Source organism: Papilio machaon, chromosome 8, assembly GCF_912999745.1.
Source record: "Papilio machaon chromosome 8, ilPapMach1.1, whole genome shotgun sequence".
In the NCBI taxonomy this organism is placed as follows: Eukaryota; Metazoa; Arthropoda; class Insecta; order Lepidoptera; family Papilionidae; genus Papilio; species Papilio machaon.
In genome coordinates this window covers 5,837,372-5,981,550 of record NC_059993.1, presented here as the reverse complement: position 1 = coordinate 5,981,550, position 144,179 = coordinate 5,837,372, and the positions used below count along the sequence as shown (strand labels likewise).

The window sequence follows — 144,179 nt, the reverse complement described above, 5'->3', positions numbered from 1 at the left end:
GCCGGACGCGTTGCTATCGCTTTGTGGACTCACGTTGCGTTTCATTTCACTTCACTCTACAAATTAACTCCATGGATTTTGCCGTAGAAATTGGAGCACTGTTACTATAAAATAAATTGGATAGGATTACATATAAACTCAATCGTGTAAATAATTAAATTGTCTATATGTATATTTGCACTGGAACTAAATTAAATTAAAATAAGCAATTAAAACAACGCTAAAAGGCTTACGATGCCTGAAAAATACAAAGTTAAAAAGTTGAATACTTTTATGTATTCCTATATAATATTTGATTAAATCATATTTAACTGAAAAAGGACGTTTATCTAAAATAAAGGAAACGCTTTTGCAAAACAAGATCTAAACATTGGAAAAAAAACTTGAGAGGTGTCAAGGGACACCCGGATGGAACGAAGTTCCTTTCGATTAATTAGTGAAGGAACCAATGTTTATTCTATGAATAAAAAACTTAAGTCTTCACAAGAAGTACATTTTATTTCTATGAATTTTCGTTATATATTGTCAAGTCGTTGCCATGGTGAAGTAGCGCTCATTCGTCGTTAACATACCTACTATAGCAAAAAGTGTCGTGACAACTTTTCGTAAGAATTTTTTCCGTCTAGCCCCCTTTCACAACGCGCGATAAGGAACTTCGTTCCAAAAATACACCTCGCCTTTTATGCTTAGAGCTCATTAATATATATGTCACAATTACTAAATTCCACGAATTTATTTGCATTAGAGATTCATTAGTGGCGACGGTTTTTATTCGAAAATAAACTTAGTAACAACAAGCTTAAACAAAGATATAACGTATCCAAAACGTGTACATAAATGAATATCATCCGTTATAAAATGAAGTGTATCGGCATGAAACAAAACCGTGACATAAAATGTTCACGAGATAGCAGCGGCAGTTGTTCGAAGGCGTACACAACTACGGAGCACTTTATCGCGCGGTGCAATCACGCTTCGGCAATATCAGTCGACGATAAATTGCTGCCAGACCGTTCCCGCTCTCGCCTTCGCTATTTGACACACGTCCTCGATGTCACCTAACACACTCGAACATGAGATGCTTCCCTTTGATTTTTATTAAAAATTTATAACTAGTTCCAAATTTAAAAAGAGTAATATACCCGATTCTTCAGAGAAAAATACAAATCAAATGACACAACATTCATCAAAATAGGTTCATTTGTTTAGGCCACAGAAATATAGGTCACATTGGAAGTTAAAGATATAACAACAATATTTTATGATGAAATGGCTTAGTTAATTAAACCTCATTTTCATTGTTCCGATAAGCTTTTTCGTCAACTGTTTTAAGTCACTGGTCTTGGTTTAAAAAGTCACTAGGTTTTTAGCTAAATCCTAATTTGTGTAATTCTTTACGGTATCTTATTTTAATAATTTTATGAACCAACTATGCGTGTGAATGCGCGTAACATTCGATACGTAATCATATCGACGCTGGAAAGCGTAAACGCTGTAACCCCGAAAGTATGAACTTTACAGGAGAGCCAAAAAATTATATCTCGTGAGCTGATACGCCTACAAGCATGCGGTATTTAGCAATGTTGTGTAGTTTGTGCTAACCTATAATAAAATCATTATCGTTTGATAATGGTTGAAATTATTAACGTGTGAAAAACATATTCGCGATTTCAAGGGTTACAGCGTTTATGCTTTCCAGAGTCGATATACAACAATTTTATCATTAAATCCATTATTTATGTGTAATATTGTTCTATCGTGCTCGAATTTTTATTAACGTACAAATATCTTGGTAGCGGTATACAACGTCATTTTGATCCCTTTACAGGCAATAACCCCGGCGATAAACTGAAAATAAAACACCACTCAACTCTTTTCATCTAAAAACGAATGAACATAACCAAAATTTTTGTACGATTCGAAACTCAAATACGTATTTTCGTGTCGTGAATTAAAGTTTTTTTTGCCAACATTGTACTTTTTAATTTCAATATAATAAAACAACCATCGACTAATGTTTGTTGTCTAAAACAGATTTATCAGAAAAAGGTTGTTTGAGAAAATATAATCTAATAGAATACGATAATGCAATTGGAGTTCTAAAATTTATATCTACACATTTTTCATGAGCGCACATAAGAATATTTGAAAAACTATAAAAAGTTCGCACCAATCTGTATGACATGTTGTACTTAATAATTAAGTTGTTTTTATATGGTACTAGCTTTTACCCGCGACTCCGTCCGCGCTGAATAAAAAATAGAAAACGGGGTAAAAATTATCCTATGTCCGTTTCCTGGTTCTAAGCTACCTGCCCACCAATTTTCAGTCAAATCGATTCAGCCGTACTTGAGTTATAAATAGTGTAACTAACACGACTTTGTTTTATATATATAGATATGAATGTTTGTTGTTATATATCTCCAACGAATCTCGCTGAAATTTTGCATAGATGTAGAACACAGTCTGGGAGATCGTATAGGCTACTAATTAAAAAGATCAAAAAGCACTGAAAGATAAAGGTTTTTTCTTTTTAAAACTACAAAAGAATCCGCAGGTCACTTTATGAAACAATCAACATGTCTACATTCTACTGGGATATTATCGCCTTTTACGTCTAAAGGCTCATTCCACCAAATGGATATAAAAGGAACGGCTTATATTGCTCGTGGATATCTTTTGTTCGTACATTTCGCCTTAAGCTTTATTTACCAAAATTTGAGGAAAAGAATCTCTTTAAATTTTTATCTAAATAATTTTTTTTTTCGTACCGAACGTAACTGATCCGAATGCTTATAGTTAAATATTGTAGCAATTTGAATAAATTTTGTACGTGTGTAGCTCATTACAATGTTTATTATCATGTTTTTCAGTAACTAAATAACGCATATTTTCAATTTTTTACATTATGTCCCAAATTGACTATAAAATATTCACAATAAATGTTGTAAATTCTATTAAAATATAAAATTTTAACGTGTAATTCGCGTAAATGTCTAATATGTTTAACAAAAAACTAAGATTTTTAAAGAGATTTACACAGAGCCTTTTTTATAGAAAAAAAGTGGAAAATAATAAATTTTCTCATACTCATATAATCGCTAATGGCAACTTCTATGCAAATAGATTACTTTAGGCAGGTGCAATGGACAGAACCGCTTTAGCCGCGCTTTGTGCTCAAATTACACGCCTCGTTCTAAACCCGTTGTCGGAAATAAATTGTTTCAGAACAGCTTTTAGTTATTATTCTCTGTTCGTAGTTGTTTTATATTATTCTAGTTATTTTGCATGAATCAAAACATTTATCTCACACATTAGAAGTCGGCTTTTAAAAGTTTAAAATAATAGATATTATTAAATCGTTGCCTTTTGTAGGACCCTTTCCTAAAGAATAAAGATTTTTTAAGGATTCAATCTCCTTGCGTAGTTTGGCGGTTTTAGTTTTTGTCGAAGAAGCAAATGAACAAGTTAGTCGCATGATTGAAAAACCATTCTTCATAATTAGACAACATTCATTCCTATCGGTTCAGACTATTTACAAAAAGACTATTACCGTTTCACCAATGTCGTATTGTCAGGAACAAACATTCGTATCTCGTAACAAAACATCTTATTTTCTACGCTATTTACAAACATATTCTAATATAACATTATTGGAATATATTTCGTCCAAGATCTCACCTACTTTATTGCTAATACTGGATGAAAACAATGAACATGTTTCTAGGACGTTACGTGCTTCGACTGCAAATAGACTGCTCAAATATCTCTTTATTAAGAATCGAACAATACGATTATTTAACTTTATGTTCTATTTAGAAACATCTTTGTTTTAATCTTAATAATCTTTGCGAAACTTAATCTTACATTATTTTAAATTTTATAGTAAACTTGTTTTCGCCAGCGTTTTATCCCCTTTGAATAATAAAAAAAACTTAGTAAGTAGGCTATATATTCATCCAGACTATGCTCTACATGTGTGCCAAATTTCAACGAAATCCGTTAAGCCGCTTTGTAAATACGTAGTAACAAACATCCATCCATCCAAACTTTCGCATTTATATTATAATAATATTAGGTCCTTACATATGAAATTGGCGTTTTGTATGGGAGGAACAAAAAGTCGATTTTTTTTTTAATATAATAAATTTAATTAATCAAAGTATGAACCATTATTTTCTATGCACTTTTGCCATCTCATAGGTAGTTCATTGATCCCTTTACTAAAAAAACCAGTCGGACGGGAATCAATAAAATCTTTGAAGGCGATTTGGACTGCCCCATCGGAGTTGAATTTTTTCCCTTGCAAGAAGTTATCCAAATTTCGAAAAAAATGGTAATCTGTTGGAGCAAGGTCCGGGGAGTACGGAGGATGTCTTAGACTTTCCAATTGAAGCTCTTCTAATTTAGTAGCTGTCTGTTGCGCAGTGTGTGGTCTAGCGTTGTCGTGAAGCAGCAGTGGCGTGGAGCGATTGACCAGCCTAGGTTGTTTAGCCGCTAGCTTTTCCATCATGGCTTGCAATTGCTGACAATAGACATCAGCCGTAATAGACTGGCCAGATTTGAGAAAACTGTAATGAACAATACCGGCACTAGTCCACCAAACGCTTACAAGTAACTTTTTTGGGGTTAATTTTCGCTTGGGGCAGGATTTGACTGGCTGGCCAGGATACAACCATTGCGCCGAGCGCTTCCGATTATCGTAAAGAACCCATTTTCCATCACAGGTAATGATTCGGTTTAAAATACTTTCATTATTGTGCCGGTTTAGTAATGTAACGCAACAGTCGACGCGCGTTTGCCGGTTTGCTTCAGTCAATTCGTGAGGTACCCACCTTTCAAGCTTTTTAATCTTCCCAATTTGCTTCAAGTGAATTAAAACAGTTTTATCACTAACATCGCAGCCTGCAGCTAACTCGGACGTGGTTTGCGATGGATCCGCTTCCACAATAGCCTTCAACTCTTCATTATCAACTTGAGTCTCAGGCCGTCCACGGGGCTTGTTCTGCAGATCGAAATTTCCAGAACGAAAACATTGGAACCAAAAACGAACTGTGTTTTCTTTTGCAACACGACTGCCATACACATCATTCACCCTTCGAGTCGTTTCCGCAGCACTAGTGCCACGGCGGAACTCGTACTCGTAAATAATGCGATATTTTAAGTTTTCCATTTTGTAAAATGAGTGACGCAAACAGAAAAAAACAGAAGAAAAAAAACAGATGAATGACGGTCATCGAACCACAAATACATGAGTCTATAGCTGTACAAATTTGAATTTGAAATTCCTTACCAAAGAGGAGAAATTCGTGATTAAAGTATCCAGTACGAAAAACGCCAATTTCATATGTAAGGACCTAATAGTTGGATAATAAAGTAAGATGAGTGAGATAAAATAACCTGACTGTGTTATAAATAAACAATTGAATACGATTAATAAATTGATTCTGGTCTTAACTACAGAGAATCTATATAGCGATGTCCAATAACCGTTATATTTAGAAGCCGTTGATGATACTATAATGACCCTTAATGAAGGTGACGTCGCAACTTATACGAGTACGTTTCTATTCAGAAATCGCAGAAAAATATAATTATGATAATATGAATTAATAAATTAATACACAGTTATCTGAGTTAAATGGTTTTACTGCACTTAAATGTGCTTTTTACATAATATTATATTTCACAAAAAAAGATAAATAACAATGATAATAAATAATGAAATACTGTCCTATAATAACAAAAATCTAGTTAGTAGTTGATATTTGTTGCTTGTTAAACCTGCCACATATGACACACAGCCACCAATCAATCACTTTGGCACCCTGAGGGAAAGAAAATTAAGATACGGTAGGCAATATTTCATGAAAACATACCGTCTTGATTGCCTGCACGATCCAATATTACATTTATATAACGTCATTTCGAGTTCAAAGTGTGGGTTTTTATTACGTCTTCGTTTCTTCTTCCAATATGGGGAAATAATTATAAACACCCTTAGATGTGTACAATTTAAAAATAATAACTATATAACAATATAACTATCAACAGCCGAAGGACCTAACGAAAAAGACTTTTCCCAGAATTTTTTTTAAAGTGAAAAACTATTCGCATTCAGATTTTACTATCTGAAAAAAAAAACATTCCTTATTAAAATGGTAATGACGCCAAAATATTGTAAAATAGCTTATCTAATCTTCTACTGTCTTCATTAGATCTTTCTATGTTATTTCTCTATTATTAAAATATTTTTAAGTACCAAAATATTTTATACAAATGTAGAATTCATCATTTCACGTAATTCGAACTTACAACCAAGACGGATTGCAATTCGGAAGTATATTCGTACTTGTGCTTCAAATAAATTTAATCTCGTCCAACTGTCAAACACTTGCTTTTAAAAAGGAATGTCAGATTGAGTCCGACGAAGTGATGTCGATAAATTCTGTAGTTCCTTTGAGAACTCTTGCTTTAATTTCACGGAAACTTTCGGATTTCTAGCAATTATTTACATTTAGAATTGAATAGATGGATGGATTTATTGATTTAAAAAATATAGGGTTCGATAAGATCATATTTCTATGCTATCGAACTCAGAAAACTACATTTCATCTCTCCACCTAAACAATAGTCATGGTAAAGAAGTTTTATTTAGGACGTTTAATATTTTCACGTGGGCAATAAACTTTACAAATATCTTCATTCCAGAAGAAAATGAAATGAAAAAGTGTCCTCTGTGATTAAATAAAAAGTTACAATACGCAAATAAATTATGTGATAAGTTTATCCATATGAACATAAGGTAGTGGTTACGGTCAAATGTTATTTTGTTCACATGCTCGCAAAAGGTTTATGGGGGTTCGGGACCGGCTTTTAAATTCTTGCTTTTATAGCTAAGGTTTGCTGTTATCCAAAGACATCGTAGGATTTTTCTTTTCGATTAAACATCAAACATATGAGGCTTCTCAATAAATATTCCTGCATAAAAATGTACATTTCTAAAGGAAACTTTAATGCACAACATTTACCAAGAATATATTCAAGTACTGGTGGTGCATGTCATTATAATTTACCACTTTATTTAAGACGATAATCTTCTTCCTGACAATACTATGGTGACTACCTATAGCCGTAATCAACAACGCATATTGGAAACAAAACAAATAGACAGTTTTTGTTCACTAATTTAAATTTATGACTAACTTAATAATTTCGTTGTTTACTTAACATACAGAACTATTGTTGTTAACACTGTTATAGGGTTAATATCAAATAACAAAACATTTTGGTGTATTAATTACATTACTCAAGTGTTTTATATGTACACTAGCGGTCGCCCCCTCAGCGCAGAATTAAAAAAGGTTGCTTATAATATGCTCGAGCGCATCAGCTACCTTCCCGTCAAATATCGGTCCAGCCGTTCCGGAGATTACTCAGAAGAAACGCTGCCTTGCGGATAGAGATACATACCGACAGACAAAAATTAAAAAATATGGTTTTTGTTATTTTGTTAACGCAAATACCACACATGTACGACATATGATTTTTTCTCGATAGTACATATAGACACTCCAATTTTATTAATATGTATAGATATTTCGGGTTCCTAAAGAAGTTACAAGATAACCTAACCGAACCTTAATTTAAAAAACTAAAAAAATCGACCGACGAAGGCTCTAATAGATGAAATAGTCTGTGTAATAAAACAAAGATTTCTTATTTTTTTAATTAATCTAATTAAACTGTTATGTTATGTAACACTTTCTTTCTTATTTTAGGATATACTCGAAAACATTCAGAAAATTATTTAGCAATGAAATAAAAAAGTTATGGCAACAAGTTTAACTCGTTCTTTTCACAATTTTTTTAGAATTTCATTTCTCACGTCTACTGTATGTGTTTTGTACCGATGTATTTAACCCTATGACACTCCGGGGAAGAAGACAACCAATGACGCCTTTCTTGTTAAAATCTGTTCAGTTATTTAGGCACTAAGCAGTCACAAATTTACACACGCGCGTAAAACATTACTTTTTTGTTAGTCGAGTAAAAATGTTGTGAACGGAAAACATCTTAAAAACTACATTTTCATCTTTTTTAATAAAACTTTTAGCCTGTCGAAATGTAATCGTTATTATAACGATTACATTTACCCATACATCAGATCCTTAACATACGTTTGTTGAAAAAAAAATAAACAGAGAATTCAAGAACACTTATTGTACAAATTGTAAATTACTTGTTTTAGTTCGATCCTTCGATTACTATAGTAAAACTATTAACATAAATGAAAGCATTGCACAAATAAATGGTTCATCTATCACATGAAAATCCCAATTAACGGTTCACGATTTGGGAGCTTCGTAACAAAGGGAATAATTATAACTTTTCTAATTTAAAATGGGGTACATATGGATGGGTGAACTCAAGTTATAGGTACTGGATATGCGGGTGAATTTTTATTAAAAAAACACCTTTTGTTGCGATACAAAATATAAATAAAACAACTTTTATTTTTATCTTATATTTTTGTAAAATCAGGGCGATACCAGTTTTCTTTATCTTTTGTCTTTTTTTAATCTTGAGCAACATGACAATGTAGGACGTTCGTTAACCTACTTGTTTGCTGCTTTCCTGGTACATAAAAGATGCGGGTAAAGTTGTATGCATGTAAGACATGAGAAATCATTACCATCGGAATCATGTTTGTCTTATCGTGGCTTTATTTCAATTAAAATAAACATTTTGTTTTAATAAATATATTTATAATGAACAACAGTAAGCAACCACTAATAGTACTTAGGAATAGTCAACCATTTAGAGTAAATTCTGTTAAAACATATTAAACTGGATATTACATTTCACAGAATACTTTTGATCGTCTTATTATAATATTTACAGTATGTCATGTTCTCGTTAAACTGAGGAGATCTCTGTTTTCATTCAATTTACTTTAACGAGCTGTGACGTTTAACAACTTTCCTTCATACCTACAACTTCGAAACGTTAATGAACACGAAAGAGCAATAATAACTTCAGTTATACAATCATGAGCGGCTATCAATTACACTTCTTAATAGGCCATTAGTCATCCTCATCAGTCAAAATACACAGCCTTCAGTATAAGCTTCAGATTTTCCTCCATTTTCGGTTATGGACACTTCGACGTATTATAATAGTTATTTAAAAAAAATCATTTATTTCAGCGGTTATCATTGAAAATGACATCCTTAAGGAGGATGATTAATTATGTTCAAAATATTGCTAAGTATCTTGTATAAGAACTGAAGCATTATCGCTAATGAGTTTTCATCTCAGGAAATTAAATCTTATCAAATTGTTGTAAAGTTATGTCTGTAATCTTACAAAGAAGTATATATTTTAAAACTTGAATTATAGTAACAAAAGATTTTTCTCGTAATATCATCATCTCCTTGACCTTGTCCCACTTACGTAGGGTTGGTGTACCAGGTTTCCATCGTCCAAATTAATCTGTCTGCCGTCATCTCCATTATGACCCCCTTCTTGATCATGTCACCTTACACGCAATCCATCCATCTCTTCCTAGGCCTACCTCTACCGGTGTACCTCCACACTCTTACTTAATGTTTTCTTTGCTCATGTGATTCTTCCCTCCTCATAACATGCCCATACCACGCTAACCTTTTTCTTCTAATATAATCATTTCGTATTCTATCCACTCTTGGTACTCCACACATCTTAACATTCGCATTTCCGCCACATGTACTCTCTTTTCATCCATCCCTTTCACAGCCCAACATTCTGATCCATACATCATGACAGGTCTTACGATGGTTTTGTAGATATTTCTCTTAATAGTTAGGCAATAATCGTTGGGAATTTAGATTAGTTTGGGGGGAGGAGATTGAGAAAAAAAGAAAAATGGCATAATTTTACATTTGCCATATCTATCAGGGGTGATAGCTCGAACCATGCCATAGCTATCGGTGATAACATTAATTTTAAAATACTCCATCTGAAACATCTTCTTTCAGAACCAATTCAATGAAATCGTAACTGCACAAAACGAAATTTGTGAGAATAGAGTCACCAATTAGCTAATGGATGAAGTGGTCAACTCAATCACAAAGTAAAAGCTTCAGTATAGCTATTTTATCCCGTAACAAAAACCTGAAAACCCTTTTTTAATGTATTTCAATTTATCTTCGAATTTCATTTTTTTTTTCGTTCCTATCGTGATCTCGTTCCATTGTAACTTATCCAGTTTTCACTGCCGAAACTTGGATGTAAAATATTGTGAATCTATCATTCCCGGTAAAAACAAATACAACAATATGTTTACGTATTACGGCAGTGAAAACGCTCGCGTAGATACACAGTCATTTGATATTAATAATTTTTAAGATAATTTTTTTAGACATTTACTTTGGTATAACATTTTATCAAATAAAAGAGGTATGTCGTGATAAAATTAAATGGACTTATTGTTTTGATTTTACAAAAGCTTTACGGAGTTACAATGGTTGCGTAGAGGGAATATCAAGATATATTTGCGCGGAATAATGCCTGCCGTATCTCAATTTTCTTTTCCCCCGAGCGCCAGGACGCTTGATTTGTAGCGTTAGATAATATACAAATGGAAGCTTTTGTAACATTTCACGACATTGTAACAGCAAAATACCGTTTTGCTTCTTCCAATTTTTTAAACTTTACATTTATTTAATACACTTTTTTAGTTTTTAGTGTACGAGATTCTTATCTGATTTATAGTGAATGTGCAGTCCCGCCTTTTTGAATTTGTTACTTCTGATGTTCACGTTGATATATTGTAATTATACATTAAGTAAGGAACAGAGCTAGTTTAGTTGAAATCTCTCTTGTTTCAGGTTTACGGAGATGCTTACCAACTTGTTACCAGCCAGCTAAATTAACTCCGAAATCTTATCAAAGCTAAAGACAACGAAGAACTTTAAATTTATTATCTGTTAAATTAATTATTATTTAATTATATTACTTTGTATTTTTAACACGTTTTTTAAATTCAGAAAAATAATTTTCTGATACACGTCAGTAAAATATTTTTAATAACTATGTATTTTCTACTATTAACTTTTTATTTGTAGAATAAGTTTAATTTTAGGCAAATTAAGCTAAAAACCCGCGTTCACTTATCTTTTAATTTAAAATTTCAATCACTTAATGAAACTTTTAAATTAACATTTAGAATAATTTCAAAAGTTCAAAATAATTCGGAGAAAATTGAGACGAACCTACTAACTATTTATTCTTTTAATTTTACTAACTCGATCCAGATGTTTGTACAACTTTAGATAAAGTATTACTAATTGACACAAAAACTAAACGAAATTGGCGATAGTTTTAAAGAAAACATTGTTTTATTTTCTTGGAAATTTATAAATTCGTTTAGTAAATTAAAAATTTGACTATGCATAATCGACCTACACATGTTTACCACAGAAGATTTTTTTCCAATGAGAAATAAAGTATTGAGTAATAGAGAGACATTAAATATGGTAAAAATCTACTTAAAGAAGTGTTAGATACAACATTCAAAAAAAACTTTATGCTATGCTTAAAACTTCACTGTGCAGTTTGTTAGAAGCAAGACATAAACAAATCCTAGCTCAAATGCAGAGCACTTAGCTCGAGAAACTTAAAATGTATACCATTAGATTATACAGATATATGTGTTATGTTTTACATTTCTTCAAATTTTATTTTCACAATCCAAACATTTCATTTTATATTTTCTCTAGTTTTCCCTATTAAAAACATTTTGTTCCTTTGAATTCAAAATAATTGTGTGTAAAAAATACGAACTTAAATAAGTTATAACTAAGAATTTAAATAGGCTGAAGATTTTTTTTATTCTTTCCAATACCCAATTTTGCTTTCGACCGTTGCCCATAGGCATTTGCAAGAAGTAAAAAGTTTGCAGATGCGTTTTCCACATTTATTAACACCGGTTGAGCGGGCCATTCCTAGAGCAGGTAATACTAAAGTGGACTTTATTATACATATATTAACAAATTAATTACATTATAGGCTTGCATTTTTGAGCCATTTATCTGGGAGAAGGAATTTTATCAAATTTTCTTAAAAATCAATAATCTAATTTGTAATCAAAGACGCGCATAATCGTAAAATTACTTTGGGGAGCCAAATAACGGCAAATACAAATGCCAGTCACGCGTACAAAGAGGATATCAGTGTTGTCTCTGAGCACATGCAAATTGGATTACGGTTGTAAATGCTAAGTTTAGCAATATATGTGTTTTCTTTTCTCTAATGTATTAAACTCTAAATTCTATTCAATGAGAAAGTAATATTCCGAGTGAATTTTTTTTAATAGTAAGCTTTAGTTGTTTAGAGAAGATACGAAACAGACAGGTAGAAAAGAGCCTAATAATTTTACTATATAAGTTCAGAAAAAAAATTTTAACCAAAAAAATTGAAAGTGATACATACGCCAACACTAAAAGTCAAAACATCTGTGTTTATTACAGTTATTGTTTCGAATATATGATCTCCATAAATGTATTATTTCATAAAACAATTATACCTATATTTAAAAAATGGCAAACTTTCACTTAAAGTGCTTGCTGTTACATCGACAGGATATTTTTCACGCAGGAGTTTTGCAATATCTTAGTAAGAAATAGTCACGTACGATCCGTACGCACGTACAATGTCACTCTTTGTGATATAAAAATATATGTATATAAATTCTAGATTTATTGCAAAATACGTATCCATTGTCATGCAAATCAACCTCCGTGGTCTGTCACGTGGTGTTGGCACATAAGGTTTTATAAATCTAAAAGTTTTGGCCTAATTTTTACGGCCGGCCGCCTGCCTGTCGCTAACTCTACTTGCGACGAATATCTTAAAATTAATAGGAAAGAGGAGGAGGTATATATATATATATATATATATATATATATATATATACTAGCTGTCGCCCGCGACTCCGTCCGCGCGCAGTTAATAAGCTTATATGACACGTTCGTAGATTTACCATAGCAGCGCCATCTATTGATTACTTACTCAACCCAGTCGAAAGGTATCGACATCTGTTAGAATCATTTGGAGTTAACAGATAATTGTGAATGTCAAATAATAACAGACAAATAATTAGCAATAAATTAAAATTGCGACTATAATTTGAGATTTATCCTATCCTATCTCTCAAGTTGGATCGAACTGCACATGGTGTGCGAATTTTATTATAATCGGTTAAGTGGTTTAGGAGTCCATTGAGGACAAACATTGTGACACGAGATTTATATATATTAAGATAAATTTTTACAGCTAAATTACTTCTAAAGAAATACCAACTGTAGTGTATATGAGTAATAAAACATAACAAAACTTAAAGCTCTTTTTTCTAGATGATGATGGAGTAGATGATGGAGTATATGACTCCAGTGGTACTGTCATTCTTTATCACCTCTATATTTTTGATAATCCTCTTGTATTGGTATTGTCCTCCAACTATCTATTCATATTGATTTTTATAATGATTATAATATTGACTCTGATATAATAATTTATTAATAGTCATTAATTCAGAAAAAAATACTCGACACTCTTAAGGGAATCAAAAAGGGTACTTCCTGTAAACCCAGAATCTTGAAAATTTGTACAAAGTAACGTCCTATCGCACAGATAGAGTATAAATTGCGAAACCCATAAATTTTACTTCTATACCTACAAGTTTTGTACAGAACTCTCGGTGCGCGAGTCCGACTCGCACTTGGCCGGTTTTTTGATTAATTAAGAAGGTTTTTGTTTGAAGTATGCTTCACTATTGATCAATTTCTGCGCATAGTTCAGAAAACATTAAATAAGGAGAAAAATCTCTGTAAAATTAGCTTCAAGTTACGCTTTGTAATGACGAAGTTGATTCAAATTTCTTTTTTCTTCAGAATCAAGTTTGTTAATTAAAAATCTTAAGACCGTTCTTAAATTTAATAAAAAACGAACACCTTGTAATAGAAATTCGATACAATAGCAGCAACTCGATACTTTGAAGCATTCCCTATCTTGTATCTCAATAGCCGTGATGTTCATTAAATAACAAGTAAAATTTATAACATTTAATTAAAGTCTACATTAAATTTAAGGTCTAATTAAAATTAATGTAGATTTTATGTTGATTATAAAAATTATGTTGATTGTAATAAGTACACAAAAATTATGTACCTATGTATACATATGAGATAATATTCATTCAACATTTTGATGAAAACTCCACTTAAAAGACTCGACTTCCAATGTTACTTAATATAATACTTGTATGTACAGAGCTGAACAAACTAAAATACTCTCCCAAACTATTCGATGAAGTGTGCACTATTTGAAACCATTTCCACTTGTGTGTTTTGATTCTATTTTTGTCAATAGCAATCTAAAAAATGGTCGCATGTATCAATTAGCAAAGGGATAAAAATTGTAGAGATATTGATTGGCAATTCACCATACAGTAACTAACACCGCACTGCAGAAAGCAAATATCAGACCGTTTCAAAAAGAGAGAAATTGAAATTTTTTGCTGTAATAAATGCAATTTATTTCAAATTTATTATTTTTTTTCCAAATGAGCCTTTTAGGTTTCTCTAAAATATATTTCACGAAAATTTGAATAGCCGAATTTGAACCCACAACCACATGATCGAATGTCCGAAACTATAAACAATAGGATATCGGTGCTTCAAGGTGCCCTAAAGGATGAGCAGCTTGATCGATTTTTAAGAGCGAGATGATATTTGATTTGTACTCGCGGTTTGTTTAAGGATACAGTAATGATATTTTAGCTACTAGTGGAAAATAATTAATATACCTACTCTCTTCTTTTAAACTTCGATTACACTACGACATAAATTCCGACATAAGTGTATGTACTGTTTACAATTGTACGGATGAACAGACACTCGTATTCATTCAGAGACACTTTAATTCATACACTGAGTGCATCGTGTTTAGTATCGTACTCTGATTATACCATTATTATTACGCATAATTTTCACTGCGTCATTTTTCTTAATGTCTCCATCGACTAACTAGCCATCTCCCGCGACTCCGCCAGCGCGGAATTAAAAAACTTATGTGTTCTTCCAGATTATATTCCATGTCTATGCTAAATTTCATCGAGACCGATGCAGCCGTTGGGGAATTAAAAACATCTATTCATCTATCCATCCAACTAAATATTCGCATTTATAACATACGTTACATTAGACGACAGCATTGTTTACCTACGTGATTTCTTTCTTCTATAGATTTTGATAAGAATGTTTCAACTAAGGAACAAAGTTCAACTTTAGTTAGAAAATTAACTACACTGTTTAAAACTGCGATTGAGTTAAATAAAAAACGTCGACAAATACGGTTAATGTGAACTTTACGCCATTTGATATTTTCTCTAAAAGATTCGGACACCTAAACAATGGTACACCATTTATTACGCAAGTTACTATTAACGTAATGTTTGCTTTCAACAACAGCCAGTTTCAGGTTGGGAACAGTGACAAATTTAAACCATCACTCAAGTCTCGGGATAAACATTCATAGAATTTGTCAAATACGCAAAAGCCTAAACTTTTGAAACGTAAAAATTAAAATGTATTAGAAACTTTAATGATAATGAATAAATTTAAAATACTTTTTTGGTTTGCAACTTGTTTGTGACTAACGAAAAATAAAATCAAAACATGTTTTACTGAAATTTGAAAAATTATTTATGTTTATGCTACTTTTTGTAGTACCATAATTAATAAATATATCATAATAATTATTATTTTCTTTGTTGAAATAACTTCATTTTTCATATAATTGATTTATTTGTTTGACATCTTATAAGCAAGTGATGTTAACATAAGTGGGTATTAAATAAATGAATATCATATGTTTTTTGATGAATTTTATAAACTTGTCAGTAGTCAAAATAATTATTAGTAATTGATCTTTGGGATAGGCCTATGCCTAGCAAAGGGCGTCACGTGGCTAAAAAGATTGTTGTATATGTAAGTGTATAATCTGTGCGCGGCTGCTGCGTCTGCCGTCAGTTTGACAATGACGTCAATAAACTAGTCTGCACTAAGCTAGCGGTCGTATCATTACTCCCTATATCTAACAAAGATGAAGTAAAAATAAAATAGTAAGGCGTAGTCACATATTGAATAAAGCTAACCCTCAAGTTAAATTCATTAATTTGCACCTTAATGAAAACCTAAATATAGTTTAAAGAATAGAATTCAATGTGTTCTTTAAACAAAGCAAAATAAAAATCTGAACGCGAATGAAAATATTAACGAACTACATTCGAAATTAAGCAATTTAAATTTGTCCAAAATGTGATAGGGAATTTAGGATATTTACATCAGGTTCATTTTATTTTCGTACTACAAAATTTAAAAAAAAGTCAATCTGGAATGGTATATTTCTGATTTTAAAATTATCATATACTCGTAGTATTGTTCAGTTATGCTAAATACGCTTTCGTATAAATTGTTTTCAAATAATCGTACACAATATAATACCGAAACTTGAGCGTAATAAACAAAGCTTATGTTTAGGTTGCGGGGATCGAAGAACACATTGTGTTTAACAACTTCGACAACTTAAATACAACACGAAGCCGAAGCGATTGGGAATAGAAGTGATTGCTTCTCTGCGGCGAGTCTATAGTTTTATCTTGTTGATACGGATTCATGAAAGTTCAACCACACTTCAATAATGAAAACAGACCACATTTATATTTAAAATAACGTCATTTCCATACAGGTACTAAAGCCTGTTAGATTCACATTAAAAAAAAGCTTCCTGTTTTTCAGCGTAAAATGATAAGGTTAATTTCATTAAAGGTTATGAAATGTAAAAATTATGAAACCTTTTTTGTGCAATAAAAATGCATTTTATTAGAAATATTGTCAAGTATTTATCACAAATAAACTTTAAAAATAACATATGTGATAAAATCTCTAGTTCTGTAGGCAGAGAATTTAAAAGAAATATTTAACAAACCCACCCAATACTATGTGGTCACCACCGTGTAACTTTAAATAGTTTTTTTTTTAATTAATCTAGTTACAAAATAACTACAGGAATCTGCCGCAGTAACTTTGACATCAGGATATTAAAATATCCGTCATGAATGCTTGAAACGTTCGGAAATTAAATTTGATAAAAACCCTGATTAAAGCTACATTATATTGCTAGATTAAAAAGCAATTAAAGAAAACAAAAAAAATCTAACTATATTATTTTAATAGTTGGAATAAATATTTGTTAAAATACTGTATGTGGCTTTGGTCGCTCATTATTTGAAATTCAACCACAATTAATTTAAGTTTGAATTTTTGATAAAAAAAATGACAGTGACCACTGCAAGTGAACCTTATTGTACTTCGTCGACCATATACACGGATTATATTTTATGACCTTGAAATATTTTTGTTATGCCCGATTTTTGTTACTGTTTTAAATAGATTTTCCACTATTTTGCTTTCATATTGTCTACAACCAAGCTTTTAGATATAATAAGTCTGATTAAACAAAGTTTACTTACGTGCACTTTTGTAGGCGTAATATGATTTTTTTTTATTGAAATAACTATAAACTCATTTTCTACATTAACTGTGTCAAATAGCAAGTTCGTCTGTACGCGTAATTTCCTTAAAAGAAGGTACAAAGTTTTCGCTTTACGTTTATGTATCAGTGTAACGATAATTCTTTTTTTCAAAAAACATTCAACTGTTAAAATTGTGTAGTGTCTTTACTGTCAACACAATTGAGATCAATTTATGTAAATAGTCTGGTCCTTTTTTCCTTCGCAAATGTATTTGGAACGACGACAGTATTCTTCGGTAATAGAAACCGTTGTAGGATTCTCGACAAAGGTCACGATTGCATTTCGAAAATAAATAGAATGAAAGCTTTCACACATGTGTAGGCTTTTTAGATGAGATCTTTTTTCTATCACAATAACATTGAAATAGGAATATGTAATATCGAAAAACACATCCTTGCTTATAACGAAAATTTATTTTTTTGTCTGTGTCGGTAGCTGAGGAGGCTTATAGTTTTTAAAAAATCTGCGCTAACGAAGTCGCGTACGAAAACTAGTTTTGATTAAAAATGGCACACTATTGGTATCCTCAATATTCATATGTTAGTCTATGCATTTCGAAACCAGTGGACAGATTTTAATTAAACTTTTGCAGGATGTTTCGATAATGCCAGTGTTTTTCCCCAGAAAAAATTAAAAAAAGTTTTAAAAACGTTTTTGAGTACACAGTGACCTTAATTTGATTATAATTTTGACGTTATTATAACTTTGAGATTGCTACGCGTTATTAAATTAACAACGACTTAATAAACAATTTCTAAACAAAATCGAAATGCTAAAGACATAATTTTATACTCAACCTTTATACCATAATTCAATTGAGATTTAATTTTAGCTTACGTTATAAGAAAGCAGAAAATAATTTTCATGAATTTCTATAGAGGCGCTGGTATTAGCATATTTATAAAGCTTACTCCACCCTGTTTTGCAATATAAGCAAAGAAAAGCTATCGCAGTGAATATTTTAATACATTTAAATTAGAATACGTTGAAATCATCATCTGTTTTCTATAATTAATATCAAGAAACTTAGCTCTAATAATCCAGTTGTATAAACCTTTCGTGAGACATGTTGAATAAACTGAGTACATAACGGCTTAACTCAAGTGTAGTATAAAACAAATTTGTGGTCAGTTTTATAACACCTTTGTTTGTATTTTAAATATCTGATTGTGTTCGTCTATAATACGTACGTTTTGTAAGATGATTTTGTTCTAATCTTGTAACTTGATAAAATATATACTAACTAAAAAAAGGTATCTACTTGTGTTCGTATACAGAGCGACATAATATTAAGTTTAAAAAGTGAAACTATTTTATCCTTAGTGTACAGCAAAGAAGTGTTGCTGACGAGTTGTTAAATGTTTTTTATATTCCAGTCACGTTTCGTGTACAAAACAAGTTGTACTTTATCTATGTAAGCAGCATGAAGATGTATATATTAACTTTATAAAGTCGGAAATTAAAAATTCAGTCTGAAATTGAGTAATAAATAAATTAAGTTGTAGTTACATGTTATGAAAATATTTATATCGTGTAATTAAACATATATATAATATTATGTATAATTAAGTGCTCTTAGCCTAACAGCTCTTTGTGTGAAAATGTGTTTGTCGTAAAAATACATACGCATATCCTATTATGAAGATCTATGGTCTGAATTATTAATAGATTTTCAAGAGTTTTCGTGTGTTGTTCGGCTCGTATTCAACTTCGGTGTATCATAGTTGTTTTTTTTTATAACCCGTAAAACAGGTGGGTAGGCAGAGACCACGGACCACTAATTGGATTGGTCCTGACACACCTCTCATTTCTTCTACATTCATACGTCTACGCACACATGCACGTTTGTTTCGGGTGCTCTTAAAACCTTTTTTATGTACTTGTTACTATTATCTTTATTTTCTATCGAAGAAATGTAGTTGTGATAAATATTTTTATATTAAGTAGTGTCACTTTAATAATAAAAAAATTGCAAGTTGTTTCCGCACTTAGAACACTGGCCATAATTTTATTCAATTAGCTTCGTTGAGCTTCTTTATTAGTTTCATAAATCGGTATTTGTCGTAATCGATTATTATGAGTAAAGTTCATTATAGTTTGAGCTGCCGGAACAACTTTAATAGTAACCGGGGGAAACTTTGAACGTTTCGAAAGTTGGCAACAGTGTGTTCATATTTCATTATTTGCGACAAATTAATAAAAACTTACTTTAGCAAAAATGTTACTGTTACCGAACTATCGCATCGATGTTAATAATATTACATATAAAGGTTTTGTTTGTGGGAAAATTATATTATGTTTAATATTAAATCATTGTTATATGTTCATTGGGTTTTCCCATCCAACGTAATGAGACTTTCTGACAGTTAAAGTGTAGTTTTCAGTAAAATTAAACAGAAAATAAGCAACTTCCCAGTTTTCTGAGATACCAAATTTTAGAAAGGAGTCTGTTGCGGGCTTTCAATTTAAAAAATAAATCAAGGAAAAGTAAAGTTATATCCAAATAAATATAATAATCTCAATATATAACTATCCTACATTTTTTTCGAGTTTAATATATTTATACTTTGTTTACAGCAGACTAATTATTTAACAAAAAATTAAATATCTAAAAAGGGAGACCCATTTAATAAATGCATAAAAAGTATGAAATCTATTTCAATGCGACTAAAACCTAAATACTACTAACATATTTCATATCTGGGCGTGCATTAGCAAATTAAATTCAAAAGCTAAATCCTTAGGTGACACGAATACACTCCGTTGCACGGTAGATGTCGAAGGAATCCGCTTAGTCGGCAGTTTCTGTATATAACCTATTTTTAACTAGCATAAATTGTGCGTCGTTAACAGATTTCCTGGAATGTTGCCTTTTGGCAAAGGAAATGTTCTAAAACTATGTTGTTTGTCTTTAGAAAATAAAATGAGAGATTTATAAACTGTGATACTCAATAAATCAATTGTATATTTCTGATAATGTGTCATCTGATAATATAGGAAAGACTTCAAATGTTCTTAGGAGGTCCTGTTCAAGTCCAGAGTTTCCATTTATAAAATAAACTAGCTGTGCCCACGACTTCGTAAGCGTGAAATACTGTCTTCGGATAGCATTTTTAATGATAGACTAAATTTAATTAAAACTAGCTTTTACCCACGACTCCGTCCGCGCGGAATAAAGAAATGCAAACAAGATAAAAAAGTTCCTATGTCCGTTTCCTAGTTCTAAGCTACCTTCCCATCAATTTTCAGTCAAATCGATTCAGCCGTTCTTGAGTTATAAATAGTGTAACTAACACGACTTTCTTTTATATATATAGATTATAATGTTTTTACAACAAAACATATTAAACTTACACCGTAAGAAGGTTTGATAAATGTACATATGTAAATCGAAAATCAAAAAACACGTCGGTACATGGCTGGATTCGAACCGAGGTAGGTCACAAGTCAAGTGCTCAACCCATAAGCCATAATAAACCTTAAGCCTTAAATACTTTTTCAACGGAGATTGTAAATATATTAGATAATATTTTAGATATTAAAATTACAAGATGAGTAAATACATTTTATTCCAAACCGATTTATCTTAAACAAGTTAAAGCTAGCGGAACAAATTAGCTACCAGTAGTAACTAGGAATTCTCCACCGCAATAAACAAGCAAAACTTTGGATCAAGATATCTGGAGAAATTCTCTCGAATATTTACTTAACTTTACCTACTTATTGTGTACATAAATAATTACTTCAATAAATCCATCGGATTAACAATTTGGCTTTATATCTAATTGAATGATTTTATGTATTCTTGTATGAACAGTTACACACATTTGATTTTATTCAATTTCATTTATTAGGTTATTATTATATTCACTTTTAAAAACTCAAATTGACAACGGCTTGTTAGTTTGGTTTTCCACCTGCTGTAACAAATGTGTAAAAATATTTTGTATAGATTTTTACCGTGGAAACTCTCGGTTGGCTTGAGAACCGCTTCACGTAAATTCACGCATGTATGCTTACGTGTTTCGTTTTCTTTTTTATTGTTATTACAAACGGGTCAATACATATGTATCTCTTTTGATTGTTACGTATTTTGATGTGGGAGAGTCGAATCTCTCGATTGGCAGAAGTTTGAATCACATCGCGGAAGATTTTCCTTTTTTTTTATTTAGATTTTGCGTGATTATGCATGTATGCTTAAAATAAAGGTAAGGTTTCTTTTTCCAGTATTTTACACGTTGGAATACACTTTAAACTGTTTTTTTGTAATCTCTAAATATTTTAGAATTTCGGATTTATTTGAAATCATTCCGTATCAAAAAGGTAACGGATCAAAATTTCGAAAATAATATTCGATATTGTAACGTAACTTAAATAACAAAATTCTATCTATTCTATCTACAAAACATTATTTTAGAAGCTGAATATACATTCAAGGAATCATTAAAATCTTCTCAAACACGAGATAAAGTTGTTCGTAGGCAAGCACATTTTGATGAATGTATTTGCTGAAAAATTATTTTTTTGTCATTTTTTTCTTAGTCAATACAAAGTCGATACACAAGATTATAAATATTGTATTTAAAATATCACATATTGAGAAATTATTTCTATTCAAGCAAATAAAATACTATATAAAATAAAATTATTTACTCACAAATATGTAATTTCTGTTGCCAAAGTAACATAAGTAATTTAACTCACTAGTCAACTATTGTACGTCCACTATTCAAAGTTACAAACTTCATTCTGTACAGAGGCACGGAGCTGCAGGGCTGAAATTAATATCGCTCAGAATTCTGTTAACAACATCACCCCGAAGACCTCAGCAGTTTCTACTCAAGGATTATTCTGTCTTGATTTATAATAATTAATTATAAAAAGAAAAAGAGGTTTTTTAAACAAAATCGTCTTTGTCAACTTATGTATATTCATATATCCTCACCCAGGGGCTCAGAGCCTTCCCAAATAGGCCATAGTCAACCACGTTGACCCAATGCGGGTTGGTTGACTAACTTTCACCGATTTGTGCAGTCAGACCTAACTTGGGGTAGGCTCCGAGTCCCTCGGTGGGGAAATATAGTGAGCTGATGATGAGGTGCAGGTTGCATCACGTCTCATTACATGTTTTGCTTCACTATAAGAACGTCAGATAAATGTACACATGTAAGTCAAAAATCGAAAAACACATTTTTAGATGGAGGTGATCTGTACGTATAGATTACCGCCCAGTCCGGTCAAGCGCTTAGCAACTGCACCGCCGACGCTCGATTAAACAAATCATATACTGGAAAATTGTAGTTTCCTAGATCAAATTACCAACATATTACTAATTTTATAAATGCGATAGTTTAGATGGATGTATGGATGGATGGATGGATGGATGGATGGATGGATGGATGGATATTTGTTTGAAGGTATCTCCGAATGGCTCAACGAATCTTAATGAAATTTGACACAGATGAAAAACATAGTCTAAAAGAACACATAGGCTACTTATAAAGTTTTTCTTTTTAATTTTGCGCGGACACAGTCGCGGGCGTTAACCTATAAAATTTAAAAAGGTCGTAATAAAAATAAATAAAACGAATTTAAATTAATAAATATTATAAATTAATTCTTAATATTGCTATTAAAACTTTAAATCAAATTGTAATTCAGAATTCAGGATGTCTTTATTATGTTAAGAAGATTAATAGTCAATATTTAACTATCGTACATTTAATCATTGAATACAACATTGTTTTCATACAATATTGTGCAGCCATCACCGGGAATTACATACGTTATTATTTATTAACGCTTGCCGCAAGCGATTAACAAACATGTCCAGATTAGAATAATCTTCGTTATTTATGTGCTAATTGTTGTTCTAATTTTCTAACATTAATTCCTCTAAAATTGTTGTTTATTACGGCATTTAGAAAAATTACAAAGGATTTGGAATTCTTACTCTTAGTTATTTAAATTTAATTAACAATTGTACTACTAAGCTCGCCACTGTAACCAATTAAAAATAATATGTAAATATTATATTAAATATTTTTCATTCTCTTTATTTTATTAATATTACATAAACAATGAACTTAATGTCTGAAAAAAACTCAATTGCAATACCATTTTAAATTCACAATTGAATTGCATTTAAAATGTGTAACGTTACATTTCTGGTACCTTACAACTTAGAATCTATTAGTTGATATATGGTTAAATATATAACCGACATCTTTGAGATATTTATACGTTTACACGTAGATGCGGGTCTCTTTATAGCCTTCGATGAATACAAATTCGACCGCTCGTAACAAGGAGCAAGACGGAATTCGTTTAATGAACTGAAATCTCGCGTGAGGGTTAGATACCCTCGCTTTCGATATTCCTTCGTGAATTTCTAATATATCACTTAGAAATTCTTTTATCGTAATAAATAAATATCTTAGTTATCTACAAGTTTTGATCTCTGAGTACACCACTTTTTAATATTATAGTTTATTTCTTTTAACCTGCAATTTCCTTTCAGTGATAAGATATACATATAATTATAACTTCACAATTTTAGCGTGTCTTCTACGCGGCTTGCATATGTGAACAATTCGTATATAATAATAGTAATTTCGTATCTATAGAACACAGTTCATTAGTCAAATTGCATCTCCCGTCGATCGAGGGACGCTCAGTCTTGTTTAAATACATGCAATGTACGAATAGAACTTACGTTGCAATTCCGTCGACTTGATGTGAGGAAAATACGAAATCAATTTCATTTACGTAATAGAAATTCGATGTTCAATATCTAGATAAATGTTTTGATAGAAATTTAAACTATTCATAAAATAAATTAATATTAACATGAAGTATTTACTATATACATTTAAGTCATCATCGTCTCGCAACCCTGATCCCAATCGCCCGATAATATACATCACTACCAAATACTAATACGAAATATTTGCTATAAAATAATGATTAGGGTAGAAACTTAGTGGATAAATAATTATCAATATTAATAACCGTGAATTACAGAGCAGAAGGTTAGCGTGGTTTGGACATGTTATGCGGAGGGATGATAATCATATAAACAAAAAAGTAATGAGATTGAATGTGGATGGCTATAAAGGTAGAGGAAGACCAAAGAAAGTATGGATGGATTGTGTGAAAGAGGATATGCGTAAGAAGGGGGTAAATTCAGATATGACGGCTGATCGAAATGTATGGAGGAGTAGTACATACTGTGCCGACCCTCCATAGGGATAAGGGCAGGTTGATGAATAACCGTAAAATACAAGTTAATTGAATGACCATCGCCTTTTTGTTAGATCGCATGTTAAATACATTATAAAATATATATGGAATAAACCATAGCAACCACGCCTTTTGAAACTTAACAAAAATTTAATTTCGTTAACACCATAAAATAAGAGGCTATAAAGTTTTCACTACTAAAGGAATACGCCTAAATACAATGTATCGTCGACGGTTATTGCCTCGACGTGACTGTCGCTTGCTCAACACCCTGTATATCAGGCATTCGACGTCTAGAAATTCTTTTTCAATTTCATGCACATTTTTCGTCGTGACATTAAATAGACATCTGTTCTTTTATTTTCTTTTGTGTCAAACAACAAATGAAAACTCAACTTAAAACCGTAAAAGTTTGTAATCAACAAATTTTTCGCGCACTTGTCGCATCTTAAATTTTCAAATGACAAATAAGTTTTCCTAAAGTGATGATAAAATATGAATTTGTTTCGCAATTCAGTTTTACAAATGAGGGAAAAATGAGAGCAATCTAAATATCATTTATGTCAACACAGTATCGTTCCTTCTGATAAATTTTAAGCAACATCTTTATGTGTTTACTTTGTACCATAAAATGTTATGATAATATAAACGATCCATCCCGAACTTTGTTGTAGCGATAATATTTGAAGAAAAACATTCAATGTTGCAGCAATTGTTTATACTTTGTAATTGTGCAGAAAATATCTCGTATCTTAGTTGTAAACATGTTTTGATGTCATTTTTTTCATATTTAGCTTTGTTGTTGAATAATTGAATAAAGTCTGTATTTAATGAACTACAAACCAATTTTTAAAGTAATATAAGGTGGCAAACAATCAAGCACCTGAATTCGCCAAAATGGCGAAACGACCGCTGCCCATAGACAACCGCAATTGGAGATGCGTAGCCTAACTTAAATCCACGGTAGAGGAGATACACAGAAAGAGAATATTTCTCGTACCTATACCTCCTCCCTTCCATCATGTCCACGTTGAAATATAAAGAATTATCATAACAACATCGCTGATAAAAAATACGGCCAATAATTACACAATTTTTAATTAAAAAATTACTTGATAATAACAAAAAGAATGACAGAGCAACATTTTATAAGAAAGAAATAATTTCGTGCAAATCTACAGGTTAATAGATTTAAAGCACCAAAATTCCATTAAGAAAATCTTATTGACTTCCCTATTTTACCCTCTTCAAGTTGTCGAAACTGCTAAGTACGTTTTCATCGGTATGTAAATAAGAATTCGACCACTAGCAGATCGACTCGAAATGGAACTTGACAAAACTCTGCTCCGAAGTTCGTAGCATTTAATTTACAAATTTAATTCCTAGTCGTTTTCAATTTAAATTCAATTTATAACTGTTTATTTTACTACACAAATGATTAATTTCGGGACCATCGTTGTAGACAAAGTCCCATTCACTAGTAGAATCGTTAAAATGTGTCAAAATGTATAGGAGTAATATGTTATATCTAAAGTTATTGTGAGTTCTATACATATATAAATACGTAAATTTATATATCATATAAAAATGTATGGGACCCTGGAAACTCTTATACATGAATCAAGTGGTCCTCAATGCCTTATCATTACTACAAACATAAATTACAGTCACTAACTGAGGTCATCCTTGAAGAGGGTCAGGTTTTTGAAGTAGATGTTTTATGTGCAAGTATTTGTGACTGTGCTTTTAATAAAATGTATTCATTTGTTATTTTTGTTAGCATAAAACGTATATTTATTTAAAAAATACCCCATCGCAATAATTCAGTTGTATCTTATTTTGTGTTTTTGTTTTTGCTATGCATATGAACACAATTTTAATTGGTTTGTATAGCCACAAAACCTATAGAGGCTATTATAATATTTTTAATTATCCTGAATGTAAAATTGAATTTATAAGAAAATAATTTCACTACTGTTTGAAATATTATGTATAAATGTGTTTTCGAAATAAGTAGCAAATAGTTACTTAGGAAAAACATACATGTTTAAAAAATAAATAAATTGATAGAATTTATTTATTTTTATCGTAAAAATTCTTCTAAAATTGATTCCATAATAAAGAAAAATTTTCCCTATCTTTTAATATCCCTTCAGGGTCTTAGGCCGTCTTATCTTTTTTATTTGAAATTTCATAAAAGTAAAAAAAGGTTTTTCATTGTTCAACTTACAATTAAATGGAACAATTATTTTGTATTAAAATGATATTGTGGTTATTATTACCCTTTATTATTGTAAGTGATTTATAATTCTCAAAAGTTTTATGATACTTGATTCAAACTACTGTATAAAAAATCTACTCCTAAAACACTCCGTGAAACAATATAGAAGGACAAATTTCTCTACAAAATCAGTCAAGCCGTTTAAGCTACAGAACGCGACAATCAAACGAAATACCAATCCACATACATACATATATACCCGTGAAAAACATTACCCTCCTATCAGTCGGGCAATTACATTTGTTACTTAAAAACATTTTTCACGCAAATTTATTTGTTAAAATTAGACTCGTCCCCTCAGAAAGAACAGCCGTTTTTGGTAATAGCATCGAGCTTTATGGAGCATAAAATTTAAGGTAACGATACCAAAGAGATGTATTGAACTTACAATGTCTTTTTTGCACGTTATGCTAATGTTAAAATATTGCAACTCTTACGTGTTTTTTGCCAAAAAATGCTAACATTTACATGCTGTTTTTACAAAGATTAATAGCTAAAACGAAAAAAAATGTTTTTTATGTTGAAAGGTAAAGAGATAACGACATTTAGATGTATGCATTATACCGTGACTAGTTAACAACTTATGACGGTATTAGTTTGAATATCAATATTAGTATGCATCCATAGCATATTCATTAGCATCGTTGAAGCGTTCATAAGTGAAGACTGACAATTGGAACGTATTCGACATCTAGGCACTAAATCGGATCAATGACTTTGTGACATTACGTGCATACCTTCACACCTTCACTTTACGCCACAGCAAGACAGACTCGTAACAGTTTACACTACCGAAACAACTGTACGAAAACATCTTTTTATCTCTGTTTTGTTCAAGGACAAAGAGAAGGATGATAGATGTTTTCTTTCAGTAAGATACATATATCGACTTACTTACATCTAAAATATGCCAAAAAAAGATAAAGAATGCACGTAATGGCAAAATTGATGCGACTGAAACGAGTCTGCATACAAATAAATTTATATAATTAAAAATGAAGAGAGTAAATTTTAAATACGGACAGTCATGTATAGATTTAACAGTACTGATTAAATCTGTACATGACTGTCCGTATTCCGAAATAACAATAACTAATCCTTTAAAAGAAATGCGAATACAAATTTTGTATGTACTAAATAGTATTTGTTGCAAATTCAGTGCCGTACGGCTACAACCGTTTGTGGTAAGAACTCGGAGCTTTATGGAGCATCAAATGTAAGGTAACGATACTAAGTTGTATCGAGCTGAAACAATGTATGTAAAGACTCTTAGAGTACGAAACATTACCAACTATTTTATTGTTACACACTACTTTTACAATATAACATCGTTATACAAGAATTGTATTCATTTAAAAACTAAAACTAAAATACATTTACAAGTATAACATGGTTAGAAAATTTTAGTAAATATATACAGAGCAAGTGATTTATATAGATATATATTATTAAGACAGAAAGATAATAATCGTATTAGCACAGACCATAAAAGAAATATAGTAAAAATTTCAACAAGTTGAACTGTCATGATTTTTAGTCATTTGTTTTGAACCATGATTTTTGCAAACAAAAGATTCTACTTACAATTCTTTAAAAGTACTTAGTGTAAAAACGTTCGTTCGGCTAGAAGGGTGCGGAAATGAAATCCATAAGGTCCTTTACCTTGTCAACAAAGTTTCATCATGCTCTAAGGGGTAAATTTTTCAAAATTACTATTGAAAATAAAACAATCAAAGATTTTTTAAATTACGTTCGTGGCAAACTTAAACTAACTTTAACAGTGTAAGTTAATATCTTGGTTGTTGAGCTTGTTTTTTTTAATATGCGTGCATACGAATGTTACAAATCAATCATCCTGGCACTTCGGGAAACATATAATTAAAATAAGTAAAGCGATCCTTCCTCAACATCTTTTTATTTGCTTTGAGGCTTTTTTTCATGTTATTTATAACCTTCTTATATATCCCTTTTATAACAACTTAGGAAATCACTATATTAATTAATTTGCATAAATAAAATGTCTTAAAAGTACCATAAAACTCGATTCAAAATATCTACATATTTTATTTTGATACGTTTATGAAATATAAATTATAATATGAATACAAATAAACATATGTACCAATCAAGGTACTATAAGTTGTATGAAACTCGAAAGCAGAATGTTTTATTATCTACAAGTAAAACTCATTTACGTATTTCCGCCGCTTAATTGTATTCTTTGATCAAGTAAAAGCAGAAAACAAAGGCAAGTTAACTCTGCAATTAAGAAAAAAATTATTATAAGGATAGAGACACGATTATTAGTGGTATATTTATTCGAAGTTTTATAGGAAATACTAGCGGTCGCCCACGACTTCATCAGCGCCGAATTGAAAAAAAGTAGCCTATTATAGGTCCGAATGCAAAAGCTACCTTTCCGTCCAAGCCTTGCAGACAGACAGATAGACAAATATTTTAAAATTGAGTTTTCGTTATCAGCAACGCAAATACATCATGTGTATAAATTATGTTAATTTTTTTTTTTAATAATATTTATAGACAAGCTATCGCCCGCGACTTCTGTCCGCGCGGCATAAAAAAAAATCTTTATAAGTAGCATATGTGTTCTCCCAGATGTTCTACAACCGTGCCGAATTTTATCAAGATCCGTTGAGCCATTCTGGAGATACCTACAAACCATCCATCCATCTAAACATCCATATTTATATATTACCTATAAGTAAAATTTAAACGACCCATGAAAAAACTGTGCCAACGCCAAATACAAATATGAATGACAAGTATTATCTCTGCCTATTCTATTGACTGACGAACAATAGTGATTATTTATTTGTGATTTATATAAAGTTATATAATATTTTGAATCAATTGTTTACAATGTTTGTGGTTCTACTCGTAGAAACGATATGTCCGTTTCGAAACCAGATTTAAATTAAACTTTGTATTTGCGGTTCGTATTGTTACCTGACAAATCTGTCCGCAATGTAAATTTTTGTCTCAATACAGAATTTTCCGGTTACCGATATTTATTTAACGTCAGTTTACAAATTTTATTTGTTATTTTCCATGAAATGTTTGAAGTATTTTTGAATATCAGAAATCAGGAATATATAAAGGTATGCTGCCTCTTTTACATGAGAATAGTTTTATCGCGATTGCAATACGTTTAGAATATGATAATAAAACTCGCATGTAGCTTCTCCACAACTGAGAATAAAATAACGCTCCAGTAAACCAAACTAAGCAGTAATTACCACAGACAGTATTTTACTTCCTACATTCGCTATGCAGTGTATATTTTTACGTTATTCATCTATCGTGCGATTTGCGCATTAGTTCTCTTTATCCCTTAAAAAAGTTACGACCATCAGGAGAATTTTAAAATAAAGCATTTATTATTATCTTATTATATTATAATCTATTATCTATAAGTTAGATTATAACGTACTTTGAATATATAAAATGAAATTGAAAAGTAGAGATGCAAATTTTTTCACGAATTCACAATTAGGTTTTTAAATCATAATGAAATTTAAAAGCAACTGAAAATTCTTTAAATAGAAAACCGCTTTGTGACACAATAAACTCTAATCTTCAAAATAAAACGAAATTTTGTGAAAGTTGTGTATTCAATAGCAGCTTCTGGTTCTTGCAGTTGTTTGTTTTTAAGCCGGTAAAGTTCGCGCCGCCCAAGTTCACTTGTTAACCTCGACTTCGTTATAGTGGAGTTGACAAGCTTTGAGAAATAATGCTCCTGTATTCTTCATACAAATTTTTTCAACAAAATAATATCGTATTCCTTTCGAAGTCAAAGTTGGTACTTGAACAACAACTCCTTAGTCGTGTCTTGTTATTAAAGAGTTTTCGAAAAACAGTATATCGATTACATATGAAAATATCTTTATATCACAATTTTTAAAAGCACTGATCCTCTGAGCATTGATCCTCTATACCATGGGAACCCTAAAAACTAAACTTCTAAAAAATGACTTTATATGTTCTAATCCTGAAACAGTGACCTAACTTGTTTGCTTTTTAATAGCTCATCGAATCTCTTAATCTTTTAACTGATAATTCTATAAAACAAATTCTACAAGTGAAATCAACTATTTTTTATATTGTATTTGAAGCATTCCTGTTAAAATATATTTAGTATTCGCAATCCGGGCAACACGCAGACACGAGTAACAGCTGAGGAGCAAGTTTAATTACTCTCTCCGTGCCAGAGCGAACGTTGACTTGGTGTATTTTAATGACCAGCCCAGCCTATACTCTGGACGACATTGTTTTCTCACGTGACGTGCTACACATGTTGTGGTTTGGACATAATATTCACTTGTGTCACAAAACAACAAGTAACAATAACATAACATTAAATATAATTATTGAATGTTGTTTTTTTTCTTTTAAAGTGCTAATTAATAGATACTAAAGCACATCACTACCATAAATTAAAAATATGTTATATTCCTATTTATATTAAGAGCATACGAATATCAATTTTGTTTATTTTTTCATTATTAATTGCTTATTAAAATTATGTTTTTATTATTTATCATAAAAACTTTTTCTTAGTCGTACAATTGCAAAGCTTATTAATTTATGGTATTCATAAGAATCCTTCTTGACGTCTTGATCCAAAGTTTGGTGTTCGCATAGTCCGGAGTTGCTAGTTAATTCTGGCAGCCAATTTGTTCCGCTAGCTTAAACAGTAATGAACCCGTTTGCAGTTAATCTATTTTGAACAACATCTAAACTCATGCGAAACAGTTACGAAAGATATGAAATTTTATCAATTATATTTTTATATGGTAACTTGGACAACGTATACTATGTGTATTGCTTAATCTAGCTTACTTGCGAAAATAATATAAAATATAGGCAAATAAAGGATTTCAAAAATTACAGGCGTTTTTTCGGCTACGTCAAAGGATATTTCGCAAGTACCTTATTATTTATATTTGTTTTTTACGCTTAGATGCAAATAATACATTTGAGTTTTAATTAACGTTTAAAAAATAAATGTCTTCGTCTCCCTGCTACTGACAGAGACAGAGTACAAGTTCTTTTGTAGACGAAACGTGACTGGAATATAAAAATGTTTCACAACTCAATTATAATACATTTCACTTCGGTGTATTTGTAAATATATTTATGTGTATAAACGTGATAAACAATTGTTTAAATAAATGTTTATTACCAATATAATTGTATAAACATATAGACACAGGTGTTGTTTACAATTTTCGGTTTTTAAATAATCTCTGTTTTAAATAACTTGATGTTCTTCAACACAAATGTGTTAAAGAAAAAAAAACGAATGCATACATTTAAGCAAATTCTAGCCAATTCGTTAAAAGAAATGTATCCTTTATTTTATAATAAAAACAATGGTCGTTACTAACACATACAATTTCAAATCAATTTATGTAAAGTGGGGTCGAGCCTTTTTCTTTTGAAATGGATTTAGTTAAGACAACAATATTCCTCTGTAATGGAATTGTACTTAAGTGAGATCTTAAAGAAAATAACCAATACAAACCCTTTCCGTATTTCTTTACCATTTTAAGCGACTTCATAGAAAAAAATACATTTTGAACTAGGACGCTGCACATTGGACTTAGTGGCCACTGAGGGCTCCCCTTATTGTGTTATCATGATATTTATAATGAGATATCTTCACTAAAAAGAGGCTCGTACGACTCTAAATCCGACATAATATAGTAATTAAATTCGGCGATGACATACTTTGGGAAGTAGCTGTTTAAAACTCTGGGTTTTATATTTTCCGTATAAGAAATTAACTAATTAAAAAATTGCATGACATATTTACATCATCATATACTGTGTCAGGCAATGGGGAAGGCCTATGTCTGGCAGTGAGTAAACAACTTTTACTATTTGTTGAGTAATATATTTCAGCCATTCCTTTTATTCAATTCAATTTAAATGCTTGTTTACGGCCCTCCATTTGTGGGTTGGACTAGTGTCGAGTATTTATAGTTTTATTCTTGTTTGGAAGAGTAGCACTGAGACGCACTTTATTTTTGTTATGGTTACCTTTAAACATGATAACTAGCATTGTAACACATTAGTCTTGTACATTACTAATAAAATAAAATAAAGAGGCGTTTTGCATTTTAGTTCTGTAACTTAAACCCTCTTCACACTGTCGGGAATGTGTCGCCGCAGGAGCTTTACGCTCTCAGCGGACACCTGTCTCAAAGTTACCTCTCGACTTTACTTTTACTTTTCCTTTTGTTACATAGATAATACTTTATACCCTTTTTCCTTATCCCATTAATGTATTGGCCTAGTCCTAACTAGGGTAGACACAGAGCGCCTCGGCGGAAACATATATAAATACTACCTACACTATTTTAAATTTTTGTACAGTACAAGTTGGAAACGGTGCGGCCTGATATCACTGAGCTTATGAAGTGACTCCTGCCCATAGACATAAATAATATTAGTCAAAAGGTTGCAGACGCATTGACTACATTAAATGGAGAAAGAGGATAAACAGATATTTCCCTTTTCAGTACATTAAAAGAAGAAGTCATAAGAAGGAGAGGGAAAGGGAAGAGGACTATAATAAACCTCATCCCTTTCTTTAAGCCGAAAAGCTGAATTACTTCCACTTCGCGACTATCTTCTATGTAGTTGTAGTCTTAGTTAGTTATAGAGGGCCATTCGTGCAACAGCTAATGCTGCTACGGACTCTACGAATATAAAAGTAATCTTTACCTTTTTTTACTATATTACAGAAAAGTTTTATTTACAGTTTATCTGTTGAACGGAAAAGAAGATAAGAAAGAACTGAAAAAATAAACTCAATAATTCCTACTCAGTGATAAATACAGAACATATTTGATGTGCGTAAAACTACAACTCATTCAAAAGATAAACAACCGCACTGCAATTTAAACATACGATATTAAGCAAATACTGTCTATAGAGAATCAATCACTAGTATTATATTGCTTTCGTATTATTTGCTAATCGGTATGATCCTCGGTCTTACTAACAAAAGCTCTAGCTTTGTCAATAAAACAATTGAAACTAAATCATTGATAAAGGAATCTGTGATAACCAATCGAAATATTATTCGTAGCGATTACACATATAATTTTACATATAGATATAAAACTCAGAATCTCCTGTTTGTCAAATTTATAATGTGTATGTTACACACACAAAGTAATAAATAGGCTCCAACAATCTTAGCATTATCATTTACATCTCATTTAGAAACAAGTTTTACATTTTATGATATTTGAGTTGTAGATCAAATAAATAAATAATTTCACTCATAAGATCGACGTCATTGAAGAAGAAATACACAGTTTCATATTTTAATTAGTACCAAGATACATATTTACACGTAATTAAATAAAGCTCATTAAGGCTGATATTTGTAGAGAAGAAACAGGCGCATATGTTGCTCACAAAGTTAACATTTACGACCGTCATTCAATTTGCATGTCTTTAGAGTCAAAGCAGATGTCACTTATCCTCTCCGCACGCGTGACTAGCATCTTCATTATCGTCATTTGTCTCCCAAAATATCTTACAAAAACATATTTTATATGAATTATATTTATCAATATTTCTTAACTTTGTTTTAACTAACATGAAATGCGAAAGAAACGAGATTCTTACTACAATCACAGTGGAAACGCGATTAACCGGACTAATTTTAGTTTTAAAAAGTTCATTTAATTCAAAAATTGTACATACATTTCAACATTTAAGGGAAGTCATTGGCTCCTTTAATACAGGGAAACCTAGTAAATGAGTCAAGGTTATAATGAAACAGATGTGTAAAATGTACAATAAATATTTATTATTAAAAAAAATAAAAAAAATTGTCGTGGTTAGGCATCCGGATAATCGAATGTATGAAGAACATTGCGTTTTATGCATATGTAGTACACAATGTTACCATGTGGGTATTTAAAACAACAAATATATTATAATCAACGCAAACCGATGTTTATTAATAAATTTGAAATACATTTTCCTACGATTTACTAACTAATTAAAACACTAAACACGTGGGGCAACGATTCCGCGTGACTAGGCCGTGGTATTGCGAGAGGTCCGGATAACTGTGGTTCGGTAAAACTGAGTTTCTACTGTATGCTTTATGAGCTCCTAGATTCCAAAAAATCTAATCGTGGTAATCACTATACCTACGAGGTCAAAGTTTTTGGATACAATATTACGTTTATTCTGTTCTACCTATATTTCTTAAAGTAACTTATTTTGGTTAATAATGAAATCTCACTAATCTGCGAAGTAGTTATTAGCCCTTACTATATGTTCATTGAACCACGAAATATTTTACACCCGATGAACTTTGTGAATAGTTAATGTGGCAATGAATACTTCCGAAAATGGAACGTTCGAAAATTAAGAGAATTGTAAATATAATAAATTAATTACATTATTTTATTAATATTATAAAAGAAGGAAAAATGTATATTAATATATATTAATGAAAAATTCCATGATTCCTGAATAAAATGTTCATTTAAGAGTACATATCCATTGTAATCGTGTTTACGTAGAGTTTTATTTCTTCAGGGAGTTCCAGTGAATTATCGACAACGTTCGCCTGGAGCCAGATTGACACACGGATTTAAAATGTAGCGTTCGCTCCGACGCCGACAGATTTATGGTTGACGGCATTCGAAAAACTCCAACGTTAAAGTGCCTATTACACTATCTACTTACTATTTAAAGTATATGTATTTAAGAACTACGAAAATTTATAAAATTCGCATTCACATAAATTTATTCAAGGTTATAAGGAACGAGGTACCACTGGGGCTTTAATTTAATCTAATTACTTTGTAGAATATAGTCCTTAATTTAAGCTTTTAATGTTGTAAAGGGTATAAAATCAGTCGATTACAAGCTTCTGTTTACTTCAGAGTAAATAAACTTATTCGTCTGGGATAATTGACACGCACTGGTGATCAATTTTGTCATCAATGTTAGAGTTTTTATGAATGTGAGTTACAATTCATTGAATTACAATATTTTCGATCTTGACCCCTTTATGTTAACAGTGAACAAAAGTAAGTCTCGCCTTTCTATTCAAGTAATTAATGGGGCAGTTCGATGCCCCATTAATTAGTAACTGGTTGTAAATCACATTAAAAAAAGTTAATTTACGAAACAAACTTGTCGTAATTGCTTACAATCTGTTGCAATTATTTACTGTCCAATTTTTACTACTGGTAGTTTAAATTAATGTTTAAAAGTATTTTCAGTTTCGTAACAATACCTACGACATTTACTCGTATTTCTGTACATGGATTGGACATCGGCTTATGGGAATTCAAACTATTGTCTTAACCTTGTTCAGTTCTCAGACTTTGACATTAAAGTTTTTGTTTGGTGACTTATGGTCATCGATAGTACGCATATATTTTTTTTTTCTACACTGAGAAAGCTTTACATGTAATCCTTTTAACAATATAAAGCTAAAAACATCTGGCTTAAATCAATAAATGATCCTTGAGATCAACCCGAAAATTATTTTAATTAATTTTAAGAAACAGACTAAATATACAGTTTAACAGTGGTAGACGCCAGTAACGACAGAATCTGTTGCACTAATTAGCCGGCTCGCCCAGTGAAATAACACGACCACATAGAACACAGATGTGCAGTGAAAGCAATTTCAAGGCCAAGTAATGGGAAGAGTACGTGGATTTGACGGATGAGGGGATACATAGGAAGGATGAATAATCTCTTTCTGTGCGTCTTCCTCCTTCGATTACGCATCTACAATTGCGGATGTCCATGGGTAGCGGTTGCTTCGCCATTCCTATATTATAAATATACTTTATTCGAATGCTAACTAACCTAATGAATAGATTATGTTTTTCGATTGCTATTACAATCTTTAGATCGTTCAAATTTGAACCAAAAGGTTTAAATGTTACTAAAAAATCGAGACCGATTATGAAGTTCGGCTGTACAAGAACGTGAAAGAATCACACATAGTTTAAGGTAGAAGTGACAAAACTAACAGTAACAGTATGCTACTTTACCAATCCGTTTCATGCCATGAACAACATATACAACCGATTAATCCTTTGATCCACAATGAAAACCGCCCTAAAGTGGACAACTCACGAGCTTTGTGTTGCATGACTACTGTGATGAATTGCATTTATCTACAAAATTTTTTGCTACTCATGTACTAAATGTACTAATTCATTCTATTTCATCTATACGTCTAACTAAGCAAAGTAGTATGGTTTTAAAATCCAAATATTTTTTAACTATTATTTTTACGTAAAGCAGGTTATTCAAAGTGTGCTCCAAGCCTTTCTGGGTGGTTCGATGGAAATTAGCTTCTGGATATAAGGTTTCAGAGAAAAGTCTGTAAAAATTTTAATAATATTCATAAGATATATTCATAAAGATAGGACGCGAACTGAACGAGCGAAGTAAAAAAAGAATTACAATGAAATTGGTGTTTCATTATTCTAGAGCCTAGAAAAATCAAACCTAGAATCTAGGGCTCCGTCAAATACCTGTTCACTTAGAGTTTTAAACATATTCCGTTTTTAAAACTGTACTCTTTGTTTTGATGCCTAGTTTAATTTCTTAGGTTGACTTTTATAACCAGCTGTCACCCGACTCCGTCCGCGCGGAATAAAAAAAACTCAAAAAGTAGCCTATGTATTCTTCTAGACTATGTTCTATATCTATGCCAAATTTCATGAAGGTCAGTTGAGCCGTTCCGGAGATACCTTCAAACAAACATCCATCCATATAAACTTTCGCATTTATAGGTATAATATTAGCAAGATGATAATTTTTCATTATTTGTACTTATAATTAAAAATCTATATATTCTCTTAGACAACTGATATAAGCTATGGCGGTTAAAAATTTTCTATTCAAAATTATTTTTGTAAAACAATGTATTTTGATGTAACTTAATTCTTTTGGTTTAATATAATATGTTTTCATTGTCCCATGTATAAAACAATTACAGCAAAAAATTACGATCTTAGGTTATTCAATAAACGCACAATACTTAGCAATTTTATAAAGAGCAAAATCAATTTAATCCCCGTCAAAGCCACGGGTTGTTATTGGCGTGTGTCGAATATGCGAACGCCCGCTGTGCGTAAAATACAACATAGTGTTTACTTTTTATTCTCTCAAGCAAAATATTGGCGAATATATGAATATTTTGTCTGACGTTATACAATAGCCTATATGTCAGCGCAGCTATTTAATTTTAAAACACGGACTAAGAGCCCGCGCAGACAAGTAGACTTTTAGTCGCCCAATAGTTTGATTGTGTGCTTAATCAGTATGGTGAATTAAAGTTTTGAGTAGCATTGTAAAACGTGTCTTTTAACGTCTGAACTGTTCGAAGATAATCCCAATAAAAGAGAACGCGTACATATAAACTTGTGCAAAATTTACTACACAGTCATAAAAGTTTCTTATAATATAAATTCTTTAACAACGTAAATAAAACATGCTTCAGACAAGAGGATACTGCAATTCCGTCAGGGTAGAATTTAAGGAAACACAAATTATATTGTATTCTCCGCTCCTCAGCTTATTTTATAACGAAACGAGGATTTTAATTGCGACTGTTGACTCAAGGAGATCGACGGAATTAAAATAAATTACGGTCTTGAGATTTGTGTACTTCTAATGCCTTATATCAAGATACCACTGAAATATTTAAAGACGAATATTTTATTGAAGGTAATAGTTCTGCGCATTAAATTTATAGCTAGCATATACACGATATATAGTTATAGCTGTATATCTGTATTATCAAATATAATGAACTGCAATTGCACGTACTCAGTCACAAAAAAAAAAACTGATCTAATCACTTCTACTATACTTATTGATCGGCTATGTTTATTAAATTGATATAAGCCTAGGGTTTTTAGGTATAAAATATTTATCTATATCATTCCTTTCGCAAATCCAGAACGGGTTTAGGTGCCACAAGTCGCATCGATCGATCGAAGGAACGTCGAATCTGCGGTTTGTAATAAAACAGATCATAATGAAAGTTCAACGTCACCATTGCTTAAACGCTACCCCACATTCTTTTTTTTTATTAAATAGTTCAAGGACATAAAATGTTTAGTCATAAGCAATATTTACTGTAAAAAAATCAATAAATCCGAATATCACTACAAATATTACGAAACGACACCACATTCTTTAAAATCCTCTTGTCATTCATAAATAAAATTAATGTAATTTTATTCATCTTAAGATCTTATTATTTTATTGTATAATATTTGAAGAAATTTTTTAAGTTACAAAACAAAGCGATAACTGTTTTCTTTATATCAAAATTGTTTTCATTTCTATTTGAAAAACAGAATGATGGATCATTTTTGGTTGAGTTAAAGTTTTCTCTGAACAGTTAAGTACTAAAATTAAAGTACGTTATGCTAAGGACCATTCAAAATATAAGAATGTAATTTTTTTTTCAATATAGTAGCCTTTTTTATATCTATTCTGTATTTTACATCACTTAATAGAGTTATTAAAGAAATCGCCTATCGTATGGACATTTATTAAATTAGCTGGTTGTTATATGATAGTTTTCGAAAGAAATGCTATACATTTCTTTCGAAAACTAAAAACAAAACCTTTTTAAAGTGAAAGAAAACGTTTCAAGGTAAATTTTCTATATAGGCAAGTTGTACTTAGATACGTATCCACACATAGTAACGCTGAGTGCAAGAAATTTATTACCAGCTCTTAGAAACTACTTCGGAAAATGTTTGTATAAACCCTCATTCGCAGGGGCGCTTTTTTCTACGCAGCGTTAAAATGCGTCCCAATAAAACAAATGCATTCTATGTACCTGTTTATATGGCAGCGATTTTAAAAAACCCGATGTTTTTTATCCCGCCTTGTTTCATTTTGAACACTGGGTAAAAGAAACAAGAGTACTTTTAAAGCATTCATCGGTTGAGAGCCGCCAACGCCGAGTTTTAAAACGGCGTTAAAAAAGCGCACGTGTGAATGCGGTCTTACGGCAAACAGGAAACGGTAAAGTAAGTACTTAAGTAAACTACAAATTTCTCTATTACACTACTTACAATATTATTGTTTAAACCTGCTTTCTCAAGTAGGAAAATAATATTATTCAATTACTAGTAAAGAAAACCTCTATAAAAACTTTCCCCGAAAAATGTAAATCGTAAGTTTTATAATATTTATTTAATGAGAAATTCTGGCAAAAAAATAAACAGTAAAAATACGAATACGATAATAGGCACGTTTTGCAAACTTTTAAACTGGATACTAAGGAGTGTCTCGGTGCGTTCCTTTGGAGTCCCCGGGACTCTCACCAGTTGCACCAGAGGATATCCACCGAGGGGTTTTAGTGAATCAAGTCTCACATAACCCTGTCTTTCCCCCAGACGGCAGGGTCTTTCGAAGACTTCCCTCCCAATACAAAAAAAGGTACTAAAGAGTAATGACTGTAATTATCTTTATCCGTGTACCTATTAATCAAAAATATTATTTTTAATGGATAAAATATTATTAAGTTTGCGCAAAAAGAAGTATACAAGTAGATTAATTAAGAACCAACTCACGATTAATAACACTATTACAAGGAATATGAAAATGTTCTTTAAAGGTCAGAATATTAAAATATTTTTTATTCCGGTCAGAACATGAAAATTAAGTACTGGAACTTGGAATAGAAAGAATAGAGGGCTTATTGTTTCCCGGGTCTTCTAACCACATTATAACTAAGTAAGCTTAAAGCTTACGCTGCTATAAGCTGCAATATTTTAATATATTAAAAATGTAATATGCCATTTCATATATTTAACAAAGTTTATTAAGACTTAATTAAATAAACAATAAAAAGTAATAATAAACTAGCAGTTGCCAGCGACTTTGTCTGCGCGGAATTAAAAAAAAATATCTCCCCAACAGTGCAAGAACTTTTCAAATTGGTTGAATAGTTTCGGAGCCTATTTAATGCAAACAAACGGACAATCAAATCTTTCCTGTTCATAATATTGGTATAGATAAATAACTATATGACTTATCTCATAGTTTTTACGACGATAATTTTAAAAAGATAATGAAAAGTAAGCTCTTTTTCATGTTCACAATAAAGATAAATTGTTTCACTTGAAACTTTCGGCTTTGTTAACATCATAAAAAGTTAGATTTTATGAAGTCCCTCGACAACTTCGGTCATTATTTCCTATGGTTAAGCCGCTTAAATAATATTTCATACATATTTCAGAAATAATAATTTTAAATTAAATTACAATACATTTTCACTATTATTTAATTTACGTAATTTAGGACACATTTATACTAATTTAGAAAGAATATTCCTATTTTAGATAGTGAAAAGAACATGAAATATTATTACAACAACAAATATTATTAGAACAACTATCTGTTGTGTATACATATATAAATAAATAAACATCTGTCTTCATTTTAGCATACATCTGTCATTATTCACAAATATATATATATTTATTTATTATATATATATTTCTTTCTTTGAAACAAAAACGCTTTTAATATTTTAAAAACAAAATAGAAACAACATTCATCTTGTGACACACTTTTTCCAACATGATGTCTCATTAGTTAGGTTTAAAAAAAATTATGTACTCTTCGTCTTACACGGACAAAACTATAAGTGTGGACGTATTTTAATGCACATTTAGACAATGTTCCCATACAGGGGTTCCCAACCTTTTCTTGTTTTTTTTTTATCAGAGAAGGGAGCTTAACTTTCATATCATTTATCTTAGCTAGGAATGCTATAAAAAGTGAAAGTTATCAACAATAATTTTTTGTTACTTTTCCGGCTGATGTGGCCAATTAGACGCGGCACAAATCTCATACAAATTTTGTCAAAAAGTTTTCTAATGTAAAATACTTTTAACATTTATTTATCAATAGAGATACGGAATATAAAAGTAACTTGTTTTGCTAGTGTCGACAATATCACTGGCATTATCTTTACGGAACAACCAGTGCCTTTCCTCAACCGTATCTTAATTTTCATTTCCTTGGGCGTGAATATCCATTTTGATTTGTAAACCGCGATAACATTCAAAGCTTTAGCTCAGTGGGACACTAAATTCTCATAAATGCTAAATCTAGAAATGCTGCTATTATTTCAAACTTAGCTATATTTCGCTTAAAAATAAAATCTTGCTATTTAAGATAGTCTGAATTGGAGGAATTTTATCATTTCTACGGTCTTTTTAAGTTATCTCTATCGTATACGTTTGTTTTTAATCTCAGTGTCTCTTTTGATTAATATATATTTTAATTTAAATAAATATTATTAGGTTATGCTGACAAAAAGGTTTGATTATTTATTCATAAATGGGACTAAAAAAGTTAATGTATAAATTCAAAAGCTACTTGCTCTTCCCGGGGACAAAACACAAAGACTTAAAAGTGCTTTGAGTTGTTTTCAGAAAGTTGTGTTGCTTTGTGTCTTTGGAACGTATAGGTAATACAAAAGGTGTTTTATAAAGGTCAAACATAGTCAAATGTATGTAGACTTCACATGACTACATTTATAAGGAAACTTTTAACGTATTGTTTTTCTTGATACTGTCACGTCTTGTTAAATCTGTATTCACTCATATCTCATTTCCCTAAATCGTATTGTAATGAGGGTTACTATTATATCAAGTGATCGCCGCAACACAAAAACACAAAAATTTCAATCTACCCGCTTGTGCAGGAGAATAAAAATGAGTCGAGCTACCTACATTAACCTATATAGCCGCCAAATACAAAGTGTCATTTCAATTCAATTTCCAAGCAGTGGCTTTTAGGTGTGCCAACTGGGCACTGATTGTTTCGCCAGTGTCGCGTTGAAGAGGGAGGCTCGAAGGAGATTGATCAGTGATATATGTTGCGAAATTTGATCAGCTATGTAGTAAAGAGAAGTTTATTTTTAACATTAGCCACACTCAAACCTACAAAAAAACAAAAGGAACAAACATTAATTAATCATTATATATAAGAAGTATTTAATCATAATACACTACAGTTTAATTTTATTACATTCTATATATTTACATAAAAATCTACAATATGAACTAAACACAAAAGTTAACAAATACTCAACGTTTACGGGACGAGGGATGTTAGGGGGAAGGACATCATAAAGAGGATGAAGAAGTTTGGGACAGTTGAAAAGGATGTGTGATACAGTGCCTTCATCCAAGCCACATTCACATATAGAGCTATTCCTTATCCGGAGTTTGGCCAAAGAAACAGGTGTACAAGAGTGACCAAGCCGTAACCGGGAAATAGTAGAGGTGACCCAGCGATCAGCATGCCTATATTTGAAAAACCAGGGTCGAGTTGGTATGTCCGGCTGGATTGAGGCATAATATTTGCCTTTGATGGACTTTGATTCATTCCAGAGTGTATTCCAAGATCGGTTAAGATAAGTTTTTGCAAGACCGCATAAATCTTGAGCCGAGTTTTGGAAATGGTCAAGAGAGCCAGAGATAACAGCTAATTTAGCGCAGGAATCAACAGTCTCGTTTCCAGGGATACCGGAGTGGCTAGGGATCCAAACCAAAATTATGGTTAATCCTTTTTGATTACACGAGAGCAAAGCTTCCCTGATCTTCAAAATAATGGGAAATCTTGACTTGCTTCGAAAAGGGTTTTCTTTTATAGACATTAAACAACTAAGGGAGTCAGTCAAAATTACAGTTTGTTTGAGGTTATGGGAATGTGCAAACAAAATTGCTTCCAATAAAGCAGTGGCTTCTCCTGTAAACACAGAAGACTCGGGAGGGCATTTAAACTTTAAAATTATTTTATACCTGGGAACCCAACAGGCAGCACCAACACAGCCATCAGGGGACAGCTTTGATGCATCAGTATAAATAAGAATGTGATTTGACCAATTTTGGTGAATATAATTTTGAAATTTATTGTTAGTGTCTGGGGCACCTTTAACCAGGCCAATATCAGTGATGATAAGAGGGTTATATACTAGAGCATTATAAGGAGTAGAAAACAATGGATTAAGTGGGAAAGTTGAGACCGGATGAGGGAGATTAGTGTATTTCAAAAAACTATCTACTAAATATGATGAAGAGTTACGGGATTGGGGAGCACTAGATAGTTGAGATAATCTGGGCCAAAGGGGGTGGGATGATAATTGTAACATCTTGCTAACAAACCGGTCACAAAGGTACTGGCGACGAATTGTTAGAGGAGGATCCACACATTCCACTTGAAGTGCATTGGTGGGGGAAGATTTCATTGCGCCCAGTATAATTCTGAGGCATCTGAATTGAATATTATTAAGTTTTTGAACTGCAGATTTATTAAAAGGTTCAAGAATAAACATGCAATAATCCATATGGCTTCTAACTAAGGCATTATATAAAAGTTTTAAGGAGTATGGGTGGGCACCCCACCAGACTCCTGCTACTGCTCGTATCACATTAATCCCCTTTTCACATTTTTTGATAATATGTTCAGAATGTGCAATTCCAGAAAGGCGGTTATCAAGGTAAATACCCAAAAATTTTACTTTATCTGAAAGATGGATTAGTTGATCCTCAATTGAAAATTGGAAGGATGGAAGGGACCTTTTCCTTGTAAAAACCACTGCCTGGCATTTCCCTACAGAGAGGGACAAACCATGATCAGAAAGCCACTGACCTAGATAATATAAAGCAGAATTAATACGACAAGATATTTCCTCTACACTGCCAGAGCTGTGATAGAGGGCAATATCATCAGCGTATTGCAGGATGTTACAAAAACTGCTGACAGACAATTCGAGATCATGTGTATAAATGCTATATAGAAGAGGGCTGAGAACTGAGCCTTGAGGGAGACCTTTCCAGACGAGTCTGGGGGGAAGAGAGGATGACTGGTGTTTGACCACTATGGACCTGCAGAACAGCAGGCTACATATAAAATGTGTTAACTTCGGCGGGATACTCAGAGATTGCAATTTTTGCCTGAGTACCGGAAGTTGAACGTTGTCATATGCAGAAGCGATATCTAGAAAAACGCCCGCAAGGTACTCGCCTTTTGTAAAGGCTATCCGGATGTCTGTTGTCAATATGCCGAGGCTGTCAGTAGTACTCAGTCCCTTCCGAAACCCAAATTGGGAGGAGGGAAGAATATTCTTACTTTCAATTATCCATTCCAGGCGGTTTTTAAGAAGATGTTCTGTTATTTTTGCCAATGTAGTTGACAAAGCTATGGGTCTATAGGAATTAGAATCCAAGGGATTTTTACCAGGTTTGATAACAGGAATAACTATTTGGGATTTCCAGGAGTGAGGGACAGTACCAGTTTCAAAAAATTTATTAATTATATTGAGGAAATGGATTTTAGCTTTGTCATTTAGATTAGTCAAAAACGAATAAGGGACGCCATCTTCCCCTGGTGTCGAATCCTTTAAGCCATTCAGAGCAATTTGGAGCTCAGAAAAAGAAAAGGGAGCATCCATATCATCTGAAGAGGGAGTTGGAGTAAAATTTGGAAACGAGTCAATATTAGGGACATAAGGTGGAGCCAATTTGTCAGCAAAGTCATTAAGCCAATCCAAGGGATTGTTGGATGAGGGATCAGTATGGTTGAGGGAACGTCGAAATTTCCTAATATTCGTCCATACAATTGAAGATGGGGATCTAGGACTAAGTGATTCACAAAACCGAGTCCAACTACTTCTTTTCTTCCTTGTAACTAACTTTTTAACTTTGGAATCAAGCCTCTGATATTTAATAAAGTTCTTCTGAGACATACAATTTGAATATGTCTTTTCTGCAGATGTTCTTTGAGCAAATAAATCATTGCATTCATCATCCCACCAGGGAGAAGAAAGCAGATGATTTTTGGGAGGGTGTTTTTTAGGAATATGAGAGTCAGCTGAAGATATGAGAGATTTTAAAAAAAGATCGTAGCATGCTAAAATATTTCCATCACTTACCGGATCTGGCAAGGAGTCTATCAAGAAATCAACAGATCTGGCATACTCTGTCCATTTTGCTTTTTTAAGTTGATATTTTAAAAGCGGATCATGAGAAGAAGGAAGGAAGGACCTATTGTTTAATGAGAGAATGATAGGAAAGTGATCGCTGCCGTATGAGGATGGGAGGGTTTTCCAAGTAATCTGGGAGGCAAGATTAGGAGAGCAGAGGGAAAGATCCACGGCAGTTTTAGGGTTCTGATTTGGGAATACCCTGCGCGTTGGAGAGCCATCATTGAGGATGCAGAGACCTACATCATCAAGTATGTCAATCAGCAGCGGAGCAAACCCATCACAGCCATAGCACCCCCACATGGTGTGGTGAGTGTTAAGGTCACCCAGGGCGATGATAGGACTTGGGACCGAAGATAAGATTGATTGTAGTTCAGGAAGTAGAGATGGGGTAGGGTGAGGAATATACACAGATACAAAAGAAATGTCTAAGGCACGGACAGCAACAGCATTAATCTGTTGACTATGTGGAGGAAGGGGGATTTGGGAAAAGGGAAGGGAGTGCCGAACAAGGATGGCACTGCCTGCATACCCATCATTTCTGTCATCCCTCAAACAGGAGAAACCAGGTACCCGGAACCGGGAACCAGGCATTAACCATGTCTCCGAGATGGCAACAATGACAGGTTTATGCAGGTTAATGAGGGAGCATAACTCGTGTTTTTTGGGCCGTAAGCTTTTACTGTTCCATTGAAGTATGGTTGTTGGGGCCATCTTGGAGGATTTTAAAAAGTTTGGAAATGTTTTTGGCAACGTTGGACGGTAGAGGAATGTCACTACAAGGAGTGATAAGACTGAGAAGGAGAGTGGAAAGTTGTTCTAACATAGGTAGAGTTTCATTGGGGGGAGAATTTTGATTAAGAGCATGTCCATTCGGAAGGGATGAAGCACATTCACCAACAATATTCTGGTGAGCACCTCTGTCATAACCCTTGCCTGGTGGGGCTCGAGGGCGAGGAGACCGGAATGTTGTTTGACGGTAGGAAGTTTTGGGTGTGGGTTGAGTTGTCGGACAGGAGGGGGTCTTAGGTGAATAGGCGGGAGGAGTAAACATTTCCTTTGCCATCTCAGCATAGGATCGCCGGACAGAAGGGAATTGAGCTGCCGCTTCCATGTAGGATATATTATTCTGAGACATAATTACTTTAATTGATTGCTGTCTAGTGAATTCAGGACAAGCCTTGTCATTGGCAAAATGTTTGCCTGAGCAATGTAGACATGAGGCTAGATTTTTATCTATTTCACAAGATTCCCCTGCATGGGACTGGGAGCACCTATAACACCTGGGTTGTGATCTGCAGATTGTTTTGGTATGGCCAAAACGACAGCAGTTTAAGCATTGAATGGTAGGAAGTTTGTAGGTTTCGATAGGTAAGGATGTGTGGTAGGAATAAACTTTACTTGGAAGTATTTGACCCCTAAAGGTCAGGACAACAGACTGAGTCGGTATCCAGGTGGTGACATTTTCCTGAGTTGTTTTTCTGTTCAACCTTCGGGCTTTGAGCACCTTTTTTTTTTTTTTTTTTTTTTTTTTTTTTTTTTTTTTTTTTTTTTTTTTTTATAGTCAGGAAATGCGTTTACGCACGCCTACGCCGGGCTGTGCAATGGCGTAGGGAGTGTGGGACTCGCCGGCCACAGAAGGTGACCGGAATACCCACTAAAACCTGACTGCCCTCTAACGCATTATGGCGGGCGCCACGGGAACGCTTTAGCTTTCTTCCGTGGGGCTTTGAGCACCTCACCACAGCCTGGGGGAAGCTCCAAAGATTGAACGAGCTCACTCATCGACCAGTCTATGGGGACTCCCTTCACCAATCCCATTCTGGTCATATTATATGTGGGGATGAAGGCTTTGAATTTACATAGGGAGAGGATAGGATTGATAAGGAAGTGGTTGGCTGCATGAGCTGTCGAAAACTCGACGATTATTTTGTTACGACCAACGTTTTTAACACCATCATGTAAGATGGAGCTTATTTTATGTTTGTGAAGGAATTGACCAAAAGTAATGGCTCTTAACGAGGCTCCGGAAGTCGGGTCTTCGACGTCCCTAGAGACTTGGACGACGAATGGACCTTTATCATCGTTGGCGTAAGATTTAAGGCCTTCGGCAAATGACGGGTGAATATATAAATTTCCTATAGATGGGTTTGCTTGGGAGGGATCAGACAAAGATTTTTTAGAAGAGGAGGAGACTGTTCCATCGTCTGCTTGCCGTTTGCGGGAAGGAGTGGCTCCCGGATCGGGAGGTTCGCTTGGAGGGTCTGTTTCCATTTTGGTCTCACGAATTAACAAATAGTTTTCTACTTACCAGCAGCAAAAGAGTTAGTATTAACCAATTTAAAATATAAATAAGAACTTTTTACACTTAAAATGCAAAATAAAAACACTAAAACCTCGATACACGTGCGTCCACCGACCTGTCAAAACGTGAATCCAAAGTGTCATTTAAAGTGACGTATGTACTTACGTCATTTAAAATGACGTAAGTAGATAGCAACTATACTGAACGGGAGCCGTAAATCATAATAACGTATAATAATTATATACGTATACTATTTTCGATTCGATATAATATCAGTGTCATTTTTTACGCAAATAACAGATAAAAATAATTTATTTTGAAGTTACAAAAATGTAAAACCTCGTAATTTCGTTTAAACGATGTCTATTATTTCCATCGAACGCTCTTAAATATCTGACAATTTTCCCATCTTCTATTTCGTCTGTAATAACGTTGCCGGTGAAATGTAAAATAAATTATTAAATTACGGCTTAACAACCCTTCTTCGGAAGGGACGTAATCATTTAGTCAATTGAAAAATGTTTTTTTGAGCATTTATTTTACATTTTTAGCGCTTGACTTTAAAATCTCCGCCTTTTTATAATCTGTTTTTAATTTTTTATCACACTTGACCTTTAAAAATTTTATCTAATCTTTCGTTTTATAACCTAAAAAAAACTACAAAAATAAGTGGTCAGTAAAAACTATTTTCGGACCTAACAAGCACTCGAGGAAAGACAATACATGTCATGACGTGTCGTTTAGATAGCGAGATCATAAATACTCGGACAAATGTACATACCCGCTAAAAAAAGTTCTTAGTCAGTAAATGTAGTGTGCAGTTCATGTTTCCGTGCATACGTATGCAGCATGCCATCGGATCCTCGTTAGCAAGCGCTCCGCTTGCCACCTTCAGTTCGTTTGTCCGACACGCTCGCTACGTAAAGTGCAACAAGTTAACGCATTCAACTCTGCACCGGCTGGTACCCGTGTACATTTTATGTTAGTTTTTTGTTCGCCTAAACTTGAGAATTAAATACATGTTTTTAATTTTAATTTTCTATATTTGTGTATCCATGAGATGTTTAGTTTAAAATGTTCAAATATAATATTGCACACATGTATTTGCGTAATAAATAGGAATATTTTTCTTGTACAGAATGCTTATATACTTAAGGTTCTAAGGTTAGGTACCTTTTTGAATAAAAATCTGTTGTGAACACAATGTCTTCACAATAGCAACGCGTAAGCAAATCATGACAAAATATGGCGTTCATAATTACACGGTTGTGAAAGCTATAATTCAAATATCTTGGTGGCATGTAGAAATATTTGAGGTACTTCTTTATATTCCCCGTTCGCTGATATTGTTATGAAACTGGTGTGAAATCAAAACTATAAATCTTTACTTATAACCTTCCTCGATCTTCTTATTTCTAACAATATGGTATGTCAATATGGTATGGTATGTGTACACGACTAGTTGATAATGATTTTTATTTTCTTGTCTAATAAGGACAATGACAAATATATACTTCTGCATCTAACTAAAAATATGTAACCGAAACCCTTTCGTTATTTTGAATTCATTTAAATTATAGTTAAATTTGTTTTGTTGACGTCCATTCAGCAAATATGGTTATCATAATAAACTTTATTAATATTGCTTCGTTAACAAAAATTTATATATTATAGTAAAGGTACGAAAATGTATCACGTTTTGACATTATTTAAACATTTTGTTGGTGTTGTTTCAATATATCAAGAAATTCTGTTGAAGAAAATTAAAAAGTCCATTTATGATCCGGGAATTAAGATGCAAGTTAAAATACTTATTAAATTAATTAAGTTCATCTAATCAATTTCCCTTTAAGCTGAGAGATTTGCATATTAAGACGGGATATTGGCACGTCATGCGTTAATGATATAGAACCACCCCGCAACAACTTGCTCATCGCTTTAATCTGCTAACAGTTTATCGATCACTAATGTCTTATTTAGTCGACCATTCTTACTTTTTCAGTGACTATATCCAACGATAAATGTAATTACATACAGAATAAAAACCATTTATAAAAAAGTGTCTCTGTCTCTCTCGCTCCCTCTGTCACTCTCTATATCGTTTCCTTATTCCTAATTTTTTTTAACCATGTTTCACCAGTTTCACCAGGCTTGAAGTAGCAAGGCGCAGATGGCAATAAGTCTAAACCTCGATCCTTATTCCTAAGGGAAACAAAAATCTAAAGAGTAAAGATTAAAGAAAAAGAGTAAACATTTTTCTAAATTTAAACAGCTTATTCAAACTGAACAATACTACCTGCATCGTAAATGTGACTACGTAAGCGTATTTTTTTCGTTAAAATAACAAGCAGCATTATCTCGCGATTTGGGGTGATGTCCCCATCAATTGACATTTTGCGAGAACGTTAACGTCAATCGTTAACACGCCGCCTCTAACAAAGGGGATCAAATCTTGTCGTTTAATTTTAAGGTAATACCATTTCGGCGTGTCACATTATTTTGTATAATATCTCGGGCGTTGGTCGTTTTATGTCATAGCAACTAATAGGTAAATAGCTTATGGAAAATACCACATTTGACGGTCAAGTTACTTAAATTACGATGTAAAAATGCAAATAAAAAAAAACATTTACTAAGGATTTGAATCCACGAAAGTTAACTATTAAAAAAATAAGAACATAATAATATGAATAATATGAACATTTTGAAATAAAATGTGTATTGTTTTATTTGGCATAGGTTCAGTTATAGAAATGGCAAAAGATTAAATTTTAATTACATGTATAAAATCACAAAAACAACTGTGTTAACTAAAAAAAATTAACAGTAATCTAACCGTGGTTTTCTTTGACCATATTATTATATCTGTTTTGTCAAAAATAATGACAGGAATAACGATATATTTTATACAGAGATTTTGGTCTCAGAAACCAACGGTAAGTTTTTACTTATTATTAGGACACCATTTGGCTATAATTGTATAGTTTACGAGAATATTATTATATCGCGCGGTAATTGGTTGCGCGTGCTCTGTGGCTAAGGCCCTGTCGGCAGAGCTTTGATCGTGTCATCCATTAGTAAATTGGTTGCCGTGTCCTGGCAAATTCCGATCCTCACTCACTACAAAGGTATGTCAAATCGACTGAACAATTGACAATTAAATCACCTCTGTCCTTTATTCAATACATGTTAAGAAACAAGACATATATTTTACATAATAATATTTAATATTTAAAACTATTTTACATGTATATTGAAAAAATTGCATTGTGCAAAATGAAAATGTGTACCATATAAAAGGGATCGTAGTAATGAGTGGAATCGAGTGTTAATCGCCTGAATATATAATTCTCTTTATTTATTCAACAGAAATAAATTTATACTCTGTCTATACTCGTACATACTAGTAAAATATGAGTGTCTGAATGTAATGAAAAAAAAAACTAATTTCGTATCGATTTAAAAAAATCGTCTATCTGTCCGCAAGGCCGCGTTTTTCGGGTAATCTCCGAAACATTACGAAATTTGACGTGAAGTTATCTGATGCATGCGGAGATATTATATGCTAGAGTTAGAGTTAGAGTTAGCTTTGAGTTCCGCAATTGCTTGCCTTCCTTTATTCGACGGAAGAGGAGATACACAAAAAGAGAATATTTTCCTTTTCTGAGCATCCTTCGCTAAATCAACATACCCTTCCCATCCTTTCTTTATTAGAAAAAGGTGGAAAGGGAAAGTGGACTTAAATTAGGCCTCGGGGAAGCACTCTCATCAGACGAAATGTGGAATTGCTTCGTCTTTACACCTGTCTTCTATGTGGTATTGCATCGGTCGAGTCAGCTAATTTGTGCAACGGATCTTATTATTGCTGGCATCTACTACTGGTGACCTACTCATCTGACTATGAAACGTCAGTTTAGCGGTGATTTAATTAGTTAAATCACAATTTGAAAAAAGAGAAACAGCAGTTTAAGTAATAAAAATACTTAATTCCAGTAATTATCAATTGTTACAATAATAATTTTATAGGTGCTTATTTTAATTGTTATTCATAAAATTACCTATATGCAATTTATGTATCTACCTAAAAATTTGAAATTTCGATTTGTAAAGTAACCATTGGAGCTGTTACTATAAACATAGGTTTTATAGACCATAAACCGAACACTAGTGGCAATAAGGGACCGGTATAAATTAGAGCAATGTCTATAAACTTTCGGATAGTGACTTTATAGCCAAGTGGACGCTTCTATGTTTACTCGTTTTGCTAACTTTAAACAAATATATTCTAATGAAATACGATATTGCCAATAGAATTGCTAATAATGTAGAAATGGGCAGGGTATATTGTTAGTAGAATGGATGGACTATGGCGCCAAAAGGTTCTTGAATATTGACCACATGTGATGAAATAATATAGGCTTCTATATCTTATACAGTAAATTTGAACTATGTTAAGGCAATGCGCTAATTGGTGATTCGAAGCGAAAAAACGATCTACCCATACTTGGCAGACTAGTTACAATTTAAAATCATCTGTTTAGGTGTTTTCTTTTTTTAAGCTGACGTAAGAGTGCAAAAAAAATTATACAGAAAACACTTGCAATAATTTTGAAAATTTTATCCCAAAAACATTACCAAAATAACATTCCATAAGTTTTTAAGTAATATAGAAAAACACTTTTAAGAATTAACTTCTTATTTCAGTGGCAACACTTGTTGCGCGATACGTGCAAGTCAGCAAATGTCCGATACATTAACTCAATAGCGCCGTAGCACGCTCTACGTCACCGCCGTAGCTTCGAGATTCGTAGCGTCAGCATTATAAAAACAGAGAAACTGCTGCTATTGTTCTTCATATAGTTAGTGGAAAAATAATATATTTTTCTTTGATATCTCTACCTTTAAGTACATATTTATTTTTGCTGTAAAATAAATAGTTATTAGGCAAAAATAAATATGTACTTGATGAAAAAATCATAACACGAGTATTTCAATTCAAAACAAAAATTGTACTTGGTACGTATATTGAAGTACCTCTTGTTTATCAAAATTATTATAAATTTTTATTCCTTTAATTTTTGATCGGCTTAACTTCTTAACTTAACTTCAACGGTTTCGTGTTTGTGCTGATTATATCACCATGGAGAGAATATAAAACGATAAATATTTCATAATTTTAATCATATTTTTCCGGAGGCAGCCTTCAAAAATTTAAAAATATTCTTAAATTTAATTTAAAATCTATTTATTTTAGGTACGTTAACAAATAATCTTTACAGAAATAAATACGATAAAATTAAAGACACTACAGCAGTGAGAGAAAAGAAGAGATGGAGGGAATGTGTTCTCTCTTTGTCTCCCGACATGGAGAGTGAGTGATTTCATCCGAGAAATCAAAACTAAGGGTCTGTAAATGTAACCAATAAAGGACTGTAAATGTAGCAGAATGATATTGAGGCTTTTTTTCTTTTAGTGAATTGTTACCTCTGGGATTATTCTCTCCCAGAGAGCGCTCGCCGCAGATCCGTTGTCCTATACATCAAACATATCTCCGATTAAAGATTGTATTAACCGATACATGCCGACCCTAATATTTTAACCACTTATCTTTCCTGACAATATCTATGACTTTATTTTATAACCTGTCAAAACATTTCACATAAATATTAGATCGTGTGTGATACTTTAATTAATATTAAATTTATCAAAGCCTTAAAATATGACATTTAACAAGTTTCTTCCATATTCTTTTATGAAGTAATTCTTAATGATTCCAATCTATTCTCTTACGAACGATCAATTCATTACAAAGATCAAAGTAAGTTATATTTCATAGATCGTAGGGATTTGTTGTTTCATTTTCGAATTTATTTATGTTTTGATTATAACAAGATGTTCATATCACATTTATATTAGAATCCAAATTAAGGATGATCTCAAGATACACAACAATCTTATATACGACATACAAGTTGCATAACATTTCCTCATAAGACGTGACAATGAATAAATTTTCATTTCCGTATTTGAACTGTCCTCGATATCGACGGGACGAATTTATTCCGAGTAAACTATGAATTTGTACGTGATGTTGTTTTGATATTGCATCACGTATTATTAAGAATCATTTTTCTATTTTAATCGTCATTGACTTTAGAGAATAAATAATGTTATGATTATTCGACAGGTCCAATTGACAAGTAATGTTTTTGCGCGTATATATTAGTGCATATAACTTTGTTCTCAAAACCCACTCTTGCTTAAGTATTTTTATTAATCAGTTATTAATTATTCAAATAGCTAATTAAGCCATAGTTACCCACTTCGTAACTAAAATTGTACGCATATGAGCTTATAACACACATAGCTGTCTGTCATTGTATAACTTACTCGCTTATTTAAACCTCACCGTACTTAAAATATAAATAGCGGTCGCCCGCGACTTCGTTACCGCGGAATAAAAAATATGTAACCTTTTGTCCCCATGTGCATCAACAATTTTCCCGGCAAATACCCATTAAAATCAGCGCTGCCGTTTCAGAGATTATCGGGAGCAACCGCGCACTTGTTGACAGACACAGAGATATTTTAAAAATCGGTTTTTATATATAAATAATGTAAATGAATCATTTTCATGATTTTTTTAATATTACATACAGAAACTCCTATTTTACTAATTGTATTGAAGATAAAAGAATAATAAAAACTTATCTCAGCAGCAGTATAATGACCGCTTCGGGCATTCTAGCTTAATGATATAATAAAACATCTTATCCATAAGTAAAGAATATGATCAATTTAATTTCTGTACTGTTTTGTACAAAAAAAATAGTCTGTATTAGCTGTTGCCGCGACTCCGTCCACGCAGAATTAAAAAAAACTTAGTTGATAGCGTATGTGTTCTTCCAGACTACGTTCTACATCTAAGCCAAATTTCAGGGGGATCCATGTAACTGTTTAGGAGATACCTTCTAACAAACATCCATCCATCTAAACGTTCGCTATTTTAATATTAGTAATATTAATATTGGAGATTCTGATTTTTAAAAACACCAATAAAACAAAAAGTAACGATTATTAAAAAAAAGATGTGTAGTTTATTCGCTTTATCCGTTTTAATGACACTTAACAAAATCTTCTTGCGTTGGCCGGGAATCGAACCCGGATCAACTGCTTGGAAGGCAACTATGCTGACCATTACACCACCAACGCCACATGCTGTCAATAAAAATTTAAAGACAATTTTTAATTACATTTTCCAATGTCATAATTTCATAAAAATCTGTATTAAACCATAAGTACCTAAACTGTTGTTTGTTTTATTTTTTAACTTAAAATTTTAGTGTGATTAAATTATTTAAAACTAACTTTTACCCGCGACTCCGTCCGCGCGGAATAAAAAAAATGCACACAAGATAAAAGAGTTCCTATGTCCGTTCCTAGTTCTAAGCTACCTCCCCATCAATTTTCAGTTAAATCAGTTCGACCGATCTTGAGTTATAAATAGTGTAACTAACACGACTTTCTTTTATATATATAGATTGTGTAATAGAATACAAAACATAAATATATGTTATAAATACTAACTGTCGCCCACGACTCCGTCCGCGCCGAATTTGAAGAAAAAACTTAATAAGTGTCCTATGTGTTCTTCCAGACTATGTTCTATAAATTACAATTCTGTGCCAAATGTCATCAAGATCCGTAGAGCCGTTCCAGAGATACCTTCAAACATCCATCCATCTAAACATTCGCATTTATAATATTAGTAAGATCTATGTGAGTAAATGTTTTTTCTATTTCAAAGATGAAAAGATTAAGCTAAAAGTAACGTGAAAATAAATTTATAAGACTGCAAAACTGTTCGCGGTACAGCCAACGTCACTCTTCAAGGAAAGATAAGCGGAAATGAAACACTTAAAATCCCTTAAAGCAGAGGTCAGTCCGTCGGAACGAAACCACTATACTCCCAGATACAAGCGGAAAAGCTTTAAGACGCGAAAACGATTTTCTGTAAAACGAAATAAAAATACTTCCTCATCTATGTTTTTTTTTCAGAAATTACGCGATTGAATCATATACTCGTTAATAACAATTTCCGATTACTGATTAGTAAATACAATCTAACAGTGATAGGTTTCGTATGTACAATAGTATGTTAGTTTATCTGCTCTCCTGCCTACCAATGATAGGCGAGGCACCAGTTTCATATTTCCTTCTAAACAAAAAAAAAGAGTTTATTTAAAAGAATTCAGTCAATAATACATATTTAGAGTCTATCTATTCAGCTTCGTATCGCCCACTGCTGCGCATAGGCCTCCCCCAAAGATCGCCACGATGATCGGTCGATTTAGTATAGTCTACCTTTTCTAAATTTTGCTGTGTCAATATACTTGTAAGTGGATCTTATCTCAAACAAATAGTACAAATAAATATCGTATCCCCAATCAAAAGTAATGTCTCTGTCATAAAGAAAGATTCTATCTGGCATCGCGTTCAAGCGAAGCGGCTTGTCGTTATGTTTTATGGCCGAAGCAAATAGTAACTTGAACTCCTCAATAATCTAAGACGAAAATTTCTATTGCGGTGTACTAGAAACGATATACTGAAAACGTTTTATCTGATAACTGTTGTTAGCTTCATGAGAATCTTATTTCTCTCTGATTTAATCTCAATTAAACGAAATGGGATTTGCTTTGGTAACTATTTTCGATTACAAAATTTAAAGGACCCATACATATTACACTGTATCCATTTCAATGCTTAATTCTTTTTGATCCTACAAATTTTATATGGTTTTATTGAAATTGGTTCTAATCCCAAGATTAACAATATGTATTAATAAATAAATAAATAAAATCAATTATAATTAACAACTTATATTACTATTATAGTCTGTTCAATAGTCGGTAAATCTTCGTCGAGCCTCGACGAATATTGGACGGTCACAGGCCTACAAAGGTCACGATTTAAAATACACATATCTTTTGGTCTTTATGAAACCTACGATAATTACCTCAATGTTTGCCGTTCGTTCCGCTCGTTTGCCTTCTTATCTTTTAAATGAAAACTTAGGAAGAGAAATAAACCTAACACTAAGATCTCATTTTAAAGTATGACACTGAAAACTAGAAAATATACCGTATAACATGGTAGTTTTCAAAACATGCTTGTTAGGTATTTGAAGACGATACTAAGTATTGGATGATTCATTTGCGAGTACATCACATGAATACCATCTCGTTGCCGGTTAAGAGCGGTCGAATTTGTATTCTGCAATGAACATAACCGAAGCCCCGCATCTACTTGCAAATGTATCAAACATTTCGGGAGATTCCATCCATTGGGCGAATAGTTGAGGTCTTTGTTGTGCGTGTTCTGTGCAATAGCATTTACATATGTTCCAAAATTCTATATAAACCAATACCTTCATAATTAAATGTACCTAATGTCGACATGTTTTAACTGACTTCAAAAAAAAAAGATTTATTTTCTTCTTAGCTTTCATCTTACTACATCATAGCTATTCGTTTCCGGCGCCGTCACTAAAGTTAGTAAAGGAAATTTTAAAAACGGTATAAAGCTTTCCGTATAATATTTTTATAGGTAAAATTTTATCAATAAAAATAAAAAATTCAAATTATTTATCGATCAAGTAAAGATAAAAAAAGCAATTGTTTACTTTTAAACAGGCTAAAAATGTAAAGAATATGCGGCAAGCGCTTCCTTTAAGTCTCCCGAGGGGCTGATATCTTTGTAAGTGAATTTAATTTAATGTTGCTCGAGAAAATGAAAAACAGAATTAATAGTCCCTATAATCTTTTGTGTACATTGTTATTATAATCACATTCAGGAAAAAGTGTGCTTTAAAATTTCTTAATGGTCTTAATAACTTTTAATTATGTTAATAATGTTTGCTAAGTTTAAGCAATATAATAACTCGTTAAAAAATCCAAGTATAAAATGTTAACTTGAAGTTATTTAGGTGCGAATAGTTTAGCTCTAGATATCTACTTTATACCTTTCTTACGTGAAAGATCTATGATGTATGATAAAAAAATATAATTAATTTTAAATAAAACAAGTATCGGGTAAACGCAGTTACGGGATTAAAATGATTAAAAAAAGAAAAGAATTGCACACAGATATTTACAATTGCAAGTATTTATATTTTATTGATATACTGACATGAATCATTTTATCACATACAAAATAACTTTGAAATGAGAATTGCAAAACACAGTCGTAAACCGCTACAAACCATCTCTTCGAGGAAAGCTTGAGGCCATTTAAAAGAATGAGCGGAAATGAAAGACCCGAGGTCCCTCATATGACAGGTCGAATCCACCCCGAGACGTCTACAGTTACGAGCGATAAAAATTTAAAACCCAACCTACTTGAAAGTCCCTTTGCGAGGAAATGTAATTAAACACTGGCAGTTGAGACGGGAATCACATTTTAAAGAGTTTCGTGGATGGAAGTTTTAGTAACGTGAAGTATATAGATTTAGATTTTTATTAAACTTCCGAGTTTAACTGTAATATTTTATCTTTAAGAACCTTAATAAGCCTTAAGATCTTCAAGGCATTGAAGATTATTAGGGTACTTTTACTTAGAGGCAAGGATATTTATTACAAAATGCTTACTGTAAATTACTAATGGTTCATGTTAATTTTAAATCTGATAAACTAAGAACAGATTAGTCGATAGTTCTTGTTGTTTATTATTAACTTTGTTTTCTATTTCTTTGTCAAAATATAAGCAAGATTTTTTTATCGCAAGATGGACTTGTAGTAAGAAAAATGTAGGAAATGAAATGTTGCTCGAATACCCTCGTACGAGAGCTCACTTCATTACGCGGATTCCATTTCGCCCCGAGATAAGAACTATCGAATTTGTATTCAAATAAAGCCGACGGCATTTACTCAATAACGGACCAAACAACTTTATAGACGACCCAGAATGGATCAAATAAAGAATATTTCTCTCGCCTTCTGACTTGTGGCAATTTAATCCTGCTCTGTACATAAAATAAAAAAAGTATTTCCCACATTTTAATACAATTTATCATCGCATCTCATCCTAATAGTGAAGTACTATGAGTATGTATTTGTGTAAAAATACTTTGTCGTATTAAATTTGATAGTTAACGTTATATTTACACAAAACGATTTTGCCATTACACAGATTCAGTAAATGTGCACAAGCCTAGACTTGTTCATTCGCGGCCGTTGGCTAACGCAGCAATTTTTAACAAATATAAATATTCATCCTCGTTTAGCATAAAACAATTAATAATGAAACAAAGCCGACAAAGCTAAAAATTGTGAAACTGCAAAATCGCAAAACATCCAAGGTTGCCGTGTATTTCCACTGCTGTGACTGTTATTGGCAAATGTTACTGTCTCTATTTTTGTCAGCGAGAACGACAGGGATGACTATATGATTTTAAACAACTGCTTCGACAGTCGAAACCCACAGTTTTTAATACTAGTCCAGTCATTTAAGCTTAAATTAGGTAAGAATCTCGGAATTCGAGATACCCAGCTGTAAGTCTGTAAATACTTGTATATTGACACCCTAAAAGTTGTCTCAAAACCTACATATGGTAGGGTGTAAGCAACTATTAAATTTTAAGGTCAAAGGTCACAAAAATCAGTTTCTCGCGCTTTTTTTGGAAATATCTCATTTCCTATGGGTTTTTTGCTATTTGTATTTCTTATCAATATTGTAGAATACAAAATTCTCTACAAATTTTGTTTAAGAATTTTTTTTATACGGTGAACCGTTTTCGAAATTGAGGGCGGAGAGCGCGCGGTCACAGCATCACTTCAGCCTCCGGTCGAAAACGCGCCATATAGTTGATGAACTATCAATAAATCAATTGTTATAAATATTTGTCAAATTAATTAATTACTGACAAATTTGGATGAACTAGCTGCAGCATTTGAGGAAGAAAATTGTTCGGCCCATAAATTATTAGAGAGTGGAACTTGGAACAAACCTTATTGGCAGTCTATAATGCTCCGAAATCTTTGAAAAGTCTCAATCGTCCAAAAATATTCCACCAACAAGTGCAGCTGCTCACAACATTTCAACCGTGTATATTATAAAGTCCAAACTTGGTTAGGACATGATTTGGACCCCCAGGTATGGGGTTGGGCACTACGAAACGATTTTCTGGAGCCTATCATGACAATTTTACCACCTGCTCCAAAAGATTTGCTAAATACAATTTTCTGCAACTGCAAGAGTGGCTGTGGTTCGCGATGCGGATGCAGGCAAGCTTGTCTCAATGCTCTACCATATCAGAGCGACATATAATTCCTATATTTTCATTAACAATTCTGCAATTACATGGGCAGGTAAGTGTTGTTAAATAAATTAATACTGAATAAAAAGTGGATAAGTTAGGCAAAAAATGACAAAGTAGAATATAATAGTTAATAAAAAATTGACAATATTTATAATAATTGATTTATTGATAGTTCATCAACTATATGGCGCGTTTTCGACCGGAGGCTAAAGTGATGCTGTGACCGCGCGCTCTCCGCCCTCTATCTCAAAAACGGTTCACCGTATAAAAAAAATTTTTTAACAAAATTTGTAGAGAATTTTGTATTCTACAATATTGATATGAGATACAAATAGCAAAAAACCCATAGGAAATGAGATATTTCCAAAAAAAGCGCAAAAAGCCGATTTTTGTGACCTTTGACCTTGAAATTTAATAGTTGCTTACACCCTATCATATGTAGGTTTTGAGACAACTTTTAGGGTGTCAATATACAAGTATTTACAGACTTACAGCTGGGTATCTCGAATTCCGAGGTGAACTTACTAAAATGACTGGACTATACATAAAAACAACACGATCCGCGAATTCCGCTTCATTACGTGTCGTGACTTATTCTCATCAAAAATGTTTGAAAATGGAAATCCGTGTTCGACATTGCTACCTTGTGATTAATTGTGTTGTATTTATCCAGAGTGAGTATCAAGCTTAACATTTCCTTTCACTTAAATATTTTTTTTTAATGTGACGGGTTAATGGAGTGTCGGCTGTCAAACCTAATCCCAGTTCTCTTTAGGCGCTTTCCAACGTTACGAAAGGAATTTCTTAAGGCTCTAAATATACGTCAGTCACAATTTTACAGCTCATCGCTTTCCTTGTTCATTTTTGTGCGGAAAAGAAAATGGCTGTAAGTTGTTACGTAAATGTTATGACAAAAAATATTCTTTTTTACTATTTAATGACTAATTTAATAAAATAATTGAGTAGTGTAAAAAAAATATATGTGTGATATTGAAATCTATTTGAATCCTAATTTAATTAATTGTCAATCAGATCAAAAACAGCAGATACATTTAACATTCTCTGTGAATTCTTTATCAAAATTGTCACAATGTACTTGTTAATAACTTCAACTTTGTGTCTGTAAGATGTAAGATGGAATTTAAAAACTGGTTTATGTCATACATATATTATACATTACAAAAGAAGAAAATAAAATAAGTGGTTTCATTTAGGTATGAACAACTTAATAATAATTAATAACTTATTCTAACAAAAATAAATCAAATTTGAAATTTCCATTGAAGTTATCCAATTCGTCAGTCATCACATGTTTTATGTGATACTCTTTTTCGTGCTTTGCCAGTTTTTTATACCGAGTATTGACTGCGTTGTTTTAACGTATAGCGTAAACTACAGTAGCAAAAACGGCAAGTGTACGCTGTCATATTTTATTCATGAAATGAATATTTTGCGATTAAAATATTGCATAAATTATTTTTTATAGATTGCAAACCTATTTATACATAAAACAATAAAAAATTGTATTATTTTAGGTAAATAAATTTAAAACTTTTTAGTTTTACCTCTATACCAGCTAAAACATTATTGAATACGACTGAAATATAAATTTACTGTAAAATGCGGGTTCTGTACGTAAGTAGGCGATAATCAAAAACTAGAACTCAGGACATTTAGATGTCAAATATTACGCCTTTAATGGACTTATATTTCATCTACGCTTCCGTAGCAGAATTCTAATAAATGTATTAATCGAATAACACACGTTTTTTTCATTGTGTTTTTATTTACGTTAACGAGCACGTATACGAATTCGTGACCCAAATAAAAAGATATGACAAGGCACATGTGAACATCGAGCATGATGTAGCCTGTACCTAAATACGAGTATATAATTATGAATTAAATGCAATGCGCAGCAACATTAGCATCTAAAATGTGGTACATACTTACACAAGTAAATCTTACTTTGCACCATTTTTTGTCGAATGTATTATTGTTAAGTAGCTACTACTGATATTAATCTAACAATTTAATTTTAAAATAATTTATATTCATTTATTTTAATGTTTTACGCAGATTTGGAAGCAAAAACGTTTTCTTTAAACGAGGCCATTGCCGAAGAAGTGCGGGGGAAGCAATCTTTACAAACGACGCCTCGATCCAACTCAGCAGGTAACGTAACCCAAAAAGGTGAAGAATATACCACGAAAATAAATACAATGAAAGAATTTATCTCATATCCAATATACGTACAAACTTGATTTGATATATTACTAATAACATAATGTTTTGTATTTTATTCGATTAAACGATCATTACGATATTAAATATTTATTTTCAGACATATTTAAAGTTGAATTAAAAGAGGACCGCTTGCCAGTATTATCGAGAAACAAATTTTTGTCAAAGCCCTATATAAGAAAAGGTAATGCATATTATTTATAACACAATAGTTAACACATTTTTATTATAAGTACGAAATTATTACATTTAATTATTAAATGCCAATTTTTCAGCTTCTCCGAAGAAAGTATCTTCTGTTCAATACAAAAATACTTTTAAGATAAGGACACCTATAAGGCCAACGAGATTAAAACGACAACAAAGATTATTAAACAAATTTAAGTATAGGACCACGGAAAGATCCATAGATAGTTATGAAGCTATCAATCACAAATACATCCCACTCTTTAAGAGTCTCAGCATGTTATTTGATAATTTTCTTAATGCTGACGGGAGCGACTCCTACGAGACCACCGCCAGAAACAAATACAGAAGGAATTATCAGTACTCAAAGGATGATCACGAACCTAAATGCGCTTGCACATTTACACCAAATGCAAACATCAAAGAATCTGAATCGACCGAAACGACAATTACTACTACCACGTCTATTCCCACTGAGATCCCGAATGAACAGATTATCGCCTCTGCCGAGGCTACCGCCGCCCCGACCGATTATACTACCGCTAATTACGTCCGCAGTTTCAAACGGAATAAGAACATACCCGTATTACTTACAAGAAATACCGCTAGCCCTGGGAGAGACGATAATGGAGTCCGTGAGGGAAGCGACTCCACAATTCACGGAAGCATTGAAAGATATCTCACCGGGGATAATGGAGATAATGAATGTGTTTCCAGAAACGAGGAGAGCGAGTCCATTGCACAATATTATGAAGAACATTCCTACAGTACTCCACGAGACTATGCAAGTAGCATTGGATCCTCTGGAGGAATATCCCGAAATAGAAATGGTACCAGAAATACAAAAACTGGAAGATCTGTCGACAAGAGTATCATCACTGAGACAGAAGAAAATTCCTATGAAAAACTTAGACGAAACGTCGAATTACTTAAAGGAAAAAATAAACTCAAAACTAGAGAATACGAAGCAAAAAGCTCAACAATTATACCAAACGATAATTCAGGACTACGACGAAATGCAAACAAAGAGATACAAGTCACAGAATCAACTGTTACCGACAAAGATTGTAAAGAAAGCGACTTCAGTGTCACAGTCGTTAGCACCGATGATAAACGATTCCCTGACAGAAATGGCGCACATACCGAAGAAAATCAAAAAATTCGTAGAACAAATGAAGCAGTAACCTCAAGGTTTCCCTTTAATACAATGGCGACAATTAATAATAAAGTACCAGTTGTTACCATTTTTGATGGTTATAGTGTAGCGAAAGACTTCAATGGCGAAAATAAATTAACTGAAAAGGCAATTCTAATTCATGCATAGTATGCAAATATCTACCATTTATGCCTATCAAATTACGATTAGGAGTGACTCCAGAGAAAAACATGTAAGCTTAAATATATTAGGTTATAATACAGTTGACTCTGGATAAGCAAGAAACCTCTTATAGAGGAATCATTATTCAGTCCCGACGGACAACCTTTAAAAGCGAGAAACTCAGGTACTAGAGAAACCTCTGAAGTGAGGAAAATATGACGGTCCTTTGGACTCTCCCTTATCATGGCTCGACTAAATGTATTTTAATGATATAAACAAAATTTAATAATGTTTAAATAAAAGAATGTATAAAGTAAAAACATTTTATTTTATTTAAAACATGTTTTATCGACGCCCTTTCTTGCCTTTGCTTTTATTACTAGCCTGTGTAGATTGAGGTTGTTGATCTGCAGGTCTGAAAATATAAAAAATATATATATCTAAATTAAAACAATTGAACTGTGTTAGTAAGAATTGTTAATTAAGTTGCAAATAAATCTTTTACATTAATAAAATGTTAATTTACAATTTAATAAATAACCTTACCAATAGAAGGGTTGTCTTATGATGAAAAATTAATAAAATCTTTCGAAATTTAATCTTACGAAATCTAATCGAAATTTAGTAGACAAAGTGGAATAAACAATTCTTGCAACATATTATTTGTAAAGACAAATAAGTGGAAATGAAAACATAGTAGTTAAATAATAATAATTAATTACAATAAGTAACTGTAACTAATAACATTTGTTAAAGGTCTAATTATAATTTAATTTTACCTGTTTTGACGAGTTTTCAACTTAGGAATAGATTCCCCAATATACTTCATGACGGACTCTCTTGTACCAAATTCTGATTTAACTGGAGTGCCATCGTCATTTTTGATCTGAACTCGAATCCTGCCTCTGTATAATAATTCCTAAAATCATAAAGAAGTGACAACTTAATAAATAAATTAATCTCAGGTCTTATTAAATTTATTAAATACATAATGAGGATTTTCATAACTTACATATTTTCAAGATTTAAGTGCTGACTTATGTAAGAAATGAAATGTGTACCTTACTTCTCTCCCTTGGATACAACTTGTTCTCCACCCCAACACGGAGTCCAACAGCTAACAACACATCTCGTATCTCCTGATGTGTAGGATTTTCCACACAACTTGATTTTGGCAGTTTTCGACCCTCAGCAAGGGTCTTTTTGCTATTTATATACGCAGGGTATATACATATCCACCTTAATTCATAGAGAAATTTACAAATTAAACAATTTTTGTTTTATAACTTCTTTGATTCCATGCATATCAAATTTTAGATATGAATGTAAAGTATTGTAGTTAGACAATTTACCTCTCAACATCACTGTGTTTTTTTTCTGGATTCCAAGATGTTATCATAGTGGCCATAATAAAATCTTTTAAGTTCTTTATAAGAAAAAAATGTTAATCCCCAAAATTCACTTCTTAAACTTTATTATTTTGTAAACTAAAAAGATCTTTCCTTTACATTAGACATAGATATTGACAATATGATGATGACATGACATCATGACATTATCAAATAGTGTCAATGTCAACTACAAAAGTGGCAAGTTCCAATCCATGACTAACGAACCGCACCGATATCCAATAACTTAATAAATTTTAAAGCATAACGAACCAACGTTCCCATTTTCCTGCTATTGACGGTTAGAATTGCTTAAATTAATAACAATGGTAAAGATTCTGCTTTAGACTTAAATAAAAGATATTGCTGATTGTAAATTTAACCCAAAAAGTTACAAAACATTGAGCAATTCTTCAAATGAATTGCCAACGTACAGTACATTAAACATAAAATAACCAGATACCTTTAAATGAAATTTATCAACAAACTTCGTACTGATTTAGGCATATTTAAAAATACAAGGTGATACTTTATATTTTTAATATAATTAAGATTAAGTTGGGCATTAATAACAACTATAACAGAGCCACTTTAATTGGACATCGATGGACAAAATCGAGTAGTCCTACGTAAATCCAGTCAGTATCAGTCAGTATTTTATAATAATTTTGATTAAAAATTGACATTTACCTATTTAGCATTTTGCACAGCTCTTTTAGCATATTTTGTAGTAGCCGAGGTGGCAACACTGACTGGTCCGTCATAGTAGAATCGGGAATCGGCGCATTGGATTGGTGGGCGCCAATTTAAGTTTGAGGTTATAATATAACTTTTAATATTGAGAAAATATATTTGTTTGCAAAAGTATGAGTGACTTAACGAAATGACTTCTATCGCAGTGAACAAAAACATCATAGCTATTGCAAGACATTTACACATTGACTGCTACGATTATTCTAACCACAAAATTATTGATGTGGAATCTCAAGATGCCAACGATAGTATTTCTGATATTGTTATTGCCTCCAATTGTGAATACATAGCAATAATAACTTCGACGTCGAAGCAGCTTATCATATACAATTGGCCAACAGTCACGACAAAACGAAAGTATGTCTTACCCAGAAGTGCAAGCAAAATAAGATTTTCTCCTCGAAGTGACCACATATTTGTCGCCGATAAAACTGGTGATGTTTTAAAATACGACATTTCAAAGGAAAGTGATGGAATTAAGCTATTGGGCCATTTAAGTTTATTACTTAATGTCTTACAAACAAGTGATAGCAAATTTATTATTTCTTCAGATAGAGATGAAAAAATAAGAGTATCATGCTATCCTAATACTTATAATATTCATACATATTGTTTGGGTCATACAGAATTTGTCAACCATTTGGAATTTCTACCTCATGACAATAAATATCTGACAAGTACATCCGGTGATGGCACTATCAGATGTTGGGATTATGTAACTGGTAAAATGCACCATAGCATTGATACATTCCTTGACATAAATGATGAAACTCTAAAAAGTGATTTTGCAAAAGTTATGATTGAAGAAGGCATAGAAGTTAAAAGTTTACCCATAGTCCATTATGCTATCACTAAAATAGATGAATCATGTAGCATTTTAGCAATAGCAGTTTATAACTTTAATAAAATACTTGTTTACAGTTTGAATACTGATAATAAAAGTTTAAAGCATAGATTATTAGAAAAAATAGATGTTGAACAACTTCCTTCATCTCTGGCTTTGTATGGCTCATCCTTATTTGTTTATTTTGATGTTAAAGGCATTGTTCTAATTTATACAATTAAATATGAAAATACAAATATATCGCTAGAACTGGACAAAACTGTTCAAATGTTTGTAAATGATCAAAGTAATGGAATATTAAATTTAGAAAACAAGCACCCTATTAAATTATTATACAAAAGGAAGTTTGACAATGTCCAGGAGTATCAAGAAAGAAAAAAACAAAGATTGGGAAAAGTGTGACTGTTATATTGAACTATACAACATATATATCAATATTAAACAATTTTACTATGAAAACTACTGTTTGTTTTTAATTTGAAAATCAATGATAAACAATAAATGATTTTTAAATAAAAGATTTTTTAACCGAGTAGTTGTTTATTTCTAATTACATTGAAAACGAAAACTATGACATTTGCATGTATTATGAGGTGAATAAAATTAAATGAAATTATAATTATTTTAGTTAACATTTTATGCCACTGCATTTTTTTTAAAGTGACCTCATTCAAGTTATTAGCATAGAATGTAGTTGAATATATTTTTTTATTTTTTGAAGCTAACAAACTAATGTAATGCTATGTCACATAAACAAAAAAAAAGTTGGTTTTAACAATATTTTAGATTCTGTAATTTCATTATCGCTTTTTTATTATTACAAGAGCAATACTTGTTTCCAGCTTAAAAGGGATCAACATAATATATCCACCTTAAATATAATTTGTTTGTTAATAACTAACAATACATGATGGGGTCTAATTTTTACAATCATGATAGATTCTAAATGCAATAAATACAATTTCGGTGTATGAAATGTTTTATCTAGACTTTAGGACATTGGCAAAGTTGCGAAGCTGTGAACCAAGGTTGTCTATTTCATTCAGTACACAATCTACATCATTCTTGAGATCCATTAAGTCCGGTAAGTTATTGCAATCTGGTACATTGAGTAAAGTAGTAAATATCTTATCCCATAGACTGACTTTCATATACCTGAAAAATTTAAAAGTCAAATTTAACACCAACTATTTAATAAAATGAAAAGTTTACAAAATACTTTGTTAGTGAAAGGTTTCTTATATTTATAGATAAAAAATGATATTAATATAATGAAGTTACTAGTTACTAATAATACTGTTAAGTGCATAATTATTACAGCAATGTAAGCAAAGCCAGGGTTCAAAGAGAAATAATGTTTCATAATGTATATAAAACATGCATATAAAACATATTGTATGTAACATTACCTTGGTAATTTTTTGTCTATATTCCATTGTCCAAGACGGCTGACAACTTTCATATAACTTCCCATTAAAATGACATGAATTGTCCCGGCCAAGCAGTACAAGTCAGTCTGGTAAGTCCAGGGCTTGCCTTCTCTCATTTCAGTGCATGTAAATCCTTCTGTTGCTATTAACTAAAATTAAAAAGTTTATTTAATAATTTTAGATCAACTGCAGCAATTACAACAGTAAAACTTTTTAACTGCTAGTAATTATGAGTACAAGTACTGTACGGGTATGCGTTAAAGACCTAAATATTTTTATAACAAAACTATTAAATCCAGCAGAAACCAACCTCTCTGAATGTGGTGCCTTCAGGAAACAATGACATATCTATAGCACACCCAAAGTCTATCAACTGCAAGGATGGAGTTCTCCATTCTTGAGTGGGGCTGCAAATAATGGTAGAAAATTAACAATATCACACAAATGTCTGTATGCGTTCTGCAAAAATATGAACGATTGCTTACTCCATATCATAATAGTACTTACATTTTCATCAGCAAAAAATTGTCAGGCTTGATGTCCGCGTGAATTATTCGTGCTTTGTGTAAATAATGGACTATGGATAAAATCTCAGATGTCAGCAAAATAACAATGAACTCATTTATGCATTTTGAGGTAGCAATTCTCACTTTGTTAGCAACATCCAAAAGTGATCCATATTTAGAATATTCTGACACGAATAAACTTGCATTTTCACCTAAAAAGGCAGTTGTTATGTCCATGTATCCAGGAAGCTGAAAGAAATACCAGAATTAGAAATGGCATATTAAAGCAAAATTGTATTTAGTCACTTTTCAAAATACCTACCATAAATGGATCTTTTATCCTAGCCTTTATCTCTTGACAAATATAGAACTCCCATGGACGACTCGGTTTTTGATACTTAACAGCCACAGATTTATTGTTATGCAAGTCCAAAGATAAAAACACAGCACCATAATTACCTTTACCCAACTGCTTATCAATAGAGAACTTACTATTACCAACTCTCATCACAGTAGCTAATTGTAATTTTGGTATAGATCTAACCTCAATGTACCCTTCTGCATGAGTTTTATTAGGAAATTTGACATATTCTAATAATGAGGCAATAAGCTTCTTGTTGAAGGGATCAATTTGTGATGGTAAATCTATATCAGCAGGCCTCGGTATGTCACTAGTTTCCACCAAAGATATGGAGTGTGTAGATTTGAATGCAGCACATTCCATTGAATTTTCACTATCTACATCCATACCATAGCCGTCAGATTGTCGCGAGTACACTGAAGAGATTCGGCTCTCCTTTCCGGAGATAGAGTCTCTACTGTCTTCAGATTGGATATCTACTCTATTTTCAAAATCAAGTTGCCTTTTCGATATGTCTTTTTGTTTTTCGATGTTATGAGTAACTTTAGCAGATTGTATCGGTGTTGCTGACTGTGCAGTCATGCCATCTTTACTATCCGAATCGGACATACCAGATGATGGTGGTATTTGAGCCTGTTCAGGGCTTGAAACATATAAGTTCTTATGCATCTTTTGTGAAATACTGGGACTGTTTGTAAATTTAGGTGTATTTGCGTTATCCTTAGGTTCATTTCGATTAGATATAAAGTTAAGGTACTGGTTTGAAAAGCCTATTTCGGATGGGTTCTGCTGTTTAACATTAGGTTGATCATGTCTAACAGTTCTTAAAGCTGAAGAAGGACTCTTTCTCGAATTTTTCGAATGTGGACTAATGTTGGTTACATTCTTCTCAGCTTCCATAGATTCTTGAGGTTGAGGTATGCTGGTAGCTTCCTGTCTATTTTGTTCAGTTGAATGAGTCATAGTGTTATGTATTGAAGGACTTCTATAATTTTGTGGATTCTGTGGGCTTTGATAAATTTGAAACGATTGGTTATTTGTCATTTGATTACTAGCTATGGCATAGGCCGGTGAATTTGCTTCCATTTGTTTTGGAGATGAGTGTCTGTATGAGTTTTGTACTGCATTAAAGTTCTGATTATTAGGGTGATTAGGACTAGAATACATGTTTGCATTATTGTACTGACTGTGCATGCCATGATAATTTTGTTGATTATATTGGTTTGCTGGTTGGTTGGACCTTTGGTAGTACTGGGGATTTTGATACTGTGTTTGGTGCGGAGGGCTTTGAAAGACAGCCGGTGGTTGTGTTTGATTTGCATAAATATGCTGTCTTTCTGTTTGATTATAGTGGAATTCTTGTCTATTATATGCATGTTGAGGGCTCATCATTGCTTGTCCGGGGCTGTGATAACCCATCTGATTGGTGTATGTAGGACTGTGGAAGCCAGGTTGCACGGGCGCGTTGATTTCATGCGGACTCTGCATTCCAGTGTGTTGAGGGCTTTGGTAAGTGTTTGGATTGGCATTCTGATAACTTTGTTGTTGCTGGGGCATCATTTGGTTATTTCCATATGAAGATTGGTTGTAGTTAAAACCCTGTTGATACTGGTGCATTGACCTTTGTGGTGTGAATCCATTATAATTGGGAAGACCAGGTTTCTGATACTGATGATCGTGGGTATGATAGGACGCTGTTTTATTCTCTTGAGACTCCCGTTTCTGTCCATACATTCGCGAAAACTGTCCGTTGGCGAGTCGTGGCTGCGATGATACTGAATTTCTTTTGTGAGCTGCACTCTGTTGACTTGGGTCATTAGGGTTGTACATAGAATCATAGTTTGTTGTGTACCCTGTAAAATTGGTCCTAATTGATTGGCCTGACGAACTTGAGCCAGATTTACTGAAAAGAAAATATTTTTCGTAGTTTAAAAGATTTGAAATATTTATTAGTGTTTAAACTCATGTGACTCAGAAATACTGCAAAATCTTTTCTACAATTCAAAGCGATATTTGTACCTATTATATTCTCTTGTGGCTTCCATAATGACGGAGAGTCCTGCACCCTGATTATCAACAGTAGCATGCTGATCCATGGCAACGCGTCTTGGGAACTCTTCTTTTTTACCAATGGCCTGTTCTGATTGTTCAATAACACTTTCTTCCAAACTAAACTTCGGTACGGATGGATATTTACCCGATTGGTCTATACAAGTTGTTGGCTTTTTAAACTGTGACATATTCGGTGTGCTCGCGTCTTTTATGTTAAAGTTGAATACCTGAGTGCAGGACGGTTCTTCGTAGTATGCAGTTTTATTTACCTGTAAATATGTGTAACTTATATACCAACATGAAAGTAAATTCAATAAGACTTTAAAAATGTATGAAAAGAAAAGCTGGCTAACAAATGAATTTAGTTTTACCTGTTGTGGGACATGAACAGCAGTAGGTGTGGGAAACTTGTTAGCATTTTCTTTGTCCTCTGGTAAACTCCTAGTATCGGGAATTTCAAAATTCTTCTTGTTGATTGCCATAGTCATAGATCTGTCTTCGTGTATGTCAAATTTCGGCACTTCAAACTGTTGCACTGGCTGTACCATTGAAGGCTCTACTTCAAACAGAAACATTTAAAAAGTTAACAAAAAATGACATTGTTATTTAAAAATATCAGCGAAAATTTAAAATGTGGTGAAACATTGAACATACCATTGTCATTGAAAATGTTTCTTAACTCCCACCTTGCCTCCTTGGTATTAACGGTAACATCATCAAGCAGATTGCCCATTAAGCTTCTATTAAATTCCTCCATTAAATTATTTTTTCCAAAGCTTGCTGCATTTGCTGTAGCAACATTATTGTTCGGAGTATTCAATTTTTCTGCTTGATTTTCTTTGTCCGAAGACGAGGGGGATGTTTTTTGATTCTCGTCATTTCTTTTCGCAGCATGTTCACTTAATTCTTTTGAATCCAAATTGACTAAAACTTTTGGCTCGCCCGGTGAATGCATGTTAGTGACTTTGGTGATATTTTGTAGTGACGGTATTGATAATGGCATCAGTTGTCCTAAATGTTCCTGTTCAGTATCTAAGGCACAGTTTGCTAAAGTTTCTAACGCACTACATTGTGCGAGAGCCTCATTTACATTGTAACTTTGTTGTGTATCAACACTTTCTACATTTTCAGACTTCATTTTTCTTTCTAGATTGTACTTCCTAGATCTAATTTCTTCTAAACTGTATTCTATATCATTAACATAAACCTGTAAAGTTTTTAATAAATTTATAAGTGGCTAAAAACGAATAAATATTAGGCATTTATTTTATTCATATTTTATCACCAAACATATTTTTCTTCAACATACTGTATCAACATACCAGAATATTGATAATGAAAATAGAAGAAACATTGTAATACTAAACTACCAGGCGCAATAAAATTAACAAACTCCTTTATGTAAGTATTACTTTTTCATTATTGAATTTACCTCTATATATATAAATATTTACTTTAAAAAAAACCCTAAATCAGAAAACAGGCCACATTTTTCACTGATAATAATTTGTCACATACCTGTGTCTTATTATAACAAGGTATTTTAGTTGGGTCCACAGGGTCAGGTACACAGAGAGGCACATTAAATGTCAAGTCATCCACACAGTGAGGCAAGTGATTTGCTGATAATTTCAATGCATCATCATCATCTTCATAAGCTGTACAAAAAGTTTAATATGAAGAAGATACACTAACACTCATTTTTGAACGGTTTTAATCTGTACTTCCAATGCAAACAGATTCTTAAAATGAAAAACTTTGCAACAGCACAATTTAAGGCATTTAAGAAAACTAAAAACACAAATAAAAAAAGATATTTAAAGGTTGAACACATTTTGATAAATACTTTAACTGATAACTGCTGTACTTACACATAAATATTTCATATGATTAGGTAGTCCTAATCATATGAAATATAGGAACTGCTCCATTAAAGATGCTCTCTAAATATTCTAATAATATCAATTTGACTATAATACATAAAATACATATTTATAAAAAATAGCTGTCGCCCGCGACTCCGTCAGCGCGCAGTTAAAAAAAAAATGAAAAATAGATGTTGGCCGATTCTCAGACCTACTCAATATGCTCACAAAATTTCATGAGAATCGGTCAAGTTGTTTCGGAGGAGTACGGGAACGAAAACTGAGACACGAGAATTTTATATATTAGATATCAATACTTACGAGTAAATGGAAGAGGATGATTGGGCACTACATGGGTATGTACCATTTTAGTCTTAGGGTTAGTCCATACTCCAACTTCTTTCTCATTTTCAACATTACTATATGTCTGAACTATAGAAGTTGGTCCTTGATCTTCCGCCACAGGCACCGCTGCTTGTGATGTGGACGGAGCATCCTAACAGAATATGAACATGTAATTAAAAGTAACATGGCAACAATTAATCTATAAATGTTATGTATTATGAATAATGTGGTTAGGCACAAATAATCTATGGTCTATTTGATCAAATAAAACCAAATTTTTCAACTGGATTCAAAAATGTTTTAGATACAAATAAAAAGTTTGATCCAGATTATTGAATAATTTAATAGTTTGATCTAGTTTACACTATTGCTGATATAACATTCTATAGTTGTAAGAAAACCGATTATAGCGGAAAACCGAGATTAGCGGTTTTGTTTTTTCTCTGAATGTAAATTTATTAACATTTACCTCATACACATTAACCATAACATTTGATCCTGGATGTCTTCTTTCTGAGGTACCAGTCTGTCTCACAACACCAGGTATCACATTTCGAACACTATCTCCAATTCTCTGAACCGGCGCATTTGCGATATTACGTCTCTTAAACGATTTCAATGAAGTTAGTGCCATCCTAGTCTCGGCTAGAGCAGATGCAGCCTTCCTTTTAGTTGGGGAATCATCATGCAACATTCGTTGAGCAAAAAATAATTGGAAGTTCCTAGAAATAAAAACTTCGTTACACACCACTAATATTTTTTATTGTTATACTAGCTATCGCCCGCGAATCGTCTGCGCGGACTTTAAAAAAAAACTTTATAAGTAGCCTATGTGTTCTTCCAAACTATGTTACACATCTGTGCCAAATTACATCAAGGTCTGTTCAGCCATTACGGAGATACCTCCAACAATGCAACCATCTATCCATCAATATTTTGCATTTATAATATTAGTAAGACAAAAAAAAATCATATTTTTGGCCAGATGTCTATACAACACAAATGTATATTGCATTTCTATATTGACCAAAGGATTTAATTTTCATTATCCATTCCAGGTAAAACATATTTTGCTGCCTAGTTATTTCTATAGAATTATAATGCTAAGTCATCAATTGTATTAATTGCAAGATTTGCACTAAGTTAAAGTTTTTAGGTTAAATTAATTTCATAAAATCTTTTTATCTCATGTAACAGTTTTGTTATCTGTAAAAACCTTTATAAATAATGAAAATAACTTCCAATTAACATTGCCTAATAAAGGTATTAGGTTATTAGCCATTATAAGAAGGGCAATGGCTTATTTGCTTATTAGCCTTTATAAATGAACCTTATATTTAACAAATCTTACTAATATTACAAATGAGTATCTTTAGAAGGATGGATGGATGTTTGTTTGAAGGTATCTCCAGAACGGCTCAATGGATCTAGATGAAATTTGACACTATTATAGAACATAGTCTAGAAGAACACATAGGCTACTTAGTTTTTTATGCCGCGCGTATAGAGTCGCGGGCGACAGCTAGTACCTTATAATTACAGAACTGTTTTACATATTTTTATAGCAAGCTTGGCATGTTCATATATATATCTGAACTAAAAACTGAATGTAACAACATATGTAAAAAGAGAGTTTAAACCTCTAAATATAAAAAATCAACATTTAAATCTAACACTGTATACTGTCAAGGTCTACAAGGTAAATTCACTTAATATGTATTACATAATTGTTAACCACCTGCTCTAATTAGATTAGTCAATAAAATGCCTATTGTACTTACATATGGGCTTGTTCAAGCTCATCCAACGGCTGTGCCTTAGCCTGAAGACCTAACATATACACTTGATTGGCTTTCTTGTAATCACCAGATTCTTCACAGTAACAAGCCCATGCACGGTAAAACTCAGAGCATTCCACCCCTATGCCTGTGTTGTACAACCTTTGGTATATCTCCAAAGGATTTGATAAACAGTCAACCTTAAAATTCACAAATCAATAAAATACCTTAACATATATAATTCAAATTTAAAAAAACTCATACTCTGGGAACTCAAACTTTGAACAGGCCATTGCAAAAATTATTGTGTAACTTAATTATTCAAATATAATTCATTTTACTAAATTATCTGATATTTAAAGACAGAAATCATTTAAAAATTTGTCTTCAAAACTGATTGAATGTAAATGTAAGAAGTTTTAAATATATAAGGAGTACATTTCTTTGACATATTAAATTAGGATATTGATTGAACCTGTTGCTTATTATAATAAAATAACTGGCCCAGGCCATAAACCTTAGAAAACTTCAAGATTAAAAGCAATATTCAAAAAGACAGTAGTTTCCAAAAGCCTAAGAAAATATCTCCTCATTTGAAAGTTTACTTACATATTTTATCCATAGTTTTACAAGTCTTCTATCTTGATAATACCTTTCATCTTTTTCAAATAGTTGCAAGCAGTCTTTTATTAACTTATCTATATGACCTTCATGGCCATGCTTTGGAAATGATTGTTCAACCCATTGGATATAATTAAACCATGGATCCAAGGGATCTGTGCCTTGATACTGTCTAATAGCTGCTTCATGTTCCCTAATAAAAAAAATACAAATATAACTCAAATCTTCTTTTACTACTAATTTAAATCATAAGGGTTGATATAAAATAAATAATCAAAGGAATATGAAACTTAGAAAATGAATTGGACTTTATTTGAAAACCCCTTTCTTAAATGTTTGTTCTTAATATTTTTTAAGTAAAGTAAGATGATAGCAAAGTATACTAAGCTGAAAAACTGATAAACGATGAATAAGACTTACTCTTTTTGTAATTGAAGCTGTCTTTGAGCATCAACATCAGACTGAGCTTGCAATGCAGTCCCCAACTGTAAAGGGTTTCTACCACCTCTTAAAGGTTGTATATTCTCCTTACTAACGTCAATATCCATAGTAGGAGTCAAAAGGAAGCGAAATATCAGAACATTAGGAATAAACACTGAAAAACTGAACACAAATACGTGATTTCTGAAACAGATTTACAGGCTAAACCGAATGCTTGTTAATCACTTGCACGCAGTCTGTGTTTACTAAATCCGTAATAAAGACACAATATAGCTAAAATTAATTTGTAATCATTGGGATTCAGCTGTTAAATCCAAGAATTCGTCGTGACTGTTACCAACTGAAGCACCAAATCAGAATTCAACCTCCATCAAAATGACAAAATAGCTCGAATAGTGTACTCTATGGTAAGATTTGAATTTATAAAAAAGCGTGGCCGTTAAATTATGTTAAAGCGCCATACATACAAGCCGAACACCAGATATTTTGAATTATTATGATTCTATTAATTTGTATGATGATTAATGAATGAATCTACCTTAAAAGATGTACCATTTTCTTTTGAATGCAATAATGTAGTATACGGTGTAAACATTTTTTTGTATTTCATAACGCTTCATTTTTCACTTTTCGGATTTTTTTTTAATCAAGCTGCAGTCATTGAAAAAAGATTTATTAGAGAAAATAAACGTAAGCATAACTTGAATTTGATGTATAAAATAAATTGTGAAGTCTTTAAAACCGTTTATTTTTATTTTTGAAACAACCTGCACTTATAACCATAGACCAACCTTAATCCCTCCTTTTTTTCATTACATCATACGTCAACTAATCAAACTTGTCAATGTCATCAACGATCAACGAAAGAAACTTGTCAATGTCGTTCGTGGATAAATCATAATATTCACATTTCACATGTTATTCACAGAAATCTAGAAAAAATTAAATATTATAAAATTTATAACGACAACCATTTACCATGTCGTTACGTTTAGAAGTTGAAAAGAAAAAAGCCCTAGAAGAAATGCGCAAATTAATGGCAGACCGTAAAAACAAGGATAAAAAGCCTATAAAAATAAACAACCCACTTGCAAAATATAATAATGCTGGACAACTTATGTGTGTTTTGTGTTCTTCCATAGTGCGGTCTGAAAATGTGTGGCAAGTTCATGTAAACAGTAAACAGCACAGAGAAAATGTTGAACAAGCAAAGAAATTAAAAGAGCTAACTAATAATTTCACAGATAAAAAAATTAAGAAAAGACCAAATACATCATTAGGAGATCCACCGCAAGAGAAGAAGATAAAAGGAATTTTAAAAAATGCTAGTGAAAATCCAGTTGTACAAATGGCTAAACCAAAAAATAATGCGCCTACAATAATAACTTATCACAATGAAGAAATTAAAAGAACTGTTTTAGAACCGATTATTAAAGAAGGTATAACTCTCACTTTGATTGTTTAATATCTTGGTAGCTGACCTTGAACTGCATACTGTGCATTACCCTCCCCCCACATCGCTTTACAACATGCTATACCTAAAATTGTGTTGTATTTTTCAAATATCTTGACAAATGTTTCAGTAAAAGTCCCATCAAAATCAGTCCAACCATTTTGGAAATTACCCAGAACTGATTGCAAATAAACCAAAATTTAAGAAAATGGTTTTTCATTATAAGCATAGCGAATACATCATTTTCAAGAAATATATATTTTTTTTAACATAATAGGCACTCCAATTTGAATGCTGATCTTAGTTGATAGCTGCGGTAATTGAATGGTCATGTAATCCAACATTAAAAGTTGCATATTGTCACTCCATTTCTAACACTTACACAATTAAGCATCTTTTTCCTATAGAATTGGTAGCTCAATTTTCAAGAATACTAGGTAATATTGTTTTTATTTCAACTTAAGTATAAAAATCTAAGTCTCAATTTAAGTATAAAAATTTGTGTTTTTTGCATGATAGATTCTTTTTTCATTTATTATTTTACCTTTTTTTCATTCAAGGCACAAGTAAAGATGAAATTTCAAATGCAGCTACAGCAAAAGAAGATTCAAAATCCCAGGAAGGCAGTGATCAACCAATCCCTGAAGGTTTTTTTGATGACCCCATTTTAGATGCAAAGGTAAGTTATATTTTTACACACTTCAGTTGTTATTCATTCTGCTATGCATAGCAGTTTTCATAATAAATCTATAAAACTGTTTAATAATTTAAAAAAATAATGGGTAGAATATAAAGAAAGTAGTTCCTTTATTTCTACCTATAGACATCTTCACCAATGAAATAAGGTACAACCTTTGCAGTCTATAAATTATACAGGGGTCAAGAAAACTGGAAAATTTAAAGGTTTTATTTCGCACAGAACCTTAATGTTTAATTTTTAGTTTAAAATGGAAATGATGAAACTTTTTGTTCATTAAAAATTTATTAATAATTCTAAACAATTTAGCTTATATAACTAAATAACAAAAAATACCCACGGAAAAGCCAGTCAAATTATATAAGACACCTTTAGTTAAATAATGTTATCATATTATAGTAGTAATTTTAAGTTTGCAATACATTAATTCCTTTGCATAGGAGATTAACCCTCATCTATCACTCCTTTACTTTTATGACTTTTTTACAATCATAATTTCAGTAAATAGCCACTTTTACATTAATTATATTAATTGAATAATTACCATATTGACTGAAAACCAGCTCACAATGAATGCAGCACACAATTTTACAAAGAATAACTAACATATATAATTAACTTGTTAAAGTTTTTCATTCGCCATAAAGTTCTTGAAATGCTTCATGTATAAATTCAATCATATCACCTGCTACCATACTGCGTCCATAGATTCTAAAAGCCTTTTCATTACATTTTCTCACTAATATGGAAGCTGCATAGCATGACATTGATGATGCTATAGATTTATCATCTGGAGACATATTTAATTTGTCTCCTTTACTGGTCATCCAGTGTAAAAATGTTGCAATAGATCCTGAAAGTATGTCTCCTTGACCACCACATCTACGACCAGATCCACCCTCATTTAATTTCCATTGAGCAACATTACTGGCACAAAATATCTCATCTGTTTGACCTTTTTTAAATACTATAATATTTTCTCCTAGTTTATTCAGCTCTGAATACCCTTTTACTTTCTCACATAATCTTTCGAATTCTATCTTATTTGGAGTTAATATCACAGGTGAATTGAAATTTCTGATTATATCTAAATTTTGTGTTATTAAAAATAAACCATCTGCGTCTATCACTAAGGGAATGCTTTTGGATTTAATTGTTTTAATCAACTCTGATACTACTTCAAATGTCTTATTTTGTCTGCCTAGCCCTGGTCCAATGACAATAGCATGCAATCTATCCAGCCAAGGTGATATATCATTGACTGCATTTGGTTGGTCCAAAAGTGGGTGAACTATTAATTCTGGACTGTAGGATTTTATAACAGTAGCAGCTGATGATGTGCAGAAGACATGCACTAAGTCCGCTCCAACCTAAAATGAGATATTGATTAAATTTGCAAGAAGCTCTTGTGATTTTCTAATACAATATTATCTGCATTTTATTTAAGACTTCATATAGTAAATGCAATGGTGTGTTTACCTTTAAAGCACTAATCCCAGCAAAATATGGTGCACCAGTATACTCCAAGGAACCTCCAATAATTCCTATTCTGCCGGCCTGACCTTTATGACTATTACCATCTAAAGGAGGAATACATGATTTCACCTTCTGTATCATACTTGCCTTATCCATTGTTGATGACATGGTAGAATATTGAATAAAAGGAAACAGTCGATATCTGTTAGCCAATAAATTATTAATAAACATTTGCTCCTAATTTCACTATAAAAATAAAGTAATTCTTTAAAACAAGATATGTCATTTGTTTGATTTAGCGGTATTATGCTATTAATCCTGTAATAATAATATTGCTAGTTTTACCTTAACAATAAACATACGTTCTATCTTTATTATTTTGCAGTTTTGTGACAAATGTCATGTCAGCTTGTCACTTGTCAATTGAAATTGATTTTTTTAAATCGAATGTAACAAGTTATTAAAACTTACTGCCAAAATAAATACATCTACATTAATATAAATACATATATAAAATAGTAAAGCACGCTGATAATTTTTGTATTCATTGCTTATTTATCGTCTGGAAGAACGATGTATCCACTTATCTCCAAAAATATCTAATAAAATAAGTTATTTGGATGATCGCTTTTCTTAAGCACTAGAGTTTTTAGTAAAAAATAAACATTTCATAGGTCAGAAATATTGAGTATAAAGATCCTGTGGAGGAAGAGTGGGAAAAGTTTCAAAAGGAAATTAAAGAAGAAACTACAACTTCTGCCGAAATTATAGCTGGAGAACAAGAAGAAGCAACGGCGGAAAGACAAATCGATGAAATTGATGAACAAATTCGGAATTGGTCAAGGTACAATTTAAAAACAGTTATATTCTAATTATAATTATTTAGATGGTGTGAAAATTGTCCAAACTAGCACGAAAACTCTTGTACTCCCGACTAATAGGAAAAAAGATTAAACGATCACATTTTATGGGTATTGTTCTTATTTGCAGAGTTCTTGACTTGGAACTGAAGAAAGAAGAGACAAAGAAGAAGAAGCAAGATGTGGAATTGATGAGTGAAGATGAAAATGATTCTGAAAATGATGTTGATATTGATGAATTTTTGGACTGGCGAGCAAAAAAGTCATATAGCTAATATATTGTTAATTGTGTGAGTCACAGTACACAAGAGCTCACTCAGTGTAACCCTTGTGTTACTGTAATATAAAATCGAAGAAAGATTGTTTTTTCTTTTACTGCTTTTCATATCAAATAAAAATTATAGAATTACACAGAAGTTATTCAAAATTTTACGGTAATTCCTAATTTTTTTTGTCTTACCTTACCAAACACCTTTTTGCGGTATACTTTCCAAGTATTAGTGATTATAGAAATACATAAGTCTAACTCATTGCCTTATCCATATTTATGTCCAGTGATATGGAAGAAGTAGTCAGTAAGCTAATTTTAATCTGTAGGGTAAAGTAAAAATCACTGTGAAAGTCAAAGTCACTGTGATTTTATCTGTGGCAAATGTTTTGACTTTTAGTTAGAACTGTTTTTGTTTTCAATTTCCCGATTTGTGCTTAATTTATTGAAAATGCCGAACGAAGACCGTGAGCTGTTTCATAATTTTATTACAAAACTTCAAACAGAAAATGACATAAAGCCAATTTTAAACGATATTAAAAATATGTTTAGTTTTAAACCACCTTCTAATGCTAAAAACACTCTTACCTGCCTTGGGGTGTCGAATATAATTCGGTGTCTGGACGTTCAAGATAAGTAAGTAATATTAGTAAAAACTTATAATCATTTTAATTAACAACCTCTCTCATAAATTCATATTTACAGGGCAAATGTCGATTTGACCTGTGAAGTTTTAAAAGTATGCTTTGATAAATTTGGAGCAGGAGATGTAATAAAACATTTCACAGGTCATATCATGTATTTACTTCGCCATGATAAGGACTGTGTGAGAAGACTGGCTGTTGATGAGGTAAGGAAGCGGTTTAAGTATTAAATTAGTATGGTTATTAAATAGAATAGTATGAGTTATATGGCTCAAGGTATATGCACACTGCAGTACAACCCTACATACCTTATCGCTCTGCCAAAGCTATAATTGTTTTTTGTAAAGCAAGTTTTCAATATTCCGAGCCCCCAAGTTGTTTATCCTTTTAAGATATGAAGTAACAATTCAACACTCACTATTACAATTATCTTAACTAACACATTTTAGGCATTTTAATTTGTTTATATTTTATATATTTCATTAATATAATTTCAGGTGTTCAAGTCAGTGAAAACTGATCAAACATCCTTTCCAGTTGCACAACACATTGATGTGTTTGTAGCTGTTGCACAAATGATTTGTGATAAAGATGTAGGAGTGGCAAACAAAGCAGTCACTATCACATCTAATTTGCCCCCTGAAGTATATCCTAAAATCTTAGAAGAAATGAAGATTGCCTTGGATGAAAACAGTAGCTCTAAATGTAATGCTTATGAAGTATGTTGCACATCATGTTTACCATTTATTAGGTTTATAATTAATTACTTCACTAATATATACATGTTTTTATTTTCAGGTGGTCTGCAATATAGCAATGAAATCACCAGAGTTATTTACTTTATGTGTTGAACAAGGATATATTGACCATATGATTTCAGAACTTAGCACAGATGATATTTTATATCAACTCAATATTCTTGAATTGTTGTCAAGGTTTGCTGTCAAACCATATGGAATTCATTATTTAGCAAAAGAAGGTGGTTTGGATAAAATTGCCACATTAATTGGAGATGTTCAAAGCAACCCTCTCAGTGGGCTTATGTTACCAGGTAGTTTTGTAACTAAAGTTATTCAACAACAAAATATGTTTTAAAACAATTTTTAACTAATTATCTTTTACAGGGTACCTTAAATTCTTTGGCAGTATCGCACATCATTATCCAAAAGAAATATTTGCTAAGTATCCAGTATTTTTGAATTCTTTATTTCAAGCAATTGAGTCCAGTGACCAGTCGGTGCAATTGCCAGTAGCTTTAGATACATTAGGCTTCATTGGCACAACCATTGAAGGAAAATTATGCTTGGCTGCAATTGGTAAGACTTGTTTTTGTCAATGGGGCGAAAAATTTAAAGCTCTAAGTATCTTACACCAGGGCCAAGAGTCGGCTGTCATTTGTCGAAGTTTAGATTTATTTATTTCCGTCAAATAAGAATTTTAAAAGAGCTCTGATGCTGGACTGTACCCACGGCTGAAAGAGCTATTTTTTGCTAAAAAGAATTATGAACTATCTAAAAAATACTTATGTTTGATTTTTTTTTGTGAAATTTTACAGAAGTTGTTGCTGTAAATACAGTTCACATAGAGCTTTAATATAAAGTGTAGTGTTTTTTGTATATCTGTAGTATATTTAGTGCTACTGTCACTCTTGATCATGCTGACATCTATAGTGAGCAAAAGGGAGTTTTCCTCTCCATTAAAGAGCTTTATCTGAACACTTTTTACAGGAGCTCAGTTTATTCAAGCTGTTGATAAAGTTGGAGATTTGATAAAAAATGGTATTACTGAAATAAAAATAAGGGCACTGAATTGTTTAGCCAGTTTAATCAGTGTGGAAAGGGACAAGGCAAAATCTAATCCAGTCGATCACAGAGTAACATTAATGACAAGGGAATGGTTTAGAAGCCTTAACAAACCCAATGGAGCAATGGAGTTTCTGTTTGAAACAGTCAAGAATCCTTTCCCTGATATTAAATTAGCTGCATTTATTCTACTTGATGCAGTATGCCAACACATGTGGGGTGAACAGGATGTTGCAAGAGTTGCAGGTAATTATAAAATTAAAGGAATTTTCATCTTTAAAATTGGCTTTATATATATAGGAAAAAAAAAAGAATAGGTCATATATATATTTATATAGTGCAATAGAAGAATTTTTCTTCCGGTAGTAGAAAAATTTAGAAGTAAAAGGTTAGCGTGGTATGGGCATGTTATGAGGAGGGAAGAATTGAAAAAAGAGATTGATCAAAGAGAGTGTTAAGTATGAGTGTAGAGGTACACCGATAGAGGTAGGCCTAGGAAGAGATGGATGGATTGCGTGAAAAGTGACTTGATCAAGAAGGGGGTGACAATGGAGGTGACGGCAGACAGATTGATTTGGAAGACGGAAACCTGGTGCAAGGACCCTACGTTAATGGGACAAGGTCAAGATGATGACGATGAGTGTGATAGATGAAAAATGCATCAATACGTTTTTTGTTTTAAAATTTAATAAAAAAATGTTAACTAGCCTTAAAAGAAACTTTGCAGGGCACATTAAGACAGAGTACTTAAATTAGTGAGGTGGTTCAAATTACTTTTATCACATACTTAATAGTGGCACAATAACATCCCCTCAACTAAAAATTTTACTTTCAGTTCTAAACATAAATAATCCAATAATCTATATATATAAAAGAAAGTCGTGTTAGTTACACTATTTATAACTCAAGAACGGCTGAATCGATTTGACTGAAAATTGGTGGGCAAGTAGCTTAGAACCAGGAAATCCGTTTCCTTCCGGACATAGGATAGTTTTAACACCGTTTTCTATTTTTTATTCCGCGCGGACGGAGTCGCGGGTAAAAGCTAGTTTATATTAAATACAATACAATTATTTGTTTATGGATCACCCTTTGCAGATTGGACCAGTGTCAAGTGTATATTATCAAATATATATAATATTTTTTAATTTTTAGGTTTTGTTGAGTACCTTTTAGATCGCTCTGTAAGTGACACAAAGGAAGCAAAAGAAGCACGATATGACATCATTAAAAGATTAGCCCATTCATCTGCATTTGAATCCAATATCCTTACGAGATTACAAAAATATGTAGAGGAAGGACCATTTTACATGGAAACAAATTTGCAAGTTGCAATGGAGGAAGGGGACTGATTTTTATATTGTACTTTTTTTCAATGGCATTATGTTTTAATTATAATAAATTACAGCATTGTAATATTGAATAAAATAACTTATAACATTGGAAGTTAATTAAATATGTTTTTTTAATTCTTTCTTTTCCTTTTTGATCCTTTTGCTTCTGATTGTGTTTTACGCTTGGTAGCTTTAGTCTTCTTGCCACCGTATTTTGCTGCAATGTCATCAATCAAGGAATCCATTTCTATTGATCTTGATTGTTGTCGTTGTTTTATCATTTCTTCCAAACTGTTATTACCTAAATAAAGAGCAATGTGATTATTAAAGAAGGAATATAACAGAACCTTGGTTAGATACTATTTATTAAGTGTTATGGGGAAAGCCGGTAAAAAAAACATTTGTTAAGAACCTTTAATACCACAATAATGGGTGGCAATAATTGTTTGGTATTAGCCATATAAGCTTCTTATTATTTTTTGTGAGACTACTTTTAAAGCTATAAAGTTGTGCTTAAAATCTAAAGCCCACACAACACAAGCACTATACAAGTGCTACTGTATAAGTTTGTCAAGTTTATCAAACACCAATGCAAGTGGAATATTTAGATAAGTAGTTTTGTATTTACTGGTGCAAACAAACGTGTAGGCCTTATTAACCCCTTTGATCTGTGCAAAAAAACCGACAATGCAAGAAAATATATAAAATTGATACCTGAACCTAAACCTAATTCAGATTTTAGTTCCTCTGCTTCTTTTGCTTCCTTTTTTATTTTTGCAGTTCTCTTCTGACGCTTTTTGTTTGATTCATTTGTGAATTTTTTATATGCTGGAATTTCTTCATTTTCAATCATTTCCTATTAAAAGAAATTGTTGGTTAAGTGCCTTATCTAATTTCTTGATATATTCAATAAGTGTCTACTTCAAAGGTGAAAAGTAGTTATTGATATTTTTCTTTCCTTAACTATTACCTTTACCCTCCTTTTAATCCTATCACATTTTAGAATGAGGAGAATCTACAATGAACCAATGGTACTGTGAGTTAGTTATCAAAAAAAAGGTAATTTTAGCTTAAAATTGCTTACTGTAAGAATTTCTTTGATCCTAGATTCGTGTTCCAATCGATCAAACTGATATTGATCAAGGATATAGTCCATATCACCTTTTCCATTAAGATATGCACTTTTTAGATCATCTTTTTCTTCTTGTGAACCTGCACATGATAATTATGAAAATTCGTGAGTTATGCACAGCTATCTTATTGTGTTTAGAAATGTATTAGGATCCTGTGTCAATCATTTTGGATACATATTTTTTTTTTAGTGGGAAATATCCAGAGTTCATAACAGGAATAATAGCAATAAAATTGTTAAAATTTTCATGAGACATTAGAAATTAATTAATTACTATTACTAACGCTCATGCATTCATATTGCATGAGCGTTAGATGTTCTTAATTTGTTTAAAAAAAGAATGGAGGTGTACTAATTTTTGGAATCACTTTTATTTTTTAGATAGACCCTGTGTAAACACGAAAAAAAATATTTTAAAATAAAATACACCACAATTTTTTATTGCTGCTCAAGCTCTAGTATATTGTTATTTGAATCCCAAACTGTAAATATTTTTATGTGCCAGCAAATTTATATATCTAACAGAATCTAATACAAAAAATAATGTGCAGTGTGCCATTAGGTCATTATATTGGGTATTTATTCACTGTGGGAGAAAGGCTTTCCTAAATGCAACAATATAATATATTACCAATGTATTTTTTTTCATAAGCTATTATGTCTTCTACGGTTACTGTTTTAAACAATCCTCTCCAATAAACTGACCAATCACGTTCAAAACTTAAATCATCTTCATCAACACATTTTGTTTCATCATAGATAGCTCTCTTTTCCTTATCACTGAGAATGGCATGTACTGCACCCAAAACTTTAAATTTCTCAGTAGCTTCAAGTTTCTCATCTTCACTTACTCTGTCGGGATGTATTTTTAGAGATAACTTATGATAGGCTTTCTTTACTGGAAAAATGTTAAAACAATTATGTAATATAAAAGTACTGTTTTTGGTATGAAAAGACCTCCACTTCATTGGAGTTGTTTCATATTTTATTTCAATACATTTTTTCAAATATCTTGGCACCTTAAGGTCAGTTGTGCACTGCCTACCTAACATTAAGTTCTACTCAGCCACTTGTACATTATTCCGCCAACATATTTGAAAACTTCAATATCTGAGGTATTTTTTTTATTCTTTTGGTATCATTATTTTTTAAGTTCAATTATGTTATAATAACATGCTGCCATCCTCAAGGTGGAGTAGGTGGCTACAGTTTTTAGTTGTTTTAAAACTAGTCACATAAAAGCTCGTCCATTCAAAAATTCGTTCATTTAGTCGAAATTATACAAGTCAAATAAATATGGGAAAGATTTTGGAAACAATGATTTCAGTGTCAATCAATTAAAATACATATACATATGTAATTTTTTTTGACTATACTAATATAGTCAGAAAAAAAGGAATTTCTGGACGAAATAAACTTAAATTTCTTTTATAATTGGAAAACAAACGTTACCTTCTTTCTCCGTAGCCTTCTCAGGTATTTGAAAAACTTCGTATAGATTAGACGTATTAAAATACTGTTCACATAATTGTAAAAGGCCCATTGTGTAATTTAGTAGTCAAGTGACGTTTAAATATTGTTATTTAACGAATCGGTGTATTAAATAGATTGACAAAGAAATTTCAAGTAAAATAACGAACGTCAGAACATACATATGTTTTTGACTTTTGAAATGACAATGACATCAGATTCTTCCCGCCAAAACTATAGACACAATAAAAAGTTTTCTTGTCACCTCTATGGCCGCAACAAAATTGCTCTTTGTCATGGTTGTTTGTGGTTTTAAAAAACATTTTCTTTGACGACACAGAAAAGGACTAGGCAAGAAGGCGATGCGTCCGCCGCACACTGGGCAATATTTCGGCTTTCATTGAAATTTGTATGAAGTCAAGCATAATCATCATAACCAGAGCGTCGGTGGTTCAGGGTTTAAGCACTTAACTTGCAATCTGCAGGTCTTGAGTTCGAATCCCGCCATGTGCCAATGTATTTTACGATTTTCGATTTACACATGTTCATTTATCTGATGTTCTTACGGTGATGAAAACATCGTGATGCAACCTGCTCATATCTGAGAAGAAATTCGATGATATGTAAAGTCATCCAACCCGGACTGCGCCAGCGTGGTTGACTTTGGTGTAGTCACCCAAAACTTGGGGTAGGCTCCGAGCACCTCGGTGGGGACGTATAGTGAGCTGATGATGATGAAGCATAATCGACGATAACTTAGCTATTGCACGATTCCGCCTTATTTTCTCGTAGAGAATGTTTCGTAATTTATTAAGAAAATTTTTGCATGCTGCATAACACGGGCACTGGTGCGACTTTTAAATTATCCAATGCTAAATCCAATAAAAAAAGAGTTTTATTGCAAAAAAAGTGCTTGTGTTAAATGTTTAGTTTTATCAAAACCTCTACGTACCTTTTTAATACCATAGAGCCACAGGTTCTAAGATATTACGGTTAACCTTAATTCAGCACTTACAGTGGATTTAAAGTCGGTCAATAGATATAAACACTTTCAATAGTAATTTTTACTTGTGCGCAGTAAAATCTACAGATTTTAGAAGTGAAGTAAAGTGGAATAGTTTTATCAATCAGTCCACATAATTTTCAAACTTTTTAGTGCAGTATACATGATTTTTTCATAAATGTTGAATTGACGTGAGCTTCCATATTTGTTTATACCTACTTTTAAACAAATTTACAATTTTGAAATATTTTATTTAAAATGGATAAAGCCAATCTTGCAAGTGGCGATACTAAAGAATGTAGCTTACACACATCACCTAGAATATCGGGAGAAGGAATTCATACATCTACAGTCGAAGATGTGAACAACAAACAGATGAGTCGTAATGAAATAACTCCAAAGGACATAGATGATAATGAAACAAATTTGAAAGAACGAATAGCACAATGTAGAAGTTTAATTGAATCTTTAAAGCAAGAGCTTAGCGAAGAAAAGTCCAAATTAGAAAATGAAAGTAAGCCGACGCAGGCAGAAATATCTAGGATGAACCCTGGTACATCAGATGATGATAAGCTAAATACGAATATATATCGAGAGAAGACAAACTCGAGGGATACAGTTCTTGAACTAAATTCATATTCTCCTTGTATGAACAGCAGATTGAATTGCGACGAAAACTTGATTGAATATGAAAAGCAACTTCAGCGTTATCAAAACACTTTAAATATGGCTCAGATAGAAAAGAAAAACGCTATACGAAAACAAATGCTTTCAAAAGCTTTCAATCTAAAACTTCTTGAAGTTGAGAACCAATGTAACATAGAGTTACTTCGTGTAAAACAAAGTCTTCAATGTTTGAAACCATTACAGATGATTGCGAATAAATGGAAAACTCATACTGATGAACCGTACGATTTGAACAATTATGAATTGATTCCAAGATATCCAGAAATTAATTCTGACGCATTCAGTGACTTTAATAAAACAGCTGCTGCTTTGGATAATAAAATTACCGATGACAAATTTGAAAATCGTTTAGAACGTACTGATTAAACGGTTACTAAATTCTATTTGAAGAAAAAAACAACTAATAATCTTAGACCTGTTTTGCAATTAATTAAACATCCTTTGTAAAATTTCGCGTATGGTTTTAAATTCCTCTTTTTGCAGTTTTTGAATACTAGTCGTCCCCTTAAGACATAAAAATATTATGAAACTACCCGAAAGTAAAATATATGAAGTATTACTAAAAAAAAAAAATAGGAGCCCATGTGTTACCTATCCCAGACTGTGTTCTTCATATATATATGCCTCAGTAAAATCCGTTTAGCCGTTCTGGAGATAACTACGTAATTACAAACATCCATCCACCCATCCATCTAAATTTAAACTTTCGCATTATTTTTACAAGATTACCATGAATGTTATAAAATAGTCATTTTATTAAATACCAATTGTAAAATAGTAATATTCAAAAGATCTCGTTTATCCTTTTTTAATTAGGTTTTCATCTAATTCCGTGAACCTAAATTAAATTTAAACGATAAACCTCAAATTAAATTAAGGATACCTGTAAAATAGTTTAAAAAGTAGTTATTTTTTAAAATGTCGATTTACCACTTAAAGACTTCCGCATGTACCATAAAATAGTGTTAAATATGTGCATAAAATTAATTCACATTCACCTGCAATTTAATTGAACAAAAAGGGTGCGAAAATCAGATTTCAATAAATCAAAAGTCGAAGAGGACCTCCAAAGTGGACCACACACATCGAGGCACGCGCTTCGAATGCTGCTTACTTTTTCTTCTTGCCGCCGAACGCCGGTCGTGCAACTTCGGACATGTTCGGCCCCTGTTCGGAAGGCGAACCTGTCGACATGAAATTCGTCCGCCGTGTGCCCGTACGCCGTGAGTGCCTGCGCCTCGCTACCTTCAGTTACGAACTTGAATTTTATTTTAATAAGATTCCAATTTGTCAATTAGAGGGCAACGCATGATCCCAACTGGTTTGACTCCTTTACACTTTGTATCTTTATAAGCTAATGTCCACTTATGGCTTTAGAAGACGAAGCTTTGTGGCGAAAGAAATTTTAAATCTTACCAATTCCTTATTACAAATGCGAAAGTAACTCTGTCTGTGTGTTTGTCTCACTTTCAGCCAAAACTACTGAATCGATTTAAATGAAATTTGGAACACAGTGTAGTAGAGCATGAGAAAAGTAAAGTAAAGGGTTGAAAGGAGGGGATTGAAAGTTGTATGGAAGTATCATTTTTACAGTTAGAAGCTTAAACCTTATCTTTTAGCTGTTAATTTATTAAAATAGATATTTCAAAGTTTGTATTAAATTTTAGAGATGTTACAAAGTTTGTATGTTTTACTCTCAAGGGTGCAAAATAGCAATAGAGAATAGAGGATGAAAGTTTGTATGGGAATATGGAAGGTTTATGTGAATGTTTTGTAAGTAACAGTAAAATAATTAAAATATTACGCGAAGACAGTACATATATCACGCGGTCGAAGTCGCGGGCATGTCTAGTATTAAATAAAAATATACCTATAAATTGTTTTTATTACGTTTTTAAAAACGTTGGTGAATTTAATAACGTTTAGTGGTACAAAGACAATTATTACTTTTGCCGTTGAGATATTAAAACAAAAGTTTTGCATTCCTCCACTTACTATCATAATCATCAGTCTTTGCCTACTGCTTCAACTTACTATATATGAAATAATTTTCTATAATAATACCCAATGATCGATGCATGCCATATTGCAATATTTTAATGTTATATAAAGTTAAATAGTTATTTACCGAAATGAAATGAATAACCAATGTTATCAGATATACGACTAGACATGTACTTTAAAAAGTTTTTAGGATTTAAACACCCGGCAAAGTGCTAGCGAACTCGGATCCAGGCATACTGGGCACTATGGACGCTCGTCCCTGTCACCGGTCTGGATATTTTGCTTTTTTATTTGGACTTCAAGCGCGTTGTGAGAAGTTTTGGTGGCATGTTTCTTAAATATTTTTATAATACCGCGATGACATTTGACAGGTACGCTAAAAGTTTAATAAAACGCTGGTTCCCTTTGTGATAAATTAGTCGAATTAGTTATATTTTAGTTTATTACAATATGAACTTACCGTAGGTTTCCGAGACCAAAATATATGTATAAAACATACCGTCATCTACCACTGTTAAATCAATGTCATTATCTCTAACAAAACCGAGTTAGCAATATGTTTTAAACGGAGGTTTTGGTTTCAGAAACCCACGGTTGATATACTAAGTTATTAAGTAGCATTTAGAAATAACTAAACATAACTAAATCTTTACCAAATTTTTTATTGAGAATTATAAGAGCAACGGTTTAATCTGTTCGAGCATAAATCGACTAGAATTCATTCATCATTAATAGTCCCGCATTACATTGGACTGAGTGATCCACCGAACGAATGTAGGAACTTTGAGAGCTTTATGGTAGAGTAAACAGTTTAAAACACTAGAGAGCCGCGCGTATTGGTTCAGCACTCTCCTCCATTAGTCTCCGCCGACACCTCGGTCGGTCTTTTGTCGAAAATATTGTTTGCTCTGGCACAGAGTCGTAGGTGCCGGCGCGACACTTGCTATAGTTTGTTTTGGCTGCCTTTAAGCGACTTGACAGATCACTAGTGTTATTTTACATGATCTAACCCCTCACCAGTTAGGTTCCGTAGCGTTTTAAAAATAAGAAGAAGTGATTTAAAAAATTAACCGAGGAATAAAAATTTGTGAAAATTTCGTGTGACATTATTCGGCATCAAATAATAATTAGAGGAACGGCAGAGAAAACGGATTTTCAATTATAAAATTTCGTAATGCCTTTATACTTGCAAATCGGTGTTATTTATGTAGTTTTATCTTATACGAAATAAGAAAGACAACTAGAATGTTACAAAATAAAACAATTTATGAATGAATGAATATCATGATATCTCCGAAGCATTACTACCCTCGTTTATTGACTTTGTATATTGCGTGTGAATGATGGGTATTGTTCCACTGAACACTTGCTCAGTGGTTTGCCGCTATCAGCGCAGGCGCCGATGTTTGTGTAAAAAATGAAAAGAGGTCATAAACGTTGTCCTTATATCTCACTATTACGTCACTTCCTACCTTTTCTTTTACTAATTACTCATTATTAACAGTTACACGCAAAAATGTTTTTTTTTTGCAGGAATAGATAAATGCAATGCGGAGGAAGTAAAAAAAAAAAAGTTTTCTTTAGTTTACGAACGGATTAAAGTAAGCGTTGAAAAGATGTTAAAGTCATTGATAAGAGGCGTTCAGAAATGCGGAATGTTGGTTCCCAAGCTCAAGACATTCACGCTTTTTTTCTATTTTATCTGCAACTATTACTATATGGGTTCGTCACTTCTGGGTATATTCGATAAAGAATGTTGTGAACCTTTGTTCTGGCTTTCGACAAAACGTATTTAATAATATTAGTTAGGTAACCAGTTAGTCTGTTAGTTGGAATCAGATCGGTTTTCGAAAAACTGTTAATGACGTAAACACTTAAAACAAGACTGTTTTTATGGATCATGTTTTAAAACAAATGATTTCCTAAACGTTTTTTTTGTGGACTTTTCAAATCAATTTCAGAATTTTACAAGTCGAATTCGGACTTAAAGAATTGACGTAAAAATTTTTTTAACGCTGAAATTTATTCATAAAAGTGAAATAACTTGAGTTAAAGACCTGTGTATACGAGTATTCTATATCGTGGTGCAACTCAGAGGTTTACATTTAAACTATAAAACTGAATAATATAATATCGGTGTACTGAATTACGCGGTGTTGTTGCGGATTTGATTGTACTCAGTTGTGCTTGCGCAAGCCGACTTCGATTGTTGTGGTTACTGCGATAATATGTTACGTAAAAACCATAAATTTCGTAAAAAATTTATAGCATATTACTATAATGTGCTATGCTACACATACATGCTATGTTGTTATTCATCGTTGTAGGAGATGTTTCGTATCTTCTAACCGAGTGTTAGTTTTGGGATAAAAACAAAACATGAATCCGTATGACTTATGGGCTGATTTTTTTTTTTTTTTTTTTTTTTTTTTTTATAAGAGAAGGGGGCAAACGAGCAGCGGGAACACCAAGGTGTTCATCGACGCCCATGGACATCTGCAATACCAGAGGAATCGCAAATGCGTTGCCGACCTTTGAGATGGTGATACGCTCGCTTCTTGAAGGACCCTAAGTCGTAGTGGTTTGGAAATACCGCCGAGGACAGACCATTCCACAACGCGGCCGTGCGCGGCAAGAAATTTCGCGAGAACCGCACTGTTGTGGAATGCCAGCCGTCCAGATGGTATGGATGGTACCTGGCGGTCTGTCGGGTCGTCCGATGACGAAACTCGGCGGCAGGAATCGTTCTAAACAGTTCTTCGGAACACTCCCCGTGGTACAAACGATAAAAGATGCAGAGGGAACTGACGTCCCTCCGCAAGGCCAGAGTATCAAGCCGATCGGTAAGAGCTCGGTCGTTGACGATTCGAGTCGCTCTCCGTTGTATGCGGTCAAATGGAAGAAGCTGGTACTGAGGTGCTCCCGCCCAGAGGTGCGAGCAGTATTCCATGTGGGGCCGAACTTGCGCCTTGTACAGTTGTAGGCGGTGGCCCGGCTGGAAATACTGCTTCGCCCTACTGAGCACACCCAGCTTTTTGGAGGCCAGCTTGGCCTTGTCTTCCAAGTGACCGCGAAATTGAACGTCACTCGATATGTCAACGCCGAGAATACCGATACTGGCTGAGGCAACCAGGGGAGTGCCCTCAAAACGAAGATCTACGACAAAGGGTTGTTTTTTAGCGGTAATGGCGCACACTTGTGTCTTTTTGGGATTGAATTCAACGAGATTTCGTCGACCCCAATCCGAAACTTCACCCAGTAGGGTCTCCAGTTCAGACACAAGTTTGGTCCGGTTCTCATCGGCAGTAGCCCGAGAAACATTGGCACGGGCCGTATACAGTGCGTCACACGTGCTATCGTCTGCATAACAATGAATGTTGCTAAATTGCAGCATGTCATTGATATGCAGAAGAAACAAGGTGGGCGACAGTACACAGCCCTGTGGGACACCAGCGTTGATTGGTTTCGGGTCAGAGCACGCACCGTCAACAACGACCTTGATGCTCCGACCCTCCAAGAAGCTAGAAATCCAGGCGCATAGTTTCTCGGGCAGCCCGTAGGAAGGCAACTTCGCAAGAAGTGCTTTGTGCCACACCCGATCAAAGGCTTTGGCCACGTCCAAACTAACCGCCAGGGCCTCCCCCTTGCCCTCGATAGCCTCCGACCATCGATGCGTGAGGTACGCAAGAAGATCACCAGCTGAGCGACGTTGTCGGAAACCGTACTGACGATCGCTAATCAGCTGATGCTCCTCAAGGTACCTCATAAGTTGGCAATTGATGGTCGTTTCCATGACTTTCGAGAGCAAGGTGGTGATGGCGATCGGCCTGTAGTTGGACGGATCTGAGCCATCGCCTTTTTTTGGGATCGGGTGGATTATGGCAGTCTTCCATGATTTCGGGACAACGCCTAAGGAGTAGGAGAACCGGAACAGGCGCGTTAAAACCGGTGCCAACTCAGGAGCGCAAGTCTTAAGCACGATGGGGGGTATCCCGTCAGGCCCACTCGACTTGTGGATATCCAGAGATTGCAGCGATTTCCGCACTGATCTCTGGATAAACTGGATTTCGGACATAGAGGTCTCGCCGCATGGGATTTTCGGCGGCGAGTTACCTTTGTCATCCAGAGTCGAGTTGGCCGCGAAAAGAGAGCCCAGAAGATCGGCTTTCTCTTTTGCGGTGTGGGCCAACGAGTCATCCCCCCTGCGCAGGGATGGTAAGGACGGCATACAGAAGTTCCCCTGCACAGCCTTGGCAAGAGACCAGAAAGCACGAGTTCCCGAAGGAAGGTGCACTAGCCTCTCACCAATGCTGGCTACGTGTTCGGACTTTGCCTTGGCAATCACTCTTTTGAAGGACCTGGAGGCAGAGTTATACTTCTTTTTTAACTGGCTGGTATTTACATCCCTAGCTGCTGACGCCTCAGCCCAGGCTCGATAACAATCCTGCTTGTAGCGCGCGGCTAATTTGCAGGATTTACCAAACCAGGGCCGAGAACTGCCCCCGATGGGCACAACTGAAGACGGAATAAAAAGATCCATCCCCTGAAGCACCACATCAGCGACAGAATCAGCAACAGCGTCGGGATCATCCAGCCTGAAGCAAACTCTCTCCCATGGGTAGGATGCAAAAAAGGACCGCATCTCATCCCAGTCTGCTGACCTATAGTGCCATACTCGGCGAAAGCCATTCGGTTTAAACCGTGGGCGACGCGAGATGGGCACTGTGGTCCGGATCAGGCAGTGGTCCGACGAGCCTAAAGGGGCCTCAACGGAAACCTTATAGCTGTCCGGATGTGAGGTCAGCAGAAGGTCCAACAGGGAAGGTGTATGATCTTCGACATCTGGGATTCGCGTGGGCGATGTGACCAGCTGCGTCAGATCATAAGACAAGGCAAAGTCGTGGACAGATCTCCCCGCATGATCGGTGGTACGAGAGCCAAGCCAATCGGCATGGTGGGCGTTGAAGTCGCCTAGTACCACGATTTCAGCGGAGGGGATCTGTGCCAGAACGGAATCTGTAGCCGTTTGGACTTGCTCCATGAGTCGGTCTGTTTCGGCATTACCGCTATGGGACCTATAAAGGCACGCATAGACCCGCGGATGGTCATCGCAATCTACGCGCAGCCACAAAAGAGATAGGTCCCTACCTTCAAGAAGGCTGAGGCGACGAGAACAGATATCCTCTCTGACGTACACGCATACCCCAGCCCGGGGCAAAAAGGACTGTTCTAATTTGTATCCGGGGCAGGACAGATACGAGGTGTCCGCCGGAGAGGATATCTGCGTCTCGGTTAGAAAAAGCAAGGCCGGCTTGGCCGTCCGGAGATGGTAGTGGACGGCCTCCAAGTTGGAATGGAGCCCCCTGATATTGCAGAGGTCCACGGCGTAGGTGTCAGGGGGAGCTGAAAGTGCCTTGCTTCGTTTGCCCCGACCTTTACAAGCGAGCGGAATGGTGCCCCCCCCAGAATACGCGGGGCGGCCCACGCGCCTACCCCCAGACTCCGAGCGGGAGTTCAAGCGTAAGCGCGTGGGGGGGGATTCTCCAATACCAGGGGTATTGGTACCCCCCTGGGGTATTTCCTCTTTCGATCCCACTGCCATGCTGTATTAAGGGGGGGGGGGTGTTAGGCCTCCGGCACCACACTCATCAGACGAAACGCAGAATTGCTTCCACTTCACGCCTGTCTTCTGTGTGGTCGTGGTATTTCACCGGGCGAGCCGGCCAATTCGTGCAACTGATGTTGTTGTTGCTGGCGTCTACCACTGTTATTATGATTATGCGCGCCATGCATTTTATTGTACGAGCAAACTCGTCGCAATGCGTACAAATTATCCTAAACGGGCAGTCTCTGTTATGTAAATGTGCATATAAATTTCCCTCTAAAGCGACCATTTTCTAGGTCAGAGTTGAAAGGGAAGCCGAGACGTTGTTTCGTTGAGAGTAAATCTAGTAATGGGTATCTTGACCCTATATGAATAACTTTAAAAAACGCGTACATTTTATGCCAAATTGATTTATATTATAAGACTGCATATTTAAGCCAATGTTATGTTATTGGATTTTTAACAAATTGGTAAAAGTCTCCAAGGTATCAAGTTCATTAAATTGTATCAAAGCATGACCGGCAGCAAATTCTGATGCTTTATAAAATTTCATTAGATTTATATCCTTAAGTAACTATTTTTATTAAAATACATTTTTTAAATTTCTAAAGAACTTTAATACTAGATCATTTGGCAACAGAGTAGTTGCCGTCGACACTTTACAAAATGCAATGTAAATGCAAATGTAGTTTATATTAAGTGATAAAATCAGGCGTCGCAGTAGCTGTTTGTGATAGAAAATATACTTGTTGAAGTGACAAGAGGATTATATTTTCAGGGGTAATTTAGTTTATGTTCTTTTGTATATAGGTATATAACGCCCTACGCATAGTCTTTTGTCATTGTTGTTCTCTTGCCTTATTTCGTTTGACAAAAAACATTTGATCTATGGATGAGAGCATCGTTAGTTTACACTTACGAAAAAGAAATTCTCGTTATCTTTCAAGTGTTACATTGTCCATACAATTGGTTTCAGTTCTCTACAAACACTTATCTAGACTTTAGGCGACGGTGCTAACATATTTTCAAATATATCTGTATGGATACTCAGACGAATACAAACAATGCATCGTTAACAGTTCAATACCTCATATTTGTGTGACATCGTGGTAAATACGTTGACGTCCTAATTGTGTTTCCCCATTTAACATCCATCGATGTACAAATCTTTAAACATGACCTGGGATTGGTGGAATTTAGTGTAATGTAATGTGAAGTTGCTGAAAAGGTAACGTTTGCACGTGATATTCACCTACAATAGCTGTTAATTGCGTAGTTCCAGTCTATATTTAGTTGATGTTCGACAAAACCGTCACTGACCGTGGGTTGCCGAGACCAAAATCTCCGTTTAAAAAATATTATTATCTCTGTTTTGTCAAAGATAAAGACGTGGATGTTGATATGTTTTATACAGAGATTTTTGTCTGGTAAGAGACTCAGAGAACATGATTATTATGTTAGCAAAATTTTAGCTCAGTTCAATGTTTTATTTACAAAAGATGGTAAGAGTCTCTGGTTTTCCTAACGGCGTTTTCGGTGCTTTTAAAAATGGAACAATTTTAGTTATAGCTTATTAAAATAACGTAGACCCTTTTTTCACCATCGCTTTATCGCTTCCATTTCCACTGACGTGGCTGCTAACTACGAGTACTATAGAAATAAAAATGTAGTCACTTTTTGAAAAAGGATTCTTAATGGATGTCATTTTAATGATGACACTTGACACTTAATATAGTTTGTAGACACTTAAAAAAAATGAAATCGAAATTAAAAAAAAATCATTAGGTTTACACATGCTATAAAACTCCGTATTTTTTTTGAAGATTCAAAATTAAAATAAATACTAAAATTATAAACGTAAAAGCCATAGTTTATACAGTTATAGCTCATTTGAGCAAACACTGTCATGCGTTATAAACAAGGAGCAATAATAATAAAGTTTAAAAATATTTAAAACTAACTGACGCCCGCAACTCCGTTCGCGCAAGATTAAAAAAACGTAATAAATAGCTTATGTGTTCTTCTAGACTATGTTCTACATCAGTGCCAAATTTCATCAAGATTCGTTTTGCCGTTCCGGAGATACCTTCAAACATCCATCCAAACTTTCGTATTTATAATATTAGTAAGATGTTGTATGTTATATAATAAAGTTTTTATTCAAAATTAAAAAACACATTGCTACACCTCGTTAAATTGTAAAAAAAATTAAAGTGATTCTATTATAATTGAATGCCTACATACTTTGAACAATCGAATGAATTGTCCGTTTTTTAAGTTACCTTACTATTTCAATAATTTTCTTTAGTAGACCGAGGTAGACGCGCGGCCGTACGCGACGTTTGTAATTTTGTCAAAGAAATCGTAATTGCAGAAATTTTCATATAAAAGTGCGATAGTTAAAACTATACTGCATCAATTTAAAATAGATGTGTTACAGTTGATTTCCTACCGGAGTATGTTTATCGTGAAAATCTACATTATCGAAGTTACTTAAATCTAGACTATCGATGTTACTTATCTAAAATCTAAATAATGATACACATTATTGTAATTTAATAAAACGAGGAAATTAAGAATAGGTGGAAAATCCACGAGAGGAATTAATAAAGCATCAGTCAATGGAATGTTTTGAGGCAGCGAGATGAGAGGCGGACGCGGAATCCGCCGTGTCCGTGGCGTTGGTGGCGCGGGTGGTGCGGTGGCGCGCGCCCAGGGGATGCAGGCCCGGCCGGTGGTGGCCGGGCGGTCGCGCCGGCCTCTCGGGCTCAGTGTCGCTCTGATCGCGGCGCGCGTTGGTCGTGCGTCGAGCGCGCGTGGAGTGATGTCTGCGAGATGAGGCTGTCGCTGGTGCTACTGTGGCTGGGCGCGGCGGCGGCGTGCGGGCCGGGCCGCGGCTTCACCCGCCGCCACGGGCCGCGCCGCATCACGCCCCTCGTCTTCAACCAGCACGACCCTAACATTGGCGAGAACTCCAAGTCCGCCAGCGGGCCCCCCGAGGGCCGCATCACCAGGGACGACGAGAAGTTCAGAGACTTGGTGCCCAACTACAACCCGGACATCGACTTCAGGGACGACGAGGGCACGGGCGCCGATCGTCTCATGACACAAGTAAGTGCATTCGAGTGTTATAGTTCTTAATTGATAAAGTTTTCGTGCGAGTTTCCGTGTGTGATGATCGACGGTCGACGGCTTAAAGTTGGCCGTTGTTGAAACAATGGGTTTCATGAGGCGTCCTCTGTTTTGAAAACGGGTCCTCAGTGCGCGGGCAGGGACAATCACCGGTGTAAACATTACTGTCCGCGGAACAATGGGGACAAATTGCGGGCGTTACGGTAGCTTCGTAGCGAGTGTTACGATTGTAGCGCGGCAATTACGCAGTCATCGACAACAAACGTTTTGTCTCTGTGACTAATGGATGAATGATGAATTCTTTTCAATATTGATGCCGGTTTTGGTAAATATATGACTGTCGTAAACTTGCAGAAGAGGGTGTCCGAAGTTCTGTCGTTGTCATTCACAATGTTTTGTGCATCACATAAAGAAACTTACGGGAAACTAATTGTCTCCTCTTACCTCATTGTAGTGTGCATTCTTTATGTTGCTCCTTAAAATTTTAATAAGCATAAACATAAAACACATTCAAATCATGCTCTTAATTTTTCTGGATTGCATAGGTATTCAAATTATAAAGATGAGCGGTGCACGCTTATTGGTTGCATGGACCGCTTTCTAACACTGATATCCGAGATCGAATAAGTTAATAGTATAGTCTAGGAAAAGCATTTTTTATGAGTACTTTGAATTTTTTTATATATTCCTTTTGAACAAATCGAATTTTCCGATTTATATTGATTTTATTTACTGTTAAAAAATAAAGTAGTATTTTAGTCATATATATTTTAGTAAGTCGTTTTAAAAAGTGATATTTTTAATTTTTAAAAGTGTAAATGCAAAGAAACGGAAAATCACATTTTAACGTGCGAAAAAACCCTGAACCGATTCGAACTTTGTCCATCCTGTCTTAAACACCCGCCATTCAGTATTACTAAACATTGTGTGCTTTTCTGGCTATTTCACTTACATAACTTTACATGAAAACTTTATAAGCATACAAGCGTGGTAATGTTTTTGATTTTCATTAATTTTCCATTCCATTTTTATAGTATAGTGCTCCTCAAGGTATCTTTTATGTTTCAACAAATAGGTATTTATTGATATTATATTTCATTTCAAGAATTTACATTTTAAAGAGAAACAAAATTTATTTCACACTTTAAGATTATGTTTTTATTTAATTTAATTTTGGTGCTGTATCCGATACAATTAGAGAAAGTACTCTGAAAGCCCTTGTTTAATACAAAATGTTTAATGTGTGTCATTGAATTAACATGTATTATGCAAGATATACTTACTACGTATACATTATATGGGAATTACGTTGTACCGAAAAATTTTGTCGGATTTTCTATACTTCAGTCAATATTTATCTTCGACGTACATTACCGTATAGTATTATATGAACAAATACTTATTTGTACTTTGATGGTGCGTGTACGCATTTTAAAAAAGACAATCTTTAGAAATGTCTGTCTGGTTTTGCCAATGTATAATAATATTTACTCTTGTTTTAAATCCACAATACTTTCATGGTCAAATATTTAGTTTGTACTTGCGAATAGTTGAAGAATACTTACGCTCATTTTACGGAAGATTAACGAATCAAGTAGGAAAATATACCCCGATAATTATGCTGTTGTAAAATTTACATTCAAACGTAAAAAATGTAGGACTCAAAGTCTAGTTAGTCAAACTATTGACTACTAAGGCTATTTCTAGTTGTAAGCTTGTAAAGCATTTCAATAACATAAGTAGTGTAAATCTGTAGAACATATAAATTTATACCTTTTAAGGGCATTAGATCCAGTATATTTAATTGTGTAGCGTGATGCTTAACGTTGAATAGGAATTAATTTGAAGGATATAAGTACTTATATCGTCGTACAGAATAAAGTTAGAGGAAATTATTTAATACATTGTAAAAGTTAACTTTTGAATAAGTTTAATCCATGTGGCATGATTGAGTCGGTCTTGTGACACATAAACTGACCGATATCCACCGCGTTTGGCCATGGACATTTTGCTGACCGCAGTGGGTTTTATGAACACACAAGTATGCGATGTGGCTGCTCAATATTTTGTAAAATATTTTATCTTTTTTTTACTAAATTTTAAACTTTGAATTTGATATTTTCTTACAATCTTCGTGGGTAGGGCAACAAAAGTACTTAGTCTTTAATGGTTTCTATACATGGTATTTGTTATATAAAACGCATTAACGTTTTCGAGATTGGTTAGTTAGAGTGTCTGTGAAAATTAAATAGCAATTTTTCAATCTGTCTATCCCGAAATTGTTGATAGTCGTGAAAGTTTGTACATAGAATCCAAAAGGCTTTAACAATAAATCGACTAATGCGCTCAGTCGAGTTCACTTTTCATCGCTATGTCCAGTTTCAGTCTTTACCATCGCCGCGGTCTAATGGCTCAACAAACACGGGCTCTTGTTGACAAACAAACAAACATTCGCCATTGCAATCGTACTATTTCCTGTAGGAAGTAGGTCATTTCGAAACGCGACACACTAATCTCGTCTTACGTCCAGATTTCACTGATCTTAATAGCTTTTTTATGTTCACGCCAAATTCACTAGTAGGTACAAGCAGCATTCAAAAGCAATGATTACCTAGTTTGTGTTATCAATCTTAATGTAATAGTTAACTTGTTTGCAGAATTCTAAATCTAAATAAGCTATTGTGTATAAACTATTATTCTTGCTGCTTATTTTATATGGAACTATGTGACAACTATAGTATAATATGTTCATTCGAATTATACGAGTAGTAAAAATGTTTAATGTTTGATTCAATAATCCAACTTATTTTAAAAATTATAAACCTATCAAAAGTTGTGATATGAGTTGTGAAAGTGTTTTAAGCATTTCATTGGTCATTCCATGGCCAGTTTTCTTTAATGTCAGACAAATATTTAAATTCAATTATGTTAATTAGCTATTAATACTAATCTTTACCAAATCATCAGAACTTGTGCTAGGTTAGGATTTTATCTTATGTCATTGTATGTTTATTGTTTAAAATATTTTTGTTTAAATAAAAAAAAAATCTAGCAATCCGTCCGGATTTGCTCGGATAAATTGTAGGTTATCTTAGGTGATGGATATAGGATCTTTCTAGTGGTGATAAAAATGTTTAAAATCTTACTTTGGGTAGTTTTGGCAATATTTTAACGTTTCACAATTTTTTATGTAAGTAAGGTTCATATAAAAATGTCGAAAGAATTCCAAACATATGTGTAATGGAATAAAGTCTTTTTGTTTTAAGTTAACTTAAGTTAAATAGTACTTTTATTTGGAAACAGCGTTTTCATTAGGTATTTGCTAATTTTACTTTATTATACACATAATGAGACACAGCTAAGTTAGGTGAAGCCGTAAATGAAGAAAGTGAAATAACTTAGATGAAATATATACAGAAAGTTCTGGAAAGGATCAGTAATTGACTAAAATTGATGGTGTTATTACCGAATTAGCAAAGTCTTTTACTTTATGCTTACATAAAAAATCTATTTGCTATTCAATCACCTTCAATGACAAAAAGTGGATCCAGAGTTAATCTTAGTGGCCTAAACGATAGTGACATGTTTATCGAAGCCGTTATTTGAAATGAATGTTTGCCGCAATGTCGATCCATCGTTGCCGGTAGTTAAAATTAGTTCACTTGATTTAGCGGCCATCGAGCAAGTTGTTTGCGCTAATGGTGAGCGCTTACGCCTCCTCGCTTCGCGTCACAACGAAGGTTCCTGAAATAGTTGTCGCGCACTCAAGGATGCGTTTTGTCAGCGCGCAAACAATTATTTAAATGCGGACAGCAGTTTGTGCAGCAAATATTTTGATAGCCTAATGTGCACACTCGGTTAGCAGTTATAGGCCGATGATAATGGTCCGGGGCGCAGAGCACAGCAGACGATGCGCGAGTGTGTGCGTGCACGGCCGCGGCGCGAATCCGCCGTGGGTTACGTTATGTGCCGGCGCGGCGCGGCACATAGCTGGGCCCCGCTCTCAGCCTTGCATTCGTAAAAATCTCCAAACCGGTTCCTTCCTCCATTACTTTCTTTCTGCCTCCAGTGTGCCTCCCATTTAACTCGGGGCCCAGTTTTTATCAGGAATCGGTATCTCCTTCTAATAGTATTATTTATTTCTCATGAATAAGAGGGAATATACGTAAAGTTAATGCGCACGGGAAGCGGTGCGGTGCGTTACATGGCGTGCTTCTGAGATAAACGTCTCGCTCGCTCCATTGGAGGCTGCCTGAGTAACTGCCGATGCCGTGCCGAGGCGACGCCGGGATTTATGCTGCTCCCACGGCTTCTTAATCTCTACTAATGAATTATTGTTTTGATTTATATTTAACATTTTTGACTGAATAATTTTTATGTCTACCGTAAATGTTGTGCGCATTAGCAAATATAATTGATAAAGAAATAGTAAATATTTTTAGTTCTGTCAAGTAGTATGGATTGTAAGGTACTGAGATGTCCTTCTTTGCGCAACTGTGTATAAAAAACTGTACTATTATATTTATTTTTATTTGAAACTCACACTAATATTTCACTTTCTGTGAGGTCTCACAGTTGGGGTATGTGCACCATAATTTTTTAAGGCTTTTCTATCATAAATGGTGCAGAAAATGAATAATGTTTAAAGTTAAAAAAAATAACAGATTATATAATGTACAAAGCGACTCTATTAAGAGCTGTAAAAGACACATATATTATATTTGCGCAATTCATAAAATCCCAAGGAGATTTATGAGTGCGTAGTATCGCTTTTCTATTACAAAATCAGTTAGCGACGTCTCGCTGACTAGGCCGGCAGCTTGGCATCTCGGCCGACCACAGAGTAGGCGCACGACCGCAACGCTTGCACTTCTCCGATTCCAATCGGACTTACTTACCATTTTATGAAAGTTTTTATTTAAATATTTTATATCCCAGGCCGCGAAAAAGGCGCGGGCGGCGAGGGGCAGGTGCGCGGGGACAGAGGGACATAAATATCTCGGTGATTTATGGCTGGGGCGGTCGCAGGATAGGTCAGCATTATTCAATTTCGTATTTGAGGCTCGGATTACAATGAGCTTTTACAGCGGCGCGCGCGCAGATAGTGACGACCGACGACTATTCCGACCGCCTCACTTACTTTTGTTATCTACTTTTTCCAGTTTATACAACACGGATTAACGCGTGTTTGATGCGCCCTCTAACGACCGAGATTAATCCACGTTTATAAAGTTTTTTTCAAGTTTGTGCTTTTCAACTTCACCGTTTGCCGGCACATTACATTTTTTTCTTTTCGAGGTGCCGACGATTCGAAACGCATTTGCGTCAACATTTGAATAAAGAATATTTCAGTCCGAATTACTGGCAAAAGATATTTAAGTTAATGTAATTGTTTTCATAGAATAATAAATATCATATATCAAAACAAACATACGGATTGTTAAAGTTCAATCGTTTAAAACTCGCTTAATTATCGATTGTTAATATTGATTTTATTTCAGCCAGTGATACGCTAAAGTGGTTCAATTTGTTAGCAGCAAAGACACCGCCGACTAAATTAGATACTTTTCGGCTTATTAGCGCTGAGTAAAAAAACCAAATGAGGCCCTCATCGCTTTGTGAATAATTGACCATAATCAAATTAATCCTAAATTCTACGGTGGGTTTACAGCGTTGTAAAATGTAATAAAGACCTCTTAACGGCCATATTATAACATCTCTTGTTTATCATGAGTTCATGAGCAATCATATGTTAAACTAGTTTACGTCCGAGAAAGAAAAAAAAATAAATTTAAATTTAGTTTTAAAATTAAATTTCCGATTGTAGGTCTTTTCCAGGTATGCTTTTAGCTGGTTATTTTAGTAGCGTTTATTTCTGTTGTCAATAACCGTATGAATATAACTGTATTTTGTAGGAATTATTCGACTTTGTAGATTAGTCGGCCTAGAACGAATATTTGAGATAAGCGCCTTAGTCATCGTCAATTATGTCAAAATTAGTACGAGATTTTTGGTGTTTACATTACGCTCAACAAAATTTAATTCAAATAAAAAAATACAAATGTAATTAACAAATAAAGTAAACTTCGGCGATGCCTAAAAATTAACATTCATGAAATTTATATGAGTAACTAATCTATATTACAACTTTTTACATTCTATGTTATATAACTTTATTATGACAGTGGAAGTAATAAATAACAAATAAGTAATACGCGCTGATAAATACATTCACAGCTGATTACGCACGCAATGTGCATAATCTGTGATCATCTGACAGAGAACATGCTTTCAGACTAACACGTCTGTGTTACTGAATAAAGTAAACGTATCGGTTTAAATAAATTGATTGGCTTTGATGTTAGAGCTACCGTTCGTAACGTAAGAGTTCTTAAATATACCCACACTAACCACGGATTGATGCAGTTTTTTATGTGATCTCTAAAATTAAACTTTGTTTTTAGTATTGCTATAGGTTAAAATCTTATAATTCTTTCAAATTATTTCCTTTGTCCCATTTCTTTTTCAATCAGGGTCTAATAGTTTAAAAATAGGGGTAAAAATAATTGAATAAAATTTATTTTTGAGTTATTTATTGCCTGATTGTTTTTACCTTTTCACGAAATTCAAATGCGTTAATAATAAAAAAGAAAATTGAATAAGTAGATAGTAAATACATTAACACACAGACATCAAATAGAAATACTAAAGAAGCTTCTAATAAAATATAGATCTAAAAATCGATTCAAAGAACTGCAGCGTCTGTTTCATTGAAAACAACAATGTAGCTAAACAATACCGATATAAATATCAAAACTAATATCTATCATGTAATAATCGTTAATTTATCCTCCATTGTCTAGAAGTAGTGTTATACGTTATAATTGACAGGCGAATAACATCGCAATGCAAACTAGAGAAATGAGGTTCATACACATCTATCGAATGTAATTTTAAGATATTTACTAACTGTTTTTAAATAGATTACAGTAGCTAAATAAATTTAATTATAAAATTGATTTTTATTTAATTATTTGCAGCGACAAATGAGCGAAGAAAAAATGTATAAAGTCTAACCATCGTCTGAGCAAATTACAAAACAAAAGACGATCTAGATGTGGACACGAAAACCTTGAGGTTAAAGCGACTAACCGTGGGTTTTCGAGACCAAAATCTCCGTTTAAAATATATTGTTATCTCTGTTTTGTCAAAGATAATGACAGGGATGACAATATGTTTTATACAGAGATTTTGGTATCAGAAACCCACAGTAAGTTTAGAAATTGGTATCCTTTAATAATAAATTATTGTTTCTCTACTGTAAAAAATCTACATTTTCTCGTGTGTAAAATTGCTACACATGCAAAAGCTGGATCAAATCTAAAGAAATTTGCTAAACACAATTTCCAAACAAAAGGAACCAAGTATTTCTTGATGTATGCAATAAAGGGATTTTAGGGAAACGCGCAATGTGTGCAAGCCCTTTTACAAGTGAACGTAAGCACACTTGTTTAAACACAGGCCGAACTGTTCAAGTGATAGGTCTTTGAACCTCACCCGTGTTTGCGGTTTGTTTTATATAGTTGCTTCTTAAGGTGGCGATAAATTAACGATTTGCATCTTCCCGACGTACGTAAACACTCATGATGTATGTAAACGCAAGTGTGTCAATACCTAGCCGTGAATCTTCGGAGCCGTGTGAACTCCAGCCGGTGACTAGCTGCAGCTATTTCATTAACACGACGTCAATCTATGACGTAAGTTTACGATTATTGTATAAAACATGTATGCTTTTAAGCTTACTTTCTTAAGCTTAATTTGGAATATATATATTTTTTTCAGACTTGGACATTTGCATTTTCATTTGCTTTTAATTTACTTCCTAATACTTAGGGCCTCAGTACCTACTTGTAAGTAAAAAATCAAGAACGCTATATGACAAAATATGAACCAGCCGTTAGAGAAACTCAAAATGCTTTCATTATAAATTATTTATGGCGAAAATACAACAGACAGTATGTATTTAGACCACGAGGTCAGACAATTTGAAATAATTAAGACTTGCATAGATAATTTAGCCGATTATTGTGTTGTGCAAAATGTACAATCCGCGATCAATGTTTCCTGCACACAACAGACTCGAGTGGTTGTTATGTATACTGCTAAATTCAATAATTGTATACTTTACGAAGTTTTGCTTTTCAATTCAACTTTTTTTAACTTTGATAGGTTATTTTATTCATAATTTTTATTATTAACAATTTGCGCAAACTATATTTAAAAAAATAATTAAATAAAATATTATGTATTTTACCATATAAATTTATGTATACTATACTAATATTATAAAGAGGATAGATTTGATTATTTGTTTGACAAATTCTTTCACTGTTGGGAAGCTACACTATCCCCGGATGACATAGGCTATATTTATTATTACATCATTTTTTTTAATTCCGCGCGGCCAAAGTCGCAAGCAACTGCTAGTATTTCATAAAATTAAAATGAAAAAGCATTCCTTATTGTTTGTAAGAGTATCTCGTTGGTTTGTTTTAATTATTCGTGCAAATATTTGTCGTGGTACAGCTGTTGCTGCTTATCTTATTCTTATCTGTCAAACCTCAGTCAATGCTACGCTATGAGACACGGGCACAGGCTCATGGCACGGGCCACTACTCAGCGAATTACGACATTTCATGCTCTTTTAAAAATACAATAATTTTTGTTTACACTCGCCTTCTTTATAAATACCATTTGCCCTACGAGATATTTTCGATGGTAAGATAAAATGAACATATAATGTTTTCACAAAGAAAGATAAATCACAAATTATCAGGAAAAGCTTATGTATCGTCAATAAATCGAAGGGATTTCATCGATATAGTTAAAATAGGGCAACATAATAGATCGTTATAGTTGCGGATAAAATGAGGATATGAATTCAGATTAATTTAAGTAGTGCATAATAATATTATCTGTTACGTCTTAAAACAGAGAATTAAGGGCACAAAGCTTGTATTTGAATCAACTGGATAATAATGGATTTGTAACACTATCAACACCAGTATACGATATAAGGAAGTGTTGAGTAATCAATCATCATATATTAAGAATAAAGCAAAGAAGAAATATGGAAAGAAGATTATCAAGGTAGGCGGTACCTTGGGTTACACAAAAACTCGTTCTTGCGGATGTCTCTGGGTAGCTGTGTCCACTTAACATCAAGTGTGCCGCTCGCTTGCTTCCATCTTCCATTAAAAAAGGGCTTAATTTATATTTCGTTCCATGTTATAAGGAAAAGAGGTTCGTCAAAGACATAACTGGCCGTAAAAATCAGGCAGGGCCGTACTCCAGCGTGTCGATCGGCACTTAAATCTTACATCCAATAAAAGTGCACCTCGCGAGTGCAGAGTTCCGTAATTGGTCCTGTAGCGGGCGACCAGGCGATCACGGCCGCGGAGCCGATCACGTCGGACATACTTTTACGATTCTCATTGGTCCCGTTTAATGATGTGTGACGGCTCGCAGCGAGGAAACAATGCGCTTGTAATTGAATTTTTACTGTCTAAGGAGTTTTGATAGTTTTTAGTTAGATGTCACATCGAAAAAGAAGTAAATTATAATTTTGTAAATATAAATGTCAAATATGTTTTTTCTTCGTCTTTCCTGTTCATATATAATACAATGCTTACACATTTTTCAAAAAAGTGAATTTTTATTTAATCCCTTAAACATTTTGGTCCGATTCGAGCCGCATATTTTATAAGAAAAAATGGAGACTGATCAACTAATAGAATTACAAGAAGAACTTAAGCAAACTCTTTTAAAAGCTCAAATAAATTTTAAGAAGTCGCCCCATGAAAGAATTACAACGGCTTATGTGGAAGCAAGACTAAATACATTAGAGCTATATTGGAGTAAGTTTACAAGCAACCATGATCAAATTATAACTAAGATGGACAAAATTAATAGATCGCAACTTGAGTATTTCGAAGAAGATGTCTATAGTAATGTGGAAGAAAATTATTATATTTACAAAAGTGAGTTAAACACAACATTACAAAAATTGAATCCCATACCATCCGCATCGAGAGAAGAATGCAACTTTAAGCAAGAAGACGATATTAAGTGCTATAGTAGAGATGTCAAGCTACCACGTATTACAATACCAACATTTTCTGGCAATTATACTGAATGGCAGTCATTTTATGATTTGTTTACATCCTTGATTCATAACAATGGACACTTAGATGACGTGCAGAAGCTTCACTATCTCAAAAGTAGCTTATCAGGAGAGGCAGAAACATTGCTTAAAGGAGTACCGGTAACTAGAGACAATTACATAGAAGCATGGAACATTTTAAAAAAGAGATACGATAACAAGAGGTATGTTGCGAATTGTATTTTTAAAAAACTTTTTGGACAAAGAAATATTACTCAAGAATCAGCTTTTAATATAAAACAACTATTAGACACGTCCATCGAATGCATCAATGCTTTGAAACATATTGGTTTACCTACAGAATATTGGGACGCAATATTAATTTACATTATTGTTTCAAAACTAGACGAAAATAGCCTTAAACAGTGGGAAGAGACAATTAGTGCAGATAATACAGATGATTTAGTAAAATTACAGAAACTAACAACATTTCTAGAAACTAGATTCAGGACCTTGGAAATGATTGAGAGTACCAACTTAAAGTCAAGGACAATGAAACCAAAAATATTTCACGCAACTATTGAGCACAAATGTTCATACTGTAAGGGTAATCATTATATATACAACTGCAAGGAATTTGTAAAATTATCCATCGAGAAGAGGTATGATTTTGTACAAAACAATAATTTATGTTTTAATTGTCTTATTCCTAACCATCCTGTTATTAAATGTAAACAGCTTACGTCTTGTAAAATATGTAATAAAAAACATCATTCACTCATACATCCTGAAAGAAAAGGCATTGCAAATATGAACAGCGCAGAAGCAGAACAGAAAGACCCGAAGGAGAAGGATTCAGTAGTAGCGGCACACTTCTCTGGAAGAAAACAACCCGGTCAAGGTGTATTGTTACCGACAGCTCTAATCGATGTTATTTCAGACAAGAATAACTCACACATCGTACGGGCTCTGCTTGATCAGGGGTCACAAGCCTCGTTTATCACTGAGAAGATAGTCCAAGCACTTGGTTTGAAGAAATCAAAATGTCACAACGAGGTCGTTGGCATAGGTGAAGGCAATAACAAACTGTATTTAAAAAATACAGTTACTTTTAAGCTGAGATCGAGGTATGACACAACCTTCAACCTAATTGTCCATGCATTTGTTTTAAGATCCATAACAACCCTTTTACCAACCTGGGGTATAAAGGGGTCCACCTGTACTTTGATAAAAGATTTACCGTTGGCAGATGCGACGTTTAATACTCCTGGTAGAATTGACTTATTATTAGGTGCCGATGTATACAGTAAGATTCTAGACAATGGCGTAGTAAAAGGTACAGATGGTGTAGTAGCACAGTTCACTCGTTTAGGATGGATCCTGTCGGGTGAAGTCACGGATCAAAAACAAAACGGGCAAAGAGAAGTTATTAGTATGCACATCAGAACATTAGATAATGATTTACTCAAGAAGTTTTGGGAGATAGAAGCAGACTTAGGAAGTAGTAAGAAAATATTAACAAAGGAAGAAGAGATATGTGAGAAAATATATAAAACTACTACAAAAAGAGACGAGAATGGAAGATATATCGTCAACCTTCCATTAAAACAATCTCCTGAAGAAACTATTGTAACATGCGGTAATACAAAGGATCAAGCCATGCGAAGATTTACACATTTAGAAAATAGATTTAAAAAGAATCATTCTCTAAAGGAAGAATATCAAAAGGTGATTAAGGAGTATTTAGAGTTAGGACACATGGTTAAGATAGATGAAGAAGCACAATGTTTGTATTTACCACATCACGCAATTGTTAGAGAAGACAGAGATACCACAAAGGTACGAGTGGTATACGATGCCTCCGCGAAAGGTAATAACGGTTATTCTCTCAATGATTGTATGCTAATTGGACCAACACTTCAACCCGATCTACGTACTTTACTAATTAAATGGAGATCGTACAAAGTTTGTATTGTAGGAGATATTGTTAAGATGTATAGACAAATAAAAATCACTGAAGAACACTCAAACTTACAATGCATCGTATGGCGCGACGAACAGGAACAACCTTTGCAACACTACAAATTAGTTACAGTTACATTCGGCACTGCGGCAGAGCCTTTCCTTGCTGTTCGGACTCTAGTTCAGTTAGCCGAGGATGAAGGTCATAAATATCATACCACATCTCATATCTTAAAGGGTTCTTTTTATATGGACGATCTGATGACAGGAGCAGAGACAGTAGAACAAGCATTTAAGATCTATGAAGAAATAAACAGTTTATTATTAGATGGAGGTTTTGAGATGCAAAAGTGGTCCAGCAATTCAAATGAGTTATTAAGTCAGATGAAGAATAAGTCCAGTTGTGAGATAGAAAAGTTGACATTTAAAATGGATCCTATATTCAAGATTTTAGGTTTGACATGGAATAGGCAGGATGACAGTTTTCACATTACAGTCCACTTACCAGAGTTGTCTTATTCCATTACTAAAAGATACATCTTATCAGATATTTCTCGATTATTTGATCCATTTGGGTGGTTATCACCTGTTATCGAAACTGCAAAAGTATTTATACAGAAGTTATGGCTTTGTAGAAGTGATTGGGACGAGGAACTGCCAATTGATTTAATTAATCAATGGACTAAATATAGAGAGGAGTTGAGTAATTTACAAACTATTAAGTTACCAAGATGGTTGAAATTACATTCAAAGAATAAAGTCGTGGAAATACATGGATTTGCAGATGCCTCAACAACTGCATATGCTGCAGTTGCGTACCTGAGAGTAATTACAGAAGAAAATGAAGTGAGTGTTGATTTAATAGCTGCCAAAACTAAAGTAGCTCCATTAAAACAATTATCTGTTCCAAGATTGGAATTATGTGCTGCTGTACTACTAACACGCTTGCTGAATGAAGTAAGAAATATTTTGAATATTCCTAAAGAAAATATATTCGCCTGGACGGATTCCACGGTAGTTCTGTCTTGGCTGCAGCCACCGCCAAGCAGATGGAAAACTTATTTATGCAATCAAGTTTCAGAAATTATACAGTTAATGGATAATGATAAATGGTATCACTTAAGGCCTTCGGAGAATCCAGTTGATCCCACTTCTCGTGGAATTATTGCACTAGAGTTACAAACAAATGAATTATGGTGGAATGGACCGAGCTGGCCAAGAAAAGAAAACATTTTGTACGAAAAGAAAGATACGATTACATAGACAGAATTAGAAATCAAGAAAAATTACGTTAAGACACTACATGTTTCAGATGAAGTTTCTATATGGGCAAGATTTTCTAACTTAAATAAACTAAAAGGAGTATTAGCATACTTCCGGAGAAAGACGTTTAAGAAATTGGAGAAGAAATCTACTTATTTAAGTACCAAAGAATTAAAAATCATAATGGACAGATTTAGAATACTACTATTTTTAGAATATCCCTCACGGTGGCCGGTCTTTAATGATTTTAAAGACAAAAGTCTTTGGTGGCCGGTATGTCTAAGGAGTTTTGATAGTTTTTAGTTAGATGTCACATCGAAAAAGAAGTAAATTATAATTTTGTAAATATAAATGTCAAATATATTTTTTCTTCGTCTTTCCTGTTCATATATAATACAATGGTTACACATTTTTCAAAAAAAGTGAATTTTTATTTAATCCCTTAAACATTTACAATGTCGAAAATTCCGTTTTCACCGCGATGAAGGCGTTGTAATGAAATACTCGATTACGTCACTGTCTCATCATCGTTTGGTACAAGAATCAAATAGACGGTAGTATTATAAATATGCATAATCGTACAATTATGAAAAGAGACAGCCAATTTTTATAATAGGACATAAGTTAGCTACATAGTACAGTAGGGCCTTGGCCATTACTGAAGTAGCTTGTTTCAAATTTACCGAGAATATACAGTTTAGGAAAAGTCATTTGATATCCTTTTAATTTTAAAACTACACTTTAGTAGTATAAAAATAATTGTATTCACTGTCCTAATTTTCTAGACCAGAGGCTAAGTATTCAGGGTATACAAGATATTTTCGTAACATTATTTATTTTCATTAAATTGCAGTAAACGAAGTAGAGGAATACGGAGGATACTATGTTTGCTTTAAAATTGCAAAAAAATCATAAATATCAGGAATTCACTCATCAACAGTAGTAGAAACTCAATTTACAAACTCCCTTATCCGTCCCTGATGTTTTCAGATCAATAGAATTAATAAATATTTGTCACCAAAGTCGGTTAAACATTTTGTTACTTTTCTTTTATCTTGTTAAAACTATCTAATTTTATCGATAACGTTAAGACTAGATGATTTATCGTTAACTTTGTTTTAAATTCACATACATTCTTTAAAATCGTATTGCGGCGCGGGCTGTGCGCAGGCGCCGCGGGACGTCGTCGCTACCCCCCGCACGCCGCACCCCCGCGCGCGTCACACCACCCTCACCTTTATTTATATTTATTTACCTTCCCTTCATTCACCGAAGGTCCGCCCTTTCGGCCCTTTTTGTCGCGCCCGATACAAATATTGTGAAAGAGCCTGCGGTTGGAGTGAATTTATTGTGTTACAATTTGACGTTAGTGCCATGCCGGTGACGAAAAAAAAGCATTTTGTAAAAATATGAGCAGCTGGGACGAATGCGTGACGTGTGAGTCGTAAATTAGACGAGACCTACAAAATGTTGTATTGTTTAGCAATCAAAGTATTGTAAATTGTTTTAATCTTATATGGTGCAATACTGTACTTGTTTAAAAATAATAATTACTAGCATTTCATGGTCGGTTTTAGTGTTACTTTTTATGTAGGATACGCTGGAAAATGGGTTCTTACTTAATTGATTATTTCCTCAGAATATCTCGCAAATTGTATATTATTGTAAACTGTTTGTTGTGACTATATTTATGAAATGAAATAAAAGTTACATCTAAGGTTTTAACTTATTAATAAACGTGAAACGATTATGGGTAGATCGACGGTATTCTTGAGGCACTAAAGATGAAATCTTCACCTCATATAGTGACTGGGAGACGGGGACGTCTGAGCATCAGTTATCATGATAAATGACATATTTATTTATCCGACGAGCTTAAATAGCTATGGTAATATTGGTCGTACAACAGCACAAAAGGTAACAAAACACAAAAGTTGAAAAAGGTAAACCGCGCTATTTACAAAGTGGCTAGCGAGGACCACACAGCCACAATCGAGCCGCGCGTGCGACTCCGCCGCTTACGACAAAAAAAAAAATCATTCCCAACATAGATCTTTTTTGGTTATAGATCTCGCATTTTGGTGGTGTGATTTGTGACGTTCGGAAACGTTAATGGCACGTCCGATTGATATACCTTCTGTTCCTCGTACCATTGTTTGTGGCCTGAATCCTCCCGTTTTTCGGTCATTATCACAAAATACCTTTTAATTGAAAAACCCTAGTTTGGGAGCACTGCACATGATGCCTTACAAGATTCACTGAATACGCGTGCGCAGGCGCAAGTGCGGATTCACGTAAAAACGCAAATCGCTTAGTACGGTTTGTGCGCCGTGCGGCTGTTTACTCGAACGGCCGGCGCAGGCGTTGACGGACGATGAACACGCGCACACACTTTGACACCGCTCCCAGCAGCTCTCCGCACCCCGCTGTACCATTCGACCCTAACTATTTTTGTCTTCTCGACTCTCTCACGCTATTGTTTCCCATCATTTTGCTTTTGTTTGCCAATTTGCCTTTCAAATGAGCTCGTCGTATTAAACGGCGTCTAACGGTATCTACATACATCATAAGAATTTATTTATGTTTGGTGAATCGCGTGGTCTAGCCGATCGGTATTACGTTCGGGAAGTGATTACATGTATGGAAGTTGATATGTACGTGTTATTAGTTGGCCTCACGTGAGTACACACGCGCTACTTTGGGGTCCTTCTAATTGAACGTAGGCGCGGCGGCGGCGGCGGGCTGCCTAACCTAATTTACATTAATGCAAACGAGGAGCATTGTTCAGGTGTGAAACACCAGTGTCAACACGAGCCCTCTACTCAAATAGTTTATTAGCTCCACCCAGCGGCGTGCTGGCGGACAGACCTTTGTTACATTGACATCCCTTTAAAGACACGCATACTTAACGCTTAAATATGACTGTTTAAGATACCGCGTCATACATAAACAGAGACGTGCCTTTCCACTCATCGTTAGTCTTAATATTCTCAAACTTTCGTCTATTTTAAGAATGTATTTATGATTTTTATTACAATTCTACAAAAATTTTCGCTTTGAGAGCTTTATTTTTCTGCACAATCCATTTTCACTAACTTTAGGATTTATTAAGGTTTAAGCGAAAAGTGCACAATAAAGAAAAAAATCATTGTTTAAATTCTATTTCATTATTACTTCTCAATAGAACATAATTCATTTCCAGATCGGTTTTATTTATAGTGTGCGATTAAAGCCTTATTCCCACTACGTCAATTTCAGAGAGTGCATTAACGATTTTATGAGTGCTTTACATCTGCTTTATGGGACCGTTTAAGAGACAATTTAACGCCTATAAATGTTTGTCATTGATTGTGGTACGTGTATACGAGAAATTGTGTTGGTCAGGGAATGGATAGGTCGTTGACTCGAGTCGGCTCGCCTCGCGTTGCGGTCGCCTGAAACACAAGAAGACCGTAGTGGTCACGGCACAGCCTCTATGGATCTCACTACAAACACTTGGGTCGCAGTGAAAGCGCTTCTCCACGTATTAATGACGAGTATTATGAATATAGAATGTTCGTACAACAGTAATTGAGTTTTAACGAAACCGCTTAACTGGGAACGGGTTAATAAACGTATAGATCGACGAAATAAACACGTAATTTCTATTAACGCCCAGAAAGCTCTTCCGGAATTTCATCGCGGGCGTGTTAGCATTCCCCAAACATTATTCACCTCGGATGTACGCTTACGGGTGAGCTTCATATCATAATACAGCGTCGAGACTCACTGACCGGTCCCGAGATATACGCGTCAAAATAAATATTTAATTGAATCTGATACCGATGCGAATGTACGAAATGATGTCACTCAAGGAGACAATGGCTGATCATAAATTTTTGTGACAAAACGCCACCTTAGAGATTAATCTTGCGATGTCGGGTGTCGTGTGGGCAATATACAAGATGTGGGTAAATGTAAAGAATTACCGATTGCGACTCGGTCGGAAGGTAAAGTGCATTTTTGTGTATATTGGCCGAAGTAAATTCGCGAGTACGTGCGAATGTGAGAATGGAACCTCGGCCAGTTGTTGGCTGTCGTAGCTATGTGATGCTATGACGGCTTATGATTCACACACCTTGACAAGTAATATTGTTGAAATTAATGTGTCAAGCAATTTCGAAATTATTAGTTACTATAGCTTTGTGCATAGTACATATTATATTAGTTAAACTGATTAAATTTTATTAAAGACTTTGATAAAAGTTTTTATTTATCTTAAACCCGCAGCCTACGTACTTTATTTAGTAGCAGAATATACAAGTCAAACCTTTATTACTGTATTAACCCTTTTTCAATAACACCGTGGGCGTTTGAGATTCGATTGTTTGTTATTGCGAGTGTTACTTATTTTCTTGCGAATAGTTTTATTTAACCGATACTGATGGCTTTATACTTTTCTTAAGATGTATGCGATCGAATTAGAGTAAGCAACTATGATGAACTTAGATTCGGATTAAATTGTTTTCAACCTGAATATTTTCTCCTACGTAAATCTATGTCACGGCAATATGAAATAAACTGAACAGGATTTATTTTAGGGAATATGTTGAGTTAGGTAAATAAAAAGTGACGAAGAAAACTTATGTTGGGAAAAGCAATGCTTTGGAGGATCTAAGAACGAGCTTACACAGATCAGAATATTACTTAGGCATACTAAAGACTATCAAGTATATATAAAGTATAACATTTGTTCCCGATCGTGTATTATTAATGATCTCTTCTGATCTGTGTCTAGGAAATGATAATAAAATAATTCGAGATGGTTTAAATCGGTACACAGACATATTTCTGCAGACGCATGTAAACCAATTAAGATGTAAACACACGCGTCGTAGCGTCTCGAAGCAGAAGTGTTTAACCTCCTATATTTATTAATAGAAGAGTTTTTCATGTTTTTGTTTAAAATTACCAATTCCTAAGAGTGGGCACGTTTCGTACTAGAAAATTCCATCTGAAATCTAAGAGCGAGATTTACTAGATGTAAATCGTCGTGTATGATATTTTTTAATGATTAATAATTGTTAATAAACCTTTTTCCTATATTATTATTTATACTAATATTATAAACAATAATAATTTGATTGTTTGTTTACATTCAATAGGCTTCGAAATTACTGTACCTATTTGAAAAATTCTTTGCCTGTTGGGAAGCTACACTCCACCGGTGATATAAGGCTATAATTTATTGCTAGATACATTTGTTCCGCTCGGACAAAGTCGCGGGCAAATGTTAGTTTTATTATAAACTAGCTTTTACCCGCGACTCCGTCCGCACGGAATAAAAACAAAAAAAAGAAAGAAAACGGGGTAAAAATTATCCTATGTCCTTTTCCTGGTTCTAAGCTACCTGCCTACCAATTTTCAGTCAAATCGATTCAGCCGTTCTTGAGTTATAAATGGTGTAACTAACACAACTTTCTTTTATATATATAGATGTATTGCTTTAAGAATGTAATTATTTCACTATTAATTTAAATATTAAAAAATTATGTAAGGTCACAATTGTTGTTTGTATTGAGAAAACAAAAAATATTATCCAAACCTCCTTATTTAGAAGATCTTTTAATATTTTTCTCGGGGAGTATATTATCTTTAAATTGATATAGCCAAATTGCACTTCAATATAAATGCGATTTCATTTAATTTAATCTAAAATACACACTGGCAAGTTTACGACCAATTATTTCTGATTAAAAATGATTTCATGAGCATGTAATTGGTTTTCTTTTATAGGTTTTTTGTTTATGTGGAATGAAGCGCGTTTGTGTTGGAGCGTATGTTTACGCGGCCACGTGAGCGAACATTCTCGGATTCCGATGCACGAACTAACGAATACATTATTCGCTTTGTCGTTTACATTCTTAGTGGTTGATATTTGTGTAATTACACGCATTCAGCTTTCAGCTTCGCGAATAAACGCCTACAATAGCTGTTTACATACCGCGCAATGGAACCTTCTCGATTGTAACAATCGGCGGCCGCAATCCCTTATGTAAACCGCATGACATGTTCTCACGGGGATTGCTTTTTGTCGTATTTCGATTTTTAAAAGATTAAATTTTAAATATCTTCTATCTGCAATTGATAAACTAGTTACTTTTGAAATTGTGCAATTAATTGTATAAGTTCGCGATTGAATGATATGAAATACGCGTTAGTTGCGAGTTACACAATAGTCAAAATAACAACCACTCTTTCCTACACAATTTGATTAAGTAAAATAACTATATATTTGAGATTTAAACAATACTTTACAGCTGTGTCATTTTTATGGTTTTACTCGTAAATGGTTTGTTGTTAATCCTTTACTTTTACAGGCACTGTTTTCGCTCACATATAAACGCTTGGTATGAAACGTATGAAATTGAAAGTAGTTTCCGCTTTAATTATCTTTACAGAGACAACAGCGTTAGAAATAATTCACTGATCATAAAACATTTCACATCGTATTTAGTAGCAGTATTTGATGAACCATAAAGTAGAAAATCTACCTTGTGAATGTCATCGTTCATGACCGGTTTGTAATGAAATACTACTGTATCTAGTTTTTTCTTAATATTACGTAGTCAGTGTTGTGGTAAGTGGAGTCGACATTTGAGTTATTTGGTCTAGCGTCGATTGTCCGAGTGAGAACAATGCTCGAAGCCGCTCGAATTAATAAACTAATGGTTGTAATTGTTACCCCACGTCGCATATTTTGACCATGAACGATCGACTTCGTGCCTCCGATAAGGCACACCTCACTTCTCAATAACACTTTTGTTTTATTGTTAACTAAACTATTAGGAAAGTATAAACTTCCGTTCTTTCATTTCATACTTTTATTAGTAAGAAAATTTAGCCTTTCAACGCGTAAAATTACATATCACATTAACACAGTTGTATGGTACAAAAGTATCCTTAGACAACCGTTCACACAAACGATATGACACGACTTAAAATTCTGTTGCTTAACCTTTCCTTTTGAATATAGGTATCTAAATGCTTTCTTTCTTGTTTTGTTTTTAACATAAACAAAGTCCTAAAAATGTACATAAATTTTCATTGTACTGAAGTTGGAGATCTCGTCATGAAGCAATGAAAGATAAAAGGAAATTCATTTAGGAAATACCGGTGTACCACCGCGATGTCTCGTAGAGACTTGCAGATGGCAATGTATGCTAGTTTCTCTGCCCCATGAGGCATAAAAACAAAGTTATTGGTCATTGTTTTAATACAACAGCGGACGCACAGGCTATGACTATTAAAATACACGATGCGTTGACCTGGATGCCCTCAGTAATCTGCAAGTGTCGTCTTAGATTTATTCTGCATTCCTCTTGTCCTGCTAGCTATATTCTTACCGACGCAGTTTTAAAATATTTTTTAATCATTTTTTTATGTTTTCGTTTTGCTTACACATTGTTTTATTATATTACATTCATATAAATTGATAACTCACAGTAAATAAATAAAAATGTTTTTATTGTTCTCGCGAAAAATAAAAATACAGTTGTGATTCAGAAAGGTGTATAAAGCTACAAAATTAATATTTTTGTTGGTACATACTTTATAGTTACGTATAGACTTGGACTTTCCCTCTTTTGTAAACAAATCTAGTGCAGCAATGCTATGAAATCTATAATTTCCGTTGTATTTGTTAATTCCATTAGGAGATATAAAGTTTGTTGCTAATTAGTAATGTCGTAAATGTTTTACATAAACATTGACAATAAAAAGCTATAAAATATTGGTATTTCGCACTTGTTAGGTAAACGCAGCTAAACCCAGACATCGCACAATGGATTTACATGATGAAACTTGACAGATATATTAAGAATAATTTTAAAATTAGCTTTACGTAAATATCATTACAATGTTTATGTACCAATTACGAATTAGCGATATTATGTTATAAAGACAAAGTGAGCCTTGCGTCAGTTTATGTTATGACACTACTGCCGTACTCAGAGTTCTTCTACAGATATCTCTTAAACGATTCTATTGCAGCAGTAAGTGGTATTTAACAGAAGGATTAACTTAAAGTCTGCGTTACTGCTTCTTCTTAAATCATGGGTACGATCAGGTTACTAATTAGCTCAAAAAAATCCATCAAATATAATAGCATACGACAAAGTGAAGAGTCTCGCAACCGAATGGCAGAAATTTTTTATATATTTTTTATTGTATTTATAAATGTATTTTATTTTATTTTGGTCAGTAAAACAGACATTGCGATTCAGTATTCAGTTTCCATCACTAATGTGTTCGAATTGAATGCAAATAGAAGAAAATATTTTCTTCTGACCTTAAATGACTCTAAATAAAAATTACCAATCATAGCTTGAAATAGTTTCTACATACTTATCAGAATAGACCGGTTTTGCAATTCAGATTGTATTGGTACTCCCGAATGGGTTCCGTCGTCTATAAAATAATTAAGTTGCAAATTCGATGTCTTTAATATTCTTGCGTTCATCCTTTAGACATTATCATTTGACTTTATAATATGTACTTTAAACCATTTATTTTACTTAGGTATTTCTTTTTTTTTTAATAAAAAATGTACAAAAGTTTGTACGGAATTTATCCGCCAGATATCCGTCAAATCGTGTGCTCAAAGTTTGACTCGCGTATATTTATACTGAAATATTGCGAAGTCAAATATTTTGCGGTAACAAAAAGTTAATTACAATAAAGACTTCTTGAATAAAAACTGCCGCAATTCTAAAAAGGGCGTGTTGAAAAATCATTTTTTAATCGCATAGCTATCTTTTACAGTTTGTAAACGCAGTCGTTGTTGGCAATAAATTTTCGTATCGAATACACAAAAGTTGGCATTGTCAAGTCGATACGGCGATGTACGATAAAGATCGTGCGACGGACTTGGGCGAGGCGAGTGCGAGGCGACTGAAATGCGGTACGATCGCAGCTTGCATACAATAAAGATTCTAAAGTATCCAGTAGACATGTGACATAGTTCTTTCACTTGTATAAAGGTAATATCACTATCTGACTATAATTAAAATCACATTGTTCCAAATGACAACGGGGGCGAGATGTTCCGGAAAAAGCTCACATGACCAAACGTGAAAGCTCTTAAAGAAATCGGAACATGGATTTAGTAGAATATTCTTAATGTGAGAACAGTTAACACAAAATACTCAAGTTTAAACCTCCTAAACTGCCATCAAAATAAATAAATATAATAACGCTCAAAAGTTTTATTTAAGCTAATTTTTAATCACCGATACCGCTTTTAAATGCATTAAAAAGGGACACAATCCTTAACAGTAAGTTCCGTACAAAGAATTCAGGCATTTTAATTTTATTATTTAAGATATCGCTATTACGATTAAACAAAATTTATGTGTTAACAGCGAGGCATTAGCAAGGCGGGCGTCATCTGTTTAGTGCGAAGCCAGCGATGCGACATTCGTGGCGACACGCTTTTGTGTTCGGCGATCGTTGTTTTATGTCCAATTAATTTAAATAATAGCTGCCTCCCAGCCTACCTGAACTGCGGACTCCGACATTTTCTTATATCGATATACACACGGTCTATTTTTGTAGGAATTGCATCGCACCGAGTAAGGACATTGGTCACCCGTTTCGAGATTGTTAACCCTCGTAAAAACTTTACACATGAAGTTTTTTTTATTATCAGGCGCTCATATTTGCGGAAAATCGTCGTTAGGTTGCTCCGTTTAATGTTAATGGTCGAGTTAATTTAATTGCTTTAAAATTTATTTACAATAATGGATTTTTAAAAGAAGCATTTTTTATTATATTGATATACTCTTTAAACTTTTTTTTACTTAAATATTTTGTGAAGATGCAAAATAAAAATCTACTCATAGCCTAAAGCAAAAGAGTAGCAAAAGTTACTCATAGCCTTTATTTTCTGAATTATGACTCACGGGAATACAATGAATTAAAATCATAAATAGTGATTAGTTTCGCCTATCACTTATTTCATCTTCCTTTACCCATAGACACCCAATAGATCACCCACTAGAAAAGACACTAATAGAATGGACGGATAACATTCCCTAACAGCGCTTCTAATCGGCTTTGTATTTTATGCACACCACTTTATAGATGCCCATGACTTTCATAAACAATGATTTTATGTGTATTCAATATCGCAGCGCAGTGTCCTGAAATAATTGGTTTACCTCCATAAATTAAGCATACCTTAATCAAAAAGGGAAGAAGAAATATGTCCCTCAATTGAGGTTGTGTGAAAACATTATAACAATATCTGCCTATTTATATGTCCTGATAGGACAATTTTAATAAAGAATTAGCGTGAATAGCATGCGCATTATCAATTCAGATTTTATATTTAAAGATCTATTATACATAAGCTTACTGCAGTGCATTGAAGCAGGCTTTTAAATTAGCATGTGTTATAAGACATTCGAGTGTGAGCCGCGTATTGTGTGTGTCGGGAGACATTTGTCTACCATTATTATATTGGGCCGGTTTTTGGTGTACCTGCCTACATGGCGCCTAGCTATTCATATTCAAATTGGTATTTCGTGTTGAGTAATTTTTCAACATTTATTTCCAATTGTGTAATCCTACCTCTCGGATGATAAATTCAAACGACGCGTGGACGAGAGGTGAATGAAAAGGTGCCTCCGTAATTGATCAATAACATTGATATGATGAAGATAATATTCGTAAATAACCTTTGTATACGTGTCAGTATGGAAGAGACCTTTATGTGAAAAAGCTAAGCATTTGTGTTGATAATCTGTGGTGTAACGGGTAGAGATAATCGTTAATATGATGCGAAGATCGGTATCGACCAATAGCACTGAGGTGAAGCGAGCGGGCGCTCGCGGGCCCGGGGCCGGAGTCCCGCTGCGAGCAGGTCTGGGTCATCCAGATTATTCATTAGTGCACTGTTCCTCCCACCGATGCCAGTCATTTTATTTTATTTATGGCCGCCGAGCGAGGTGAGACCCCAATTTCGCATACGCCTGCGTCTCGATAATTATACACTAGCATCCACTGAAAAAGGACGCCATTTTAAAACGATCTAACCGAGCGCATTTTTGCTTGTTGAAATCAGCTAATGTATTTCAGATGATTCAGACTTTATTCTTTGTAGACGTCATAAATTTGATATGGTGTATAATAAATAACATACCATCACAATAATCAATAATATAGGTAGCTTGTATGGAACATGATGTTTAAGGACATCTCTGCTCCATTCTTTGTGGTTACTAAATAAATTTGCGCATATTTTATGTAGCTTGTGATGTGGTGCGTTAATCGCTGAAGACAGGGCATGCATATTTATGGCGTTCTACTTATCGCCGTCGGTATCAACTTTTGATATTATATAGTGACATAAAATTTGCATTATCGTTGAGCACGTAGCTTACAATTAAAGTGAAACGTTTATATTTAGCTCTATTATGTGTAAATATTTATAGAGAAATCAATAAAAAATCTGCTACATAGTAAATTATGTTTTAATTTTATATTGGTCCATCTACACATCTTGATCTTTTTCTTTTCTCAATCTGAATATCACAGACTTACTCAGATACTTAAGTTATCTCATGTTACTTCTTAGTATTACTCGTATAAATGCGAATATTTGAATGGATGGACGTTTGTTAGAAGGTATATCAAGAATATAGTCTGTCACGGTATTTTGCTGAATATTGGCATAGATGTAGAATATAGTCTGGAAGAACACATAGGCTACTAATTAAGTTTTTATTTAATCACGCGAGGATAGAGTCGCGGGTGACAGCTAGTTTTTAATAAATAATAAAGGAACATGAACTGAAGCCTCACTGATTTGAATACTGAAAGTTTTACATAACAAATAATAACGAGAAAATGTATTCCTTTCTCTCTAAAAAGGTAGACATTTAATTTCGGTAATTTAAAAATGCAGCGTCGAATGAATTCGAGATCGCCAAAGCGAAGGCAAAGGCAAGGTAAAAGGAAACAAAGAAGGTCAGAGCGAGGGACGCGGTGGCAAAAAGCTCTCTCATGTCCGCGATGTTCAGATAACCTTAAACTGAGCATTTGTTATCCTTATCTGGTGTTGGAGCGTGGCTAATGCGGCCGCGGGAGATACGTACGATCGATTTATGTCGCCTCCTGGCATGCACGACAAATTGATAATTAATTTTCGTCCGAGGCCTTTGATCGCACCGAGGTATTCGCGACCCGTTCTAAATGTCGTCTACCGTTAAGGTCTTAAAAAATACTATTTTTACTCGAGCGTCATCAGTCTTGTTGGCTAATGATGTAGGCTTTAAATTAAAGCGACACCTCGTTTATTTACCGCAACTGTATTTAGTTTAAAGAACATTAAATGTTTAAAGTCATCATCAAAGGAACTACTACTACTATTATTAAAGTTAAAACTTTTAGGGTTAAAAATTAATTTTATTGTGTTAATTGCTATGTTAAAACATTTTTTTTAAATAAATAAAGATTGTTTAAATTTAAACGAATGGTTGCGATCATTCAAGTAAAATATGTTACATTTGTTGCGGGCAAACGCGAGGCGTCCTCCGTCGGACAAAGGGCTGGCAGGCTGACTGAAGCGATCCGAGTTTCGCTTTGTTCACAGATAAGCAATATAAATAATCGGCCTCTCCGGTGATGGACTCGGAATGTTTGCCTTCCTAAATTATTTTCTACTTCCCTAAACGAATCTTATTTTGAGTTATAACATCTGATTTCGTATTAATAACGTTTTTATTGAAATTGTTAGGAGAATAAACGATATAGGAGTGTAAATTACGACAACAATTGACATTTTGTTAAAATATGTTTCTTATATAATTGTTATATTTAAAAATGTTATTTACTCCTAGGTAACAAAAAACAATATGTTATAATAAAACAAAGTTTAGTCAATGCGTAAACTCCAAACTAAGTATTCTATTGATTCAAGTCGATCTGTAAATAGAATTTATAAATGCTTACGGCTTATTTAATTTTAATTAGGTACTACGCTCGTGCCTTAGCTTGGAGTCTGTTCACTTATTTAATGACAAATATTTTAAGTACATTAACTATATATTTTGCTAAATTCCTAAAACTTAGCCATGCGAATGAAACTGTCACATCACAGTTTCGTGTCATTTCGCTTTAAAACGCGTTAGTCGTTTGGAAGCGTGTTGGCTCTTGTAAACTAATATTTCCTTTAAGTACTGCTAAGCGTATCTTCTATCAACTAAATACATCGACATCCTTATGGCCTATGTCATAAGGCTTAAATTTCTATGTTTTTAATTTTTTAAACATAATTGATGGGATCCCAGAAAAAACGATTCGGCTCTCATCGAATGATTTCGTCAAATTACTTGAGAGATATCAGTTTTGATTTGGGTTCGGAAAACAATACAAAACCTTTTGTGTAACTCGACACCGGCCGCGGTCGCCAAACTCAACTCAACTACACTTGACGCTCAAACGCTGCGTTTAAAAGATTAGATATTTACATAAGCGTTTATTTTTACACCTTACAAATATTCAAGTATTTCCAAAGCGTCGGAATACAATAAAATTGATTGAAAATAAACACTGCTTTTTACCTTTTTAATAGCCGTAAAATTAATATTCCACAATATGGTACTTAACTAGTGAAAACTGTTGTCTTAAAAAGGAAAGTAGCTCAACTATTTATTATATTAAAAATCAAAGTATCTAAAGAAACCTGCCACAGATGTCTTTTTCAAATATACTTAACAATCTACTTTACAAAACTATTTTTAAACAATTCTTAAGCGGGATTACCTTATCGAACACTCCTCAGACGGTAGTCATTTCACACTGATAATTTGTTGACTCAAAAAAGTCATGTGTCATAAAAATATGCGTGTCGATCACCAGGTCCGTCGCCCCACAAAGCGCACGTAAACATCACTTTAATCCTTTAAAACAATGCTAATGGATGCACGTAAGGTCCGCCGCTAAGTCCTGTCAGCGCGCGCGCACCCGACCGCGAGCCCTCACGCTCCACTCGCCACCAATAAAGTTGACACTAAATTAGATCCGTCTTATTCTTTTTTCGGCCGAAATCAAAATATCCTTAATAAATATTTTATTATACGTGTTCACTGGGCGCATTTTAGTGTGAGCGATGAACACAGGTTCACGTCAAAACATCTTTATCGGGTTATTTGTCTTATAAAATATTATCGAGAGCCTCTTCGGGAGCGTCAGCAAAAGAGGACGTATAGTGTGATCCGTGCGATTGTTGTCTTTACGCCCACGGCTATGCGATCACTCCGCTTTGGGGCGAGGGATAAACAATAAAAGCGGCGATTACGAGAGTGCTGTAACAAATACAGTTTATTTTTCTTAGAAGATGAGACGTCGAGGACGAGGTGCGAGGTACTCGCGGCCGGGACACGGCGCCGCGGCAGACCGTACGGCCGGAGATTAGCGAGCACCGGCCCGTCACAAACTCGCACCGACAACCCGACTTATGAAGCTCTGATATAATGATAAATCAATAAGTCACTTTATTACGACAACGCGGGCGCATCGTGAATGTGCATTTTTTATAGATTACTTAATGGCGATCATTGGCGCGATACCATCGGTGGCAACAAATTAAAAAAGTCGCCTTGAACGAGCGCTAAATAAAAGCAGGTTGGGCCGCGAGGCCGAGGGGCGGGCGTCGACGTCGACGAACACGTACATACATGTCTCGTTTTCATCACCTGTTTCGCTTAAAGTGACGTAATTACGGATGCAAATCGATCAGCAACAGCTCGAGTTATTGGCTCGCGGAGGGTTGACGCCGTAAATTGGCACGATACGGGTAATGTTTATAGCCTTCGCACGCGATTTCGCGAAAAGTATAATTACGCGAGAACGGTTAAGTATCCACTCTGAAATTAAGTAGCGCCCGTTAGTGATTTTTCCTCCTTTACTTTTTTACACACGCGAATGTTAATTTCAATATTGTAACAGACAATTTTTGTATTATAAATGGTACAGAAATAAACTAAAGTATAAGATCGATGTCGGAAGAGTAGATTCCTTTTCTCATGGCGTGACTTGCACGTCGCGACTAGTGGGCATGCTCTCATTGACTCCGCCATTGACCCTCGCGTCAGCTCACTGCCCGCCGCCCGTTAGTGATCACGATAATATAAATAACACAGTCGCATCCTTCCCATGGGTATTAAGAACAATTTGCTTTCTACGTTATTGAGAATGTAGCCTTAACAAATCGGATCCGAGATTGCCTCTAACAATCGGGACAAACGATAATGGATTTGCACCTGTTGCTATCTATGATGTATTTATTATATATAAATCATGCACAATGTGACAATAGAGTTTAGATGACTAATTGATTGTTTATAATGCCCATCAAGTCCATTTTACACAAACAATGTAAAAAAAATTGTTATTTGCATTTTCTGAAAAGCGTACATTGATAAAGGTGAAGATTTTTGTATACATCTGATAATTTCAAGTAATGCTTTACATCATTGTATACATTGTATACTTACTCTGTTTTAGATATTTCTTTCGGTTTGTATACAAAAAGCATTTTATGTATATTGAAAAGACTCAATGAAATTTTCAAAATGAAAGATAAATCTCTTTCGATATATATATAAATTTTCAATTTATGATCTGTCACTATGATTTTCTTAAAAGCCTTCTAAGTATATTATTGTTTATTAATGTGTTGTAAGCTTTAAAGCGATAAAATATCTTAAAAAGTGTTTGATAAACTGACTTATATTGACTGAATTAATTTTGTTCGTTGATAAGAATAGGAATGAGCGCGGTGGCCCAAAACTGACGACAGCCGCGTAGAGTTAACAAAGGGAGATATTTTTCGTGAGCAAACATTAAAGTGCTTCGAACATAAACATTCACACAGGTGATCCGCCCTTCACATGTATATTTATGATGTGACCGTCGCCGTCCGCACTATGTCGCGCTTGCTGTGGACAAATGTTTGCTATGTGCTCATTTATTAGTAAACATACGCTTATGAATAATGCCCTCTGACGAGCTAATTGAATGTTTATTAATTAGCAGTTAATTGTTTTCAATTAAGTCTTTCCGTCGGAGACAATACCTACTTTAACTATTTGCGTCCTTACACAATTGTGTAAAGTACTGTCTTCGACTAAAATTATTTTTGTAATTAAAAATAATTGTAGCGAAATTATGGCATAAAATTATAATAAACGACATAAAAGAGAGAAAGAGAGGAAGTTACAAGTGACTAACAAAAGATAAGTTCGCTTAACCCATGTGAATGGACTACTGCCTACCTCATAAAAAAGCGCCCTTAAACTATTTGTTGTGGTTTTTACAAAAACAAAAAACGTAACATCGAAACCAGTCAGCATTGGTCGGTGCTTTTCGACTCCTGGCCTTGTAAAAAAAACGACGTGTTAAGGAATGTAAAGAGCCATTTAATTATCCTAATATATTGTTATGGTCGCGCAGGGAGGCGGTTATAAATTAGCGGCGGCCGCGCTGCGTCAAGGTGGCGAATGATACGTCGGCCATTACTCGCCTATGTCTATTTACATGTGAGCCAGGAGCATCCGAGTGGCACCGAGACGCCGATAGTTCCCAGTGTTCCGATGTATCGAGACCGGCGAGATCCTAACTCGGTAACATGAGAGGCTCACGTGAAGTTGGAGAGCGCGGCTCATATTCTCACGTTACCGCACCCGCTGCTTCAGTGCGATGATCCTTTAAGTTTTTATTCGATTTTTGCCTCAATTCCATCAAGCGGCCTTCATTATGCGACCGCTGGTGCCTCGCCACCGGTTCAGGTAGCCTGGCGTTTCACTACAAAACTTGACCTTAGGTATTCGATACGCTCGTTACGTTTTTTTTTCGTTAATCAATGTAGTCGAATTTGAGATTTCGATGTGGTGTAATTCGATAATATGCGAATATATATTTCATTAATCGAGCCCGTGATAAAAACTCGTTTGTTGTCGAATGCTCATTGGGTGTAGTTGCATTCCAAGGCGAAGGCGATCATGGTTTTAGGATACGTGGGTACCCGAGGCGAGGCGGGCTGGAGAGGTGTCAGAGGCAGGCGTCCCGCCGAGCCGGAGCATTGTGATCGACAGCTTGTTTACTAAAAATATGCATAATGAATTTATAATGGCCCGCCGGGAACGTCTCGTCGCTTCTTCTTACCAGATCGAGCCACGCTTGCGTGCCGCCAGCGCATATCAAAATTATATTACAATAATAACATTGAACGTAATTCTTTCTATACGCGACACTAACTTTGCGTATTTGAAAAAAAACATTAAAACATTTTAAGGAACGTACAAACTTTAATTATAATTGTTTCTATTGCTACGTTAATCGTAAAAAAATGTGAAAGCAACAATTTGGATGGTGGTGCGGTGCGAGAGGCTAATTGCGCCACCGCCGTGTTCCCACGTTAAAGTGCACGAAGTGTTTGAGTATACATTTAGCATTCGATTGTTTTAGTGCGGGCCGGGATGACCGCGGGGAAGCAAACATTGAGCATCCCGTGCTGCGCTCAGCGCTTTGCCCTGCCTCGCTTTACCTTACCTTGCTTTGACTCTCTCATCTACCTGTCAACACAACTCATATATTACACAAAAAAAAAACATTTTACCCATTCAGCCATCTCTGTTCTTACTTAAACTAAATAAAAAAAAAACTGGTTTATTAGGTGCGTAATATAATATTCGTTAATGCTTTACTAGAGAGAAAGTATTTAGCAAAAAACTTTAGAACCGTAACGATTTATTTGCAATGAAACTTAAGTGTCCTCACAAACATGCTCATTAACATTAACAAAACGCTTATTGACAACACAACCACGACTAGCGAATCTAAAGTATTCCTGCAATGATATATTGCACGTGAGTTTAAGACATATGGAATTACCATTCGAACTATTGTTACACGCATTGGACGGAAACGATGATTTTACCAACTCTTTATTACTTTAAGACATTCGTAGAAATAATTATGTACGGTGCCTCAAAATATCTGTTATATTGAATGCGAGCGAGCGAGTCGTCAAAGCGGGACGCCCATCGGTTCGATTCGTTACGTCAATCTCTCGAATTTTTTCACTGAGAATCTGCATAGAGTGAGTTGACATGGGGACACAAAGCTAGCGTGCGGTGCGTGGCGCATTGTCCGCATTTCTTTATAAATATTTTGACATTGCCTTTATTTGCTCCACAAAGTTATTTCACAAATGGCATCGTGTCGATTCCTTTGTGCGGCGTGTTTTAATTTGATTTATTCTTCGACGACAAAACGCTCGACTTCCCGCGCCACCCGCACCCTCCGCGCCGCTCTTTTGCGGCGGCGGCGTTTGTCGATTTGTTAGCACGTCTATTGGTATTTTCTTTAGGATGTGCAAACAAAAAGCTTCGCGCTTTACAGTGGAATTGTTTTTCGAAAGCCCATTGCACGTGACAATTAAATTCGCAATTCAATATGTGATGCTATATCGTTTTCAGTAATCATTTATTTATAAAAGTTTGCTAGAATTTTTAAAATGAACAATACTGAAACATTCTTTAAAAATTATAAAGCAATATTATAAAGATGTGAACAAATATAATAAATTCTGTGAACATATCGAATAAACATATCACCTATACTTCTATAAATATCACCATTCTATTGATTTATAACTATCAAAACGTCAAATAAATAAATTAAACATATTGTAATGTTATTCAATCTAGTTAAATAAATTCTTTGTTATATAATTAATCCCATAAACCTTATTAAAATACTATGGAATAAGTATTCGATACACTTTCAATTTTTATATAAGAAATAAAATCTTGTTATCGATCATCAAATTATGATATTATTGCAAATAATCATTTGAATAAAGATAGCTCAACTAAACTTGGACAAGAATTAACATGAACATAATTACGTTCACAGCGTTGCAAGGAGAAGTTGAACACGCTTGCTATAAGCGTGATGAATCAGTGGCCGGGCGTGCGGCTGCGGGTGATTGAGGGCTGGGACGAGGAGAACTCACACCAGGAGCACTCGCTGCACTACGAGGGGCGCGCTGTCGACCTCACCACCAGCGACCGTGACAGCAGCAAGTACGGCATGCTGGCGCGTCTCGCCGTGGAGGCCGGTTTCGACTGGGTCTACTATGAGAGCCGCTCCTACATACACTGCTCTGTAAAAACAGGTATGTACATGTACATATTTTTTAATTACACATGCTTGTGATTCAAAATATCGGTAAATGCGTACTGAATTACAGACAATAATGGTTATTTATTAAATACGTCTTTCTTTTAATACGAATTCCATTCTTATGAATTTTAATGCATAAGCCACAGAGTAATTAATTACGCTAAAGTTTATTGATGGTTTGTAAAGTAGTATAGAGTATCTTTGAATTTTGTGTGTTTTTTTTAATATTGAAGTACCTATTAAGAAAAAAAAAGAAATACGAGACGATAGTGAAAATGCAAGAAGATGTTTAATACTTAATGTTTAACTCTCGCAAACAAATATGAAGAATTGTTGACCTAAGATATGCGTTTAAATCTTTAGCATGACGCATGGGCCTCGCCGGCTACTTAGCTAATAATCCACACGGAATTTATTCATAATTAGTTTGTTTAATATGTATGTGCCAACGCTATTTTTTATTAAAATAAATAAAAATGTAAATTGTAACATTTAAACAGTCCTTAGCAATTAAAATTAAACTTCGTTGAACCTTATTAATATTGCTGGTCGAATCTAAACACTAAATATTATGAGTATGATGGCCTATAAATGTCAAATCATATAATATCAACTTAAAAACGGATATTTACGGATCTCAATTTTTTGTCTCGCTTTTTTTATAATATCGGTACATAATTAACTGTCTACGGGACGGGCCAAATATATAGTTGAGAGCTACAAGAATGCACCTCGGACAGTTCCCGCGCCCGCGCGCCGGCGGTGTCGATCAAACGGACGAACGAGCCTCTTGTTATCATCCCTCTCTCTCCCGACCGCAGTACGAAGGCCACTCTCTCCCTCGCACATCGCCGCATCGCAGCCAATCCCCCACTTCTATAATTACACCGGTGATTCAATGGCTTATAGTTATGTATAGAGCATAACGTCGAGAGAAACGAGCCTCTATATGTATGTACACGTTAGAGTTCATGATGGCATTCTGACGCACATAGTTCCAATTAACTTAGCTGATTACCAATCGCCGATGAAAGCGAAACCCCGACGTTTGCGAGGAGCTATGTACTTCCACTTGTGACTAACAGAGTACCTGTTACATAAATATATATACATACACAATAAAAGTAACTAAAATTAGTGTAAGCATTTTATTTGCAGCATTTATAACTTTACTTACAATCTTTTTTGTAGTAAACACTTCTTCTGCTTATGGCCTACGTGCTGAATATCTCAAAAGCACTTGATTTTAGAAAAAACTTAACTAGATATAAACTCGTTAATTATAACTAAGTACGTCTAATTGTATCGCAGGCGATTATATTCTAAAACCAAAGAAAACAAATACAAAAAACTCTGTATACTCTTATGTCATTGTCAAATCGAAGTGGATATTTAACGTTTAAAGGTTTCGGGTAAAACATAGCGAGGGGGCTCTTAAACGGCCATTTATCATTGAAAAAAGACAAAAAGTCCGTCATTGTTTCAAAAGCTCAGCCACTGATAGTCCCTCGGATCGGTCGCAGTCAATTTGTTTCGATGTTTATTCATTTATTCCAACGTTTTGTTCGATCGGGGGAGTTTTCGGTATTAATTTGGAATTTATAAATAATTAATGGGCTTTATGTAGACATGTGCGTTGCGGTCGCGGCTTGCGAGGTCCATCACGCAAAGTTTATGACACCACTACAATTCACTCAAATGCACTCTCTCACATACTTCTATTTCCTATCGATTCTGTTTCACAAAGTTATCAATCCATAACAAAATATCGAAAAAAATAATAATATGTTTGTGACTCTAAATAAGTCTATTAACTCTATTTTTCTATTAAAAGCGTTTTTGATATTTGTGCTAGACTTTAAGTCGCTTCTTCGCTACTTGAATACGGCCATTTTTAATTATGATTATATCCAAACAAATTTTTAAAACTAAACACATGTAAAATAATCGCTATCTTTATACATATATTTAAAAGCAAATAAAAAAATTATAATTAATTAATAAATCGATTAAACTTCCAATATCCGTCATCTACATAATTAATCAAATCGTAGACATGATTAATATTACTATGTTATATGCTACAAATAAATCATTATTTAATTAAAAATCAGATGAAAAGTGCATTCAAATTGGTGTCGGGTACATCAGAGGCAAGCTGTTAATGTCAAGTGTCACAAATGGTTCGACTTTGGAGATAAGATTCTGTAAACATCGGCGTTGGAGTGACGCCGCTCGCGATATTAAATTAAACTATCGCTCTCGATCATCGCGGCACCAATAAAATGGCAAGATTTTTTATACAGGTTCGAATTAATTGATTTTTATTGGTCGGTCTTGATTATTTCGTTTTGTATGCGATTTAATAGAGCGCCGGGATTTTTCAAAGGCAAAGTGATCTTATAAGTTGTAAAAAACATTAACATATTGAATGTGAATAAATATTGTATCATTTAATTTTATATGTCTTAAGAGTAATTCTTGCGCGACTTGTTTATTATCTCTGTAGCAAAGATCGCGGTTCATCAGTTTTAAAGACATCAACGCGTTTCATCTTACTATGTCTGTCACTTCAAGTTCTATCATAAAATAAATTTTTCGATATGATTTTAAAAGTAAAACATGTTATTAAATACGATAAATTTATTTGAAATTGTCTAAGTTTGAAGATTAATATTTAGAAAGAATAGAAATCATGAAAGCAGAAGACTATAAAATGTTAAAGTTAAACGATTGTCTTTGTATTTAAATATATTAAAAAAGTAATTCGAGGAATAGGAACAATGTGACAGGCAGTAAAGGTTGTTTTACATGGTGGAGGTGCGGATAAATGGGGCGTGACTGACGTTGTATGAGGCAGGTCACGAGCTAGACTATCTTACCTTTATAAATGTTCATTTTAATGTTATGCCTTCACAACACACCTTTACAATTATTAGTAACACATTTTTAGTTAAACTTATAGTTTTGCAACTATCTTTTGTGACTCCGTTCGCGCAGGATTAAAAAAAAAACTGAATTAGTAGCCTATGTGATCTTCCAGACTGTGTTCTATTTCTATGTCAAATTTCACCGGGATCTGTAGAGCCGTTCTGGAGATACCTTTTAACAAATATTCATCCATCCATTTAAACATTCGTATTTATAATATTAGTAAGATTTATTCCTCATTCGGTACTTAGAGAATATTGTTATAATCAAATTACCGAAATAACTTAAGAAACAATAAAAAAAGACAGAACAAAAGAAGAAAGACAGATAAACACAAAATAGGGAAGCGGTCAGATAAAGCTTGAGATGCGGTTTAATAGATATTAAACATCTATTTAAAATCCTAAATTATTTGTAGGTGCAAAATTCAAGTACCTAATGTAATGTCACTTAATGGTTATCTCCGAAGAAATATGTACGTATTTACAAATAATTGCCTAATTATTTATTACTACTAAATATATATTTTTTACAGATTATAATGTTAAATGAAGTGAAATATTCCAAGAAATAAACAAAAAAATAACCTTAAATAGAACATTCTATTTGTGTTGTTGAGTAAATTGTATAAACGTACTTGTATTTTCGGAATGGATCGTTAATATTCTGTCTGAGCTATGAAGGTCGTTAAAAGTGATCACAGATTAACAAAAAAAAAAAAAACAAGTAGAGGAGTCAGTGAGCGGCCGAGCGCGCTCGGGGCATGCGTGCGAAAGCCTGCGTCGCTGCCTCGACACTCGACACGCCACATCCCGGAAGGTTGCGGTTTGCTCCCGCAACGTTCTCACAAATTCACCCTTTTTCACATTCATACCGACCGACTTGTAATGTGTGAACTCACAGCAATGTTTGGTTTATTACTAAACAACTTTGAGATAGTTAAGTAAATCAAATCAGACAATAGTTTTAGGTAATTTATTAACATTAAGATGAAAAACACATTAGAAAGAGGGTAGTTAGTTTAAGTAACATTTTAATTCAGTCAATTGGACTTTAAAATTTTGGCACAATTAACGATAGGAATCGTATGTTGAACTCAAGTTTGTAGTTTTTAGATGCCAAATATTTAAATTTGCGTTGATCCATATAAAGAAAGCTTTAAACCCAAAACTATTTTTTGGTATGAAGTCATGCATGGCTTCTTTACCCTTAAGGAGTTGTCACACTGTTGCGTATAATGTTTTTAAAATATTAGTGTATTGTAAATCTAAAACTATGTACAAATAATTTTTAATATCACAATAAAAACGTGTTGTCTTAATAACATTAGTATAAAATTGGTACTAATTGCATGTTTTAAATTTAAAGATAAAATAGCGTTTGTAATACCTATTTCATTGTATATAAAATTTTATAACAACTAATAAATTGGATCAGCTACTAACTATGGATTACATTGGCTTTGGATCCTGCCTTTATAATGTAGTGTCATGCGCATAAATGAAAATATTTTGCAATACTTTGTATGTTCATCTATTCTGAAATGACATGTAATTGAAATCTTTTATTCAATATCGTAAATGTCGTCCAATAATATGTTTAGAGTATGTAAGTTATGTTAATATCAGACATAAATACATATTATATTAGAGGGCCGATGTCGCTTATTTGTGCTTTAAATCATTTTGTGAGCGAGTCGGCGGGGCGGCGGCGGCAGCGGCGGCGGCGGCGGCATATCGTACATCGCGTGGCCGATCGTTTTCTTATTGCGACTGAGCAATGACTTTTAAGCGAACCTGAGAAGCTTTACCTCGTTAAATTTTGTTGTTCCTTTTTACATACCAGTTGCCTAGAAACTAAAAAAAAAAATATTAAAATCTTCCATAGCTTTATTAGCGCTTTATTACATCGAAAAAAATATAGTATTTATAAAAGACAGGGAGAAGAAAAAATAACATGTTAAAAATAGAATAAACACTCCACTTATGTTGAAGTTGATAGATACGAGTATAACGTCGGTATCAAATGATTTGAAAAAAGTTTGTATAGTTTTCGGCTACTTATGTTTTAAGTTCATTAGTCCAGTAGTTTATTAAAACTGTTTGTTATTCTCTTATATATTGCATTTAAATAAAAGTATCGGTAGGTTTTTAAATTGGTACATGATGATACGTCAGGCAGGCGGCATGAATCATAACCGATGGTTTGGCATTTGCATGGCCACGCGGCGGCCGGGGCCGACTAATTGCTATTTCATACGATATAAATCACATAGATATATAGACCGCTTAAGGCGCGATCTTACATTGTTATCGGCATATAAGGATCATTTTATTCAAGATGTTGCAACCATCAAGATTATTATAGTTCGTTAAATGACCACCAAAAAGGCAAAGGAACGTAATAAATGCGGATTAAGGCGGCTATAAATAAGAATAAGTAAAATGCTATCAAAATATTGCACATTTTTCAAAATTCATATTCTCAGTGAATTTAAGATACGATAATTAAATGATTTTTAATATTTTTTGACTTTGTATACCTAATTTTTTGGAAGAAGATTTGCACTTCACAAAAGTTTCTCCACAAAATTTGCAAACGTATTTGTTAATTTTAGACTATATACCTAAGTTACAATCATATCAGCATTATGCAGCTCAGGATAACAGGAAATAGGTAATTTAATAGAATAGGAATATGAGGAGTGAGTGTGATGTGAGCACGGCACGGTACGGCAGGGCACGGGCATGTTGCGCCGGGCTGGTCGTGCGGCGAGGCGGTCGCGCGCCGCCTAGCGCGCCCGGTGGTCCTCTCGGGGCGGGGTCTGCGCGGCCACTCGGCAGCGTGCGCGCGGCCCGTCCCGCGCACCCCGCGCACACACCGTGCCCGTGCCTGCGCAGCCTGCTCGCGCCCGCGCCGCTTATCGCCGCATCTTCAGCCTAACTTCACTTACGTCACGCCGCATAATTGTACAACGACTGGTCTCGAGGCCTCGAATTAGTGCTCACGGCTGAGGTCAGGACCGCGATAATCGATAACCTCTACCTTCCTAATCGTATAAATTATTCGCAAAATTTTGCAAAATCTAAATGGTTAGGCATTGAAAAGTCGGCGTATTACTTTTAATAATTCCACGAACATACATGCAACGTTTTAGTGTCACGAGAATGTTGTAATTTCGAGAACATATTTTTTAATATGTGCTTTATCACATTGATGATTTCGTAACGTTTTAATATGTACATCATTAGCAATGTTTGCTCAATTAATAGCTATTTACTTACACACCAAACAATTAACATACGCATATAACTTGTAAATGTAAATAATCAATCAATGAAATTCCATGTACAGGAAACGGCTGCAGAATATGTGCAAAATACATTTAAAAGCCATTTTAAGAGGCATTAAGGACTGAAAAAAAGCAAAGGTGGCCGACAGCTATTCAATGATTCGTGTGATATGCTCAGTCGACAACAAACAAAATGCGGACAGCGAGAGCTTGACTTTGAACGAAATCTAATTTGTGTTATTGTGTAATGCGATCCGCCGGCCGCCGCTCACAATGACCGAGATCCGCCGAATTTATCGCTCGGTTTCACAACAAATCAAAATTTAACGAGCCCGCGCAAACTCGGCTCTTGCAATACCACCTTCGGGTGCACTTGTGCGTGTGATTGTACCGCCCACGGTAACCACTGCCGCACTCACTTTGGCCGCCCAACTGTACTTTCCTTTTTCACTCTCCTTTCTGCACCTTCTCATCTATGCGTCAGCTTATGAGCCCTCGACTTATCTTCTCATGCTATTTATTCGCACGTAAATGCACATTTTTTTTGTAGAATGAAGATTACGGACAGGTAACATAAGCAGGATAAGGATTTAAATAAATACTATTAGATAATAAACAAATACAGCTCACCTATATATAGTTTTACTTTGACTTTCCTACATTTTTTGCGAACAATAGTCTTAAAGAATTAACAAAACGGATTGATTTTTTTCTTTTGACACGTTAAAAAGTTGTTTGGGGATGTGATTAAGGGATTCTTTGAATATTTTTTAAATGAATTACTAGCAAGTAAAGGTTGTGGGACTCGAGGCGAGTTTAACAAAGGATTTACCTGTATGAAACAAATTCCTGTTAAGCTGAACGCAGATAACCCGCGCGGACAAGAAAGCCTTCTTTCTGTTTCGTCGTTTCCCTTTTGTTTCGTATCTTATCGGATTTTAATTACGACTGTAGAGGAATCTCGTTATTCCTTAAATGGATATGACTGCATCGGACTAATTTATAATTAAACAGCGAAGGATTTTATTCAAATAAGTCCCTAATGCGACTTCAAAAAACTAATTACAGACACTATAGGAAGACTTGAACGAGAGTATGACAAAATTACCTATAATTTTTTACTTATTCGATGAAAATATAATATAATGTTTCACAAAAATGTTATGAAATTAAATTTTTGATTAAAATTCTTTACTTTAAATTTTACAGACAACTGCTCTTTTCCTTCATTGCGTTATGCAGTAACATTTGCCTTTACTAATTTTTCTTTGCCATAATTGCAGAGTCATCAGTGGGAACCGGCGCAGGGTGCTTTCCCTCAGGCGCGGTGGTGTACACGGAGAGCGGGCCGCGAGACATCGACTCGCTGAGAAAAGGAGACCGCGTGCTTGCTGCCGCAGATGACGGCAAGATGATATTTTCAGAGGTCAGTTTAATAAACGAATAAATTTATCTGATATCAAATGGTCATTGCAAAAGACTTTGGAAACACGAAGAGTTAGGTATTTTCTCTAGCATTTGTAGAATAGAAAGTTGGTAAATCAAAAAGAAAGGGAAAGAATTGGGTTTTGATTCTATTTAATCTTAACTATATTTTGGTATTTTACGGAATAACGTGATAATGACCACGTAGGTACATGTATGTACATGTAATTAATATAAATGATATAAAATCAAACTGTAAGACTTTATTTCTAAAACCAAATATTATCTTATTTCCAGGTGTTGACGTTCATGGATCGAGATCCAAACGCAACGAGGCAGTTCATGGAAATAACTGCCGAAAATGGTGTGACCATCACCACGACGCCGTCGCATCTGTTGCTGCTAGCTGCCGCGGATGGCTGGCGAGAGTCCTTCGCCGTAAACATCAAGCTGGGCGACGTTCTGCTCACTAGGGGAACGGGAAGCGTGATGCGGCCGTCTAAGGTCGTTCACACGAGAATGGTGAAGAGACGCGGAGTGTTCGCGCCCCTCACCAAAGCCGGGACTATCATAGTTGACGATGCATTGGCGTCGTGTTATGCGCTCGTCCGCAGTCATTCGCTAGCACACGCTGCTATGGCGCCTTTGCGATGGTTGGCCAGTTGGAGCAAAACGGAAGAGATGCCGCGCGGCGTACACTGGTACGCCAACGCCCTGTACTCCTTCGGCGACTACGTCCTGCCTTCGACGTATAAATATCGTTAGTGACGTGTAAGTGCGGCGACCGTTCAAAAACAATATATCGCGCGCGGGACGTGCCTTTGACGGATTATGTAAATAGTATCTAAGTGTAAATAGGACGCGAACTGAATGTGTAAATAGGCTCTCAATAATGCAATTATTAGTCTACTGTATAGGACGCCTCGACTACGTTTATCGTATTAACCCATTGAAATTGTATTTATGAAGTAGAATAAGAGACATATTTTTGCGGATCGCAGTTGACGTTCGAATGTTTGTAAATTGTGTCGGTGTTGTTATTCTGCACAATGCAGAAATACTTAAATGTATGCGCTTATGTTTTGTTTATAAGTATAGTTGTATAATAGTATTTAACATTGTTTATCAAACTTAAGTGGCTCTAACTACTTTTATTTCTATCTTAAAACTACAGCTTACTCGTGTTCGTGTTCTACGATTGTAACTAGACATTCCATTCCTCTAATCTTTTACGTGCTAACATTCTACATGTGTAAAATATAATGAAATTGTGATCTTGGTACCTAAAACAGTGCCTTAAGATTTTATTTATTGTTATTATTATAGGCTAGTTTTCTATTTAAAAAGTGACGATGGAAAGATTGCTTCGGTGTAACATATATTTAACTTATTCTGCTTTATTTTCCACTAACTATTATTGATCATATTTTTATTTATTACTTCTTTGCTATAACTTTAAGATGTCATTTATTTATTATTATATACTTAGTTAGGAAAGCATTCGAAGAAAATTAAGTTATCATGAAGATGCGAATACTTTCAAAGAGTATGTCGTTTCAAAATTGTAAATTTAAATTGACGCAGAAGAAAAATATTTGTGTAAATGTATTTTTGTATTAAGTGACTTAAGTGCCAATAATTATAAGGTGTAACGATTTATTCAAACTATAGCGTAAACTACATAACTACATTATTCTAAATAATTAACCAGTTTTTCACATTTTTTATCTCATCTGATGATATTCAAATCGATCGATATTTTGTAAAATATTTAACTGAATACTGATGTACCTTTCTTGTAATTTTTGCCCATAATTATTGAATATACACATTACACATAACAGACACATTTTTCATCCGTATAAAATATTAAGGCACCCAATGATCGTCGAAATGATCTTGAACTGAAGATAGGGTTCCTATAGTATGAATTTAATACAAAACTGTTGTATGTTAGCAGTATTGTGTAGCAAAATATTTATTTTAAGAATTATATCTATTATATTGTCAAATATAACTAAAACTATAGACTATTCGACCTGTTTTATTCGTAAGCTTGTAATTAACATTTTTGCAACACAAACTAGTAGTCTACCTATAAACAGCTTCAATTCTGTCTACAATAAGTTTATGTTAGAAGTCATGTTTACTCATTGCATATGCATGCAGTACCTATGTATGTCTATGCGGTCTGTCAATATTGTTATAACCTAAGCTAATTTATAAAAACAATATACTTATTAAAAATATGAATTCCTCTTTAGGCCATGTCATTTATATAAAATAAAAAAAATAGTCGTATACATATATATGTAATTTTGTATACGCATAGCTTTATACAGTGTGAAATCGTGTTGCCTTAATAATCATGTTTATTATTACATGTTAAAGATAATATGTGGACACAAAACAAACTTTAAATGTGCCGTTCTATTTATTTATTGACAATGAATTTGTACTTAAGTGAAATGTTAAATATAAGATGTATTATTTTTGTATACTCAAAAGTCTTGACGTTAAAGTTAAACTCCTATTAGATATATTTATTACTGTGCAGTTATCCAAAACATTTCATACTAACATATTATGCCCGTATGTATGGTCGGATTAAGTGAATAAAATGTTGGCTTTGTAGAAAAATAATTGTTTTCTTTTTCAACTTTCTTTATAGTAAAAGGTTACAACCGAGCTAGCAGCCACCGGAATTGATTGAAAATTTTAAAAATAAATCTACTCATTCAACTAATAATTTAGGCCTAATAAAGGCGAATAAGTACAAGAAACATTTTTGGGACTTAGTCATATTAAAGTTATTGTCACATTTGGAAAGTTATTGCTAGAGAAATCTGAGCATTGAAATTGGCAAAAGTTTACATACTAGTCGATCAAAACTAGAAAACTAGAGCGTCAGTGACTCAGGGGTTAAGCACTTGACTTGCAATATGCAGGTCCTGGCTTCGAATCCCGCTACGTACCAATGTGTTTTTTGATTTTCGATTTATAAATGTACATTTAACCGACGTTCTTACGTGATAGATGATATGTGTGAAGTCAACCAACCCGCACTGGGCCAGCGTGGTTGACTATGGCCTAGTCGCCCCTAACTTGGGGTAGGCTTCGAGCTCCTTGGTGGGAACTTATAGTATGCTGATAATGATGATGATGATCAAAACTTTGCTAAGGTTTTTTCTTTGCATTTGATTAAGTTGTCTGTAAGTTATAGAATATTTAATTGAGTGGGCGTCGGCGATGAATAAATTAATTTGTTCACGGTTTCCTATCATTGGACAGAGATAACGCATTAGAAGGGGTTTTGATTCTCGATTTATATCATGTCAAACGTTTGTAAGTAGGTGTGGAACTTTACCCCAACACT

General features: G+C 33.8%; 11 protein-coding genes and 1 non-coding gene across 14 annotated transcripts; 6 read left to right on the top strand and 6 right to left on the bottom strand.

Moving 5' to 3' along the window:
* Positions 1-45,976: 45,976 nt before the first annotated feature.
* LOC123721173 lies at positions 45,977-48,642 on the bottom strand. The gene is made up of 2 exons (XM_045678865.1): positions 47,953-48,642; positions 45,977-47,722 (listed from the first exon to the last, which is right to left on the bottom strand). The coding sequence occupies exons 1-2, from the start codon at positions 48,487-48,489 to the stop codon at positions 46,895-46,897; spliced, it is 1,365 nt and encodes a 454-aa protein (XP_045534821.1). The 5' UTR covers positions 48,490-48,642; the 3' UTR covers positions 45,977-46,894.
* A 4,208-nt stretch (positions 48,643-52,850) lies between these two features.
* On the top strand, positions 52,851-64,703 carry LOC106717440. The gene is made up of 5 exons (XM_014511305.2): positions 52,851-52,866; positions 53,775-53,891; positions 62,916-63,011; positions 63,181-63,264; positions 63,356-64,703. The coding sequence occupies exons 1-5, from the start codon at positions 52,851-52,853 to the stop codon at positions 64,588-64,590; spliced, it is 1,548 nt and encodes a 515-aa protein (XP_014366791.2). The 3' UTR covers positions 64,591-64,703.
* On the bottom strand, positions 55,661-55,732 carry Trnag-ucc. The gene has a single exon. It is a non-coding gene; the product is annotated as a tRNA-Gly (tRNA).
* A 190-nt stretch (positions 64,704-64,893) lies between the features above and the next one.
* On the bottom strand, positions 64,894-66,072 carry LOC106717439 (signal recognition particle 19 kDa protein). Its single transcript, XM_014511303.2, has 4 exons — positions 65,937-66,072; positions 65,646-65,823; positions 65,364-65,503; positions 64,894-64,999 (listed from the first exon to the last, which is right to left on the bottom strand). Exons 1-4 carry the CDS (start codon positions 65,990-65,992, stop codon positions 64,930-64,932), a joined length of 444 nt encoding a protein of 147 aa, XP_014366789.1. The 5' UTR covers positions 65,993-66,072; the 3' UTR covers positions 64,894-64,929.
* A 655-nt stretch (positions 66,073-66,727) lies between these two features.
* LOC106717433 (tRNA (guanine-N(7)-)-methyltransferase non-catalytic subunit wuho) lies at positions 66,728-68,002 on the top strand. Its single transcript, XM_014511298.2, has one exon. The coding sequence runs from the start codon at positions 66,856-66,858 to the stop codon at positions 67,969-67,971; it is 1,116 nt and encodes a 371-aa protein (XP_014366784.2). The 5' UTR covers positions 66,728-66,855; the 3' UTR covers positions 67,972-68,002.
* A 376-nt stretch (positions 68,003-68,378) lies between these two features.
* Positions 68,379-77,254, bottom strand: LOC106717449 (mitotic checkpoint serine/threonine-protein kinase BUB1 beta). Of its 2 annotated transcripts, none has more exons than XM_014511313.2 (14): positions 76,948-77,254; positions 76,516-76,720; positions 75,910-76,106; positions 74,598-74,850; positions 74,105-74,279; positions 73,437-73,576; positions 72,573-73,125; positions 72,290-72,477; positions 71,886-72,187; positions 69,828-71,769; positions 69,507-69,754; positions 69,310-69,406; positions 68,979-69,148; positions 68,379-68,724 (listed from the first exon to the last, which is right to left on the bottom strand). In XM_014511313.2, exons 1-14 carry the CDS (start codon positions 77,073-77,075, stop codon positions 68,550-68,552), a joined length of 4,773 nt encoding a protein of 1,590 aa, XP_014366799.2. In that variant the 5' UTR covers positions 77,076-77,254; the 3' UTR covers positions 68,379-68,549. The 2 variants fall into 2 exon arrangements, with proteins under 2 accessions (XP_014366799.2, XP_014366800.2); XM_014511314.2 differs by having other exon boundaries at positions 72,290-72,474.
* A 571-nt stretch (positions 77,255-77,825) lies between these two features.
* Positions 77,826-81,803, top strand: LOC106717446 (zinc finger protein 830). The gene is made up of 4 exons (XM_014511310.2): positions 77,826-78,407; positions 78,982-79,100; positions 81,269-81,438; positions 81,585-81,803. Exons 1-4 carry the CDS (start codon positions 77,948-77,950, stop codon positions 81,727-81,729), a joined length of 894 nt encoding a protein of 297 aa, XP_014366796.2. The 5' UTR covers positions 77,826-77,947; the 3' UTR covers positions 81,730-81,803.
* On the bottom strand, positions 79,461-80,915 carry LOC106717445 (ATP-dependent (S)-NAD(P)H-hydrate dehydratase). The gene is made up of 2 exons (XM_014511309.2): positions 80,598-80,915; positions 79,461-80,488 (listed from the first exon to the last, which is right to left on the bottom strand). The coding sequence occupies exons 1-2, from the start codon at positions 80,823-80,825 to the stop codon at positions 79,751-79,753; spliced, it is 966 nt and encodes a 321-aa protein (XP_014366795.2). The 5' UTR covers positions 80,826-80,915; the 3' UTR covers positions 79,461-79,750.
* Positions 81,804-82,113: 310 nt separating the features above from the next.
* LOC106717444 (26S proteasome non-ATPase regulatory subunit 5) lies at positions 82,114-85,571 on the top strand. Its single transcript, XM_014511308.2, has 7 exons — positions 82,114-82,358; positions 82,428-82,572; positions 82,864-83,085; positions 83,165-83,417; positions 83,491-83,682; positions 84,094-84,414; positions 85,324-85,571. Exons 1-7 carry the CDS (start codon positions 82,174-82,176, stop codon positions 85,518-85,520), a joined length of 1,515 nt encoding a protein of 504 aa, XP_014366794.2. The 5' UTR covers positions 82,114-82,173; the 3' UTR covers positions 85,521-85,571.
* An 11-nt stretch (positions 85,572-85,582) lies between these two features.
* Positions 85,583-88,259, bottom strand: LOC106717448 (dnaJ homolog subfamily C member 9). 2 transcript variants are annotated; one of them, XM_014511311.2, is made up of 5 exons: positions 88,087-88,259; positions 87,266-87,532; positions 86,587-86,714; positions 86,217-86,358; positions 85,583-85,803 (listed from the first exon to the last, which is right to left on the bottom strand). In XM_014511311.2, the coding sequence occupies exons 1-5, from the start codon at positions 88,175-88,177 to the stop codon at positions 85,634-85,636; spliced, it is 798 nt and encodes a 265-aa protein (XP_014366797.2). In that variant the 5' UTR covers positions 88,178-88,259; the 3' UTR covers positions 85,583-85,633. The 2 variants fall into 2 exon arrangements, with proteins under 2 accessions (XP_014366797.2, XP_014366798.2); XM_014511312.2 differs by having other exon boundaries at positions 86,223-86,358.
* Positions 88,260-89,280: 1,021 nt separating this feature from the next.
* On the top strand, positions 89,281-90,160 carry LOC106717416. The gene has a single exon (XM_014511280.2). It carries the CDS (start codon positions 89,366-89,368, stop codon positions 90,158-90,160), a length of 795 nt encoding a protein of 264 aa, XP_014366766.2. The 5' UTR covers positions 89,281-89,365.
* Positions 90,161-100,223: 10,063 nt separating this feature from the next.
* Positions 100,224-142,168, top strand: LOC106717415 (tiggy-winkle hedgehog protein). Its single transcript, XM_014511279.2, has 4 exons — positions 100,224-100,514; positions 132,886-133,147; positions 140,662-140,804; positions 141,101-142,168. Exons 1-4 carry the CDS (start codon positions 100,239-100,241, stop codon positions 141,566-141,568), a joined length of 1,149 nt encoding a protein of 382 aa, XP_014366765.2. The 5' UTR covers positions 100,224-100,238; the 3' UTR covers positions 141,569-142,168.
* Positions 142,169-144,179: the final 2,011 nt, after the last annotated feature.

Coding starts and splice junctions, on each gene's coding strand:
- LOC123721173 (XM_045678865.1), bottom strand. CDS start 48,489: ATGGAAACAGACCCTCCAAGCGAACCTCCCGATCCGGGAGCCACTCCT. Junction 47,723..47,952: donor TTCCCCCAGGCTGTGGTGAG/GTGCTCAAAGCC, acceptor AAAAAAAAAAAG/GTGCTCAAAGCCCGAAGGTT.
- LOC106717440 (XM_014511305.2), top strand. Junction 53,892..62,915: donor TTTGTCTCCCGACATGGAGA/GTGAGTGATTTC, acceptor TGTTTTACGCAG/ATTTGGAAGCAAAAACGTTT. Junction 63,265..63,355: donor AAAGCCCTATATAAGAAAAG/GTAATGCATATT, acceptor CCAATTTTTCAG/CTTCTCCGAAGAAAGTATCT.
- LOC106717439 (XM_014511303.2), bottom strand. CDS start 65,992: ATGGCCACTATGATAACATCTTGGAATCCAGAAAAAAAACACAGTGAT. Junction 65,504..65,645: donor ATCCAAGGGAGAGAAGTAAG/GTACACATTTCA, acceptor TTATGATTTTAG/GAATTATTATACAGAGGCAG. Junction 65,000..65,363: donor TTGAAAACTCGTCAAAACAG/GTAAAATTAAAT, acceptor TTATATTTTCAG/ACCTGCAGATCAACAACCTC.
- LOC106717433 (XM_014511298.2), top strand. CDS start 66,856: ATGACTTCTATCGCAGTGAACAAAAACATCATAGCTATTGCAAGACAT.
- LOC106717449 (XM_014511313.2), bottom strand. CDS start 77,075: ATGGATATTGACGTTAGTAAGGAGAATATACAACCTTTAAGAGGTGGT. Junction 72,478..72,572: donor AAACATTTTCAATGACAATG/GTATGTTCAATG, acceptor TTCTGTTTGAAG/TAGAGCCTTCAATGGTACAG. Junction 69,149..69,309: donor AAGGCACCACATTCAGAGAG/GTTGGTTTCTGC, acceptor TTTTAATTTTAG/TTAATAGCAACAGAAGGATT.
- LOC106717446 (XM_014511310.2), top strand. CDS start 77,948: ATGTCGTTACGTTTAGAAGTTGAAAAGAAAAAAGCCCTAGAAGAAATG. Junction 78,408..78,981: donor AGAACCGATTATTAAAGAAG/GTATAACTCTCA, acceptor TTTTCATTCAAG/GCACAAGTAAAGATGAAATT. Junction 79,101..81,268: donor ACCCCATTTTAGATGCAAAG/GTAAGTTATATT, acceptor AACATTTCATAG/GTCAGAAATATTGAGTATAA.
- LOC106717445 (XM_014511309.2), bottom strand. CDS start 80,825: ATGTTTATTAATAATTTATTGGCTAACAGATATCGACTGTTTCCTTTT. Junction 80,489..80,597: donor CTGGGATTAGTGCTTTAAAG/GTAAACACACCA, acceptor ATCTCATTTTAG/GTTGGAGCGGACTTAGTGCA.
- LOC106717444 (XM_014511308.2), top strand. CDS start 82,174: ATGCCGAACGAAGACCGTGAGCTGTTTCATAATTTTATTACAAAACTT. Junction 83,086..83,164: donor CTAAATGTAATGCTTATGAA/GTATGTTGCACA, acceptor TTTTATTTTCAG/GTGGTCTGCAATATAGCAAT. Junction 84,415..85,323: donor GGATGTTGCAAGAGTTGCAG/GTAATTATAAAA, acceptor TTTAATTTTTAG/GTTTTGTTGAGTACCTTTTA.
- LOC106717448 (XM_014511311.2), bottom strand. CDS start 88,177: ATGGGCCTTTTACAATTATGTGAACAGTATTTTAATACGTCTAATCTA. Junction 86,715..87,265: donor TTATGAAAAAAAATACATTG/GTAATATATTAT, acceptor TATCATGTGCAG/GTTCACAAGAAGAAAAAGAT. Junction 86,359..86,586: donor GGATCAAAGAAATTCTTACA/GTAAGCAATTTT, acceptor TTCTTTTAATAG/GAAATGATTGAAAATGAAGA.
- LOC106717416 (XM_014511280.2), top strand. CDS start 89,366: ATGGATAAAGCCAATCTTGCAAGTGGCGATACTAAAGAATGTAGCTTA.
- LOC106717415 (XM_014511279.2), top strand. CDS start 100,239: ATGAGGCTGTCGCTGGTGCTACTGTGGCTGGGCGCGGCGGCGGCGTGC. Junction 133,148..140,661: donor ACACTGCTCTGTAAAAACAG/GTATGTACATGT, acceptor CCATAATTGCAG/AGTCATCAGTGGGAACCGGC. Junction 140,805..141,100: donor GCAAGATGATATTTTCAGAG/GTCAGTTTAATA, acceptor TCTTATTTCCAG/GTGTTGACGTTCATGGATCG.